The sequence below is a fragment of the Pagrus major genome, chromosome 20, assembly GCF_040436345.1.
Source record: "Pagrus major chromosome 20, Pma_NU_1.0".
Classification (NCBI taxonomy): domain Eukaryota; kingdom Metazoa; phylum Chordata; class Actinopteri; order Spariformes; family Sparidae; genus Pagrus; species Pagrus major.
In genome coordinates this window covers 10,388,680-10,496,407 of record NC_133234.1, presented here as the reverse complement: position 1 = coordinate 10,496,407, position 107,728 = coordinate 10,388,680, and the positions used below count along the sequence as shown (strand labels likewise).

Below are 107,728 nucleotides of genomic sequence, written 5' to 3'. Positions count from 1 at the left end.
TCAACTTGAGTTGGAAAATTGTTATTTAAACCCTTTTTTAAAGATGAAATCTTGACTGTAGCTGCAAAGCTAAAAGCCTCAGCACACACCCTGTCTGAATACCGACTGCACATCAAGGGTGTAAATGATGTCTTGTCAAATAAATTTTGGCATCTCAGGGCTTCTGAAGACTTGGTTTGCACTGGACAGCATGTATGGAGCCATAATATCTTTCTGTTGTTGTTGTTGTTGTTTTTAAGATTTTAAAACAAGTCCCCATCTACTTCATTTGTTTAAGGGGAATTCTGCAACGCCATTTTGCTGTAAAGCTCCAGAAATGTTTTGTGGACTACAAAATTTCACACAACTTTCCAACGGCATGAGGCTGTGTAGATAATGACTGAATTTTCATTTTGGTTGAACTCGTGCTCCAGATTGGTTCTGTAAGTAGCATACTTTTTTTCAGTGTCTTTGCATGAGAAGGCAATATAGGTTGCTATTTTCTAATAATGATAACATTATGTTATGCAACATTATGTAGAAATTGGCATTTTGTGTGATTTGGCGCCCCCCACAGTTTCTGAGTGCAACACTACTGTGGTAAATACAAATCCCATGCAGAGTGGCTGTGACAGAGACACCATTCACTCTATTACAAGACACTGTAGCATCAAAATGATTTAGAAGCTGTTATTTTATAATGTTGTAATGTGTATTGCATTAGGCAGCAGTTGCTACAAGTATGGCAATAAGTGCCTGCACACTCTGGAATCAACTCATGACTGTGCAGTATTATGAGTCCTAAGTGTGTATCACCATCATAATATCCTCTTTTTCTTTTTCTTTAAATCTGACAATTAACATCAGTTTTGATTGAACTCCCTGTTAGATTTCTACACACATTTTTAATGATTGATGCAGTCTGACAGTCAGCATATTACAGAAAAACTTTAAAAGATCCACCTGTAAAAAAATAAAAAAGAAAGAAAAATTCAATGGAAAATGAGGTCATATTATCTCCAGTCCACTTGGCATCCTTGTCCTCCATCACTTTGGACACTATCTGAGACCAACAACCTAGATTTCCATCATTTTGGTTTCTCCCCTTTGTGGCTTTTCAAATGGATTTTTAATAAAGCTGCTGAAGTTTCTTCAACAAATAGGACAAGTCTTTCATGTGACTTTCTACGTGCTGCATCAGGCTCCCTGACACACTCCTCAGATGCCACAAATGAATTCTTAATTGTCTGAGAAGCATCACCACACAATTTTTTAAGAAAGGTGTCAGCAGGGCTTCAGATCCCAGATTTCACATAGGGCTTGATGTTCTGTCACTGTTCTGCACCTGTTTGATGTTTCCCCTAAGTGTGACACCAACCCACTCTCTTATATCATCCTTGTTGCCTGTTTTCAGGTGTTTCTTTCAGTGGATTTGATTTCTGACTATTCTGTAGAATCACTTCACCTCCATTTACCAAAGTATGAATTTGGTGAAGATACCTACTATACTATTTTAAAAACTACAAGAAGAGTATGAATGGAAATGGGTCATATGGAAAACAAAGTGACATTAAGCAAGTTTCTGTAAGACACAACCATCTGTCTGTGCTTATGGTTAATATTATCAATTTCAGGTTAAACGTCAACCAGTGCAAGCCTGTTTCTGTCTATCAAAAGATGATGCTCAGTGTAAACACGGACACAGCTTAGACATTTAGACACACATTTTAACACATACAACACTGCTGAGACGGTGCAGCGCGTTGCATTTAGTTCTAGTTTTATTTTATTTGTGTGCCAAATGAGAGCTTTTTCTGTGATGCCTTTATTCTGAAAAATACCAACCGGAAGTGTCATCTGGTCGGAACTGTCCGTTCATTTCTGGCTCCGTGCAACTTGTTATTAGCCAGCAAAACATTACCCCCTCTTTAAATACTGCTCACTTTCATCCAACTCGCAGTTTTTCTACCACACACAGGTAGCTGAGTAACCCGATAATGCTCACGGTTTTATTCTTCTTCCTCCCCGTTTTGCTATAACAAGCCCACCTGTCAACTCGAGATAGCCAGTTAGCTAGCTTGTTGTAGCTAGCCAGTGTAACGTTAAAGCAGGTGGGCGAGGTTTTTTTTTCATGCTGGCCACATAACGTTGGGACAAGGATCATTAATGGCAGCTCGGCAACCTTTCACAGACACGGATACTTCAGATGAGGCAGTGAGGGCGACCTGCGACGATGCAACCACATGCAAAAGGTAACAGCAGGATGTGCAGTAGCTAAGTACATCATTTAATGTTACTGTTATATGGCTTTATGAGCATCATGTTAAGGTAACTTAAAGGTGCACTATGTAGTTTTGGGCAAGACATTTTAATCAGAAGAGAAAGATCTCTCTTTGGTTTCCCGACTGAATAAACTGATTAAACAAACTGACCTTAAAGGACAACACAATTTTCCCACTTTGTTTATATGTGGCGGACCCTGCCACCTTTCTAGCTTCAAACAGTATTTTTGGGACCTTATTGTCCTCCGAGAACAGCTTACTCAGTTATGGAAAAAATCAATATTTCTGAGTTTGTATTATTACCTCATAAATGTTGTAAATGTTCAAATTCTGAGTTTGAATTTCTTTTCCCAAACTACATAGTGCCCCTTTAAAGGTGCTCAGAAGGGCCCTGCAATATAAACAAAGTAAAACAGTATGAAATTGTGTTCAGTTTATTATTCAGTGATGAAAATCTGAAATTGTAAATTAAAATTTCTTCCTCAAAACTACATAGTGCACATTTTAAGTTGAAGAAGTGTAGACATTATGGTGATACTGCGCCTATTACTTTAACATCATAGCTACATATAAAAAAGTAACGTTAGCTAACATTAAAGGGGCAGCATGTCAGTTATGATCTAATTATTATGCCCAGGTACATCCTTAAATTCTCCAAGCTTATTGTTGATGTTTTGATACTCAGCTGTAAACTAATGTGAAGCCAGATTTTGGGACTGGGGAATGTCTACAAGGAACTTTAACGAATTACTGCCGGCATACACAGAGCAACAAGGGTATCCCATGGTGGGCAGGCTGTGTACACTCCGCTGTCCATGATTTATTAAGGAACAGTTTGTTTGATATGTATGGATCAGAACATATAGTATGGACCGGAAAGACCCAAAATGAAGCACAAAAACTGCACATTTCTAAAAACAGTTCTGCTTGGTCTTGATTCTTTGTGCAGTTATCCCTACTAGCATCCTTTTTTTAAATTTCAAGGAGTCATTTGATTAGGAGATAATACCAAAAATATTGTTTTCCTCAGAGCTTGAATCATGCATGTCACCTCCTCATCAAATGTATAATTGGCATTCTAGGTTTGCTACCAGTAAAAGCTACTGGAAGGACCCTTATATCCAGTATTTTGCAAGATCTGTAGGGGAGCGGAAGGCACCTGAAATCAACAGAGGTAAGTGATACAGTCTCTTCTTTTTACACACAGTTTTACTTTATTCAAATGTAACTCATGTTGTACAACTCATAATGTTAATATTTGGTACTACAAGTCACAGCATCAGCACCTCACTTTACAATGTGCTTACTAAGGAGTTATCAGCAGTAAATCCTCCCACCCAGTTCATCATAATGTTTCAAAAGTCCTCCATATTTGTGTTTTTGGATATTTCAATGCCCCCGTGTCTCGTTTGGCAGGTTACTATGCCCGTGTGAAAGGAGTTAACCATCTCCTCGACGCGTTTATTAGGAAAGCAGAGTGCGACTGTCAAGTAATCAACGTGGGTGCTGGACTGGACACAACATTTTGGAGACTAAAGGTTTGCAGCACTCTGGTCTAAATAGGATTTATCAAGTGACTCCTGTCAGATTTGACTTGGCTGCGTCAAATACACTGTATTGTCTTCAAAGTGTGTGTATGCATGTGTGTGTGTGTGTGTGTGTGTTTCAGGATGAAAACCTCCTGCCACGGAAGTTCTTTGAAGTTGACTTTCCAGCAGTTGTGGCCAGGAAAATACACAATATTAAGTAAGGCGAGCATGTTATTATTATAGTTATTATAGTTATTATTAGTAGTGTTTATTCTCATCCACTGTACCATTTGCAGTACATCACCAGAGCAGCTGCAAGCTTCCCTAACAGATTAGAAGAACTGGTTTTCGATGGTTTATGATTCTTCATTATGTTACTATGTAAACTTGCATAATAACAAGGAAAATCACATTTCTAATGTAGGCTTTAGTTTGTTAGAATAACTGTCATTGTAAAGAAGTACATTAAGCAGCACAAATGTATGATGTGTTTTTCCTATGTTTGTGGTATTGCAATGTGTGGTTGAGATCTGTAGAGGGAGACAGTGCTCCTTGGGAACAGAAGTGAAACGTCTCTACATTTACAGCTGGTGCTTAAAAGAATCCAAGGAACAGTTGCTGTGTGTTTATACTGTATGTTATCATGTCATGTATGTAAGGATGTCAATTAGATATAATATATGTCTATTATATGCAAATACTAACTACCAGTATTCAGATTAAGGTCTTTATAATTTTAATTAAGAGTAGTTCAGTCAAAAATAGCTGGAATGCAGCATTTTTGTGCTAGTGTTAGTTAGTATCAAATTTACTACCAGGAAAACTAAGCCAAAAAACACTACAGTCAAAAAATAAATAGTAAATAAATAAATAAATATATATATATATACATATGTATATATATGTATATTACGGAAGCCCTAAATGTCACATATCTTTTCAATCAAGGCCTGACACAGGCTGAAATAGCATTATGCCTTGCTATTACAGATAATATACACATTAGTGTGCGTAATCTAAAAAGGCTTCAGCTATATCGGTGGCGCAAGTGAGCCTGATGTCGTCATTAACTACATAGCTGACCAGTTACGATGTCCCGGGCATCTCCATAATCTCAGGCCTATCATATCACAGTCATTATCTCGAGATCTTGAATTAATTATATCGTTATCTCGGGAAAACAAAGCTTCGTTCTCTCGAGATCTCGAGAAAATATTCCCGTTATCTCGGGAAAACGGCAGGTGTTATTTCGAGATAATAACTTGAGATCTCGAGAAAACAAATTAAATTAACTTGTTATCATGGGAAAACGGCAGGTGTTATTTCGAGATAATAACTCGAGATCTCGAGAAAACAAATGAAATTATCCCGTTATCTCGGGAAAACAGCGGTTGTTATTTCGAGATAATAACTCGAGATCTCGAGAAAACAAATTAAATTAACTCGTTATCACGGGAAAACGGCAGTTGTTATTTCGAGATAATAACTCGAGATCTCGAGAAAACAAATTAAATTAACTCGTTATCACGGGAAAACGGCAGTTGTTATTTCGAGATAATAACTCGAGATCTCGAGAAAACAAATTAAATTAACTCGTTATCACGGGAAAACGGAGGAAATAAAATGTATGAATGTATGGTCCTTTAGGGCTTCCTTAGTATATATATGTATATATATGTGTGTGTGTGTGTGTGTGTGTGTCTGTGTATGTATATATATATATATATGTATGGGCATAAACCTGACTTTGTAGCGTCTTTACCGACCACTACCGACATGATATTATAATATGTTAATATAAGTTAAGTTTGATTAACACCTACAAAAATTTCAACAAAATCTAAACACTAAAACCTAGGATTTATTGTAGAACAGTTAGTATAACAACTGAGTATGTATATATAGAGTATATGTACAGATTAAATGTATTAGCAATAGAGTATATGTAATCTATAGGTGGTTCATAGACAGTTTTTGAAGCTTCTGTAGCAGAGTGCAGCATGTAAAGTGCCTTATTATTGTGTAGTTTTAGGTTAATTGTGGACGTGCAGTTGTGGTTATGAATTGTAATGATGTCTTTTTATATTTTCCAGGACAAAACCGCCACTCTCCAAACCCCTCATTGAAACCCACTCCACAGACTCCTTACTCTTAGGTAATGAACAAAAGTTGCAGCCATTAAATGACGTATCTGTGTGGTTTAGGTAATAATACTCTTCTTTGTTTAGTATCTTTTCTGACTTCTTTACAGCGTATGTTTGTTTTTGTTCACTCAGATGCCCACAGCCTCGACTCGGACCGTTTCTGTATCATTGGGGCCGACCTCAGAGACATCTCTAATTTGGATGAAAAACTGAAGAAGTTCCAGCTTAATCCAGAGTAAGTTAATATACATTTGCGCATCTTTGTTTCATGCTTTAGTTTTGGAAGAAAGAGTAAATTAATCTGAAGCTGGTGTTATTATATTTATAGTAATAAATAAATCCCTTGTACTTCTCTCTGCCAGTTGTCATTTGTTTTGCCAGCATGTCTTATTAAGTCCAAGAACTGAAGCTTATCTCTGTTTTTTCTATGTGAGCAACTCTAGATAACAGACACACTCTATAATGCGTCAGTATGACTGTAATCTAGATGTATGTCTTACGTCTATAGCTTGATTTGAAAAGAAACCCCACCTAAAATGTATGTTTTGAGTGTCAAACACTCAACACCCTGTGGGATGTAAATATGTCTCTATGCCCAGAATGTTTAGCTAAAATAATGCTAATACAATGAAGGCGGTAGCAAGTTTCTGTGGCTGTTTTATCATTTTTTCCACTGTGAAACTTGTCATCATTGGAATCTACTGTAACTGACATAAATATAGCTCTCCAGGGGCTGAGTGTTTGATGCTGAAAAGAGTTTGGGTGGAGTAATGTTTCATCAGAAGTAGTGGACCAAGACACATCAGTCTTTTATAGTAGGATGTTGGAAGGCACAGACATCCTTTTTTCTATGATAGGATGTTTTCTATGGCATGGAGAGCTCAGGCTGGCACACTGATTCACCTCAGCTCATAACTCACACATTATTACGTTTATTTATCCAGGGAAGTTTGACTAAGAGCGAGGCTCTCTTTAACAGGAAGCTGCCGGGTGTGAATGAGTAGGTTTTATTAGTCTTTATTGTTAAGGAGCGAGGAGTCATTACTTTTGTTTTCTGCCTACCGTCACTAAAGGTTAGAGTGAAAATGTTATATTCCTCTGTGCATATAAAATATTTTATTGTGTAAGTAGTTTTAAGATCTGAGAATACAAAGGATAAACACTCCAGAGTTTTTATTGGTTTTATTGTGCCCAACTGATTGAAGCAAATCCCGTGTAATGGTCGTTTATCTTTGTGCCTCAGCACAAAGATAAATGACCATTACACCACCATTACGACCATTACACGTTTCTCATTTTGTCAATTATAAAGATATTTCAAAAATGTCTTTAGGGAAATGGCTTTAGACTCTCTTCTGATCCACTTACGTGTCCAAGATTTTTGCAAAAGAAATGTAATACTTGATACTGAATGAAACAAATCTGGTTTACTTTGATGCATATTTGGCTCCAGATAAAGAAAAATTCTAACATTTCTCAAGATAAAAATAACAGATTTGAAGGATTGTTTGCCTTGACAGAGGAATAGTCTCTCTGATTGCTCTGTAAGTATTATGTTGTTGTTGTTAAGTGTCCTGTCCTCACTGCCAGATTACCCACATTGCTCCTGTCAGAGTGTGTGCTGGTCTACATGACGCCCTCCCAGTCCTCCAATCTAGTTCGCTGGGCAGCAGACACCTTCCACACTGCCATGTTCATCAATTATGAACAGGTAAACAAAGCAAATTATTTCATGTTGGGACAGAGGAAAACACTGTTGTTGGCTTCTGTTATCCATGTGACATCTTAAAGGAGACACATTATGTTCATTTTCAGGATCATAATCTTATTTCGGGCAACTACTAGAATAACTTAACATGCTGTAATGCTCAAGAAATGCTTCATCTCTTTTGTGCATCTGTGCTGTATTACTTGTATTTTCTCTGAGTAGTATTCAGTCACAATTTTTGTAATTATCACAAGTCTTTTTTTTAACTTAAATATTCCTCATCGTATATACAATTAGTGGATGACTATGGCTCCAGCTGAGATTTAATAATGTGGCCTAAGTAATGCTTCATCCACTCAATATGATCTGTGTATCCAGGTGAACATGAGTGATCGATTCGGCCAGGTGATGATTGAGAACCTGCAGCGTCGCCAGTGCACCCTGGCAGGAGTGGAGATCTGCCAGTCTCTGGATTCTCAGGTAAACCATCTGATGCTTCTTGTACCTTTTTAGTTTGTTGGGTTTTTTGTTTTGTTTTTTAGAATATCCAGACATGATGTATTTCAATGTGTGTTGTTTGCAGAAAGAGCGGTTTCTGAAAACAGGCTGGGAACATGCCGATGCTCTGGACATGATGACTGTCTACAGTATGCTGCCCCAGGATGATGTGGGGCGGTAAGTATCTTTTTTGTCATATGATTCAGAGAGATACTTTTTTACAATCTGTTGATAACAGGGTGAGCTTTTAAAGGGGCACTCAATTTTTACACATGAAAATCAATTTGCTCGTCAAAAGGGGAACAACTGGGAATCAGCATCACAAAGAACCTGTCATGGTCATCACACATCTCAACCTTGGTAAATAAAGCTCAGAAACAGCTGTATTTTCTTAAGGGAACTTAAGAAGGCAAAATTCCTGTGTTAAGTTCTTGTTAACTTTCAGAGAGGTGGGATAGAAAGCATCCTGACTGAAGACACGATGTAATTAGCATGGTTTGTAAATAGCCCAGGCCAGGAAGGCTCTGTAGCGAGTGATTAAAATTGCCCAGAACATCATTATTACCCATCGACCGAGCATCAGTGAGTGAGATGTACAGAGCCCAAAGGATACTAAAAGACAACACCCATGGCAGCCACAGTCTGTTCACCCTGCTGCCGTCTGGCAAGTGATACAGGAGTATACACTGCCGTACCACCAGACTACAGAGCAGCTTCTTTCCTAAGTCTGTGAGACTCCACAATTCATCTTCCACACTCCGCCATATAAAGTTGTTTTTTTTGTTTTTAGCTCTCTGGCAAGTGATGCAGAAGTATCCTTCACCATTCCACATTACCAGGCAGAGGGTCCATCATAAGGTGTTACCAAGTTTCATTTTGGAAAGTGTGGCATCCAGATTTTTGGAGCTTGAACCATGTGAACTAAAATCTCAGCTGAATGAATTTTCCCTATTTTTTAAAAAATCTGTCTACTTGGTAGTACCCCAAATTTGAAGTCAAATCAAATAAATTTCAATCAATTTTATTTGTATAGCCCAAAATCACCATCACATTGCCTCAGTGGGCTTTACAAACTGTACAGTGAACACCATCCTCTGTCCTTAGACCTTCGATTCAAGTGAGGAAAAACTTGCCATATTGAGAGAAAAAAAACCTTTTAACAGGTGGAGAAAAAAAAGATGGAAGAAACCTCAGGAGGAGCCACAGAGGAGGGATCCCTCTCCCAGGACGGACAGACATGCAATAGATGTCGCATGTACAGAACAGAACAACACAATCACAGTTTGCAAATTGCACTGACAGAATATCTGACACAAATTATAATATATGTCAAGTGTGTGGATCCAGGAGACGACTGAGCAGGCCGAGGCATTGACAAGTGGTGCCCGAGCCACACGACCTCCTCTCCACCGTGGTGACTTGGAAGAGGGCAGGCCACGCAAGATAATTAGCAGTAGAACAGAAAAGATCAGAGTGAAGAGGCATCTAATTTTACAGAAATACAGATGTTAGGAGGAGATGGTAAAACAGAGCAAAAAACAAAAACAAAAGTTAGAGAAATGCAATGTTAATCAGAATAAACAGATTGTTTATAAAGAAGTAAGTTTTGTCTAGCTAACGTCATGCCGTTAGCTAATGGGGATCCTAATAAACTAAAAAAATGTCAAATTAAATACTTAATATATTTTATTTCTTGTAGAATTGAGCGTCTGGAGTTCCTGGATGAGCGGGAGCTGTTGCAACAACTTCTTCAACACTACAGCATCTGCTGGGCCACAAAGGATAAACTCAACCTGGGTAATTCACAATTACGTTACATTTGAATGAATGGGTAGCTGTAGTAGGAAAAATGAAACAATGATTGCTCAGTTCAAGGATCATCTGTGACCACTATGGCGCCATGCTGTCCTTTTAGTTTGTTTACTTAGCTTTACTCATATGTTAGTTTTTCACATATCCACCCATCCGTCCAGCTTGAACCTGTCCTGCGGTCATTTACAAGAACAGGTCGTGTTCTGTTTCCTCAGGTCTGTCTCAGTTGGCATTTTGATTGTGAGCCCGCGCCACTGTTGGACCCGCTTTACATGTGTGTTGGCCAAAATCAACAACAGGAGAAGATGTATAAAGGGAGACATCGGGAAAAGAGGAAGCACTTATTCTCCATCAAGCCCTCATCCGGGAGCTGTTCCGGTGTCAAAACTCGGGGCATCAGCAGAATGTGATTTCATGAGCATCCTTTGTGAGCTAGTGTCACTGAGATAAGAGGTGAAGAGGTTTGTCACTACACTGGCACTGAATTACCAACTGTAAAACAAGTTTGTTTTATTAATTTGCCTTCAGACATATTTTGTAATTCTTTGACGACGCAATCACTGAAAAATGATTTAAAGAATGTGCGAAGTTTGAAGAATTTCAGATGTCATATATTTGTCCTTGTCTGGTTTTTATGTGCTATTTTGATTTTATTTATTAATCAGTTGTACCTCCCAGATTCATTTTCTTACAAAACCTGTATGCATGCCATAGAAGTAGTGTCGAACTAGAGTGCGTTACATGCAACTACTAGGTAATTTACAGGTGCCCTTAAAGGGTAACTCCGGTAATTTTACACATTAAAGTGTTAACAGGCTTTGGGGAGTACTACTGCATATGTGGGAAAAAAGTAGTATAAAGTCTTTTGTGTCACCAGAGAAAGCTGCATGTAATCTCATAAGTTGCCTCCAGTGATGTCACCCTGTGGCAAGGTTGCATTGTGGGTAATGTAGGCACCAGGTCCTGAGAAGGAAGAGGAATGTGTGGAATTAAAAAGATGGTATCTCTGTTTTTAAACTGTCCGTAATGAGTCCAACAGTGTTACAGAAGTGCAATTCTAAACCAGCAGACTGCTTTTCAAAACTTGCTGCCTACATTACCCACAATGCAACATATCCACTGAATGACATCATTGGAAGAAATGTATCAGATAACATGCAGCTTCTTCTGGAGCTACAAAAGGCTTTATACTGCTTTTTTTCCACAGACACAGTAGCACTCCCCCAGACCTGTAAACACACTTTAATGTGTAAAAGTGGTGGAGTTACCCTTTAAAATAGTTTATATTCTTGAGCTTAGCTTTAAAACAGCAAAGAGGACATGACTGACTAGTTTGTGATAGATTATATTTGAATAATGCTGATCAAGTGCAGTTGAATAAAAATTTCCTTTTGCGTACGACTGTGTCTTTGTTCATTTATGTACTTTGTTATTGACCCTGATATGTAATTATCAGATGTCTTATCTGCAGTGGGAGGGAAAGATATCAGTATAGTGAGCTGATTGTGTGGACACGTCTCACAGTATTTGATTCACCTGAGGCAATCAGGCAGCCCTCCCTCTCCACTGTCTCTCTTTTGGACTGATGAGAAACTTGTTGATATATTTTGTTGTATATCACAATACATCATACGCATACTATATTATATTAGTCTATTCTATTCTGTTATAACATGCTACTATACTTAATGTTTTATTTCTTATATACTGTGTTACACCGTGTGTCATATTGTTGTATTATTCTGTTATGTTATACTATATCACTACACTGTACCTTAAACTATATCACATATTCCATAATTATGTACCATATTATAATATCAGTCTTGGTAAATGTACCTGAAAGTCATACTTCAACATATTGTGGTAAAAGTTTACATTGGTCAAATGTGTGAAAGTATGTGCTATTTAACATACTTAAGTATCAAAACTAATTTTCCTAATAGAAAAGTACTTAATTATCAAAAGTACAAGTAAAAGTAAATCATACATATATTTACTGTACATGTACGTAGTGTATATACTGTATACCCGGCTGATTATCAGGTCAGATATTTAGCATTCCTCAGATTATTTGAATCTGTGCTTTTTAAATCCAGTTGCTGATAAAATAAGTTAATTTAAAAATGCATTACTTTGCCTCTGATGCAGTGGTTTGCTAAATTACTAGTAATTAAAGCTAATAAATGAATGTGGTGGAGTAAAAAGTACAATATTTGCCTCCAGAATGTCATGGAGTGGAAGTATAAATAAGCACAAGATGGAAGATTCAAGTAAAGCACAAGTACTTTAAAAGTGTACTTACTCTTGAGTAAATGTACATAGTTACATTAGTTATATTGACTTTTTTTTGTATCTTATGTTATACTTCTATTAGGTAGTTTTATTAGGTGTTAAAGGTGCCCTGTGTAGTTTTGTGGAAGACATTTTAATTTAAAAGAAAAAGAAGATTTGAACGATTTTTTTAATGCTTAAACAAACTAAAATAAACGCTTGTCATTTTCATGACTAAATATACAAACTGACCTTAAAGGAGAGCACAATTCTATACTGTTTTACTTTGTTTATATGTGGCGGACCCTGCCACCTTTCTAGCTTCAAACAGTGATCTGGGGACCTTATTTTCCTCCGAGAACAGCTTGTTTATTCAGTTTTGGAAAAGATAAATATTTTCTGAGTTTGTATTATTACCTCATTCATATTGTAAATGTTATGATAACTCCTTGAGCAAACCCTAGCCAGTCAGCTCTAGGTTCACATGTCACACAGTAACATCTTCATCATGTATACATTACTGTTCTCCCTCTTGGGCATTAAATGCGTCAGCTCGGCCTCAGTCTTCAGTGCAATTCTGATGAATAACAACTTTACATACACACCAAGCCCTCGGGCAAACTCCCATGATATTAGTGCTCTGTTGACCTGCAATTATCTTAAACGTAATCAGGATACATCTGTGTTGTCCTCATCGCCTCCCCGGCCACACTTTCGTAAAGTCCCCTGTACAAATATTTTCCACACCTGATTTTATTACTTCCTCTGTTTCTGAGGTCAAAAATCTTGGTGTAACTTTGGAATCCACCCTCTGACCCTCCGCCCTCTGACGTGCATCAAACACATCACCAAATCGTCTTCATACCTGTCATGCCCTCCTCCTTGGTGTATGTGGAGGTTGAAAAGACTACAGTGCTGCACTGGCTCCAAAATCTGGTTATAGTTCTCGCCATAGCTCGGTGCATCCAACCTTCTCCACCCCTACACACCTGCTTTAAGTCGTACCTGAAATCTCACCTGCCTCAGACAAGCCTGCTGCTTTATAATGTGTAGGCTGTATTATGAATGTGTTATTCGGGCTGTTGATGTTGTTCTTTGTTGTGAACATTACTGTTATCATCTTTCTTCTCACTGTTATCTCTCATTAGGTGCTGATTTTCTTATCTGGATTTGTAAAATGTCCTTGGTTGACTCAAAAGGCGCTTACAATATAGTTACAATGTGTTATTGTGACATTTCTGAGGGAAATATTGCACTTTTCACTTCATATGCTACATTTATTTGACAGCCACGGTTATTATTTATATTGCAGATTTACAAGCTAATTAAAAATCGGAGGGTTATCTCAAAACTCTTTCTAGACAGACATTAAACATTAAACTGACCTATGAGGTGATAACCATAACCCTTTGTTATCTATCTGATAATAAACACGTGTGGAAGACGGTTGTGGTCAGGGTTGTAGTTGACATTGTCATGTCTTCTGTATATCTGTATATATATTTAATGGCATTCTATGGAGGGGGGTTATATTGTATATTTCAAAACCTACATTTTGGGAGGAATTATAGTACTTTTAACTTCACTAAATGTATTTAATAGTTTGATTTAGTACTGAGTTTGGAGATTATTAATACAAAATCTAAATTAACTAATCCATTATTATGTGTTATCCTAGGCTAAGCTTAGTAATTAAAATTAGGTTTACCTTTACTCACACAGTTGTACACATAGTTATGCATTTAGCATAACTAATTAAAGTCCAGTTATATAACATACATAATTCTGAAACATACCACATAATGAGTTATTTTACTTTTGGTAGTAAGTATATTTTGATCTGAATACTTTTGTGCTTTCTACCCAAGTAAGGTTTTTGTTACACTCTAGTATTGCAACTTTTACTGAAGTTAAAGATCTGACTACTTCTTCCACCACCTCATCAACCTAAAAGTGACATTACATAATGAGTGTCGAGTTCATAGCTCCACTTTCCTGAAAGAATCAGTTATTACGGGTAATAAAAACAAAGTTTTCGCACTCCAGCTGGAAGAAAACTAGAGGAAGTGGTTGCTGTTGTGCTGTTGACTGATATGACACCCTCGTCCTTATCTGCATGTATCTCTGACACTAACAGTGCTAGTATTTTTATGAGCTCCACATGATTGAGTGAGAGGAGTCTTGGGAATATAAACAATTGCAGGAAGGTGGGGCATCAGAGGAAAAAAAAATGGGGATGTGCGTATGTCCTATCACCCTAAGAATGTCTTATATACATAACTGTGACCACATCAGAGCACCTAGTCGTAGGCTGTGGTCCATCAGTGGAACATCTCAGTCAAGGTAGAAAGGGGTTTTATTGCAATTCAGTATGTCAGGGGCAGAAACCAAGTCAGAGGTCTTCACAGTGACAGACATGGGAGAGCCGGCGGCAGAGAGAGACACTAAGACGAACAAGAAGAGAAGCATCTTTGAGCAGTATGTGCAGCCCTGCCTGGCCGAGCTGTTCGGGACAGCCATGTTCGTGTTTGTGGGCTGTGCTTCTGTCGTTGGGAACACGGGAACAGCTGGTATCATCCAGCCTGCTGTGGCACATGGACTGGCACTGGGAGTGATGATCCAGATTTTTGGGCAAATCAGGTAACGACTGATGATGACATTCAGTGTTGTTGTGTGTTTTAAATGTTTGATATTGTATGTCTTTGGGCTGAATGATTTTATTGTTTTTACAATATATTTAAGGTCACGTCAATAATTTAAAGTGGAATTGGCTAGCTTTATTAAAGGGGCACTATGTAGTTTTGGAGACAAAATTCAAAGTCAGAATTTTAATATTTATAATATTAATGAGCTAATAATAAAAAAATTGTTTTTCCATAACTGAGTAAACAAGCTGTTATCAGAGGAAAATAAGGTCCCCAGAACACTGTTTGAAGCTGGAAAGGTGGCAGGGTCCGCCACATATAAACAAGTATGAAATTGTGTTGTCCTTTAAGGTCAGGTTGTTTATTCAGTTTATTCAGTCATGAAAACAAAGAGTTTGTTTATTTAGTTTGTTTAGGCATAAAAGGCTTAAAATTTCTTCCCCAAAACAACTTTTAAGAAAGTTTTGATTAGGTTTTTATGATTTTCTGCCTGACTTACTCCATTTGATACAACAAAGTTTGTACAAATACAAATAATTGTTCAGAAAATATGTTTATCCCATGCAGGATAGATAGGTGCTGTCATTATCAGTTTATAACCTCATTTCAAAGATGTTCAGAGACTAAAGTTCAATATGTTTACTGCAGCGGGGGCCACTTCAACCCTGCGGTGTCTCTGAGTGCCTACATGTGCGGAGGGATGGAGCTTCTTCTGCTTGGGCCCTATGTCGTGGCTCAGATGTTGGGAGGGATGGCCGGAGCTGGTCTGAGCATGGTGAGCAAAACTGTGGAAGCCCAAATATGCCAAGAGAAGAAAAGAAAAATTACAAAAGTTAGCCATAATAAAAATACTTTAATGTACTATAATATAATGTAACTGTGTAATGTCTAACTACATCGAAATTATGAGGTAATAAGTTAAAATGTTTGATAATAAATTCATTTTAGCGTGTTAATGTTGACCTAGTGATATTAAATTTGACTTACGTCTTATTTTAAATTCAATCCAAATGTTAACTTATTATTTCATAAGTTTGACTCACTTAACCAAAATTATAAGGTTATTTTATTTATTATTCAACAACACAGAGTTATACATGAAAACTATACAAACTTATTAAATAGATAAATTATTATTATGTTGGAGTGTGGAGGATCAGTTCAGGAGTCTCACAGCCTGACAAAAGACGCTACTCTGTTGTCTGGTGGAAGCGGATACTTCTGTATCGTTTGCCAGACGGCAGCTGAGCGAACAGACCTTGGCTTAGTATCTCAAAATCTTAATTTAGCAATTGAAAATGTTGACGTATTGTCCTGTAATTCTGACTCAAAATGTTTAACATATCTCATAACTTTGACACAGTAAGGTCAAATATTGGATGATAAATCAATATTTTCACATACTGTCTCATAATGTTGACTTAGTGACTTAAAATTTTGATGTATCTCTTAATTATGCCTCAATCCAAATGTTGACTTATCTCATTTTGACTTAGTAAGTAAAAGTTGTGGTACAACGTTCTTTTATTCATCATTCTACATCACAGGACTGGACTAGGACATGTAAGTTGTATTCCCTTTATGATACTCACAAAAGAAAAACCATAGAAATGAATAAATAAATAAATAAGTCTAAGAAAAATGATTTTTATGGTGGAGTGTGGAGGACATATTGAGGAGTCTCAGGAAAGAAGCTGCTCTGTAATCTGTTGGCACGGCAGTTGATACTTCTGTATCGCTTGCCAGGTGTTAGCAGGGTCAACAGACTTTGGCTTAATATTTCAAAATCTTGACTTGGGAATTCAAAATGTTGATGTATTATCCAGTAATACTGACTAAAAATGTTCCTTATCTCATAACTTTGACACAGTAAATTCAAATTTGGACTCATTTTCTCATTATCCTGAAAGTTTTGACCCAACAAAACAATAAACAACTAGTATCTTTAGTGGCCTTTAATCCTGATAAAAACTTGCTTTGTTGAGTAGAAAAACAGTGAAGACTGAAAATAAATGATAACTTTTCACTCCAGTCAGGTTCATCATGCGCTGGATGATATATGTTCAATTTGCTGTGAATTCAGGGAGTGTTCCCCCTTAACGCGTCCAATGCTGCCCTTGGAGGCGCCTTTGACGTAACCAACAAAGACCTGGCAGCGACCACCCTGGCAGAGGTGATAATGACCGCCTTCCTCACCATGGTGGTGTGCATGGGGGCCATCAACGGCCAGACTCGCTCTCCATTGGCTCCTCTCTGCATCGGCCTCACTGTGACAGCCAACATATTTGCTGGGTAAGACCTCAGTAAGGAAGAAGATTATGGACCCATAAGAGCGATGGTGTTTTATTTTCCAACATGAATGTGTAAAGCAACAGTAGAGCAGCGTTGAAATACTAATTCCTTTACTTCTCGGCCTAAAAAAGTTGTCAAATTAAAGGTGAAATATGTAAGAATTGGCCACATGTTGAATTCATACTCAAAACAAATAGGGATCAGCATATCAGTAGAGTAACCGCTAACTGCTGCTAACTGTAGCTGTCGTTAGCTAGTTAGCTCAGTTAGCTGCACAGCTAGTGGTCCAGACTGTGAGCTTGGAGCACCGGGAAGGTGTTTATACCACTAGCACAGGAGCTTTGGGCCAGGCTAGCTGGTTAGCATGCTAACTCTCAGCAACACAACACATTGATGTCATAATGTCAAAACTGTTATTTCTTCACACTGTGTTGCTAATTTGTGTTAATTTTCGAATGTTTTCAACAAGAATCTTACATTTTGCACCTTTAAATATGATAAGCCCAAATTACTGGAATCAACATTAAGAAATTCTGTAGAACTTCCCCCCAGACCACGTTGTCAACCACAGCCCTGACAACAACCATCCTCCATACATTTATTATCAGTCATGAAATAGATAACATAGTTCAGTATTAGTACAGTATTATTACCTTAAAGGTCAGTTTAATGTTTAATAGCTATCTTGGAAGATTTTTTATATGACCTTGCTATGTCAAAGTAGCATTTTAATCTTCTTGTTTCACTTAAAGGTGCACTACGTAATTTGGGGAAGAAATTTGAATCAGAAGAGGAAGCTCTTCACTGACTGATTTTATTTTATTTTTTTAATGCCTAAACAAACTGTTTGTAGCTTCAAACAGTGTTCTGGGGACCTTATTTTCCTCTGAGAAATGTTTCTCAGTTTGTATTATTAACTCATTAATATTATAAATATTAAAATTCTGAGTTTGAATTTCTCCTCCAAACCTACATAGTGCCCCTTTAATTTCATCCATGTTACACCCATTTAATGCTAAGGCCTGCGGCCCACTATCACATCTCTTACTTTTCTATTTTGGGTGTGTTTGTTGTTAAAAAGGTTGCTGCTACTTTGAAAATGAGAAGCAGGCTGTCGAGCTGTGTCACTCTGGTCAACCGCTGTGTTACAGTTTTGTTTGTACCGGCTGTTGTTTCAGAGGCCCGGTGTCTGGAGCCTGCATGAACCCTGCCCGAGCCTTTGGTCCTGCAGTGGTCAACAACCACTGGGACCATCACTGGATATACTGGGTTGGACCTATTTGCGGTGCACTGTGCACCGTCTCCCTCATCAGGTATGTATAGTTAAGAACAAAGTGGCGATTCGGCATTTTCTTCCATAACTTTTTACAGACTTTTTAACATTTTTTTGTATGATAAATTCTTGAGTTGGCTAGTTATGTAACACCCAATGTGTAAATGTTAAATGTGGCTTTTGTTTGTTTATGAGAATGAATAATTTAAGTAAATTGCTGTTTAGGTTATAATATATTCTGCAGGGGCAGGATTGCTGTGGAAGCAGAAGTAACCTGACTGGTTGAGTTAAATAAAAATGGGTGGAGCAAGACAAGCAGCTTTTCTTTTTTTCTCTTTAGCAGAACAGTGGTCATAATGTAAATAATTCATAATGCGAATCAGGTTGGTTTGGGATGAGCAAACGTTTACAGTGTTAAGTGTTAAGATTAGAGAGAATGAACTTCTCAGTTCACTGAAAGGTCAGCTATCTGCTGTAGATATACAGGTGTAAAGATAAGGGGCTGGTTTAAAGCCGAAAGGTGCATTGCCAAATAGATTATTCCTCGAAAGTTATTCAGTAGTAACAGCAGCAACCTCCCTCCTCCCTTTTCACTGGACTTCAGTCTAACCTTACACGTAGCCAAATAGCTGTGATCCTGTGGCTCCACCCAATGAGCTTTAGCGTTACTACAATCTGACCTCTGCATGACCTCTTTGAGTTAAGACAATGGGGCCATGGCCACAAAAGCCCCCAACGCCTCCTATGTGGCATCAAAACAACCTGACTTGTCAGAGACACTAACAATTGCAGTCATTATAAGTGATTTTAAGGTTTCTTTGTAGTTGTTTAACAACTCCCTGTGGTATTTATTTGTCTCTTGGTGGTTGTTTTGCAACTTTTCTGGTAATTGTAGTTGTTTTGAGTCTCTTTATAGTCATTTTGAGTTTCTTTGTAGTTGTTTTATGTCCCTTTGATTTCATTTCTTGTGTCTTTGTGTTTTTTTTTTTGAGTCTATTATGATTGTTCTGTTTCTCTTTGTAGCCATTTTAAGTCTCTTTGTAGTCATTTTGAGTTTCTTTGTAGTTGTTTTATGTCCCTTTGATGGATTTTTTTGTCTCTTTTTCGTTGTTTTGCATCCTTGTTTGACTGCTTTGTATCCGGTTGTGGTCACTGTTTGTCTCATAGTAGTTGTTTTGTTTCTCTTCTGTGTTTTTTAAAAAAATATTTGTTTTGCATCTCTTTGTACCCAATTTACACATCTTTGTGTTTGTTTCATGTCTTTCATGTCATGTTGAACACTTGACTAATTCAGCATCACTCTTTTGCAGGCTTGTGTTTGGTGACCATAAAACCCGGGTCGTGTTTAAGTGAACATCTAATTTATTAAAGAGGAAGAAAGAGAGAAGACATCCCGACTGACTTGACAACGGCTTTTGTATTTAAATGTTCATACAGTACAATTAAACATGTAAAATTTAAATTTGTCGGAAAAATGTGTGCAAATATATCTGTCCTTGAACCAGCTGTAATCACTGGTTAAATGACATGTTTGTATTTTAAGATTCAATAAAGTGTGTGATGATATGATACGGATTTGATTGCTACGCCTTACTCAGACTTTACTTGTTGGATGATGATGCTGAAAGTGGTCCAGAGACATTTGATAATAAATTCCATACATACCATTTCATACGAACGATCACACTTTCCGTTATCTATTCAACTGTCAGCTAGAACACCTTGTTGTGGTCAAAGTCCCAAATGGAAAACTACGCTTTTATAGCTTTATTACTTAAAAGATGGTGCAAGGATACGGCAGCACACTATACCATAAATCTAGATTTGAATCATAAACTGGTGGCCTTCGAGGTCTCAAAAGTGCACAAATGCATCCTAACAGATGGACGATGATGGTTGTGATAATGATGAATGTGGATCATCAGCACTGTGCACCCACGCCAACCTATCCACCCACTCTGGGCTGGTAAAAGACAGGTGCAATCATGCAGAAAGTGAATATAACAGTATTTGTTTCGTTATAGGTGTATGATAAAATGCATAACGTACTATTTGAACATGTTTGAATATAAATAAAAGGTACACATTTTAATAAAGAGGGGACGAAACACCAAGTGTGAGGCCACTAGAAGCCTCCAGAGGGACGAGGACAGTTCCTACAAAAGATACTCCTTTATTTGGTGCCTGTTGGATGAAATATTCAGAACATCATACCACAATATAAAAATATTCCGTTGTAAGTAAAAGATGTGCTTTCAAAGGCTTAGTTAAGTCAAAGCACAAAGGTATTATCAGAAAAAAATTATCAAAAGTAAAAGTAATAAATACTTTTATCAAATTAAATCGTGTTTTATGACACGTGTATTTTATTATTGGGTCATTACCGTATCAATGATTCAATAATGTGTGACTGGCCTTTTACTGTCAGAGTTGGTTGAGGTGGAGCTAGTTTGGGCAGTATGTCATCTGCAAAACTCACCAATTATTGAACCCAACTGTCTACAATGAAAAGTTTTTCATTTAAACAAATGAAAAAATAAGTGCAATAAAATAATTGAAAGTTTGTTTTTCATTGTTTCATTGTTCATTCATTTTTTTTTTCAGCTTGGAAGAGGAGTGAATGAGCCATGTTGCTGCACTACAATTATGAAAACGGAAACTTCATTTTAAACTGTTACAAATAATATTTAACTTGAGGCCATAGACTCAATTATAGCCTAAAATAGCTTGATAAGAATGAATAAAGTTGCATGAACAACAAATAGTTGTTCTAACAAAAAGTATAGTACAAGTACCTCAAAACTATACCTTTTCTTTGCCTGTAAAGTGAAAATCAACAATGTAAAATACGACGTTACAAGATAAAGTCCTGCACTTAAGTAAAAGTACTCAAGTATTATCATCATTAAAATGTACTTAGATTATCAAAAGTAAAAAATACTCATTCTGTGGAACATATGACATCATCAGATTGTAGATAACACTGATGCAGCAATGTAAGAGTAGCATTGTAATGTGGTCAGTGGTTGAGCCACACCTAACAACTTAGTGCGCCCTTATGTTGTGTAATGCAGTGATAACTATGGGTCAGCCTGTCCAAAAGGTGAAGAGATAAACCTGTGGGGTCATGAGATGATTAATGGTAAAGGTACCAAGGTTCAACTTGGATTCACAAGGTTTTTATTATAAAGTATTTATCAGCTAAGTAAAATTTAACCACAGCTGTCAATTACATAAATGTAATGGAGTAAAAAGTACATGTCCCACATATAGTAGTACAATAGAAGGATGAAGAAGCGTGAAAATGTAAACATGCAGTTAAAATCATACTTAAAGCAGCTACAAAGAACTTTTATTATTTGTTGATTCTGGCGCCCCCTGTGGACAAAAGTGGTATGAGAACTACCGCCTTGGTAAATGTCTTAATCTGAGCAGCACATACATTTGTTTCATAAGCAAGTGAAAGCAAGACGCAGCGTCTTTTTAAAACTATTTTTCTTTTTCAAACACAACTGTTTGTTGGGTGCATTGCTTTCAATTGAAAGATTGAACTGTAATATGACGACGGTGAAACAAAGTAAACTTTGTTTTAGTGCTGTACCCCCAGACTACAGAGTAACTTCTTTCCCTTAGGCTGTGGCACCCCTTGATTTATCTTCAGCATACAATTTTTTAAATAATTTTATAAAGAATAACTATAGTAAACTATAATAATAGCCAATATTCTTGCTGATGGTCTTGTTTGCTTGTGTGGGTCAAATAGAGGTGTCAGTATTAAATTGAGAGTGTTTTTTTTATCAAATTAAAACATCATTACATTAAAGTACAGTACGGCAAAATGTACTTGATAAATATACTTATATGTACGTACATATAAAATGTAAAAGTACTCAATGTAAAGATAATCTCATAATAATTTGTATAACTTGATTGAAACACACTTAGGTGCCTTGAATGTAGAGTGCGCAAAGACAATAGCACATATTGAGTAGTAGTAGTAGTAGTAGTAGGTCCAGGTCTGTCTTATCTACATAGGCTACTGTGCATCCAAGCAACGAAACAATGATGTTAAAGTGCACTTCTTGATCCTTCCAACCCTCATGACTGAGGTCTACCGTGATCAGCTCGTGTTTTGTTTTGAACTTGATTAACCTTTTACAAAAGGTCCCTTTGAGGACTCCTTTGAGGCTTGGATTGACCTGGCCTGCCTCCATCTGAGGACGATGCTGGGAAGGTGTCAAAGGACCTGTTTAGGGCAAGGACTGTATTGATATATGCTTCACCTTTGATGTTTTATAACCTGTGGAGCAATTCAGGTTCAGTGCCCCAGCTGCTGGTGATGATTATAAATAACCGCAACACCTCGCAGCACACTTGACTTTGTCCACACACTGAGTCCAGTGCAGGTGCAGGTGGAGCTGCAGAGCCAACAGAAGTCTCATCCAGGCAGAAATCAAAGGAGCATCAATGGGAGTCGAGAAAATGGAAATGGAAGACACAGACTGTGCTCTGTTGGAGAAGGGCAAGAAGCCCCCTGTGTCCAAACCTCCCAACAAGTACGAGATGCTGATCCAGCCCTGCATGGCCGAGATAGTGGGGACCATGTTCTTCGTTTTCATCGGCTGTGTGTCCGTGATCGAGAATGTGCCGGCGGCTGGACGGCTGCAGCCAGCCCTGGTGCACGGACTGGCTGTGGCAGTGATGGTGGCGGTCATGGATAACATCAGGTAACCAGTTTGTGTATCACGTATTTGCTGTATAATAATCTGAATCATATCGTTTGAGTACGATTCGAAATCTCAACTTTCCCCCTTCCTCTAGCGGCTCCCATTTTAACCCTCCCTTCACCATTGCCATCTACCTGTGTGGAGGCATCAAGCTGACGACGATGGCACTCTACCTGATCAGCCAGCTGATTGGAGGAGTGCTGGGAGCCGGGATGGCCAAGGTCGGGTGAACATTAACTGCACAATATTCTGAAAGTGTTTTTGACTCTATTACACACGTACAACACAACACACAAACAACAAATAAAACCTGAAAGAAAGTCCTTATTGATACGTTTCCATAGATGATGACCCCTGCAGATCGTTACCTGAACGCCACAGGAGCAGCGTTCGACATCCTCAAGTCGGACAGCCAGCTGTACGGAGCCATCTTTGGGGAGGTTGCAATGACTTGCTTGGTCACCATGGTGGTGCTGCTGGTGGCGGTCAACGGCAAGACGAAGACTCCGCTGGCCCCTTTCCTCGTGGGCTGCACCGTCATCATTAACATCCTGGCAGGGTGAGCTGAAAGGCTGATTATTGTGCTTACACCGTGTTAAACATTTACACAGAACTGGATTTCAAAGCAGCCAGCTGACACATTCACTGCCATGTGCACATGGATTCTCTGATCCAGCATAACGCTCCTTTCAAAGTAAAAGAACGTTTCAAAATAAAGTTTCTCAACATGAAAAAGTTGTTTATCACGGCGAGCTTTTGAAGTTTCTTTAACGCCAAAACATGAAAGACATTAAACGTGAAGTGACGCATGTTTACTTTTTATCTATATTTTTATTGCGGTTGTATTGATGTTGTAACTTCCTAAAAAAAATAGTTCATTGTTGAGTCTCATCCAAAGATCGTAAAATACTGACCTGAATTTGACCTGATCAAACTGATCTTTCTCCAGGAAGTTACCTTTCCTTGTTTTATTTTTATCAGGAATATATTTGCTATTTGATAATTGTATTAATTTAATGTAGTTTTTCGCAAATTTAGTGCACTTTTCATTTATTTCAGAATATAATTATTTCCAAATTACTTGATATTTAATATTTCTTGATTTAATTATTTCCAAAACTTATTTTGATTCTGCTCCACCACGGTTTCGTTCAAATGGTAAAAAAAAACACTTTGACTGGACTTACTGCTATGAAAAGATATATTTTTTTAAAATCACTACATTATTATTTTTTTGACAAGTTTTTTTTAAGTTTTATTGCGCTTTACTGTGTCATTTATTCTACCAAATGCCCTGTGTTTCATCTCGACCCTGAGTTTGTGATAAAGTTAGAACTGAATTGAATATCACCTGAGACATAGATTAAAAAATAAAAATAAAAATAAAAATAAAATAATAATAATAATTTTATTTCTATTTTTTCTTGCAGGGGTGATATATCAGGAACGTGTCTGAACCCTGCCAGGGCTTTCGGTCCGGCTTTGATGACCAACTACTGGACCTACCACTGGGTCTACTGGGTGGGACCCATAGGAGGAGGTCTGGTGGCCGCCGCTCTGCTCAGGTAAGCCTCGACAGGATGTTGGGATGTCGCAACTGAATTAATAAATAAATAAAATGAGCGATAACGGTCATAATGTCTCTCTTTTATTGCAGGCTCATTCTCGGCGATGATAAGTTACGAGTCATTATGAAATAATAACAGCCCCCGTTGCGTGTTTATTGTCCTGCAGACGACACTAAACCTGTGAACACTATTTGTCTTTGATGATGTACTGCACTTTTCTTTTCTTCCATGTCAAACTGTGACAATTATGTGAATTTTTCATATGAAATAAAGACGAAAACACTTTAATACTCTCTTCATTTATTCCTCTGCCCATAAAGCAGTACAAAATAAAAGCATGTAGACATGATACTGTTACTTGCGCATGTGTGAAGTGATGTCAGGAGAAGTAAAAGACACAACTGAGTCAGGCTTTGGACTGCATGCAGTTTATTCTTTCATTTGTCACCATGGGTTACACCGTGGTGACAGACCTCATGCCACACTGCGGGCAGCCTAGCGGTATTTCTCAGAGAGAGCCAGGGCCAAGGCGACCAGGAATTTATCCAAGGCGACGTGGGCCTCTGGGGTGAAGTCTTGGGGGAACTTGACGGAGATGACCACGAGGATGCAGTGGGACAGGAGCTGCGGATGACGGGAAATAATTGGATCAAAAAATATATATGGTTTAGTTTATATAACTTGAATTGGAAAAAGTTCGGTTATTTCCGCTGTCCTCCCATTAAAATCTAAAATGCAAATGTAGTGCAGAACATGCTCCAAGGCCAGCATCACAAAACTGGTTAATCAGTTTTGGAAAACAAAGAAATTAAGATCTTAAAGCTGCAATTTCTGCGGCGTGAGTGCGTCATTTGTGCGTAAACCAGTCATATCGGTGAGATCCAGATCCACGGCACATATCCTACACTGTACGACCATATCATAATGTAGGTCTACGTGATGTCAGACGACCCCCGTCTCACCTTGAAGTTGGCGGGGTCCACCCTCAGCTGGAAGGCGTGCTGCTCGCTGAGATCCAGCAGGCCTTGGGTCAGGTTGTCGATCTTGGACACAGCCAGGGCGACTCCACCCATCACCCTCTTTCCGTGCGCCTTGACGCTGGCAGAGCCGGGATTCAGGTCCGGCCAGTGGGAGAAGTAAGTCTTGGTTTGCGGATAGACGCTGAGCATCCTGTGGAGGAGGAGACCAATGACACATGGTTTACTGCTGTCTCGCTAATGTTACGACGTTTAATGGTTGATCTGCATTGATATTGACACAGACGGCGCTCCAGTGGCGCAATCGGTCAGCGCGCGGTACTTATAAGACAGTAACCTGCAGAGTGATGCCGAGGTTGTGAGTTCGAGCCTCACCTGGAGCACGAGCTGTTCTTTGGTCGTTGACGTGAATGAATGACGACGCTCCATTAAAAAATCAATTGTATACATTTGTGCTTTCATTAAAGATTCACATGAGCTACTTTGCATTAAAATGAGTAGATGCAACGACTAACTGTTTATTTGTCACCTATTAAATTAATCCACAGCTATTTTCATAATCAATTAATCGTTTTGAGTAATTTTTTAAAGGAAAAACAATATTCAAAATTCTCTGATTCCAGCTTGTTAAATGTGAATCTTTTCTGGTTTCTTGAAGACGTCATCTTGGACTTTGGGAAACAGTGATCGAGATTTTCCACCATTTTATAGACAAAAAACAAATCGATTAATCGAGAAAGTAATCAACAGATTAAGTGATAATTAAACATAATTTTTAATGTAGATTAAGAGCAGATTAGTTTTCAATCTTGAACTTTTAGACAGGTTTATCTCTCGTGTTTGTTTGTTTTTTATTTAAGGGGCACTACGTAGGTTTAGGGAAGAAATTCAAACTCAGAGTTTTACAATATTAATGAGGTAATAATACAAACTCAGAAATATCTATTTTTTCCATAAGTGAGTAAACAAGCTGTTCTCAAAAGGAAAATTAGGTCCCCAGAACACTGTTTGAGGCTAGAAAGGTGGCAGGGTCCGCCACATATAAACAAAGTAAAACAGTATGAAATTGAGTTGTCCTTTAAGGTCAGTTTGTTTATTCAGTTTATTCAGTCATCAAAACGAATTTCGTCCCCAAAACTACATAGTGCTCCTTTAGATTGGTTGCATTCAATTTGTTGCACCAGAAACTAAACATTTAAATAAAATTGATGCAAGAATATCACGTTAATATCAGTGATAGGCGTTATATTTCCTCAATTAAACAAACAGCTAAACGGCTGTAAAATAAGTGAATAGCTACATTAAGTAAAAGCGCGCCATAAACTACTCACCTGCTAAGAGCGTCAGCCCCAATAGCATCAGCCGACTTGGAGATTTTGGCCCACAGGGCCTTGACGGTAGCCTTGTCTTTCTCAGTCAAACTCATCTTGGTTCTTTCTTTGCACCTGGATCGGATGGTCATCTCAGGGTCGGGCCTCTGCTTAAATTCAGTTGGCTGGAGAGTCACACCCACGGCCAGGGAGGCCAAGCCAACTCGGCTGACGCAGGTCAGGTGGCCTGATGCCAGCCTGGGGGGCGCTATCAGCTGCTCCCATCGGGGGCTTTAGTTGGCATGAATCAGCTCGAGTAATGTGTAAGAGTCCTCACCCCTGGTCTGTTAGTAGAAGTTTGGGGAGGTGACGGAGGGCATCTCAGGTCACAGGCTGGAGGGTTAATATCACCAAACCTGACCTGAGAAACAGATCGTAATAATTGTCGACAAAGACATATGCAAGACTTTATTTCAAGAAATGACGATCTTGGCTCGGAGCAGTCACTTTCATGAACTTACTTCTAATATTTTAGTTTAGTTTTTTTTATTTGATTTACACAATTTTCGCAAAACGTTTAAAGCAATAAGTCGGAAAAAAACGAGGGGTCATCTAAGGATACAACAAATCAGTCGAAAGCACATTCTGCTTCATCATCAAACAGACGAAAACATTTATTTATTTCGACATTTTTGTTCCACAAACAAACGGCCTTCGCTCGATGAAAATGTCCTACAAAATAAAAGCCTAATTAAGTCTATAAATCTGCAGCTGTGAAAGCCCTCCAGGATTTATCAGTGATTTATTTTTTAATTCGGCATTTCTTGGCTCCGGCCATTAATTTTTTTTTTCCTATCAAGGGGGCGAAATAGCGGTCAGCAGCTTTATCACCAGCCTCAAGTATTTTCTTAATCAAAACATATGTGAGTTTTGGCAGTGGGTGTCTGGGCGGGGAGGGGGCGCTGCTGCAGATAACACCGGTGTGGTTCCACAGATAACGCACACACTGGCACCAAACACTGTCACAGCGCCTGGCAGTGACATCTGACATCTGGTCTCATAGCACACACACTTATTATAATTTATTGGAAACTAGGATTGTTGTAACTGTTGTTACTCAAGCATAGTGCTGATAAAAGCTGTTTATTTATTTATTTAGGGTGGTGGTGGGTGTTTATTAAAATATGTTTGCATATTGTCCAATGACAGGTTTTCTGTTGCTTTCAATAAAATAACACATGTGCTAATTTAACCAATAATGACTGATGGATATCAATACGGTCCCTTAAAGGTGCGCTATGTAGTTTTGGGGAAGAAGAAAAATATCTTATTGTATGCCTAAACATACTAAATAAACAACCCCTCTTTGTTTTCATGACTGAATGAACTGAATAAACAAACTGACCTTAAAGGACAACACAATACTGTTTTGCTTTGTTTATATGTGGCGGACCCTGCCACCTTTCTAGCTTCAAATAGTGTTCTGGGGACCTTATTTTCCTCTGAGAACAGTTTGTTTACTCAGTTACAGAAAAAATAAATATTTCTGAGTTTGTATTATTACCTCATTAATATTGTAAATATTAAAATGAGTTTGAATTTCTTCTCTAAAACTACATAGTGCCCCTTTAAGTAGTGCTTGAGCTAAACATGGCTCATGCTGATTAAATACATGTAATAATGCAGAATATATCATGAATTCCTTTTGCTCACCATAAACAAAATGGTCGTGCATAGTTCACACTCAGACACACTCAATCAACAGTTAATTAATGTCTAAACAAACTAAATAAATAATTTTTATTCATTTTCATGACTGAATAAATAAACTGACCTTAAAGGACAGCACAAATTCATACTTTAAAAAAGAAATTTGGCGGACCCCGCCACTCTTCGCTTCTGGGGACCTTATTTTCCTCTGAGAACAGCTTGTTCACTCAGTTCCGGAAACAATAAATATTTCTGCGTCTGTATTATGGCCTCATTAATATAAAACCTCAAAACACTGAAATTCTGAGTTTGAATTTCTTGTCCAAAAACTACATAGTGCCCCTTTAATGACTGAAAAGCTGCTGCTTTAAATGCAATAACTGATTAAATAAAATAAGAGAGCCAAAAGACCCTCAGTTACAGTAGGGAGAGAGTTCAGGGCACAGTTACTGTCCTGATTGCTGAAATCAAGCCCAATCCTGCAGCTTAACAGGAGCCGGACGAACTCTGGAGAGATTTTCACAAGGATAACGTCTTAAAAACTGGAAAACTACAATTTAGAAAAGAGTCCTCGTGTGAAGTTGTACCTATGTAGATGATTCATTTGATTTAATAATACAAAGAAAATGACTTAAAGAAAGAGTTCAAACTTGCAGCTGCACAAGAACCTGTGACAGTAAATTAAATGTATCCCAATTAACGTGCAGATCGCCTAATTAACTGCTTTCTGTTCAAGTTAAATCTGAAATATTACTGAAACAATATCAAAAATATTCCAGATACTTCTGACGGAGGTGTGACGTTATCTCACACCCTTTATCTCCAGCCTATCACAGCTGACCTCTCCTTCAGGGCGGGAGCAGCTGTGGCGCGGTTAAATAGACCCCTGGGGTTCGAGTTGACTCACTATTCAGCTTATTTTCTTTTTTTCCTCTAAGCGAAAAACAAATCAAACAACATCCACCATGGTCGTGTGGTCCGAGCAGGAGCTCAGCACCATCAACAGCATCTTCTCCAACCTGGACTATGAGGACATCGGTCCCAAGGCTCTGTGCAGGTACACACCTCCTGACATACAGCAGATATGAGTTGCAGAAGTTGAGATTCAGCTTCTGCAGCATCCATCAGAATCCATCAGAATCCATCCCCCGTCTCCTCTCCTCTTCCAGGTGTCTGATCGTCTACCCCTGGACCCTGAGGTATTTCGGCGCCTTCGGTAACCTCTACAACGCCGAGGCCATCAAGAGCAACCCGAACATCGCAGCCCACGGCATCACGGTGCTGCACGGCCTGGACCGGGCTGTGAAGAACATGGACAAGATCAAGGCCACCTACGCCGAGCTGAGCGTGCTGCACTCCGAGAAGCTGCACGTCGACCCCGACAACTTCAAAGTAAAATAAACCCGCCAGATTTCATACTGCAGTTGTTCCATATCCATGTAAATATGACACAGAATACATATATGCAAGACATCTAATGTTTGTTTTTTTCCCTTAGCTGCTATCTGACTGCCTGACCATCGTCATCGCCGCCAAGATGGGCAAGGACTTCACCGCCGACACCCAGGCCACCTTCCAGAAGTTCCTGGCCGTGGTGGTGTCTGCTCTGGGAAGGCAGTACCACTAAAGCCAGCAGCCTCCTCACCTGGACACATGGAGGAGCTCTCACCTCTGTTTTCCATGTGTTATGTGTCTCCTCCATAAAAAAATAAATAAAGGCCCACTGAAGTAAAGCTCATTTGTCGTCCACGTTTTCTTTCTTTTACGCGTGCGTAATTACGCACAGCCATCTGGTACTGATTGAAAATGACAGACCCGTATAAGAAATTGCCATTATAGATATTCGACGTTATTCAAATGATGACATGAATTGAGTGAATGATGAAGTGATGGTGACCTACAACTAACATGAGTCTGTAGCGCTTTTGATTTCCTGAGTTACTCTCGGTGTTAGGGTGGTGTTAGATCATCAGGGCTGACATAAGAGTTCAGATGAAGAGACATTTTTTAAATGATATTTAACCAGTGGCGGATTCAGGATGTTTGTGGGGTAGGGGCAAAACATTATTTGGGCACCAGCTGTGGCTTTGGGGTGGGGCGCCCTAGAGGGCACTTTATTATGTGTTTATCTACCATTCTCACATCCAAGAGGGCACTTGCGCAGTGGTAATGTTTTTGAACATGGGGGCACCAGTGTCTTTAATATGATTTGCGCAATGAAATGTGGAGATCAGTATGGTCAGGGTAGATAATAAGGCGGGAGAAGAATTGCACCACAGAGTCGGCAGTACAAAAATATAACAATAATGTTGACCGACCAAGTAACAGTCATCCTTTACATCTACAACAGCATGTTAATCAAACAATGCCAATATTACTATACATCCCCGGTTCAGTTCAGAGTCAGCTGTTCTCATTTTATCAACATTTCTTGGTGCAAGTCATTTTTCAGAATATTTTTTAACAATGTATGCTTAAAAAGAAAAGAAAAAGTTATGGGGGCAAAATTGGCCATTTCAAAAAGTGGTGGGAACGCAGCGTCCCCAAAATGTAAAAGACACCTGGATTCATTAATACATGACTGGGGATGACTTCGTGCAGGGTGTTATCATGAATTCCTTCTCTTGAAGTTACTATGACTTTATGTGATCAGTTCACACTTATCTATCTGCGCAGGCGCCAACGCAAGTAGCTGCCTTTTCGGTAGCTCGTCTGTTACGTGTCTGTTTTAGTCTTTTCTTGAATTTCCCTCGGGATCAATAAAGTATCTATCTATCTGTCTGTCTGTCTGTCTGTCTATCTATCTATCTATCTATCTATCTATCTATCTATCTATCTATCTATCTACCTATCTATCTATCTATCTATCTATCTATCGATATGCAAACTAAAATAGCTGGATTTTAGTTAAAGTCTATTTTTATTATACTTAACTGTATTTAAATGTTGTATGTAAATGTTTGCACCTGACGACTAGTTTGATTTAAAAAAATGAAAAGCTGGTAATTTCTTTGAGAATGGTTCTACTTTCAGAGAGGCTGAGCAAATATATATATATATATATATATATATATATATATATATATATATATATATATATATATATATATATATATATATATATATATATATATATATATGGGTCTGAAATAAAGTTCCATCTAAGTAGAATCCAATTAATTTGGTCGTGTACCATTTAATATGTGAAGTATCATTTTCAACAAGAATTAATGACATTAATATACGCATTGAATCACTAAGACCCCTGTTTTAATCAAGCACTACTTAAAGGGGCACTATGTAGTTTTGGAGAAGAAATTCAAACTCAGTATTGTAATATTTACAATATTAATGAGGTAATAATACAAACTTTTTTCCATAACTGAGCAAACAAGCTGTTCTCAGAGGAAAATAAGGTCCCCAGAACACTGAAGCTAGAAAGGTGGCAGGGTCTGCCACATATAAACAAAGTGAAACAGTACGAAATTGTGTTGTCCTTTATAGAGAGTTTGTTTATTAAGTTTGTTTAAAATCAGTCAATAAAGATCTTTCTCTTCTGATAAAATGTCTTCCCCAAACTACATAGTGCTCCTTTAATTATATGATTTGTACACTCATATTTACTGACAATAAAGTATTACTGTAAAAACAAATAAAAAGGCAGCAGCATGCAGACAGTGGTGATGCATTTATGGTCAAACAGCTCCAAACCCTGGTTAATATTAAAATTGTTTCATTATGTGACCAGAATTCAATTATAACTTCTACACCCCTGTAATAAAACTACACAATGAGCTAGCATGTAGTTTCGAGCATTTAGCCTACACGAGGGGCACCTATCGTGTTTTATCTCCCCCGAGTCCATCAGTGGACATAATAAATTCAGACTTTGCTATCTCGAGCTGAGTTGACTGAGTCCTGAGGTCTTCTTTTTCCATGTGACGCTTGAACTCATCATGCACTTGTATTATCTCAGGCTGCAGCTCAAACCAGATAAGAGCTCAGACACCCAACCATGCCTCAGTTTGAAGAGTGACGGTCAGAGTGACATGAGGACACCTGACAGGATGACATGACCTAATTTACACCCAAACGAGTGTGATAAGCTCCAAACAGACGCAGAAACCAGGACGTATGAGAGTATTGTTTGCCATGTCACGTGTTTGTAGTTATGATTTTATATAAATGACTTATTTGAAAAACATAGATTGACCGTCACAGTTGTTACTGGTGTCCACGTATGATATCAAATATAGAAGATAAAACAACTTCAACACAAGCCAAGTACATTTCTAATCATTTTATTGTAACAATTTGTCTCTGAAACTGTCAGAAATAGTAAAAATAATAATAGAAACAGGAATTAAAAAAAAGAGCTCAAAGACAGAAATACTGGCAGGCTTAGTATCTACAGCTGATTGGATGAACGATCTCAGATGTGACCTCTTGGCCCCGCCCACTCAGACTGGCCTGAGGTCTTTTTTCCAGCAAGCAGGCTGTGAGGCAGTGCTCCAGAAACACTGTGCAGCTGCTTATTGAAACCAGCAGGGGGAGTCATATGACAGAGGAAGAGGCATCAGCAAACAGTGTGTGACTATTACCTCTGTCTATGGATTCATTCCTATAGTACCTTGAGAAACATCAGCTGTCTGTTGCATTTCATCACCACACACAGCTCCACATTAAATTTGACCTCTTTCAGCACCTGTAACAGCTCTGTATTTCATTTTATCTCATTTCAGAACCACAGACAGCTCCACATTAAATTTCCATTTTATTTTAGCACCACAGACAGCTCCACATTTGATGTCGCTTGAGTTCAGCGTCACAGAAAGCTCTGTTAGTTACACTACTCAAAGTGAGTCAGGTATTGGTGTTGATATGGGTGCATCCATGCAGGTGCACGTATTTAGGCATCAGGAACAGCTCTGATCTCACTCACGCCGGCGTCTTTCAGCACCAGAGCTGGATCACTTTTTGTCACAATTTTATTTCAGCACCAGAGAAACACTTCGACTGTATTTGTTTGATTGTGTTTATAAATGCTGCAACAGCGCCACCGCTTGGTAAAATGTTGTAACATTAAATAATACAATCTTTCATCAGCAAAGTGAATTCTTACCCACCCCTTAATACAAACCCTCCATCCCCCACCCATCTTATCCAATCCCATCCCATCTAATGGATGTTCATGAAGTATATGGTATGGTAAAATGGAGAACTCCAGCAATAACTGAAGATTAACAGCATTAACTTTGGACATCAGCCCGTGGTGACAGCCTGGCTCTAAACATGGTAATGCTGGTCCGTCAGTCGGTCCAACAATTTTCTGAAATATCTCAACAACTATTGGATGGAAAGGAATTTGGTGCAGACACTCATATTCCTCTGAGGATTATATGTGTTATATTTGGTGACGCCCAAAATGTCAACTAGTATTAGTTTTATGACTAAATACCTGCTTAACTAAGGACAATCACAATGATCTGAGCTTCTGGTTTATGCGTACTAGCGTAAATTTAACATGCTAACAGGCTAAACTGAGATGGTAAACATGGTCAACATTACATCCAGGGTTCAAGGTATAATCTGAGCTTTGCGGGCGTCTCTAAATAAACTAACCCTGAACCTAACAAACGTTTAGGGGGGACATATACAGCGGCTGATCAGGCCTTTTAGAGACACAGGGTGATGTAGTACATGTCAGTAGTGCTATCTAACATTTAGTAGGGGAACATAATGAAAGAACAAGCCCTTCATATGTCTGTGTAACAATTGTAATTTTTAAAGTGGAAACTAAAGCTGTAAGCTGATTATATTGGAGCAAAAAAAAAAAAAAAATTACAACATATATCTCAGAAATGTTGACTACAATCAACCTGATGACTCATGGTGTGATGTCAGAATGGTCAGCAGGACGTCATTTTGTCAATTAATGCAATAAAAACATATGTAAGACACATAAAACACAACAACAGGAGAGGTGTTTATTGCACATTTTTATTATTACAAAACATTGCATTGTAACATTCACACATATATAAATACTTAATATCATACTGCATTATAAATAGTTCATATACTCCCTAAAAAAAACGACGTGGCTGGGTCTCATCTGTATTTCTCGGCGAGCACGGCTGCGAAGGCTGACAGGTACTTGTCGATCGCTGCGTGAGCAACCGGCGTGAAGTCGTCGCCCATGTGAGCGGCCAGAGCGACGAGCATACAGTGGGAGAAAAGCTGCGGAGAGGGAGCAGGGTGGTTACTCATGAAGGACTATTCTCATCAAGTACACAGTTCAAGGGTTAACAAGCATATTCAGATGTCAGTAAAAAGTTTTAAAAAGTTTTTTATGTGCACATACTGTTCTTGTGACTGATACGAGCCTCACTGTGTTGGGATCTGCACCCCTGGGAGACGCTCTGTCAGTGCTGTATTTACACCTTTAGATATCAGAGACTGGCCTACTATCAAAACAGCACCACTGACTTATTTTCAATTGATGAGCAGGTCCTCTGTTTACAGGAACACTGAACACACCCTGGTACCTTCAAGTGGCATGTCCATGCTTCAACAGTGACCCCGTCACTTTTCTGGATTTTTCATTTTATCACTCATTTTGCTGATGAAGTCTGTCATTTAGGATTGTTTGCACTCTTTAGAACTGTGCGTCTTGTGCATAATCTCACCAGATGGTGGTGCTATTGCAGTATTTATAACAAAGTCAGTCTGCCATCCAGTAGGCTTTTTGTATATGATGCCTTAAATACATTGATATGTCTCAGGCTGCTCTTGGTCACCATTAATGTCAGGATGGTAGGATCAAGGTATGAAAACACTTGTAGAGATGACAAATGAGTGCCAGTATTTATCTGCTAAGTGTTTGCGTTGTGTTTCCAATGGACGGTGATAGAATGTAACGGTATATTTGCTCAAACATTGTACTTAAGGTATTTGTACTTGAGTATTTCCACTTTCTGTTACTCTATACCTCCTCTAAGTATTGACAAAACCTCCAGGACATTCTGGCAGTGATTAATTGAGCCTCATTATGAGTGTGGATAATCAGCAGGGTCAATGCTGGATGGAGTTAAAGGCACCTTGAAGTTGGTGGGGTCTATCCGGAGCTGGTAGGCGTGCAAGGTCTGCAGGGGAGCCAGGCTGACGGCCAGCTGGTCGATGTCCTGGGCTCCCTCTGCTATGGCCAGAACGATCTTCTTCCCGTGAAAGAGCAGGTGAGCGGAGCGAGGGCTGATGTCCAGGTGGGAGAAGTACGTCTTGGTGCCTGGGAAGGTGGCAAACATCCTGTGGAAGAGATGACGGGAAAAGTGACATTGAGATGAATGAATCAGGATTTCAACTGCAATTAACACTGGTGGAATGTAACTAAATACATTTACTAAAGTACTTAAGTACAAATTTGAGGTACTTGTACTTTTAGATATTGTGCTTTGTACTCCAAAACATTGGTCCGACAGCTTTTGAGTTCAAGTTTCAGATTACATTTATTCATAACCTTCCTGTCCAGTGGAAACCATGTCTCCCCAAACATTTGATTGTTTGTGATAAACTGAAGAGTTAAGTGTTCCTGGATAAACACAGTTTTTCTGAGCTCATGAATAGTTCACTTGTTAAGAGATATGTGGTTCTCATTGGACAACAACACAACAAACACATGATGATCTGATAGATTATTATAGATGTATTGCTGTAGATTTAACTAAGTATAAATATAAGTATATAAAGTAATTAAAGGGGCTCTGGGAAACTTCTTTGTTTGTACTGGAAGCTTGTTGTTAGTTGCTGTTTCTACCTCTAAGCTACTTCAGCTACTGCCGCTCTCTGTTAGCATCTACAGGCTTGTATAGGCAACTGAGAGAGACATCACGCTACGATCTGCTCATATATGGAAATTAAAAAAAGTGATTAATACTGCTAAATCACTACAAATTTATACATAAAGCTCCTTTAAAATATGCTCAACCTTGAACATCAACAAAGGTAAAATGAAAAATACACAGTTATATTAATCCAAAAATATCAGATATAACAGTAAAACACTGACAGGGAATATTTTACTGCACAATGACTACTTTTACGTTGGATACTTCAAATTTTGCTGATAATACTTCATAGTGTGGTACTTTTACTTAAAGGGGCATTATGACGTTTTGGAGAAGAAATTCAAACTCAGAATTTCAATTATACAATATTAATGAGGTAATAATACAAACTAAGAAATATTTATTTTTTCCATAACTGAACCAAAGGTGGCAGGGTCCGCCACATATAAACAAAGTAAAACAGTATAAACTGTGTTGTCCTTTAAGGTCAGTTTGTTTATTCAGACATGAAAACAAAGAGAGTTTGTTTATTTAGTTTGTTTAGACATAAACAATCAGTCAATGAAGATCTTTCTCTTCTGATTAAAATGACTTCCCTAAAGCTACGTAGTGCACCTTTAAGTTAAGGATCTAAATACTTCTTCCATCACTGACATTAAGGCACTTTTCTGTTTGAAATACAAAAACTTTATTAATGATCAGAGAAGGTGAGACATGGAGATTGATTTTGACCACTCCTTCTGCTGCCATCATCATCATCGTCATCATCAGTGTGAACTCATTTGAACATGTCACTGATCTTGGATCGCTGCCAGCATCTAAAACACTATCTCAAGTTCAGAGTCACGCACCAGCATTACACTCATTTAAACATCGGTAGTTTGTTTACTTTTTAATTCAAGTCCCCATCTACCTCAGTTGTTTAGGAGCACGCTGCAAAGCTGTTTTGCTGTGAAGCTCCAGAAATGATTTGTGGACTACGAAACTTCACCTGACTTTCCATTGGCATGAGTGGAGTTGATAATGACTGATTTTTTTCATTTTTGGGTGAACTCATCCTTTAATAAAGTGTTTATTTCTTGTGTTTTAGTTGTAATTTGTTGCAGTGTGGACATCAAGTCTCAGGTTATAAGTGCCAATAACATATTGATAAAGGTAAAAAAGCATCAGTCTTTTAGTCACACATTTTGATTAAGTCATTAATAAAGGGTCACTGGGGCCTATCTTCATAGGCACGTTTATTTGCTTGGGTTTTGTAACTGGAGAGCTGAGATTAAGATCTCGTTGGAGGCCCTAAAGGTGCACTACGTAGTTTTGGGGAAGACATTTTAAGATCTTCATTGACTGATTTTTTTTTATGCCTAAACAAACTAAATAAACAAACTCTCTTTGTTTTCATGACTGAGTAAACTGAATAAACAAACTGACCTTAAAGGACAACACAGTTTCATACTGTTTTACTTTGTTTATATGTGGCAGACCCTGCCACCTTTCTAGCTTCAAACAGTGTTCTGTGGACCTTATTTTCCTCTGAGAACAGCTTGTTTATTCAGTTATGGAAAAAATAAATATGTATGAGTTTGTATTATTGTCTCATTAATATTGTAAATATTAAAATTCTGAGTTTGAATTTCTTCTACAAAACTACACAGTGCCCCTTGAACATGTATAAACACACACCAGACTTGCTGCTGAACAGTCTGTAAAGTTTTTATTTTGGAAACATCTTGTGGACCTACCTAGTAAGCGCATCAGACCCGATATCTTCTGCCACAGGAATCAGTTTCGTCCATATTTCTCTAATAAGATCTTTCTCCCTCTTTGAGAGCATTGCAGCCGGAGATGTGAAACGACTTCACAGCCGAGGTCTAAGTCAGATTCACAGCAGGCGCCGTCAATATGTGCGTAAGAGGTGTCAATCAACCATTTTGAATGAACACATTAACGCAGAGACGGATGGAGAGTGAATGAGATGAAGTAATAATTCTGTCCCTGTCTGGAGAAAACGTGGTGAAATGGTGGTGTTGTTTCCCTCCTCTGTTATCGGTCTACAGCCAGGACAGGGTGGGGGCTCCACTCCACTGCGCTATCTGCTGCTGAACGTGCGTCACGCTGGTATTTCTACATCATTCATGAGGCTGCTGACCTCAAAGTGCTGCTGGACCTTTAGGTGCCACTTCTTGTTGTTTATGTGGATTTTTCTTCAGCAGGTTGAAGTGCTATATCTGCTGGATGATTGCTAAAATGACATACAAATATTCATGTTTAAATAAGGACAATTCATTATTTCCTTGAGCTATGATTGCCTACAGCTGCAGCCCTTAAAACTGTCTTTGCATTTTTTTTTTTAAAGGAACACTTCACCCAAAAGTGAAAATTCAGTCATTATCCACCTTCATGCTGATGGAAACCTGGATGAAGTCTCGAGTCCACCAAGCATTTCTGAAGCTTCACAGCAAAACAGTGTTGCAGCATTTTCCTAAACAACTGAAGTAGATGGGGACTTGTTTTAAAACGTAAAAAAACAAGTGAAACAAAACCATAAAATGACTCTTTACAGCTTGTCTCGTGTAATCCAAGTCTTGGGAAGCCCTGAGATACCAAACTGATTTGAAAAGATGCTATTTACACCCTTTTTTCTTCACTGTAGCTGCTTAGCTAATAGCATTAGCACACACCCAGTCTGAAGTGGGTGCAAGACCATGCTCTTTTGAAATTAATTTGGGATCTCAGGGCTTCCAGAGATTTGAATTACCCAGACGAGCTGTATGGATCCATTTTATGTTTTGTTTTGGTTGTTTTTTTATGTCTTAAAACAAGTCCCCATCTACTTGAGTTGTTCAGGAACATGCTGCAATGCTGTTTTGCAGCGAAGCTCCAGAAATGTTTTGAGGACTTTGAAACTTTCCACGACTTTCCAGTCGGCACGGGGGTCAGTCAATAATGACTGAATTTTCACTTTTAAGTGAAATGTTCCTTTAAAAATGTCTTTTTCTCCACCATGACAAGGAGGAAAAATGATTAAATATGAGTCAGAGGCTTCATGACTACACTATATGTGTGTTTGAGGCCTTCTTCAGATAAACTCTATCTGCAGCTCCATAAGCTGTTGGTCAGGGGACAGCGGGCGTGAAGCCAGCCTGCATCAGATAGACTACTGCTAGGGCCGTCGAGCTGCGACACAGAGGACTTTACACAGCGTGGGTCATTTCTTCATGCACTTGTACTGACAGCATTATGCAGAGGAGCTCCTGTGACACCACTCAGTTGAGACTATAGTAGAGTAGATGACTATAAATTAGATTATGTCAGATTAAATAGAAGAATTTCATGAGTAGGTTGTCTCTGCAGTAAGAGAGAGTCAAAGCTCCAGGTGGCAGAGAGTTGGAAGTCTGTGCCAGTTTAGGTTATCACATCTCCTCCAGAAGGCTTTACAGTCATTAGAGTGACCTTGCACAACCTCCCTCCACCCTTATATGCCATAATGTTTACATCCGTCACAGGGATACACAGGTTGATCTCTTGAACGCATCACCAGAGCTTTCAGCTGATACCCAGTGGAGATGAAGGTTGACTCAGCATAAAGAGGCTATATCATGTCCTCAAAAAATGCAGTCATGCCTTTTGTCCCATGTGGTCGCCTGGTTTCACAGCTGAAATGAAGTTTTTTAAGTAGACCCCCCCCCCCCCAAAAAAGCTAGAATCAGTTTTCTGTTCTATTTTTACTCTGTTATTGTATCTACAGTAATCAAACTGTTTAACTAATTATAGTATTTTGAAGGTAATGTACATATGAAACACATTTTCACAGTTGTCATTTTCACAAAAGAAAAACAAATTACAATTTATTTGACTGAAATGGACTTTTAATGTTGAATATTTGCTAAAAATGACACCTTCACGTTCACACTGAAGATGCTCACCGGCCTAACTCAGTTTTTTAACATGTTGGTAAATGATCTCACCTGCTGGATGTAAAAGTCTGCTGCTCCAGGTGAGGCTCCAACTCACAACCTCAGCATCACCCCGCAGGTTAGCGCAGCGGCACAGACTCACCATCTCTAATCCCACAGTTTCTATTTCAGGGTAAATTCATATGGGTTTTGATAGCAGTTTCTCTTTTCTTCTTGCGCTTTACTTGACTGTTCCTGTTTTATGCTACTCTCTACTACTACTGAAGTAAATTATGATGCTGGACTTCAACATGGTAAAACTTGCCTGCTCCAGGTGAGGCTCGAACTCACAACCTCGGCATCACTCTGCAGGTTACTGTCTTATAAGTACCGCGCGCTGACCGATTGCGCCACTGGAGCTCTGTAAGACCAGTTCACTACCTTGATAACCTCACACTGTTGACAGTCTGTTGAAAGGAAACAATGCTTCAGTCAGTCGGTCTCAGTGACTCTCACCATTGATTAACATGACAAGAGCAGTACGCATTAGAGCTGCTGTAATGTGTTGAGCAGGTTTGCACTCAAAACTTAAAACTTGTTAGTTCAGCAGTTGCAGAGATTTACTTTTGAGACTTCCAAGTGACAATCTAAACATACAGGTAGGTGGTACATAATGCCTTTTTAGTGGTCAAAGTAGTACAATCATCAAACTGTGTGATGATCAAGATTTACCATTTTATTTCTTGACCACTGGGGATTTGATTGACTGTTGGTTGAGTCATGGGATCCATTATTTACAGATTTTTTTCAATCTCACACACACAAGGTAATAATACAAACTCAAAAATATTAATTTTTTCCATAACTGTATAAACAAGCTGTTCTCAGAGGAAAATAAGGTCCCCAGATGACTGTTTAAAGTTAGAAAGGTGGCAGTGTCCGCCACATATAAACAAAGTAAAGCAGTATTAAACTGTGTTGTCCTTTAAGATCAGTTTGTTTATTCAGTTTATTCAGTTATGAAAACAAAGAAAGTTTGTTTATTTAGATTGTTTAGACATTAAAATTTCTTCCCCAATACTACATAATGCACCTTTAATCAGAGGAGTTTTTGCCTATTGTCTTTGTTTGAGTAATTTAGTCACTCTAGTTAGTGAGTGGTGTGATTATTGGGTTTATCTCAACATATCGGACTCTTGGGATCATTCAGAGCTGCCAGTTACAGAATTGTTTTTACCCACCATGGTAAAACTCCTGTGCTCCAGGTGAGGCTCGAACTCACAACCTCGGCATCACTCTGCAGGTTACTGTCTTATAAGTACCGCGCGCTGACCGATTGCGCCACTGGAGCCTGTTGTTTGTGAAGTTCCTCATTTAAACTGGCTGTGAGATTTGACATTTAATTAAACGAGTTAAGTATAACTGTTTAACTGTAGTGTAGTCTACAGTTACAGTGTGTTTTAGGGTATATTAGTTATGTTTTAAAGTAGAGCTGGGTTTTAATGACTTGAATTCTTGTACTGTGGTTGGTGGGTGATAGTATCATTGGCATATTAAAGGTGCGCTATGTAGTTTTAGGGAAAGACATTTTAATCAGAAGAGAAAGATCTTCATTGACTGATTTTTTAAATGCCTCAACAAACTGAATAAACAAATTGACCTTAAAGGACAACACAATTTCATACTGTTTTACTTTGTTTATATGTGGCGGACCCTGCCACCTTTCTAGCTTCAAACAGTGTTCTGGGGACCTTATATTCTTCTGAGAACAGCTTGTTTATTCAGTTATGGAGAAAATAAATATCTCTGAGTCTGTATTATTACCTCATTAATATTGTAAATATTAAAATGCATATTATATATTCATTCATATAACTGTGGAAGAGTAAATCTGAAGTTCATTTTTTTGTGATTGTGTGATAAGTGACAACTGAGTGAAAGAAGCTCCAGTGGCGCAATCGGTCAGCGCGCGGTACTTATAAGACAGTAACCTGCAGAGTGATGCCGAGGTTGTGAGTTCAAGCCTCACCTGGAGCAGAGATCTTTAACTTCTTCCTCATAACTACAAAGTGACGACTGCAGAAGAGTTTAAACTGACTTTGTATGCATATTTGTCTTCTTATATTAACTGCTGTCCTAATAATAAAAAATATCATTAAAAAACTACATAGTGCTCCTTTAAGGTTATTGGTATTACCCATTTCTTTGCTGTACATACTGTACATATATATCCTGATGTGCAGCAGGTGGTGTAGTCGTACGTAAATCTCATAAATCCACACACCAGATGTCGTTGTGTGTACTTCATTTTATTTATTACAAACAGCTCCACATCATTTATCTGCTCCAACCAGGGCCGGATTAACCGACTTTAGCGATTTACACTGAGCCAAAATGAAAAATACGGAATATGTTTTAATTGAAAAACACATTTAGACCTGAAAGCTAACCAGCCTCTGTGACCCCTGTGTGTATTAATGAAATGCAGGATCGTCATACAGTATAATACATCACAGTCCTTGATAACCATCCAGCACAGTGCATTATTCTGCTGTTGAGGATATGTTTCATCAAGAGACCATGAATATTTATTCTCTTAATCACAAGAAAAAGAAGAATTAAGAAGAAGAGTCTCTAGCTGTTTGAAATAATTTACTGTTTTCAATTAAGAATTAAAGAAACACAGAAGTGAGAAAGACAATCAGCAGGAAAACAACAAACTGAAAAAGCGGTCTGGTTATCAGATCACACCTAAAGAAACCTCACATCACAAACATAGTTCCTTTATTACTCCACAAGATGGAGCTATAAGGTAAAGGATGATGGTTAAACACTGTTCATTTTAACACCACAGGACTTTTGTCATGATATTCTGATGCTGGAATAGATATTGTATATATTTTTTCATTGCTAAAAGCAAAGCTCAACTGAAACTGCAGCCCTCCAACTCTTTTACACTGACACACAGGGATACAGACTTTAGGATAAAGTCAGTTATATGTTTGTGTGTTATATCACCTGAAGAAGCTTTAGATACAAAGGTCCATGCGGTCCTCATGGGCCTTTTTAATGTAACCAACCAGAGTGGTTAGTTATTTTAATTAGTTCCTGAGTTTTATTGTGCTAAACCCTCTGCACTTTTTAAAAAACTGTTTCCATACGATAACAGTGAGGATCAGAGACGGCAGTTTGAAACGGATAATCATATCCTTAATTAGGTGTATAAAAGCATCCTAAGGCATGAAACCCACCTTTTGCAACTCTCGCCTGTTTCCTGCCCTGGCTGATTATCCTTAAAGCTCGTTTCCTGCAGCTACGCATTGTAATCAGTTTTTACAAAAGGGAAGCAGTTCTCTGTATGTCCTGCACGTAATGTCACTCCCACTCAGCGTGCAACACAACAAAGAGCAAAGCAAATAGTGTTTAGAAACTGCATGTGGGCAGACGCTGGTGTGCATGTGTAAGCATGAGGGAATCAGCTTAAACTCCTGCCAGACATGAAGTACGACTGCAGCAGAATAATCTAAAACTGGAACAAAAATGCACCAAACCACCAGAGAAACTCGACCTGAGCACAGGCGGTTTCCTCCTGTCTTTACTGGTGACTCACCAGTATAGAAGCCGAGGCCCAGTCCCTCCCATGTATGGGCCCATTTCTTTTGCCAGTACAGCATCCTGTCCTGGCCTCCAGCAAGAGATTTTAAAGCGGCACGGCGGTGCTGCATGTAACCGAGCAACTTGCAACCGAACAGGCAGCGGGAGGAAACGCGGTCGCTCTGCTCAGCTCAGGAAACACAACACACACCCATGCACTCAACTCTTCTACACACCAGCACACGCACACAGCGTACACACTCAAACATTGCTTTTTGGCAGGAAGACTTTCAAAACACACCCGCCCTTTGAAACATTCCACATGGAAAATGTCATTTTTAAATGAAGCAATAATTAAAAGGTGTTATTGATAATATTCAGCCTCTAAATGAGGTGCCCCGTCTCGCACCTTCACTGGATTCACGTCAAAACACCAAAAAAAATGTGCAAACTGTAGAAACTGTTGATCGCAGATGCCACGTGATACCAACGGTGTTATACTTTGGGCTGAAAAACCTTGTTAGAAGCCGCTCCCTCAAAAAATTTAGACCAACCGTCAGTGAGCAGAAAACAAACAAACAAACAAACGCACAAAAATCCCCACAACCTCCCCCATAATGTTCATACAGTCCCTAATAATTCCTTTACTTCTTCTTATCAGAAGAGTAACCGCCAACTGCTGCTAACTGAGGCTGCCGTTGGCTAGTTAGCATAGTTAGCCGTGCATCTAGCGGTCCAGACTGGGAGCTTGTAGCACTGGGGAAGGTGTTTATACTGCTAGCATGGGAGCTTTGGGCCAGGTTGGCTGGTTAGCATGCTAACTTCAGTAGGTCATAATGTCAAAACTGTTATTTCTTCACATTGTGTTTCAACAACAATCTTACATATTGCACCTTTAAGATTCTGAGCACCAAACACAAATTAAAACCAGGAGATTAAATGAAAGTTTGATACCACGCTAATGCTACCGCTCCATCCAGCTACCCCGCTCCTTGTGTACTTCAGTCAGACATTATGGGGTCAAAGCTCCTCAGTGCCTGCAGAGAACAGAGGCAGAATCAAAGCAGCGAAGACGTTTACTGTATCTCTTTTGCATATGTGCACACACACATCTGTTTGACTGTTGGTGGTAAAGCTTGTGCACAAAACCAGATGCTTTTTTCCAAACAAGAGTTTCTTTAAGACATTTCTTTAACAGATAAACAGAAGACGTCACGTGACCGAACCTCGGCGTCTTCCTTTGTTGCCTTGGAGTGGAAGTCAAGTACGTGACGACACACTCAACATTCTTACTGTCCGCAGCATATCTGTGTTCAGCACTCAGAGCTATTGTGAGATAAAGCAACTGCCACGACATATTCTGCTGTAAAACCATAGGGGGGATGAACGTGAACTCCTTAAAGAGCAAAATGTGTGTTGCGAGAGGCGAACAGAAGATGTGCACACTTAACATGAAGATCCTTGTAAACAAATACATGCACTGAGAGTGTTTTTATGATTTCCTCAAGTGAAATCATGTGCAGGCTTTTTGGCACAACCAGAAACAACACGCTGCTGCTTAAAATGGTTGGACTTGTTATTGAGGTTCAGGACAGTGCAGCCACTAACCTGTGTTTCTTTATTTTCTCTATTGCCATAAGGCATAAATTACATAATTTATTTTTTCAGCTATTAATCACCACACCAAAAGTGAGAATCCATCTCTACCACACCCAGACACACCTGGCCAGGCTTGTACAGAGAACCACAGAAATGATCCTCCGTACTGAGCTGTACCCCGTGTGCTGTTTCTTTTCAAATGTGACGACCGCACTGTGGCAGTGACTGAACGTTGTGGTGAACGGTGGTGATAAGAGATGGTGGTCAGATGAACCCATCAGAGGTTGCTATTGGCTGTGAGGCGCTGAAGGAACAGGACACCGACCCCGCAGGGGAAACAGAGGGGCATGTGTCTGTATTTCTAAAGTATCAATGCACAATGTTTTCTACATAGCGAGCACATCAGACATTTGAAGCGTATATTTGGGGCCCCGGGCTGCAGGTTTTATGAAGAGCTATTCGTCAATCAGACCAAAACACTGAGATACAGAGAAGAAGAAGGGTGGGTGCTCTTGAGGAAGACAGAAATTACAGTTAATGTGTGTGTGCAGCATTTTAGTTCCTTAGGCATCTGACTGGAAAGTACCAGACTTTTACCTGTGTTACTCACTGAGCAAAACAAATGCATACTTCTAATTTAATTTAAAGGGGTACTACGTAGTTTTGGAGAATAAATTCAAACTCAGAATTTTAATATTTACAATATAGATGAGGTAATAATACAAACTCAGTAAATATTTATCTTTTCCATGACTGAATAAACAAGCTGTCTTCAGAGGTAAATAAGGTCCCAGAACACTGTTTGAAGCTAGAAAGGTGGCAGGGTCTGCCACATATAAACAAAGTAAGCATAAGCATAAACATTTTAGCATTATTAAGCAAATTTAAAGATAAAAAAAAAATCAGTGAATGAAGATTTTTCTCTTCTGATTAAAATGACTTCCCCAAAACTACATACTGCACCTTTAATGAGTGTGTTCAGCAGTGCAGTTCCTCAGGCATCTGACTGGAAAGTACCTAACTTTCACCTGCCCATGCTCATTGTCATCTGACAAACAATGGCACTTAGACCAAGTAATTCAGAGCAAACATTGAGCAAAACATGTGCATATTTCTAATCCAATTTAACTTGTTAAAGTAAACATGGCTGTCTGCGTGGGAACAATGGGACGTGGGGACTAAATGAACACCAGGTGACCAGCGAGGACTCAGACATCTGTGTCTGTCTGGCCCCTCCTGAGCACAAAGTTGGGCCAGTTTAAGATTAAATTATCATTCTTGATTTTTTTGACATCTTTCAAGATGTGTAATGTATAAAGCATGTTGAGCAGAGGATTCAGATTTAACTTGCAGCGATGAAGGCAGTTCTTCAATTTGCTGTCAAGAGTAAAAAGTGATTAATGTTTAACAGTTTAAATTAAAACTCACCCAGACACAGCGACAGGAGAAGGCTGGCAAAACCAGTGGTTAAAGAAAAAATACACATAATATTCATATTTTTATGTTTCAGTTACTTGAGCTGGTATTCTAAAATACTTAAACATTAATAAGTGAATGACAAAGTAAAGAAAACAAAAAGACAACAAATAGATAAAAACAACATTTTACAGCATAATCTGGATAATAGGCCATATTTGCACGCCGGCCATTTTCCTCAGACGTCACAGCGTGGGTGGGAAGCTCGAATCCTCAGATAATGTTACGCTGCTGTGTTCCAGGTTGCGAGTTGTACATATAAACATGGGGAATATGACAACTCGTCATTATTTCAACACTTCTTAATTGATTAGCAACAGAAAAAAAATGACAGAAATCTGGAGAAAATGTCATAATAAAACATATTTGACAACCCATTAGCTAACATTAGCATTCACCTACTTCCGAGTTAATATCACCGTTTGATGACATTCAGTACATTTCACTTTCAGACACCTGCGTGTCATGTCAGGGGAAAATGGCTGCCGTGTGAATATGTATTGGCATATTTAAAGGTGCAATATGTAAGAATTTTAGTCGACAACATTCAAAAATTACTTAAATCAATATAATGTAAATAACAGCTTTGATGTTATGACGTCTATTAGATATACTGAAGTTAGCATGCTAACAAGCTAGCCCCGGGGTGTTACGGTCCAAAGCTCTTGTGCCGGCAGCGTAAACACCAACACTCCTCCACTGCTCCAGAGTCCCGGTCCTGTCCGCTAGCTGCACGGCTAACTGAGCTAGCAGCAGTTAGATTACTTTGGCGATACGCTGCCCCCTATTGGGCGCCAATGTCAGTGTAGGCTACCTGCATCATCTGCCACTGCCGAGGGCTAAAGGGGCACAAGTGCTTTTTTTGTGTGTTATTAATATAGTTATATTACATGTAATATAACTATATTAGGGGACAAATAATATTTTTTATATTTAAAAAAAAAAGTTTTTTTTTTGGGGGGGGGGGGGGGATTTACACCCCTGTGACATTAGCTTGTATTCATTTTCTTCAGCAGCTGTTTGTGTATTTAATAACGAAAACACAGTGAACAGATGACACAACATTCAGACCAGATGGGACGTCTAGTCTTTGTCACTACTCAATTATGTAAAAGCTCATAATTACAACGAGCCCTCAGATTTTAACAGGATGCTCTCTGTTACCTGCAGGTGCTCGGTGTCACCGCTAGGCGGGGCTGTGAGGCCCAGTCAGTCGGTCCTCCTCGGTCTGTGTCCTGTCACCCAGCGGCGGCAGCAGCAGCAGCAGCAGCAGCAGCGGGGACAGACCGGGAGACGCTCCGCAGTCACACCGAAACTCTGAGCCGGTGCGGCGGGCGGACAGCCGCAGACGAGCCGGTGTTCTTCGGAGGCTTCACTCGGCTGCTTTCTGACATCTGTATGGGAACACCGCCCTCGCCAACATCTGGAGCTCGAGCCTGATAGTGACACTACTCTTCCTCGTGATGTGTGGCAGGGATAACTTATGAAGTGACCGGCGTGTGAGCATCTCACCGGGGGGGAGCCTTCGGGGCCGTGCCGTGCCGTGCCGTGCCGGGCTGCGGGAGCCGGACTCAGTTTGAAGGTGAGCGGGGGGAACGGTGCGAGTGAGACCGAGCCCGGTGCCTCACACACCGGCCGTCAGCGTGTGCGCACCTCGCTGGAGCGCCTCGCTGCCTGCACGGCGCTCTCAGTGCAGGTTTGCAGGGTTTCACCGGCGCTGCAGCACACGGGGGTCTCTGGGTGGGGTCTCACAGGGGGAGAGGGGGGGACCCATGGGTGACAGGTTATGCATGATGAGACTTTTGCACATGTGGACTGGCTTCAAGCCTTTCAAATTAAAATGTCATAATCTTGTGAAGCTTCTGGTCAGGTTCATGTCAGGCTGAAAGTGAGAGGAACAGGTGTGTGTGTGTGTGTGTGTGTGTGTGTGTGTCTGTCTGTCTGTCTGTCTGTCACACACACACACACACACACACACACATACACACCAACGGATTTTCTCCCTCTCATGGTTCATCCTGTTTCATTGATGCTTACCTCTTCTATGGAAGTCACCAGGGCTTTATCAGTATAGATCCAGTGAGGTGTGTGTGTGTGTGTGTGTGTGTGTGTGTGCGTGAGACTGAGAGAAAAGGAGGGAGAACATTCAGTACCTTGAATCCCCTCTATACTCTACGCTCTACAATGCTGTAGTAAATCAAGTCAAAAGTGCATGCACATACGTTACATGATGCACACACTCCCACACACACTCGTCCAGGTTCTAAGAGAGATGAATGGGTTCTGGATGCTCCAGGCTCCGGTGCTGCTTAGATGGACGAGGGCGCTTCGGGTTGCTGGCTGGGCAGAAATCCCACAGAGACAATTAAAGCAGTGACCCGTGTCATCAAGGATTTGCTTTGGCTTCCTGTTAGGAAAGATGGTAGGAAGCAGACTTTTGGGCCAGATGGCAGGAGCACACACACACGCACGCACGCACACACACACACACACACACACACACACACACACACACACACACACACACACTCATGCAGCACACACACCTGGAACTGTAGAGTTACTGAGGGAGACCGGATTAGTGGCCAGTGTTTGACCTGCAGTGCTCAGCTGTACATGGAGGCTCAGTGTTGAGTTAATGAGGAGTTAATTGTCACACACACACACACACACACACACACACACACACACACGTTTTTTTTTCTCTGTAAGGACCTCTCAGACTCTAATCTTCTACCCATGTCTCACTCTTTTATGTCATTATGAGACATTTGTTCCACCAAAATGAATAAAAGTTACTTCCGGCGAAGCAGCGATCATTTTATAATCCGTTTTTGTTTCATTAAACACTGTCCTGTGTCGGAGCGCCTTGTTGCTGACATCAAGAAATGTAAAGGACGATGTAGCCACAGAGAATGGCAGCTGTTGATTTGGTGTTTTACTTTGAAAGGAAAAGTCTTTCAGTAACCGTGAATTTGCATTGTGGGAAAGTATGTTGAACGTTGAAAACTGAAATATCGTCTGCAAAACAGACTTTTCTGTAGCATTCTGAATGATACAGGCTGCACTTCTTGCTGTATATTCACAGTGATGAATTGTTTTTCACTAACTAAATCTCCAGTTGTTTTCTGTTAGGAACCAAATGGAGGTAAATGAGTTAGCAAAATGTTAAAACATCTCATTTTGGCAACAATTTTAGCTGCAACTGATGATTTTCATTACCGATTCATCTGCTACTGTTTTTCTCGGTTAATGTGTTGTGAAGCAGAAGACGACAGTTACATCTTTTTTTGTCTGACCTACGAACAGAAGATCTTTGGGTCTAGGCCTGCAACTAGTTATGTTCTATTATGTTATATATTTTCATCATCGGTTCATTATTTTCACGATCAATCAATTCTTTATTTAGTCTGTAAAATGTCAAAAAATTGGGGAAAATGCTCATCACGATTCCCCAGAGCCCAAAGCGACGTCTTCACATGCTTCTTTTGTCCAATCAAGAGTCCAAAACCTAAAGACTCTTCATTTACTGTCATAAATGACAAAGTAAAAGGAGCAAATCATCACATTTAAGAAGCTGGAACCAGGAAATGTTTGACATTGTTGCCTGAAAAATGACTGAAAGATCAATTGATTGTGAAAATTAGAGCCAGATTGATGCATGATGATATTGGCCTATCACAGATATACTGTATCAGTATCGATGATGCAGAAAAAAGTTCTTAGCATAATTTTTTAATTCCCAGTAAGTTTACTGTTTCAGTGCACTGGTGTAACATCCTGCCTCTGTTACGTATCTTTGTGTTTGATAACTAAATTTGAGGTACCATTGCAAAAAATGTTCACTGACCAATATCAGAATCTTTTACTTCCTACTATCGGCCCTAAAACTCAATCTAATCAACATAGTTGGAAAATAATTGTCTTTCTATCAACTAATCAATTGATCAACTAATCGTTGCAGCTATTTTCAGGTCTAAAACCCAAAGATATCCAGTTCACTACAAACATTACATGAGAAAATCCTCTTATTTGAGAACTGCCACTAGGTCATATTTAGTCTTGCATAGCCACACTTTGTCTGTGTGCTTGAGAAAGGGCTGGCTGAACCCCATATCTTTCTGGGATAGGGGAAAAAATCCACAATTGTTTCAATCACACTTCCTGTGAGTTGGAAAAGGTCTTATTTGGTATTTCTGGCACGAGAAATCACACTTAAAGTCCAAATTATCCTTTAAGCTGAGCCCAAATTAGGTCTTAATGATTTTCAGTGTTATCTGTGAACTTACAAGCATCGTCACATGTGAAAATTAGCTCTGCTTTACAATATTAAAACATGTCCTGACTGTGACGGAATTGAAATCACAACTGACACATTCACAGCCTCACACAGTCTGAAGACAAAAGTAGAACACACACACACACACAGCTCTAAGCAGGAAGCTGTCAGCAGCCTTGGTAGATGTTTCATCTGGTGTGAACTGTCACTCTGTCTGTGAGTAAGTGTAAATACGGTAGGTGTGTGTGTGCACGGTGGCTTTTTGCAGGTGTGTTTTTATCTATTTGTGTCTTCTGTGTTCAGCGTGTTTGAACAGGTTTGATAGAAAAGAAGCGGCAGCGACAACAGCAGCTTTAATTCTCTGTGAAGTGAAATGCATCTTCCTGTTTGTACGGGTGGATCAGGGTAAAAAAACTGGTTTGGTTTTTTACAGGAGCCCTCCAGCATTCTCACAATGCATATTTCATGGCAGTTTGCCCATGAGTGGTTCTTCTCCAGTACCCACAAGCTGCACTGTTTATCTTTCTTGTGTTTTCTGCTGCTGCTTGTCACTGCACAAGAAGCTCTTTCATCTAAAACACGCCTGTCAAGATATTTAAATAGAATTTTTGCCTAAGTTACTTTAACAAAAGCAGGAAACAGCAGCATGTAGAGCTAAAGGAGACGTTCTCGATATCTTACTCGACTTTTAAATAGCTGCCGTATTCAGATTTTTTTTTAACTCCTTCGGAACATAGTCCGTATCCAAAGCAGTGGTACCATTTTGGTCGTGTTGCGTTCATGTTATAAATAAAACATGTTATAAATTATAAATAAAACACTATGACTAGTGTTTTTCACAGTTTTGTTGATATTTTATAGATTAAACAATTAATCGATTCATTGTGAAAACAATCAGCAGACTAAAGGTGCAATATGTAAGAACTGGCCACCTCTCGAACTCCAAAGAAAAAAAGCGGAGCATATCACGAGAAGTGCTAACTGCTGCTCCCTGTGGCTGCCATTAGCTAGTTAGCTCAGTTAGCCATGCAGTGAGCAGTCCGGACTCATGGGCTAGCTGGTTAGCGTGCAACAATGCTAGCATGCTAATGTGCTAACCTAAGCTTGGCAACAGTAACCATTGTTCCTGCTGAACTTCAGCACATTGGCATCGTCGCTGAAAGTGTGTTAGCATGCCGACATTAGCTCAAAGCACCGCTCTGCCTAAGTATAGCCCCACACAGTGGCTAGCATGGCTGAAGGCTCTATTTCTGTGAATCTAGCAGTGCAACGCAGGTTGCAGCCGTGCAGAGCTCGAGGAACACTCTCTGACTAGGCTTGTTAAAAAGAAGATGGCGCCCCAGACATTTCACCTGGTTGCCTGATGATCTTTGGATGAAGATACCAGGAGAGGATGGACGGTCCTGAGGGCATTATTAGGCAGAGAGAGAAGTGTTGTGATGATATTTATTTGACTGTGACCTTTTCCAAAGTCTCACACATTGGTTGACACATGTTCAGCAGAAACTGATCAGAGTAATTCATCAGAACTGAAAGTTTGCAGAGGTGTCTGTGGTTGTTCTGCGACTATCTGTTGTGCGTAATTGTGGTTTGATAGTGACGTCATCACTGCAGTTGAAGAACATAGGCGCTACCTTCAGATGGTGTCTATTGACAGAGATATCAAACCGTTGCAGGTGAGGAAGTCTCCTCAGTGCACCCTAGGAAAGGTTCAATCTATTTTCGCAGTGCAGTGTGTGTCAGGACTGCTGTGTCCACCGGAGTCCAATGTCTTTGCGTCCCCTGAAAGACCAAATGATCAAGATATGAGCTGATCCCTAACAGTCTGGACAGAGTTTCTTTAATTCTCTCTTCTCTCTCTTTCTTCCTTTTCCCCACATATCATCATCACACTGTATCAAAGCCAGAGTGGCCCTATCAGCATGGCAGATACAGTACATCTGTAGTGAGGACATACACTCATGCTATTCTTACTATACAGATCACAATAAATGAAAAACCAAACATCAGATCATGATAGTTAAGGGATATTTTTAGTAATCTGTACTCAGTACTATCTGAGATAGAAACATACATTTGCAGATACTAATCTTTGCATCCCGCAGTATTATTTTAATCTGACGTCTGCTCCCCACTGTGTCGCGGCTGGTTTAATTTTCCTCCTCCATCCTAGAGATGGAGACAGAAATAGAAAGGCTATAGAGTCGATGAGTGAAAACAGCACTGTACATCAAATAGATTGTGGAAAGTTAAAGTGAAGGATCAGTGTTTGGACAGATGGGTCACTGAGAGGTCAGGGGTGGATCACCGAATTAAGGGTTGATGGGATAAGGCTGATGAAAAATGTCCAGATGTACCGTCGTGCACTTACTTTTAAATGTCCATCTTTTCAATCTTTTCCATATGCTTGGTTGAAGCTGCATAAACAGGTTCACTGAGGAACACGTGAGAATAGATGAAGACCTGACTTGACCTCGGTGGGAAAGAAGCTTCTGAATGTGTCAACTGAAACTGGTGGCATTTAAGAAAACTATTTAATATGTATTTGTAACCACTAATGGTTGTACAGTATAACCACCATGGACCACTTATTTATACATTTATATATATATATATATATTTATGGGTCATTTATTCCGGTCACGGTCGATAGATGCGCCTGTACAATAATATTGAACCACTTCAGGGTTTCCTGAGGAAATCGGTGAGCAGAGTTGGTCTGCACACTGTGGGCTCATGTTTGTGTCTACCTTTTAGCTGCTTGAAAAAACTCATTAAGTTTTATTTTCTCCTGAAATGGCCACACGCTGCTCTGATAAATTACTGCAAAGTGAACCTGGATGTTGTCTAACACTTTTGATTTGATTGATTGTAAAGATAATTCTTTTCGTGCGACTGATGAGTCAGTGTGAACCATAACCTCTGATCTAGCTATCTTCATTAGCCATTTATGCATCGCTTTTAGCTAAATACTTACATTTCATTCAATCATATCAACCCTTTTCTGTTAGCCTACTTTTATCTAACCGTTTCAGCTCAAAAGTTTTGAGTTGATAAATTAACAAACTGTTTGTTGTTTTCATTATTCATTACGGGAAAATATGGAATAATGCCCGTCTTATCCATCGCTGAGATTTTGTCCGTTAAGCTTTTCCGAGGAACCCGTCGTCTTTTTGGTGAACTTGTAACAAAAAGCCTGGATGAATAGCAAACTGCCTGCCAAAAAGGAATTTTAATCTGCCCATTATGTGGCATATATTATACTCTCCGAACTCTCCTTCAATGTCCATCTGATGACAATCCTGTCCCCGGGCCAGTGTTCTCCTGAGAGACTCCAGACTTCTCCATGAAGATCCTCTCTGTTTCTTTCAAACCACAATTATGACCTCCATTTTCCCTCAAAATATTCTTTTCAAAGCCAATCCTCTCTCTCCCCACTATCGTCCCCTATGTGGCATCTGTGGGCAATTACCATTAAGTTTTTCATACAAGGCCAGCCAACAGAGGAAGCTGTTGTATTGGAGCGCGCAGCACGAGTCTGCTGGCTGCGTAGACGGGCGGCAGGAAGGAGGGATGGCGGGAGGGATGGATGGCTGCTGAGGAGGTCTATTCATGTCTCCAGGCGAGGCCATACTTGAGTAGACACTTATTGTGACGATGACCTTCCTGTCACCATGCAGCCGACACAAAGCGGCTTCGTACGAGGGTCAGCTGAGCGGCTCCCTTTGTCTCTCGTCCTGCCTGTCAACTCCTCACTCAGTCTCTCTTTCCACGTCTGTTTCTGTTTTACTACGGGATTTAATGTATACTTGAATTTTCTGTATATCACACACCAGCCATCCATTCTAGAGCGACAGATTTAAGCAGTTTAACAAGAGGGCAGAGCTGCAACGATCTGTCAATTAATAATAATAATAATTAATTAATAAGCAACGTTCAGCAACGTTTGCTGGTTCCAACTTGTCAAATGTAGGATCTGCTGCTGTTCCCTGTCGTTTATGATAGTAAATAAAGAGTCTTCTGGTTTTTGTTGGATGAACAAAAGAAGCAATTTGAAGTTGGCCTGGAAATGACTCTTTACTTGACGTTCCCTTGTGCTTTCTATCACAGATTTGGCAGCTCACTTGTGGAAAATTGTTTGTAGGCATGGCTCATCTTATACCTTTCTCCCCCAGAGTGGATGTACTGAATTTTGGAAAAGTGTCATCACAGGAGCAAAAGAAATGTCTCCATGCGTCGGCAGGTCTGTTGCAGTCTGATCGACGAGGCTCAGATTCGCCATCAAAGGCACATTTAGAGAAAACACTGGATTCGTTCACAGCTGTGGGAGCCCGTGAGAGCAGGACAATGCCGGTTTAAATCCGTGGCTAGAGATGACTATAGTGGGAAAGTCAGTAAACGGTGTTTTCCACTCTTTCATCAATACTGTGCCCTTGAGAAACTTCCAGTGGATCTGTTCAGAAATCAGTGTAAGACTGTGTGAATTTGAGGGCAAACCTGTCTCATAGAAATGAATTTTTTTGAGCTACTGCACGAGGTAACACAAGCAAAAACCTTCCTTCCTACTTATTTCGATACCACACATGTAAAATGACACAATATCTTCATTCCACAGCATCAGACGTACCAAAGCAATAAAAAACTGATCTACAATCAGATTCACAAAGGTGTTGATGGGTGGTCAGTTTTTTGACTGTCCAGCCAAATGCGTTAAAGGTAGAACAATACGTACTGTTCAAGTCATTTTTATGTCTTAAAAATCATGACCAATAATTTGACCTGTGACCCTAAAAATGCAGATTTTCTGGCTTCCTGTTCCTGAAAAACATACATAATTTGTTGGTTTTTGGCGGGATTTTAAAGCTACAGCAATTTTTTCATCACTTTTTCTCTGAGGAAGAACAAGAATGAACTAAACTACTGGTTTATGCCTTTGTAGGGCACTGCGCCTCTGACTTTTTACATTTTTCTTTTATACTAGTATTGTATCAATGTTTAAAATTCTGATATCGGCTGGTTTCGTTCCACCTGATCAATATAAATCTGTTCACTCTTCTTTTAGCTCTTTTTTGGTCTCCACCAACTCCTAATACAATAAAATATCTTGCTCTTTAGCTGCTAAATGCTCCACTTTGTTCACCAGCTGCTAACTTCTTTTTGTTTGTCAGCTGCTTGGTGTTGATCACGTAGCTTAGCTGTAGTTACAGGAAAGGAACGCCTATGAGAGCAGTGAACCAGAGCAGTGAAGCTGACGCTGTGTAATCCATTGTTAACATGAAAATATGGGTTATTGCTGTTTTATCATTAGATAAAGATTGTGGTTTGGAGTGTCAGTAAAATAAACACATGCTGTCTTGGGCTTCAAATAATAAGACTTTTTCTTTTTTTTAACCAAAACCACAGAAACCATAACCATGCTCTTGTTGCCTCCAGCAGACTTTCCATCACAGTAACAGATATCGAAGGGGAATTAGAACATTTGGCATTATGTGGATAAAAAAATGTAACGTGGGTGGCACAACATTTCTCGTGTGATTTCCAGAAGACAGGGCTGACGAGGGAGATTTTGCTTTGGCATCTTTCCTTGGATAGATGTATTAATGAGGATTGCGTAATTCTGAGTGGTTTCTGAAAGAAGGGTGTTCAGAAAATTGTTTCCCAGTGACTCACAGGGCTACAGCGTTCCTTATTCTACAGATGCAGGTCGATGGAGTCCTCCACTGTTATCCTTTTGGCTGATAATTGATTTTACGGGCATAAGCACGAGGGTGATAATGCCTGTAAGTCCGTAAACAGGACACTGTGGCTATACTGATCACTTTTGATCCGATGGTCATGCTAGACTTAAAAACATGGTAGTGCTTATATAGACTTTAAAAAGACTTGACCTCTATTATGAAAACCTCATAATTATAAGTTTAGTTTGCCCTGTTGTGTAACAAAAGTGTTGGAGTTCTGCCTTTTCTGTGTTCTTCATTGAAGCTCTTGTAGTTCTTGGCAGAGCGGCCAGCAGCCCGAAGGTCGTACATGGACTCTGACAAGGATGCACTCTCTCTTGCAGAGCAGTGGTGTAGAAGTTTACCTCACACATTCTCTGTGAGGTCCGTTAAACATGCCGTATTGTACAGACGTAACTCTGGTGTCGTTCTGTTTGCACCTCTAATATAATCTGTAATCCCTGGTAAATCTCCTCAGGACATTGGGAACTTGAGGGCACTCTGGCCTCAACTGCTCTTCAGCACAGGAGGGTAGTTAATGCTGAGAGGAAAAGAACGAATCGCCAAGTAAAATTGTGGCATCAGAAAGGAAATGTTTTAAAAGACTGTCATCCCAGTTACAGTGCATTCATTTATATGCAGGGCAACACCCAGTTTTAAAAAAGGAACAGGGAAAAGGAGCGAGTTTAATACAAAAGACTCAGCTGCGAAGTAAAAATAGCATGTGTGAACCTGCTTTTACTCTTTTATGTCACTGTCACTGATTTGCACGAACGCTGTGTCAGCACAGGTGTAGCTGTCATAGGAAGGAAGGGTAGGAAAATAGAAAACAAAAATGCAAACAGTACGCAGAAACAAAAAAAGAGTGAGAGCGACAAAGATTATGAAGCATATAAAAGAGCACCAGAAAAGACAGAAAGAAAGTTCACATTTCTGTTAACTTGTGGTGAGAAAATGGAACTAGCACACCTTCAGGCAGCCATGTTGGAGATGCTAAATGTTAGCAACGTTGAATGACCATGGTTGCTCCGAGAGTTTTGTCAGAAAAGAATAAATTTGCTGCTTACAATCATTTTGCGCTAATTTAGAGTGTGTTTCCTAGCAGCCTCTTGGCTAATTAGCGAGCTATGAAAGCTTTTTTTAGGCTAAGCTAACTGTTCTCACACTGAAGCTCTTTTTGGACTACAACTGTTGAAATACAGAAGGAATTGTGGGACTAAAAGAAACAAAAAAATCAACAGCAAAGTTCACATTTCTGTTAACTTCTGGTGAGAAATTGGAACTAGCACACCCTCAGGCAGCCATGTTGGAGATGCTAAATGTTAGCAACGTTGAGTGACCATGGTTGGTCCGAGAGTTTTGGCTATTTTTTGGCTGAAAAGACTTTGTGAGTGTGTTTGCTAGCAGCCTCTTGGCTAATTAGGAAGCTAAGAAAGCTTTTTTTAGGCTAAGCTAACTGTTCTTACACTTCTTTTGGACTACAAATGCTAAAAGATGGAAGGGATTGTGGGACGACTGTTAACTGTGTAGCTGCAATAAAACAAATCTTTCAGTGCCTTAACCACCATCACACAAATGTTTTATTTTGACGTACCTCATTAGCATTTCATCATCATTTAGAAAAAATAATTAGCATACAAATCGTGCAGCATTAACGTCAGATATATTTCTCATCTTTCACTCTCCGTGCCTCTTACGTTTTAATCCCTGTTACTCTTCCCCTCCCTCTTTCATCTGCTCGTCTTCCCTCACATCATCCTGCCGTCTCTCCTGTCACCAGCTTCTGCTTTATAAAAGACTAGACTGTCAGGCAGCAGCCAGACGTCCTCTCTGCTGAGAAAACTCAGCTCTATCCTCTTAAGTCTTATACTAGCGGAGGAGCTGAGAAACCATTATACTCTCTCCAGTGGCATTGTTGGCAGCTGAATGAGCCATGAGGTGTTGGAGCATTCGGAGTGATGAATGGCAGTTGCTTGCTTTTCTGTTCGGGAATATTTTTTTCCTATTAAATCATTTCTGCTGCACTGCTGTGCAGCTGCCAGTTATTTCTTACTGTTTAACCTGACAGTGAATTAATCAGAACGTGAAACGATTTCACCCACAGACATGTTTTTCTTGCTTTGACAATTTGATCCAGCTATTGAAAAATACTGTAGAATACGGATGTTTTCTGAGGCGGACCAGAAAACCTAAAGCCGCTATAATCAATACTCGCGATTATCATATTAACAATGGATCAAATGACTCAGTGTAATGTGAAAGTGGTCGTCTGTAGTGACAAACCTGCAGGTAATTATTACCCAACTCTACGATTCTCTTCAGTTCTACGGGCCATTATAGCGTCTTTCAGCTCATTGTTTTGGTTGTATGGCTCATTACTTTCCTGTGTTCAACAAAAGGAAATGCATTTCTTAAGAAACACCACCGCTAGCATGGGAGGGAAGCTCACTTTCTGAAGCACTATCAAAACAAAATCAGGACCAATAGTGAGGACGTTGGCCTACCAGGCGTTGGGCCAGCTCTGTGAAATATTTTGTTAAATGCCGTATGACCCACTAACGTTATCCACTCTATAGGCTAAACAGCTTGCATGCTACAAACGTTAGCTAAATACGCTCTGAAACTTTCCACCTAGAACAATAGCATAAATAGAGCTGTATGACATTCATTAATCAGTTGGCTAATTTGTTTATGCTAACTTCCCGTGTCCAACGTATATTCCAGACCGAACAAAAAAACAAACGAAAAAAATGAATGAGATCAGGGAGGTTCCCACAGGAAGCAGTGGACTTCCAGCTGACTCATTCATACAGAAATCTATGTGTAAATGAAGCATTAAACCCACTGTGTGCTACCTGCCCAGCCGTAAGTAACTAGCTGGTGAACGTAGCAGAGCAATTAGCAGCTAAAGAGACTTTTCACTCAGAAGCTGGAGGAGACCAAAACAGAGCTAGAAGTTGCTGGAGAAACTCTTTTTTCTAACAAGTTTACAGCAGCATAGTTAAGAACAGACGCAGAAAAGTGTCTGAAGTATCTAAAAATCTGTTCAGGCCACTGTCACCTCACAGTACAGTAATGTTACACAGACTGGTGGAGGGCTACAATCACTGTTGTCTCTACAGCTTCACCAGAGCTCAGCTTACCCTCATGGCTCGGAGACATACAGGTAAACTAATGCAGATGTTTGGCACAGCAGACAGGCGGACCTGCCTACTCACCCCATGCATAGAGGTATGAATTAACAAGCGCAAACATGCATGCGTATACACACTTATGCACACATCGTCCTGCAAGCCCACACAGTGAAACTATGCAAAATGGGTGTCACATGTTGTTTAGACATGCATGTGCGCCGTAAACCGTTTTTGATCGAGACAGAAAACGCGTCTCTTCCACGTCCATTTCCCTCCACACAGTGTGGTGTTGTTTATTTTCTCTGCAGCAGTGGACTTCCTGTTGTTTCTTCTCTCCTCGACTCGGTGCAGCTTTTTTTTTTTTTTTTGCTGCTCACTTTCTACCTTACATCCCCTACCAACGTGACATTCAGTCCTTTCTCTGATTTTTTCATCTCTCTCCATCTGTTGTTGTATTTTTCTCCTCTCTCTGCCTTGGTGCAGACAGTTTGAGGCTGGAGGCCTGAGTTTTATTGTCATTATTATCATGTTAACACTGTGGTGGAACATTTCCAGCCATAATGAAAGCATACAGGACTTTTGAATGCATATATAATTTTTTTAAGATCGTGACAGGTGCCAGCAACGGTTGCCTTGAGGTTTAATTTGATAGCACTTTTTTTTTCTTGACTCGTCTTCCTGTGCAGACTGCTTCCACAGAAAGGTGTGGGTGTGGAGTGAAGTGCAGTCGGTCGGTCGGGGGCTTTGAATATTCTGTGATTTCAAAAGCTGCTTTTCCCCGAGGCCACGTGTCAATCTACAGTAGGAAACACTTGATAGCCTCAGCCAATCCTTTCATCATCTTTTAATTGATTCACCAGGAGACATTTGTCACTGTTAGAAAGATCGGAGACTTTTTGACTAAGCAAAACCAGGAGTGGAGGAACGTGAGCCTTGGTTTCAAGGTGCCAATTAAATCTCCCCTGCTTACACAGCTGAGTAGAGACATGATCGCCCTCAGAGGAAGACAAAGCATGTAGGCCTGACCTCTGATCCGTCCTGATTGTCTGCGCTGCTGTTTATCTCTGTGTAGTTAAGCAGCTTTTTTTGTGCTGTTCCCTTTTGTATTAAGGCCAAAGGACATTCAACCAGAGGAGAAAAACATGTTTCTTAAGCGTATAGGCTTCGTGTTCAGTTCAGCCGTATCAGCTGCAACTGCAGATTATTTTCATTTACAGTTAATCTGGCAGTTAGTAAAAGGGGAGCGCAAGGGGGATGTCATCAGATGTCCTGGTTTGTCCTATCAAAAGTCCACAATCCAAGGATATTCAAGTTACTATAACATAAGACAAGCAGAAGCAGCATAATTTCACATTTGGGAAGCTGGAACCATTAAATGTTTGCTGGCAGCTTCACATGCTGGCAGCCATGTACATAAAATTAGTTTTATGTGTCTGGAGGCTTTGAGTGTCACTCAAATGGTTGGTTTTACCTCTGTTTCTATTCACTCTCTGAGTTTCCACGGTTATTCCAGTTGTTTCACTATTACCTGAGGATAGTGACCGGGGAAAACAATGCCTCTTCCTGTTTTGACTGTGTAATGGCAGACGCACTTCCGTTGTGCCTGAATAGGACCTTAATTTTGCGGACGGTGTCATTTCTCTACAGCTAATACACTGTGCAATCAGTATTTACTTCGGAATGACAAGCAAGCAAAAATGTTGTCTATTGCCATGCAGCATAGATAGCGCTGAAATGAATCTGAACATCCTTGTATTTATACAAATTCAGCCTGCCTTGCTAACATTTCACCGCTGCCTGCGTTCATGTGTTTAATCTGCCGTGTTTGGGACCAGATGAGCTAACTGAATTGTGCATGAGTTTGTCTCGGGCAGCCTTTTGCAAATATTTATACATACACAGCACAGTTTACTTACATTTATGATGTAATCTGCTCCTTATGGTGTAAATATTTCATACGCCTCATCATTCATTATTCACCGGCACATCACCGGTCGCAGGGGAACCCCATATGTTACACCGCTGTATGACTTCATAAACAACCTCAACAACGCACTTTTGGTCACGTAAGATCCAAAGACACTGGGACAGGTGTACGGACTGGGTTGTGGATGATGACATACTGTATTACAACCAGCCCGATCAACCACGATCGCAGCTCTCGTGTCTGTCGTGCTGCAGCAGGCAGGAGTGAGTGGGATGAAAAGGTTGCAGGTTGCGGCACACAAAGAATTAGTGATCTACCTCAGAGCTAATCTTTGTTCAGTTAATGCGAGCGCCTTGGAGGGAAAACCAAGAAGATGACAGCTACAACTTGCACAATTACTGATCATTGCATAACAAGTTCCACACACTGACCGATATTACATAGCAGCACTTCATAACAGACCACAATTTAATCTCGCTAGCTCGCAATCAAACATTAATAGAACAATAAATTCATATTGACTGTAAACAAATGAAACCACCGATGGAAAGACCAGATTGTATTTGAGTGTGGACTGTTGCTGATGCTTTACAGGAGAGGGTACAGGGCACTGTTTTTACTAGTAAAATGGATTCAAAGCCTTTGAGAATTTCTCACAAAGGCAGATGGTGTAAGGATTGAAAAGCAGATGGAAAAAATGCTCATCCTCTACAGTGAAGTGAATGAGAAAACCGAGCGTCACCAGGGAGCGGGTAAAGGGATACAAGGCTTTCAAAGGCCTTTGTGTGACAGGAGGTAAGAGGGGTCTCGGAAAATATGGTTTTAATTTTGAGAAGCGATGACAAAGATAGTGACAGCTGTAATTTTAATGTATTATACTGATGTGTCACATTTGACGGTGTTGTTTTGTAAGTGTACTATACAATACCACATATACAGTAGATTTACATAGCAGCTTCCTGTGTGTTGTTTTGTGTGGCTGTAATCTGGCAGAACTTGTGTCGGCACCTCCGATTGACTAATGAACCGCTCGCTCTTGCGTCATCTGCGGCAAGAAGATGAAAGACGGACGCCGCAAGACAATCAAAGACGCGTTTAGACAGACGGACAGGTTTCAACTCATTATGACCCCGGGTGTCTGCGGATTTCGGAGAATTATCGAACCCTTTAAACTTCCCAAATCCCGTCCTCGCTTCTCCCGGGATGGGTGCAGGTAAATATCAGATGTCTCGTTGAATTCGTCTGCATAATGCCTGCAGATATGAGACGATTAGCAGGTTGTACTTTACTCCGTAGAGGATGTTGGCATGATTACAGGAAACCATTGATGACAATATAAAAGGGATGATAATGTGGAGTCACGAAGGTTTCAGGAAGTGAATAAGTCAAGTAGAATTTAAATGAAATATTGGCCGTAAAAGATCTCCTCTGTTCTCTCTCTTGATGCCATTTGTGATGTACAGTATTGCTCTCTGAAATAACAAACGTTCTGCTCCAGTTGTGGCAGATGTTTAATCATTTATTTGTGTTTGTTTGAGTAGGTAGCAGCAGATGACACACACATACACACACACACACACACACACACACACACACACACACACACACTCGCACTCACACACACTCATAACTACAGCAGGAGTATGCAAACAGAAAGGAAATGACCTGCTGTGTTATGACTGTAACATCTGGCCCAGGTCCTACGGTGGGGGTGGAGTGTAAAAGCACACACAGCATAACTCACAGTTAATCTATGTGACCCACTCATGCTTTGTTACATCAGAGCAAACAGGATGATGGATTTGCCCGTGAAGAAGGATCTGTAGATCGTTCTGTAGGGCACATGAACGCTCCCGATGTGTTTCTTTATGTCCAAACGGGTTTTGATGTAAGGTACGGTCACAAACAGGAAGTAACACATTCTGATTTAAGAGGAAAATACAAACAAAGACATATTAGTGGAGAACGTGAGTCTGTTATGTGCAATTTAACAAGCTAACAGTAGCTATGCTGGCCTTTTGAATTGATGGCAGTATAATTTCAACAGGTGGCCAATTCTTACATATGGCACCTTTAAAAGTACAGATTTGACATTCGGAAAAATACACTCACGCTTGTTGAGACTTAGATAACAAGATCATTACCACTCTGACATTTGTACAACTTATATAAAGCAGCAAAGTAGCATAGCTTAGCATAAAGACTGTAAGTAGGGGGAAACAGCTAGCCTGGTTCAAACTACTGTACAACTTCACAACAACAGATGAAATACTGTCCTGAATGTATTATCTACACGTGTTTCAATTGTTTATTGGATTGTTGGTCAGATAAAATCTATTTGAAGGCATCACCTTGAGTCATTGAGGAAACATGCTTTAAAGGAATCAATCAGTGCAGTGTGCTTACCCATGTTACGTTCAAGACCTCAGCTTCACCTGAAGCAGGCAACTTTCTGTAAAACTGCAGTCGGTCAGTTCCCATGACCACGACTTCTGCAAGTTGCAAGCACCATCCTGGAGAAACAGCATTAACCTGAAAGTTAAAATTGACCCACGGGTGCTGTTGAGCAGGTCGTAGTGCCTATTAGAGCAGAACAATGTCTGTAATGATGTTCGAACCTACCTGGACTGTCTGAGAATTAATCCGCTGTGGAGTCCCCGACCAATTAACTTGGACGTGCTCTGGTAATTGTCAGTTTTACAGCACCTTCCTCTCGGAGAGAAGGGAAAAGAGGTTGACTCTTGACTCCCAATGTAACATTTACCTGTCCAATAAAAAGAAATATCTGGTTGGGCCTGAAATTTAGCAGGTATCTGGCTTGCACAGAGCCTGCACAAATGCAGCCAAAGTAGCCAAAGTTATAGGTCTTACAATAAGGAACAGATTTTGGTTGGCAGCTATTGTTGCTCGATCGCAATATCATACAGATTTGAGTAAATGGCTTTGGACAGAGTAATCTGTAAAAGATTCAAGGAAGCCAGACTCAGCCAAGCCTAAGAATTCTTTTAATCAGAATGTCAGGCTCTACAAAGCGTGTAATTATAGTGTTTAAGCCTGGTCACACCTGCATTTGAAATGCAATTTCAATGTTAATTCAGTTAATTCCAATAGAATGGCAGCGATTAGTGGATTAGCTCGCGGAGACCAAGTAAATGCACGCAACTTATTTGTGTCAAGTTGAACTGTGATGAACCTGATGGCGAGCCACCTCGACAGCGCTTTAGTCTGAGCCAGTGAAGAACCTGAGAGTTCAAAATGGAGGAAGCTATTGTAGATTTGTATCTGTGTTGCACAAGTTGCTTGTATTTCACCTCACCGTGTATAAATGGTGTATACCCAGCCCGACAAAAGAGCAGTGGGTTGCATGTAGTTGTAAGACAGGAGTGCATGGTACGAATGCATCTTTTGAATAACCTGTGTGAACTTATCATCCGATTAGCGACCGAGCTAAGCTAACAAGCTTTCTAACTGACCGTGAACAAGCGTGATAGCTCGCTCAGTTTTAGTTTTCTCTCAAATAACTCTTTATTGAATGAAATAGTGCAGAATGAACAAAAATGCTATTTCTATTGTGACTGACTGGCACTAACCTGGCTAGCAGGTGTGTTAGCAGTTAGCTGGCTACAGTCAATCATAGGCTAATTCAATTCAACAATAGGCTAATGAAGAATTTAAGTTTAAAACATTAAAATCTTGGCTAAAATTACCAACAGAATGTGAAGAAGTAACAGTTTTGATGTCATGTGCTGCAGAGATAGCTACTGAAGTTAGCATGCTAACCACAGCTAGTCCCTTTCCAAAGCTCCCTTGCTAGCAGCATAAACACCAACACTCCCGCAGTTCTCCGAGCTCACAGTCCGGACTGCTAAGTGAGCTCAATAGCTAACGAAAGCTACAGTTAGCAGCAGTTAGCGGTTACGCTGGTGATAGGCTGCCCCCCCCCCCCCCCTTGTTGTGATGATGAATTCGAGGTGGCTCGTTCTTTATTGCACCTTTAAGCAGCAGAGTAAATGAAAAAACAGAGAGAGAGAATAGAAGACAGAAAGAAAGAGAGGGGGAGGGGGAGAGGTCTGCTAGACATAAAGATGTAGTGAATATTAAAGCTTATCGACATGCAGCCGCAGTGACTCGGTGCCTCACAGACCAGAATTAGGGAGCAGTGTCAGGACAAGTCTTGCTCGGGTGCCTTTGTTTGATTCTGTCCCGGCATGTCAGGAACTGTCACCCTATGTGAAGAGGATCCAATTACGGCGCTGCGCTGTCGCAGTGGCCTATAGGCACATCAGGCTGCAGCGCTGCAGTTTCCTGTGATACTTCTTAGAAGGAAGCAGCTATCACCTGACACTACTGATGGTGTGAACCACAGCAGTTATCTCAGAATGCTTTCTTGTCAGCTCGGATTTTGATTTGATAAAACGGCAATTTTCTAATCTCAGTCCAAGTAGAATCAAAATAACATCATTGAAATCTTACAGGGGCGATATGTAGTTTTGGAGAAGAAATTCAAACTCATAATTTTAATATTTACAACATTAATGAGGTAACAAACAAACAAACTCAGAAATATTTATCTTTTCCATAACTGGATAAACAAGCTGTTCTCACAGGAAAATAAGGTCCCAGAACACTGTTTGAAGGTGGCAGGGTCCGCCACATATAAACAAAGTAAAACAGCTCCTTTAAAGCCCAGCAGCTGGCCCCGAAAGAACATTTTGGTGATCACAGTAACTTTCACTTCTTCCTCTTTGACAGTGAGTATCTCGGTGTCTGAGACTTCCTGCTGGGTTGCTGATGATCACAGTTACATCCCCGTCCAATCAGGACGTCTGTGGGCTGACAGCAGGGTACTGCCATGTGGTGTGCAGCACAGGGATTACATCCCCTAATCTGCCTGTCATGAAAACCCAACTAGAGAAAAAAAAAAGATAGAGATCCTGGTTCACGGAGTATCAAATGGCGGACGCTGGAAACAAGATGAAAAAGCGGCACAAAGCTGCTCTTCTTTAGCCGCATGGAGAACCGCAAGAGAACCTGATGCCTGCCACTGAAGCCGAGGCTGTCAAGTGAGTGTTCATGTACCGTTTGCGTTTGTGTGCACCGTGCAGGATGCTCGACTGCAGAAGTTACATCTGAGTGCCTCCTTGCTCCTGTCAGCGTGCACACAAACACCATCACCACCGCAGAATAAGCAAAGGATGTGGTTATGGATTGTTCTGGTGGAGGTTTCTATTTGCAGGGCTGTGTTTATCCTCTGTGACCGTAACAGAACGCGCTGGCTTCCACATGTGACCACAGGGAGACCAAAACACCGACACGGGCAGCTGAGAGGAGAAAGGAATTAAAGTCAAGTTGGTGTAACGTGGCTTTAGAGCTACATGGGTGTATATTTAAACGACAAACAGTGTGTCAACATATCCTAAAAATGAGAAATGAGGAGGATAATTCAACTTTACGTCCTGTCACAAGGTATTTGTTTAGTCGAGGTGCAGAGTTAAAGACACCGCGTGTATGTTTTCTGTCATTATCACGTCCTTCAAACCCTTCTGAGGGCATGTTAGCGGCTCTCTGAGGCTAACGTTTGATATTTAGCACTAACAACATAATCTGAGGCTGATGGGAATGTGACCTGATGATGACAGTAGCGGAAAAGTTAAAGGTTCACCAGAGTCATTAGGATTCATCCTCTGGGCACTACGAATGTATTTCCTAGCAGAACAATCATTGTCGAGACATTTCAGGAGAATAAGTGTGAATCTAAAAGTGGCACAAGAGGAAAAGTGATCCCCCAAAGAAGATCCATCCAATAGTTGTGGAGACATTTTAATCAAAACCTCTCGTGGGCGCTAGAATTTTAAAGGGGTTCACAAAAGTCATTAGGATTCATCCTCCAGGCACCGTGAAGATTCGTCCCGAATTTCATGTAAATCCATCCAGACAAAAAATGTCACCTACAGAATGGGGCTACAGTAAAATCTCAGGATCACCAAAGACAATAAGTTTCCATCCATCAATAATCAAACAACGCTCAGACGTCATTCATGCCACCGTAACATTGTCAGTGGCTTTCTTGTCGGTGCCCGATCCTCGCCTGCTGCACATGTGCAATTCTTAACAGAGATGAGAAAGAAGTGACACGTCTCACTCCTGTGTGTAAAAAACCCGTGTGTACACGCTTATTTTGCTGTAAAAGTGGTGTAAGCGCTGCAGATATCTCTATATCGACTTAAGCTTTTGGTTTGACTTGAAATGGAAAATGTTCAAATGCTGCGCAGCTTTAACCTTTCATGTTAAAATAAGAATTAACACCTGTAATTTCACCTTGTATATCTAATTCTTTAACTCCCCCTGAATTGTGGGATTCCACAAGTTATATATAGAAGCTGATAAACGGCACGAAGCTCAAAAGATTTGGAGAATAAAGTGATCCAGTGTGAAACTCTGAATCTAAATCAAAGACTGAAACAGGGTCAGATCCACTGCAAAAGACAGAAATACAAACATCCACACCTCTAGTAACCTCAGTAGATCAGTATGTGACGAACAAGCCGCGATGTGTTTGACAGTAGTTTAACTGCGTGGGAACACGTGCTCGGCTCATGCTCTTGTTGCACTGTAACTCCCATCTGATAGCTGAGTAATCACGCTTTTTATTTGTCCCACACCCACCTTCTACCAGGAGCCACAGGTTCACACATGCTCTGCAGGCATTGCTGCAGAGCTTCCTGGGAAATGTAGGAGATCCTTATCTTAATAGAAATCCAGTCTGCGTGAGAGCTGATACACCAGAGAAGAGATTAATACCATTTAGTGTAAACAGGCGCATAAACTGATTTGTTGATGTAACGCGAGCGTGCCGGCGTTTGAAATCAAGAAGTCGTCCAGCTGCCCATGTTCGACGTCTTTCGGCTCGTTTGACTCGGCTTTGGCCAGAAGTTTTAATATCGGCTCCACGTATGACGGAGGAGATTATTGTTCGGCTGATTGCTTCGTGGCGAGAGAGGGGAGACTATATAATTTCACTCACGGCGGTGAATCACAGAATGATTCCCAGCTGAGATCCACAGGAGCTCCTCATTGGTGGTCGCTCGTTAGAGCTCACCCGAGCCCCCACGCAGATGTCCCATTATTTGGTAATAGTCCTTCCACTTCTGCTCAACGACTTCCCCTTGGCCCGAGAGACATTACTTCACATTAAATGTCGTTTTAGTAAAGTGGACGGGGGGAAATAAATTTGGAAAAGACCAAGTGTGCAGACAGACGATACAGACAAGCAGACATGCTATAAAACTACCAATAAAGGTCTTTTTTCACCTATACTACAGGCTTTTATTAGAGGTAGACCATTATTACTTTCGCCTCCTTCATGATTCCTTCAACAGACAGAATCTCTATTATTTGTCTTGTAGCCTAAATCATCCGAGCTAATATATCAACTGACGTGAGCGTATTAGTATCAGTAATACATCCCACCCACAGAGTTAAAAAGTCATCTCTGAGCTCTTGTTTTGTTGCTAAACAGCGACAAATCAGAGCAGAATCCGATGTGATTCTGGGTGTTTATTCCTCCAAAAGATTTGGCTCTGCAACCCGACTCCCTCCTCTTATTCGCGTCGTTTAATAGATTTAATAGACACAAATATTCGGCTATTCACATCTTTGCGTTGGCCTCTGCACCACAGTAAATACAGTGCACAGCAAAAAGCACTGCAGGTCTATTAAGCTTTCGACTTTTCTACTTGTTAAAGGAGCAACTTGTAAGATATGGCGAGAATTTTTGTTTAAAACATCCGAATCCTGGTCGCATTCTACAAATCACACCTTTAAGCAGCGTTCTTGGGCGATGTGCGACCTTTGAAGAGCGGTGTCCCTTTAGCCTTTTTAAGGACGTGAAACACAAGAACTCAACCATAAATGTGTTTGCCTCGATGTAAGCCGCAAATGTTAGCATGCCTGGCTAACTAGCCAACTTCCTACAGTGGTAATCGAGCGCTCCTACGTTCAGGGCATACTTTTACAATAAAATTAGATATCGAACCACACGTTGGTTGCAATACAAGAACAATGCTGTTTCTTTATTTAAAAGAGTCAGCTTGAGGCAGCGTTTCCAACCAAATCACGAACCTACCGTTAACTCAATAAGCCAGCTAGCCGCAGCTGATACAATCTGCCAGCTACAGCTACATTTTCATGTCATCGGCTAGAAATGTGCCTGCTTCTACGTCAAGAATCTGTCTACAATCAATGACAGCATTGTTTAAAAAATGAATTTAAAGTGGTAAATGTGGTATCATTATCACTGTGAGCTGCATTATGTGCTGCATGAGAACAGACAGTCAGATTGTGTATTGGTCGTCCACAAGGCTTTATATAGGCGTAGCTATTCTTTTCTGACGGGGTTGAATATGTGGTGGTGAATTGGAGCCTCAGCACTTTATACAATGAAGCGAGGAGCCATCCAGTCTTGATAAAGGTACTGTGCGGTACCGATGACACAGTAAGCAGCAGAAAAGGTGCTGAGTGTGTGCTCAGCAGCTTTCAAAAAATGCACAAGTCAACATGGAAAGAAATGATGTTTGTGTTGGCTCTTCACATTTAAAGGTACCACTATAAATGCTGCCTCGTTGGCTCGCTGGCTTGAAACTTGATTATTCCCATAAACCTCCCACTGAACAGTTAAAGCAGGAAAACCCCGTTCTCTCTCCAAATGTCTTCCTTTACCCGTAAACCCATTAACAACAGGATAAGTCGAGGCTTTGGCTCACTATTCTGCGGCTCTCCCTCTGTTTGTGCAGCTCCGTTGTTCGATCTACGAGGCTTTCTCTGTTTGACACGCTGTCTGTTAGTAGGTGGCCTCCTACACTCTGACCGCCAATCCTTCAGCCTGTCTTTATGCTGGAGGCCATGCCGTGTGTTCTTATTAGAAGCCTAGCACCATCTAGTGGTGCTGGAGCACAGCTGCACTGCTGCCCTTCCAAAACACTGCTGATCTGTCTGCATTGTACAGAGCTCCAGTGGCGCAATCGGTCAGCGCGCGGTACTTATAAGACAGTAGCCAGCAGAGCGATGCCGAGGTTGTGAGTTCGAGCCTCACCTGGAGCACTGGAGTTTTAATCTGGGCCGTCACAGGACAAAACTCTGACGTGTTTACAGAAAGTGGATATGAGATTATTCTGCAGGGATCAGAGTAGAGAGGACTGCAGTGCACTTCTGTTGTTTGTTGCATTGATTCATCCGGTTTGATGTGAACCCTCTACACCCCATTTTGATAAATTCACATGATATTATTCAGCGCATTGGGCTACGTATAAGGCCGCCCTCTTGTCAGTTTAACAATGCAGGAACCCAAAATGACACAGGTACCTACAGAAATGTGCAAAGCTTTAGTGACAATCGCTCGAGATGTTATGAAAATATTGTTCCAGTATTAATATACAAATACAGCAGAAAAAAGCAAGCAATAAAACTATAATGCAGTCTATTTAAAGGTAAAGTGCTTTCATGCTTTCATCCCAACTCATCTTTGGGCCTTCCTTCATTGTAAGTCTATGTATGCCTATAAATCACTGAAAATAAAATGAATCACAGTTTTAAAGATTTATTTCAATTGTCACTGCATGAGATATAAATAAACCCTCCAGAGGGTTAAATACAGGCAAAAATGTATATTTGGCTAAATGTTCACGGTGTGAAGTTATTTACTTTTTCAAAATAAAGGCATTTTTTGAGGACACAGCAGCTGGCTTTGTTTACTGACCAAAAAAAAGTTGTTGTTCTTTCTGTTTAGTCACAGCCCATTTGGCTCCATCCACGTTTCATTTCGCCATCGGCTCATGCAGTGAACTTAGAGGAAACACTCAAAGGTTCTGTTTGTCAGATGGTTGATTTGAGTCCCATTACAAACTCATAAAATACTGACGCTTTCGGGTAGGCTGCTATCTGAAAGGGTTGGGAATGAGACTCAAAAATCAACCGTCATTGACATTAGAGCTGCAACGATTAACCGACTACTAAATAACTACTAAATAAATCCCCAACTATTCTGACTATCAATGAATCAGTTTCAGTTTGAGTGTTTCCAGCTTCTTAAATGTCATTTTTTTCTAGTTTCTCTTCTCCTCTGTGACTAAACTGAATATCTTCGATCTAAGACTTGTACATGACAAGACTTTTGAGGAGGTCATCTTGGGCTTCAGGCACACTGATCAACATTTTCTACCATTTTTCTGATATTATCTATATAGACTGACTAGATTTAGACTAAACAACTACCAGACATCTGAATGATTTCTTTTCTCTTGTCTTTATTTGCATGTTTGGTATTGAGGTGATCCAAAAGTAGCGGAAAGTAATCAAGTTACATTACTTTGATACTTGATACTTGGATTACGTGACTTTAACAGGTAATTAGTGTCGCCCCCGAGTGCATGGTGCCCTGACTGAAAGGACTGGACTGGGTCCATCGAGTTAATTAGAGAAGTCCAGTGTAGATGGTGTCACTCTGCCTTATGTGGCAGATTATCTGGAGAAGATGCTGACGGCGGCTGGCAGACTGGTAGTTTTAAACATTTGGATTAAGCTGTTCCCGACGGTCCCGAGACGTGGATTACTGTTGATTCTGTTCACATTCTGTCCACTGTCCGTAATTACTCAACAGACAGACGGACCTTTTATTTTGTATTTTTTGCCGTTATGTGTCTGTGATGATATTTTGACTGAGTGTTGTCCCACAAACCCATTTCCATCTGTGTCGTGCAGCTGGCAGGCGTAGGGGGAGCTAGCGAGCATGGATGAGCCGGGCAGCAGGAACAGCAGCCTGCAGAGGAAAAAGCCGCCATGGCTCAAACTGGACATCCCGACCATCCAGCTGACGCCGGACGACACGCCCGCACACACCCAGGTAAAAACACAAGAGTCAAATACAAGTCAGAATACTATAACTGTAGACTATGACGTTTTTCACATTAACATACTAATACAACATGTGTTTGTGTGTTTTCGTGTGTGTTACAGCCGGTAAAGCGCCTGCGCAGTGTCAGCATGCCGGGGGAAAACCCTCAGACCTGCATGGCTGCCTTGGAAACTTCCAACAACTACCTCAGACCTCCTCTAGAGAGACTGCCCTCCTTCACACAGTCTGTCAGGAGGTAAGAGACAGGTTCTTCTTTCCTCTCTGCTGATGTTCTCCAGCTGCTAATTTCCCTCAGCATGTCACCTACTTTCTAATTCTAATAATTTTTCCCCGCTAATAAATCTTTAACAAAACTAATTTAAGCTGCTGCCTCCTTTCTGATTCGCACTAATTAATCTTCCTCCCTTTTCTTCTCTCTTCTCCTCCCTTTTCTTTGATTCCCCCCTCTGCCTCCCTGTCTTCTTCTCTGCATGCGTCAATGTATGTTAAGTGAGAAAAGGGTGCGTTTTGAGCGGGTCAACACGGTTCCCCCGAAGGGCCAGAGGGGCCCCAGGAGGGTGTCGACCGTCCGGAGGCGGTCCTGCATCCCCAAAATACTGACCCGACGGCGCTCATCTATACCCAAACAGATCATCAGGTACAGGCGAGGTGGAGGAGGGAGGGAGGGAGGTGAAGAAAAAGAGACGGGCCTGTCATTTTACTGCAATTATGGTCCAACTTACACCTGTTATTAGCGAAATTCTAATAAAAACAAACGATCAAATGTGTAGTGTAATGTACAGGTAGGACAGGTCTCTCCTTGTGACTAACCCACAGAAAATTAAAACCAACACTCTGCTGTTTTAGTGTTGTTCAGCTCACTGTTTTGGTTTCACTGCTCTGCAGTTTTACTGTTTTGATTCACTCATAGTGTGGTTTTAGGTTTCCAGCAACAGTCAAACCTATAAGTTACCTGTTCAACACCAAACAACAGACAAAGCTAGCATGAGCTGGTGAATATAGAAAAAAAAACCTGGAACTGTCCCTTTATCCGGATCTGCACCAAAAGTTTATGGGGTCTATTCTGTGCCGAGACTCATCCTCCATCCAAGTTTGGTGGAAATCCGTTCTTTAGTTTTTGTGTAATCCTGCTGACAAACCAACAAACGGACATGGGTTAAAATATTATCTACCTGGCAAAGGTAATAAGGGCTGTCACAAATACAATTTTGGGGCCTTGGACGCTTCAAGAGTCTTGAACTATTGAGTGTGTATGGAGGAAGGTGGCAGCCCCGTGTTCCCGAGACTGCATCTGCCCACACGGAGCAGAAATGTTCCCACGCAACGATGTTTTACGCATCACCTGCAGAGGCCTGGTTTCATCTGTGCGGCTTTTGAGACGAATTGAACACAACAGTGTTCGGTGCGTCTTCCTTTTCAGAAAACCCTCAGAGCATTCAAATACTAATACGGACAATGATTACCATGGCAACGATCCAAGGTTCAAAGCATTCAGGCCAGCCCGACTGGAAATGTACTGTTGTTTCTTTAACAAAACCTTCTTTTCCCCCTCTTGATGTCTGTATCCGTCCTCTTTGTGTCACAGATGTGACGCTGTGAACAACGTGTGTGACACATGAAAGCTGCTCATAAGCTCTCACACACACACACGCTGCATTAGCATCAGTCCAGGTGGCACGCAGGACCGCATGGTTGGAGGCAGACGAAATAATACAATTACTCACAGAGGCTATCTGTGTTCCTCACACGGCGTGCGAGCCACATCAAAGCGGCCCGTCCCAGCTGAACGTAAACGTTTGAACGCCGAGCCAAAACTAAAACCTTGAGACGCTGCCTTCAAAGGAGCGTCTTAACTTTATCATGCAGAGGTTTACTAGCCTCGTACGTATGTGTGTGTGTGTGTGTGTGTGTGAGGGAGAATTAATGCGCTTGATGTTTATGAGAAGATGTTTTATGTGTGTGTGTGTGTGTGTGTGCACATGACTTGTTGGGGGTTAGCTGAGGTGCCTCCTCCTCCTCAGACGAGAGCGTAAATACAGGATAAATCTTCGCTCTTCAAACAAAGTGTGTGTGTCAGTGTGTGATTCGCTGCAGACTCGCGGCTCGGAGGGGAACGGAGGGAGGGCACGCTGGTGTTTGTTGAGCTGCGGGACAACAACAAAAAAAAGCCGGTCATGAGTCATTTTTCATGAAAAGGAACCATTAAACAAACTGACCTTAAAGGACGACACAACTTCATACTGTTTTACTTTGTTTATATTTGGCAGACCCCGCCACCTTTCTCCAAAACTACATAGTGCCCCTTTACTTCTGAGAGGTTGGACAATAAGTTACCTCAGCTGCACCGGTGGCTCGTGATCATAGGTTGTTTGCACTGAGCTTCACACGCCCAGTTAGACTTCTTTTGACTGCTGACATGAAGGTGGGGTTCAGGCTAAACCATCAAGTGTGTGAGTGTGTGTGTCGTGTCCAGGCATGTCTCAGCGCCCTCCCTCCCTCTCTCCTCCTCCCCTCCTAATATGTATGATGTCCCGTCTCCCCTCCTTCTAATCTCCCGTTTCCTGTGGAGCACTGGTGTGTCAGAGGGAGAACTGGTGTTTACACACACTCAACACACAACACACACACAGAGCGAGGAGGGGACCTCATTGACAGAGACCGTCGGGGCTCCTCATGGGGGGAGTATTGAGTTTGACAAGGACCAGAGCTGCTGTCCTCTCTGCCCAGTAGGTCACATCCTTTTACGCGAACTCCAGAGGAGGGATACTTGGAGGCCTGCCAGCTCCAGACGCATTCGCACACTCTCTCACACAGTCATCTGGAAACTCGTTGTTGTGCGCTGGGGATGCAAGGTCAGGAAATTTAAGAGCCAGACTGACCAGGTCCAGCTGGTGGAGGACTGGAAGCCCTCAGCGAGGGAGCTCATTGCAGAGATGGGATTCCTGGCAGACAGAGGAGATCACAGCCGGCTTTTCCTCTAGCCTTTGATTATGCCGGTGCAGGACGCCACACAGGGTCTGGACATGTGGTGATCATCCTCTCTTTGCGTAACAGTGTGCGTTACAAGGTACTGCTGCCCTGGATATCAGGAAATCCCCTCATGGAACACTGTATGTGTGAGCCGCGGGGGATCAGTTTGCGCTCGGCGGATCAGGGTTTAGTTCTGGTCAGGGGGTAAGCGGGGACAGTGTGTTAGTGATGCTGGTGATGGAGGATATACAGCTCCACAGTCCCTGCCCCCCTCAGGTATGACCCAGACCCTGAACCCCTCCTGGAGCTCTCTAGACAGGTGAGTATGCTGCGGTGGAAGATACTGAACAAGTATGCTGGTCTGAGTCAGCTTCAGGCAGTCAGGCCAGAGGACGGAAATGTTGAATAAAGCTGCTGTTTTTCATTTATTGTGGAGTTTTGTTAGAATAAAGTACAAAATGTAGCTGAGACTGATGAAATACTGCTGGCACTTTCTTTTCACAGTAGGCAAAGTAGTAAAGAAACTTTAAGGAGCTTTATAACATTTTGGGAAAACAGTTTTTTTCAGACTTTGATGAGAAGACTGATACCACTCTCTGCTCAGGACAATAAAATTACACCAACAAGAGCGAGCAGTTACTCAGCTTAGCTTATTTTCAAGATAAAAACAGAAAAAGAGCCGAAACAGTTTGCCTGAAAAACATGTGACGACTAATTTGTTTTATCTGTACAGAAACCAGCATTCTTGCATTTAAAATGATCAAGTAAAGGCATATTATAGTATTAGTAGTATTAACAGAGCAGCAAAATGTACTTAAAGGATAAGTTCACCCAAAATTGAAAATCCAGTCATTATCTCCTCACCCTCGTGCCGGGGGAAAGTTGGGGGAAGTTCTGGAGCTTCACAGGAAACCAATGTTGAAGCATTCTCCTAAACAACTGCAGTAGATGGGGACTTGTTTTAAAATGTAAAGAAAAACCTAAAATACAGCTCCAAGTCTCCGGAAAACCCCACATTGATTTGAAAAGTTGTTTCCACCCTTAGCTTAGCTGCTAACCTACAAGCGTTAGCATGCACCCCGTCTGAATCTTTTTGCTGTCGTTGTTGTTGTTGTTGTTGTTGTTGTTTGCTGTGACGCTCCAGAAAAGCTTTGTGGACGACGCAACATCACCCGACTTTTCCATCTACATGTCTTAAAGTACGCTGCTGATCACCACTGTCTTCACTTGTTGCATGTGCTGTGATTTAATTGCAGAAAAACATTTATGTGCATGTTATTCCTCTTTACAATCATTTACATGATTTGTTAAGAAATTAAAATAAAGTGTACTCTTTGGCGCACCTTTAAATTAAAAACATACATTAAAACCCTCTTGTTGGCATATGTATCCAATCAGAAACCTAATACCTATTACCATTCTCTGTTTGTTCAGTCGCCGCGTTTGTTCGGATTGTATATCTGCCCTTTGGCCTCTCCTCCCTGATGAAATGCACGCTGTCTGAGCCTGTAATTATGCTACAGTGGACTAATGCTATGTATGTACCAGCCTTACCTTGAGGATATGAAAGCTAATGTGGCTTAACTCTCGCTTTAATCTTTCATGGCTGATGGATTTGTGTTGTCGTCAACCGGTCATGAAATATTTTATTTATGGTTTTTGCGTGGGCCGGTTTGACCCGCGTTGCCCGGCGGTGCATGTGTGCACACAAACAAAAACCCGCTTATCTAAACAAACACACACAAACAAATGTCATCTATCTTGAAAGACGAATTGAATCACCGTGTGGGCGAGTGTTTGCGTCGGTTTTACCGTCAGCGGATGTTATTTCAATCTCAATTGTTATCTAACCAAGATGTTTTGAAGAGTTATCATTCAATTATATTCATATTCCGAACTCTGTTTACACCTTCCTGCTGCGAGAGGCCCAGCCTGAAACCAAACCTGTCTTCTTTCTGAGACATTCCTCTCTGGAGGGACAACAATCAGCGTTACGCCACCCCCGCTCTGCCCCTGTGCAGCCTTAAAAGGCTTCCCCAGCTGGCGTCTTTCTTGGCGATGAGGCCTGAGTGTTTATTACTGAGTGTTCTGCTTTCCAAACAGTCTCCCCAAAGTGGCCTCCCCCCTTTGAGCACGCAGCCTGGCACGCAGGCTCTGTTTCCTGGGAAAAAAAAGGGACCTGGATGCACACAGCGAATGCACATTTATTTTTTTAAATCAGGGATGCGCACAAACACACACAGCCAGGTCAGGTCATCAGCTGCAGGACTGTCGTGCAACATCTGCTTCTTTACTGCTGAAAGGACAGAGGGCAGTGGGTCATACGAGGATCAAGACGTATTTTTTTCCTTCAGCCTCTCTAAGCTGCACAGATACAGATAAAGATGGAGGAAAGAGAAAAGTACTAGAAGGGAGCTGAATCTGTGAGGATTTCTTCATCTGATATGTCGACATGCTGTATCAAAGTACTGCAAAACCAGGTGCTGTGTGTCTTTTTCATCGGTAAACGAGAACGCAATCGACAAGCGAAACCAATTAAACGTTACGTCCAACAACCAGCTGCAATCAATCAACTGATCAGCACATTGTTCTGCTAATCAGGAGGGATGTATGACTCAGTCTGTCAGAGAAATACTCAGCGGGGCCCAGATTTTCTAAAGGCTAAAGCAGATTATGGAAAAAAATCAGAAACAGAATAAAGACAATGAAGACAACAGCGTTTGTATTGTTTCATTCTCTTTGATAGTTGACATGAAGGTGTGGTTGAGCCCATTGTCATGTAGAAAGTAGATTTTTTTTTTTTTTTAGATGAGGCAGTGTTGTTGCCCTGGAGCAATAAAATGCTACGAAAGACTACTTAAACTTTTAGTCTGTAATTGTACAAAAGAGCCCCTGGCAGAGTCAAAGGTAGCTGGAAAACTGGTGACATTTGCATCACCCTCATTTGTACTTTGTATTTAGTGCTAATTAGCAACGGCTATCATGCTAATACGCTAAGCCAGGATGGAGAACATGGTAAACATTATAGCAGCTCAGCATTAGTATGTTAGCATGGTCACATTTGATGGAAACAGCGAAATATGAAAAAAAAATCCTGTCCAAAAATACCAGCCAACACTTTTCAGTCGAGTTTATTGAAAGCACCAATGAACTGTTGATTGCTCTCTGCCGTGAACTTCTCTCTTCTCATGATCAAACAAAAACTGTGCTCGTGTACTAACCGGAGTCCTCTCTTTAGGGGTACGGCTGACTGGTTCGGGGTGAGCAAAGACAGCGACAGCACCCAGCGATGGAGGAGGAAGAGCCTGCAGCACTGCAGCCATCTGTACGGGGGTCTAAAGACGCAGGTGATGCGGGAGATGGAGCTACACAGCCAGGACAACCTCTCCCTGGCCAGCACTGAGACCCCCCCTCCCCTCTACCTCCCACCCCACCACCCCAGTCACCACCACTATGGCATGCAGAGGGTAGGCCAGCGCCCGGGGGCCGTCCGAGGGATGGAGGAAGAGATGACACAGTTCACTCTCTGCCTTTACTTCACATTAGCTTTCCGGCGCTCGCTTTCGCTCTTTGCTTTGTCATCTTGTCTAGGGTTCAACTGACGACTTTTTTGAAGACTCACACATGACGCAAAAACATGAACTTTTTTGGCAAGTTAGCCAGTAAGCTAGCTTGCTCTGTTAGCTTAGCAGTGTTTTGTGTTTGGATTCTGGCACATTGGTTTACTCTGTGAAGCGTTGAAATGCTTACGCGAGCCTCTAACAGCCCATTTTTTTCTATAAATTCTGTTTTAGCACATAGCATGCTAGCATAGCGCCCTAAGGGCTAGTAGCCCAAAAAAAAACACTTGTTTTAACTTGTAAATTCAACTCTTGGGCTTGCTATCCCAAACATTTGATCATAAATGTGAAAAAAAAGAGTTTCGGATACGTTATAATAAGTAGTTCAAAGGAACTGTAGTCCTCGTCTATGTCTTACTGATAATTCAGTTAATGCGAGGGACTTTTTGGTAAATGCTCCAGTAGACTTATCAAAAAACTGTTAACTCCCTCCAGTGACGTCTTATCAACATTGTTATGTTGGAATAAAATAGGAATACACAATTTTTTTAGAAGCTACACACCTTCAAACATACCATAGACCATGTTCAGTCTTGGTTACCCATAGCAGCACTGGGTGGTAGTGTACATTTGTAGTAGGTAAATCTCTGCTGACATTGTGAAGCATTTGTCAACCAATTAAAATAATGTTTATAACGAGATATATCTTAAAAATTAGCTCATAACATTTGTCACTAAAATCTTTAATTGCAATTAAGCCTCTTTCTTCCTGGTACATCAGTCGAACCCTAGTTTAGATGTGCGCTCTGTGCATCCCTGCTTGTCCCTGTTCTGTCACTGTGTGTTTACTGTTGTTTGTGGCTTAACAATTCATTATGAAAACAGAGCTGTGAACCAACACATGCGTGCTGTGTGTGTGCAGATCGTAGACCCCCTGGCCCGGGGTCGTGCCTTCCGCATGGTGGAAGAGGTAGACGGCTTCAGTGTTCCGCAAACGCCCATCACGCCCGGCACCGCCTCCCTCTGCTCCTTTTCCAGCTCCCGCTCCGCCCTCAACCGGCTGCCACGACGACGCAAACGGGAGTCTGTCGCAGTCATGAGCCTCAAAGCTGCAGCAGCGCTAATGAAGGTGTTTATTTTACTGTATATACAGTAGACTTCAGTTTGAATTTTCCCCCCGAAATTCTGTGCTTTGCAAAATATGTGCTTGAAATGACTTGCCTTTTCTGCACAATATGAATATGGGACAATCACCCCCCCTGCTGCCCCCATGTTCACAAAAAGGCTGCAAAAGTGCCCTCTTGGATGCCCCCGTGGTAGATAAAACATGATGAAGTGTCAACATGATAAAGTGCCATGTGGGCTGCCCTTCCTGTGGAGAAAACATGATAAAGTATCCTCTAGGTTGCCCTTCTAGTGGAGAAAAAATAATAAAATGTCCTCTATGGTGCCCTTCCTGTGGAGAAAACATGATAAAGTGCCCTCTAAGGTGCCCCCTTTAGTGGAGAAAACACAATAAAGTGCCCTTTAGAGTGCCCTTCCAGTAGGGAAAACGTGATATAGTGACCTCTACGGTGCGCTTCAAGTGGAGAAAACATGACAAACTACCCACTAGGGTGCCCTTCCAGTGGACAAAATGTGGTGAAGTGCCCTCTCTTTACTATAAATATGTATCCACATACAGCTGGTGCCCTTTTTTTTTTTTTTTCAAACATCCTGAGTCCGCCACTGGCACTATTGTATGTCACACTGATACTATTGAAATGTTACAGTACAGACAAACAACAATCAGCAGCAGCTCACTCTGTTCAGTCTGAAAAAGACTGCAGCGTTTTTCTGTGAAAAAGAGATTGAGCTCAGGATATACAGTATGAACGCACTGAGTTCTCACGCTCATGCACACACTTTAATCTCCATTATGTTTTTGTGAGGAGATTCCTAGAAAAAGTACATCTGTTATATTCTGATGTCAGGACACATGAATGGATTTTTTTTATTTCTCCTGTGTGTGTGGGCATGTTATATAAAATATGAGATCAGCTTGTCTTATTGCGGATTAAAGTCGGGCGAACTATCTTACAGTAGAGCACAGATGAGTCTCACACACACATAAAGAGATGAATGGATGTTCAGTGATAGTATCTGCGAGTGTGTGTTGGGCGGGGAAATACTGGGGGAGTTTCACCAGCAGATGGTCCGTGATAATACACAGCGAATGCTCAGCTTTCTGCTGGATTGCAGAATATTGCAGAAGCTAATCCACAGATAGAGGTCAACGCTGCTACGTAACCATCAGACACAATCATTAAGGACGTGCACTAGGGGATTCCTCCTGATAAACTGTCAGGCCCAGGATGTGTGTTGCAGCGTCTGATCACTTCTACAGTACCATTATTGTGTAATAACAGTGATGACAGTTGTGTGTGATTGCTTGTCAGGGCCGGACGTTAGGCGACAGCACCGCCGGGCGATGTCGCAGACGGAGTTTCATGCCTCCTAGTTTCTTTGAAGACGACACTGTGGACTTCCCAGATGATCTGGACACTTCCTTCTTCACCAGAGTGAGCAGTGGACACACTTCCACACACTGCCAGGACAACCTTTTTTTTTTATTGTCACTTAAAGGTGCAATATGTAAGCTTTCAGTTGAAAAGTTTTTTTTTTTAAGAAAATAACTGAAAACTATCAACAAAATGTGAAGAAATAATAGTTTTGACGTTGTGACAAATAAATATATACTATACATATATGTATCGTGTAAGTTAGCATGCTAACCAGCTAGCCCTGGCCTGTCCTGGTCCAAAGCTCATGTGTTAGCATTATAAACATGAAACACTTCCCCAGTGCTTACAGCTACAGTTAACTGCAGCTAATGGTTATGCCTGTGAAATGCTGCCCTGCATTTGTTTCGTGTATGAATTTGAACGGTGGCCAATTCTTACATATTGCACCTTTAAGCCATTCTTCGTCTATGTGCTTGTTGCTGTCAGAAAAGCTTGTTAAACTGCTGCTTTTACTAGTTAGCTCAACGTAAGTATCGTCTTTGGGCAAAGCTGAGGACAGAAATAGATCCAATCAGCTGATTCAAATCACAGAATATATTAGGAGTCAGTCAGATTTGAAATCCTACTAACTTAGTTTCCCTCTCTGCAGGACGGCCTGCAGGATGAGTTGTCCAGCTATGCCGATGAGGTTTTTGAGACTCCATCGGAGGCAGCCCTCCAACAGCTGGACGAGAGCGAGCTCACAGGAAGTGCGCTGGATAAGAACGAACTGGAGAGGAGTCACCTCATGCTGTGGGTTGACAGCATTATTTATATGCGCATGTGTTTTATACTGTCATGCTCTGACTGAAACATTCTCCATTTGACACATTCATTTACAATGCCTGATTCCTCCTCCTGAATCCAGGCCCTTAGAGCGAGGATGGCGGAAGGCAAAAGATGGCTCCCTGGTCCAACCTAAGGTGCGTCTGAAACAGGAAGTCGTGAGTGTCAATCAGCAGCGGGGGCAGAGGATCGTGGTTCCCGTTAAGAAACTGTTTGCCAAAGAGAAGAGGCCCTACGGGCTCGGCATGGTCGGTCGTCTCACAAACCGGACGTACCGCAAGCGCATCGACAGCTTCGTCAAAAGGCAGATAGAGGACATGGATGATCACAGGTATGACAGCTGATTCTGTTTTCTTCTTAAGATGACAGCCTGGTGATGTGATTTTAAATGGTTTCGCCAGCAAATGGAGCCTGAAGTTGTCCTTCTGTCCTCCCCAGGCCTTTCTTTACCTACTGGATCACATTTGTCCACTTGGTCATCACCATTCTGGCCGTCACTATCTACGGCATCGCTCCTGTGGGCTTCTCACAACATGAAACTGTCGACTCTGTGAGTATATTTTATAGCATTCAGGATGATAAGATCAGTACATTTGTGTTGAATTCCTTTGGAGAATGTATGACAATAATCAGAAATACTCATTTAAAACCTTTTTTTTAGGTGTTAAGGAACAAGGGAGTTTATGAAAACGTTAAGTTCGTGCAGCAACAAAACTTCTGGGTTGGTCCGAGCTCAGTAAGTATTTTCTATCCTCCATCTATTATAAAGCTCGAGTTGTCTAGATCTGTGATTCCCAATCAAGGGGTGCTTCTCACCAAGCTGTGATGTCGTCCTGCAGGAGGCGCTGATCCACCTGGGAGCCAAGTTTTCCCCCTGCATGCGTCAAGACCAAGAGATCCACAAACTGATCCAGGAGAAGAGAGCGAGGGAGAGGGAGTCCGGCTGCTGCGTGAGGAACGATCGCTCCGGCTGCCTGCAGACTTTACAGGAGGAGTGTTCGGTCAGTGGGACCGACTGACGACCTTATACACTCACAGAAGGGTCATTATATTGTTCTGACCCAAAACATGTAGCTGTAAATGCTCTTACCTCTTTCCATTTATGTGCCTGTCTTCTTGCAGAGTACCCTGGCAGTGTGGGTGAAGTGGCCTCAGCATCACAGTGCTCCCCATCTGAATGGTACGCTCCGCCAATATGGTTCAGTCTGCCATCAGGACCCCAGGTAACATAAAAATACTGTCACCTAAAACTAGTAGTACCCTTGTCGATACTGTTGTAGGGATCATAATGCAGGCAAGAGACACAGTATGTCAAGTCGTCTAAATGCAAAACAGACATAATTTAAGTCCACGTGACGAGATTGTCTCTGTTTTTTTACTTTTGCTCTTGAATTTGTAGGATTTGTCTGGAGCCAGCCTCAGTTTCACCTCATGAGTGGCCTGATGACATCACCAAGTGGCCGGTAAGTACAGTGCATTCACATGTAAACAGTTGGAGCATTCAGCTGATACTTTAATATTGTATGTTACCTGTTTCTTACTCAGATAATCTGAGGTGCCTTTCAGTCACACAATCATCTCATTAGCCATCAGAAATGTGAGTCAAGTCTCGAGTACGTGCGTCATCATGACATTATAAGCCAATTTATCCAACTCGTTCAAAAGGTAGTGAATTGAATTTGTACTGCGATTATTGAAATTCAGTCAAATAAATGTAATCAAACAATTAACTTTATAAAAACATTACATGTACTGACAGCCCGACAAAAAAATACTCACAACAAAAACCTAAACTTAGTCATTCGAGTCGTCTTGTCTCGAATCATTTCCAGTCACAAGTCTCTAAGTTTAACTTTAAATCAGGTCTCAAATCATGAATTTCTCCGTCAAGCCATCAAAACAGTGACTCGAGTCCCTCAGTTTAACAGATTGATGTCTGATTGCAGATTTCTTCTACACACTGGCCAGATGTTTGGACTTAATGTTTTAAAAAATCAACACTTTCCTGGTTATAATCTGCAGGTTTGTACGAGGTACAACTCTGGGAATCACACCAACCTCCCCCACATAGACTGCACCATCACAGGCCGGCCCTGCTGCATCGGAACCAAAGGACGGTAAGGATCCATGTGACTCATGCTTAGATGTTAAATATACTACAGTGAACCTCTAACTGGTTACCAAACAATCACATTTTAATAGTGATGCCTCTGTATGACCTACATAAGAAAACGTGACTGGCTTTATATTTATCGTTAATGGTCAATCCTGAAACATTGGTAATGTTTCCTGTGAGCTGTTGCTGTTGAAGCTAATGATGTGTTTCGTGCTGCAGATGTGAAATCACCTCTAGAGAGTACTGCGACTTCATGCACGGCTACTTCCACGAGGAGGCTACTCTCTGCTCTCAGGTGGGACGAACACTCACTTCTATTTTCACATCCTTTTTCTCTCATCAATGCGACCGCTGCTTTTTATTCGCCGTTCATACGTCAGTGGCTGTTTCTATGAGTTTAAAACATCACTGCTCCAGGTGAGGCTCGAACTCACAACCTCGGCATCGCCCTGCAGGTTACTGTCTTATAAGTACCGCGCGCTGACCGATTGCGCCACTGGAGCTCTGCAGAGAGCTGTGGACTGAAAGCACTTTGGGCTGAATTCAGCAGTCTGGTTTTCCTCCACAGGGTGGCAGTGGATCTGAAGCTGCCTCTGTCACTCCTGACTTTATCTTCCTGACTGTGACTCTCTCTTCCAGGTGGCCTGCATGGACGACGTGTGCGGTTTGCTGCCTTTCCTCAACCCGGAGATCCCAGACCAGTTCTCCAGACTCTGGCTGTCTCTCTTTCTTCATGCTGGGTGACTGAACCTCGCTTCATCTCACAATACTTAAAGCAGCATCTGTTTTATCTGCTTAAATCACAGTTACGACTGTAAATTATGTGGATTTGATCCAGAGATTAAAAATAACAGTTCCGTCTGGTTCTGCAGGATCCTTCACTGCCTGGTGTCAGTGTTTTTCCAGATGACGGTGCTGAGGGACATAGAGAAGCTGGCTGGCTGGCTGAGAGTCTCCATCATCTACATGCTCAGCGGCGTCACAGGCAATTTGGCCTCATCCATCTTCCTGCCCTACAGAGCCGAGGTATGACGTATCTAAAAACCCCAGAAGCTTTACCGGCTGTTACTATGAATACTCTTTGTCAACGACCTGTTTCCTCGGCTTCGTCTCAGGTGGGTCCTGCAGGCAGCCAGTTTGGCATCCTTGCCTGTCTGTTCGTGGAGCTGTTTCAGAGCTGGCAGATCCTCGAGCGACCGTGGCGAGCCTTCGCCAAGCTGCTGGCCATCTCCGTCTTCTTCTTCTCCTTCGGTTTGCTCCCTTGGATCGACAACTTCGCCCACATCTGCGGCTTCGTGTCGGGGTTCTTCCTGTCCTTCGCCTTCCTGCCGTACATCAGGTAGGTGACGACTGGGTTGTGTGTCGGGTTTGCTCGCAGAGAGAATGCATCTGTGCCCTCTCTGTTGTTAGATAGTTAGGAAAAGGAGCCAGATGATTATTTATGAAGCGACAGCCAGCAGGTGATTAGCTTAGCTTAGCATTTAGCCTGGAAACAGTGGAAAACACCTAGCCTGTCTCCGCCCAAAGGAAAGAAACCTACCAGCACTTCTAAAGCTCCAAATGTTTTTTGGCTAGCCGTTTCCTGCTGCCTCCAGTCTTTATGCTAAGCTACGCTAACTGTCTCCTGGCTGTAGCTTCATAATTTATGAACATATAGGAGAATGGTAGTGATGTTCTCATCCAACTCTCAGCAAGTACATGAATAAAACACTCTGGGATGAACAGCTTGCACCTCCTAAATGTCTATTTGGGTGTTCTGTATGACAGGATCTAGCATAACGCAGGTTTTTTCCTCCTCAGCTTCGGGCAGTCCGACATGTACCGGAAGCGTGTCCAGATCTGCATCTTCCTGCTGGTCTTCCTGGGTCTGCTCTCCGCCCTGGCCGTCCTCTTCTACGTCTACCCCGTGAAGTGCGACTGGTGCGAGTACCTCACCTGCATCCCCATCACGGACAAGTTCTGCGAGAAGTACGACCTGAACGCTCACCTCCTTTGATGGTCAGCCAATGAAACGTCAGCTGGACGTGCGCTGACTCCGGACTGGTCACGACATTTCTGGTCACGCCGCGTGTCGATGAAGTTGGATACGGTGCAGCAGCTTTTCTCTTGGAAATAATGAGCAGTATTTCATGTGGACCTGTTTGTTTTTAAAGGTACAACGGAGCCACTCTGAATAAAGGCTATGCATGAAAGCCAAACTAACAATGTAAAGTTGACTGAAAAGAACTGACGGTCGATTTATGTGTGACTGATCTCTAGCTGGGCTAATCAACGAGCAGTCACACCGCAGGAGAGTTACAGACAGTTGTTTTATTTACCTCTTCTGTGGTGAAACGGGCTGAACAGCGCCCCTCAGTGGCCAAAAGGAACACACACCCTGAGACAGCTCCAGCGAGTTCTGTTTTCTACTTTTTTTACTGATGTCTCGACGGTTTTGTCCATTTACTGGATGTCTTCAGAGTTAAAACTCGCCAAGAAATGAGACTCTAAAATGCGTAAATGTGCCTTATTGACACACGACCACACACGATGTATGTTTGTGCCATGAACCAGACTGTATTCTGACGTTTGAATCATGTAAAATGTGTTTTTACTTCAGTATTTGATGGCTGAACTGCCTTTTCCCCCTCACCTCACTGGAGACATAGTTCCCACCACAGCCTTTAAGCACTTCAATCACAAATGAACTGTTTTTTTATATTCACCCTGTGTTACATCATTTCAGAACACACTTGTATGTTAATCAGCTCCGTTGTGAATAGCTTTTATTGAGGTGAGTTTGTGTTTTTTATATTCAATGTGGTGGCGTTTTAGCTACCTGACAATAAAAAAAGAAGAGACAGAGTCAGTTTTTTTGTCTGATCACAGAGGAGAAAAGCTAAGTTCTGCAGCTGCAGATGAGGCTCGAACTCACAACCTCGGCATCACTCTGCAGGGTACTGTCTTAAAAGTAACATGTGCTGATTTATTGTGCTACTGGAGCCTGTGTTTAAGGGTTGGTTGACACCATCACATAACAAGGTAATAGAATCTCCTATGGTCCCAGCTTTATGCTGTGTAAATAATCTGTATGAAATGAACCTGGAGCATTGGGAGAAGCTGTGTTCACCCATCATTTTATACCTCATAGCTCCCTCTTGTGGACTAGCAAAGGAACTTCTTAGCAATACCCTAAAGGTAAAAATACTTAATTGTAAATCCATTATGCTTACTTCAGTAGAAATAGCCAATCACCAGTCAATTATGCCAATATTAGGCAGGTTAAGTCAGCTGTCTTTTTCAGGAACACTTAACTCAACAGGCTCCAGTGGTGCAATCAGTCAGCGCGCAGTACTTATAAGACAGTAACCTGCAGAGTGATGCCGAGCTTGTGAGTTCGAGCCTCACCTGGAGCAGCTGAATTTTACTGTGGTGGCTGAGTACAAATAGTCCACCACTCATTTCAGCGATCATCACATCTCTTTGAATAATTGTACTTTAACAACAAAAGAGGCAACATATACCTGCTATATGAATGCTGACCTCTGTTTGACGGTGAACTAACAAGATGCAACCAGCTTTAGGTTTTGAGCGCAAACCTGCTCGACTCGTCACAGCAGCTCTAAGGCATCATGCTCTTGTCATGTTAATCAAACAGGCTTCCTTTCAACAGTCAACAGTGGGAGGTCGGTCAAGACAGTGACACTGTGCTGCAGAGCTCCAGTGGCGCAATCGGTCAGCGCGCGGTACTTATAAGACAGTAACCTGCAGAGTGATGCCGAGGTTGTGAGTTCGAGCCTCACCTGGAGCACAGGAGTTTTACCGCGATAGTTCTGCTAAAATAAATCCCAGAAGTATAAGCCTCCGTACAACTGATGACTAACAGGGAAGATTGCACTGCCTGCTCAAATGGCTAAAGCCTCTATGATGATGGTCCTCGGCCTTCATGCAGCAGCTGCCTTGAATTGATACTAGAATCAACTTGAAAAGCAGCAACAGCAAGAAGGCTGTGATTGTGAGTACAAACAGTACATCACAGTAAGCTGTGACTGTTATCAACAGCTCGTTAGTGAGGCATTGTTTTCCTTCATTAGATGGGCTCTGGTGCTTATATGATCTGTTATGAGAAATATGTGGACGTGAAACCACAATTTATTGGGAAAACATTGTTTTTAAAACATTTTTAGACTGACAGGAATTTCATAACTTAATAAACCAGTGGGACGTGGCTCATATGCACCGGTCTTCACTTTTTTGTGTCTTTGTGGAGGTGTACAGTCTTAATAATGAATTTTAAATGATTTAAAAAGACTCTTCCTAATATGGTCTAAACAAAACAAAAGAAACTAAACTTTACCCACAGGTTCCTTTACAATTGTACCTAACTGAGGAGTCGATCCTCTCCCTTAAATTACCTGAGGACTTGGTACAAACAAGGAAATGAGAAAAGACCGGAGGTGTGTTGTGCTCTGTGAACCCCCACTAGATGGCAACCCAAGCCCAATAACTTCCAGGTTGATCCTGGCAGCAAGGGTACAACGTCAACGCTGCTGAGAGGGTATAAAGCCTGAATTACTGCGACATTGCCGTGTTGTTCTTTGGGATTTCAATGTCATTAATTTGAGCGGAAGGTTTATTAGCGTGCAGAACTCTCATTGGTGCTCCCCGATGCTCCCTGTGTGTTATACCACTGGGTTTATTCATCCTGTCCCTTCCTTTGCTTTCTCTTTGAGTGCACACACACACACACACACACACGATTGCTATGGCATTCATTAAGTCTTGTCTGTAATTGAGTCTAAATAAGAGTGTGCTCATGTTAGAGAGGAGCCCTGAGAGCACAAACACAGACGACGCCAGTCTGCATACAAAGTACAACAGCCGAACTTGTATATTTCGGGCACGAAACGCTGCATTGATTCTAATTTTGCAACGATCTCTCCTACACAGTGAGGTCAGAGGTCACACGGTCAAAATGTTTTAATAAAAATGCAGGAAGTTAAAATTCTGGGTGATGCTTTACTTCTCAGAAAACTCACTTTTCTGAGACTGCAACAGAAATACAGAGAGAAAGAGAGAGAGCGGTGAGACCTTTGCCATGGCTATCCAGTGTTATTGATCGTCAAACCGTTTGACATTTTGGTCATCAGGTTATTTGAGGGAAGATGGAGGACTTTCTGTCCGGCTTTTGGAGTGACCTTCTTTATGAAGTCTTGACATTCGTGTGTGCTGAAGGGGGAAGAGCCTGTTACTGCTGACATTTTATTGACCGAGGTGACGAATCAAAAAGAGAAATGATTGAAGAGTTCGATGTGAGGTGGTCTGACGACGATTTAGCCTCCAGTATTAACAGCCAACATTTCTGGGCCTCTGATGCAGCCAGCGGATGTCCAGTTAATATATATCTGGGCAAAAACTTCCTCTTGCCGTCCTTCCGTTGTATTTTTACAGCCCAATTAGTTACTAGTCTGCTTAAATGTGAAAGGTACCACATGGCAAACTGGTCTGACCTTGTGATTGGCCTCACAGCCCACTTACACTTGACCCAAATACAGCAATGAATCACTGTCCAGAGGTGATCCAGATCTTATAGCCAGAACACAGGTGGCCATGACATAGGCCTGGATTCTGGCCCAGATATTATCATACATTTGGCTGACATATTTCTCTGTCATGGCCGGCCATGTTCTGGCTACCAGATCTGAACCACCTGTGAACCAAAACTCTGGTCACTGGGCCAGACAAATTTTTCTATAGAGGAGAGCGTGCATACTCCACGTTCCTGTTGCCAGAACAATCGAAAGCCATTTGGATTATTTAGGCCCGCCTCTTTTTGGGTCCCAAAAAGGGGCGGGGCTATATGCTCAATCATGTTCTCCAGCTAGTTGATAACTGTGTTGTTCAGCTGTTTAGTGCTTTGAGAGCATAAGAGCGAACAAAAACAGTAAAGTCGTGGGCAAGAAACCCAAAACAATGACGTGAAAGAAAGCTGTGCAGTGTCATTTGAATTTAATTTGATTGTTATTATAAAATACCACTCACAGCAGCTTTAAGCGTGATCTAAATATCAAATTACACATACAACATTATGCGATCTGACACTCTGTGTCCGCCTCCTCTTCTTTAAAATCTTGTGTGGCGGAGCAGCTAATAGCGACAAATTAATGACCCCGCCAACATACAGATCCTGCAAAATTATCTCAGGACTTGTCTTATTCTTTCATCCAGTGGGTGCTCGGCCTAATCGAGGCAGCACCCGAAGCCATTAGACCCCCTCCCCCCACTCACAGCCGCCCCTCATCCCCCGCAGACTCCTCAGAGGAAATTATCTCTCCCCTCTCCTCCAGCCTTCCACCCACCTCCCCCCCTTCCTCCCACACACAAGCACTTCTCCCTTCTCCAGTCCAACTCCATCCCGTCACGTCCTCCTCCTCCTCCTCCTGTCCATTTCATGCCTCCCAATTTCCATCACTCATTCATTACTTGGTTTTTCCAATTCCCCCCTCCACACCTCCGACCCTCCATCACGGCTCCTATAGAGATGGAAATGTGACATGAAGAGGATGGTATCTACGAGCCATTGATCAGCATCAAACGAGACACACTTTAGATGCCTCGTAGATACTCCTCAGTCCTCCCCCTCTTCCTTCTCATCCTCCTCGCCTCATGTCAGCTTTTAATAAGTAGTTGTCACAAATTAAAAATCAGGTCTCCCACATCAATGCCCATACATACATACAGACAGACAGACAGACAGACAGACAGATAGATAGATAGATAGATAGATAGATAGATAGATAGATAGATAGATAGATAGATAGATAGACAGACAGACATAGTTGCTGTTGCGTCTTCATGGAAAGGCGACCCTGAAATGGGACCCTGACAGCTGGCCAACAGGTGGCCACTGACAGACCCTCTCTCTTCATTGTGCCTGGAACAACCCACACACACACACACACACACTGATAAATACACACTCAATCTCCTCAGACTCAGCACCCTGGCCATCAGGTGAAGGGGGCCAACCAAAGGAGGGGGGGAAGGGTGTTTGTATTTGTGTGTGTGAGAGTGGGGAGGAGGTGGGGCAGGCCTAGCACGCACCTGTCTGATGATCCCACCTATGGCAGGGTTGATGGAGAGTAATGTTATAGGCCCCCCCCCCCTGAAACCACATGGTCCTATACACCACCTGGACTGACAGTGACAAACGTCGTCTACATGTGTGTGTGTGTGTGTTTTCATCCGTGTTTAAGACCAATGACCTCATTGTTATAATTTCAGGTATTTAGTTCACTCTGCGGCAAATTAATACATTTCAATTTCAGCCTGTCCAGCTGCTATAACAGAATTAACTTAGATCTAGTTGATTTAATAATTACTCCGATTTACACTCCTGTTTTTAAAGCCAACCTAAAAATCAGACCTCAAAATACTTTAGGACTCACTTTGCCACTTCTGTACGAGCAACTTGATCTGTACTGCCTTCAGGAAGTAGCCATACCCGGCTGCCTCATCCACTGCAAGGGAGCTAGTCCTTGATGGTTCCTATAGAAAATCACAGGGAAGTGGCTGTGACCTGAGCAACCAGTTAGTCCTCGTCCTTTTCATCCGCCCGTTCTCTTGTAGACGCAAAGGTAAGTCTATATATACCGCCAATGTGCATGTTAATTAAGAAGATCATCCTTCATTTTCTGAATAGGTTCAGTTTCCTTACTTTCCAGCGGCCTCCCCAAGGAGCTCTTTTTAATCGCAGTACTTGCACATGTCTTCCATCTATCCATGTAATTACAAGTCATAATTCATTTTTAAGAATCCACTAATCATCTAAACTAATATCTGGTGGCGGAAGAGGACTGGGGATAAACAAACCATTATTGTATCATGCCACCCGTCGGCCCGGTGTGTCGGCCCGGTGTGTCAGGACCCTTCAGTCCATACGTGACCAAGACAATGGCTTTGTTTTGCATTAAGCAGCTATTATAGAGTTTGTATCAAGCAACAGCAACATCAGGTTGCGTTGAATTCTTTGGAGATGCATCAACAGGGGAGACAGCCTGATCCTATATAGCGCTGTAGCATGACTTGCTTCCTGAGTGACCCGCTGCCTCCACACACACATTTCCCTGTCATCTCCAGAGGACAATCCTCCTATTCCTTGCCATGTGTCCTCCAGCCGCACTGAAGGCCTGCTCTTATCCTCCACTCATTGGCTCCCAGTCGCTAATTACACACACACACACATGCACGCGCGCACACACAGGTGCACCTACACGCACACATCTCATTAGTGATCACTCTAACAATACTCTTTCCTTGAATGCCCTTTGAGAATCTCTCTGATGGTTGGTAATCCTCTCGTACTCGCTCTTATTCTGTCTATGTAAGTGCACGCGACCTCCCCCCCCCCTCCTCCTCCTCCTCCCCCCTCCTCCCCCTCTGTGTGGGTTACGTCTCACCGGATTAATTTTCATGGAATTGTTATCCGATCTTCACGCAGCACACATGGGAGCCACAAAGGAAACAGAGGAAGAGAGGAGCATGTCAAGAAATAAAAAAAGAACACGAAGAAGAAACGAGGTGAGAGAAAATGTGAGGATCACACTGTCTCCATCCAGAGACAACCTGCCTCCCAGCAGGTGCCCAAGTGTGTTAATGTTAATGATGCACTGTCCAGTAGCATTAGGGGTACAATAGGTGTACTGTAGGATACTAGAGGAACATGAGCTTTTTTATCTTTGGATATTTATGTCTTGTGTCAAAAATTTTACATGACTTGGCCTCCATTATGTGACTTTGTTTAATTTCATTTGCAGAGTACGGTGGCCCTGAGGGTCAAAATGCAACATATATATAAAATATATATGGAAATATAACAATATTTTGCAAAACACGACATATTTATAAAAACATGACAACATTTCCACATCCAGTGGCATTCTCTGGAACAGTGTCGGGGATGTGATCCCTCACTGGCTTCCCACCGCATGAACATTGCCAAGCTACGACAGTCAGGCACTGAGCCCTGTGTTTCTGAGCTGACCCGCTTCTGCCCAGTCTATGAGTCCAGGAGACCGTCTGTGTTTGAATCATTTCTACAATCAAGCGTAATATTAAAGGTGCAATATGTAAAAAATTGTCTGTCAAATTCATAGGCCACTCGAAACAAATTGGAGGCACTATATCACTGAGGTAACTGCTAACTGTAGCTGCTCTTAGCTAGCTAGCTTTGATAGCCGTGCAGCTAGCGTTTGGGCCATCATTGTGTCAAAACTGCTATTTGTTTACATTCTGTTGAAAACTTCAGTTAATTTTCAATTAATTTTAGTTAAATTTTAAACTACAATTCTTCCATATCGCCCCTTTAATAGAGCGACCTGCCTTATTCTGGTAATTAATTGGAAATTCTTTTAAAAAGTCAAATGTATAGGTACAGGTACAAATCATTTTACTGCACTGTTTTTTTTTTCACTGACAAACATACAGTTTTCACATGGTGAAGTGAAAGTGAGCGAGTCACATGTCCAGCATGGCCCACAGTCATTACAGTCATCAGTGGAATGTGGCTCTCCCACACTGTGCTTGTCTTATTGTTCTTAAAGAAACGGTCCGGTTCGCCGTGTTCGTTTCATTCTGTTCCAATTAGTTAGCGATGGGTCAATAGCGATGCATAGCTGCGCGGAGGGGACCATTGTGTCCGGTGTAAGACAAGCAGGACTAATCATTGTACGAGGCAAGTCCAGGCCTGCCTGGACAGAGGAGCGGCTGCTGGCTGTTACCAATCAGTCGAGATGGTGTGATGGGCCGTCATGACTCAGCACAGGTGGAGGAGAAGGACATGCACACACAGCAAAGGTGAAATCACAACTACTGTGCACTTAGACTTGAGCATTTGACTTTGCTGCTGCATTTTTAGTTTGCTTAGGTTAAATCTGCCCAAAATGCAAGTGCCAAAAGCTCAAATCTGGATAATTTACAGTTGTGTTCACCTGTTATCTCGTGTCAAACCCCACCTTGACGTTCAACAACAGTAAAATGCTACTTACAAATTAACCACAAGGTCTACACACCTTCACGTCTCAGAGCAGGACACGGCGTTCCACTTCCCCGAGCATGACCGAGGGACATTTTTGCTGGTCAATCATCAGCGTTTTTTCGTAACAAGACAACCGTGAAATAGGACCAGATTCTGAAAGCTCCCAAAAATCAGGCGCTGTATGTTTGCTTCCATTAATATATAACAAATTTATGCAAAGAGTAAGCGTTCATCCCTCACTGTCGTGCTCATCACAATGTAAATCAACCTCAATGGCAATTTCACTTCTCCAAATGTCTTAACATCTCATCTGCCTCCTCCAGAGCAGCGAATCAGAGCCCCGCCCGTCCGAGACACAATTTGACAGCCAAATCAATGTCTCATGAATATTTTTGGAAGGCGCCGTGCACCATAAGATGAGTCCACGCTAAACACTATCATCAGAGTCCTCGCTATAATCTTCAGAACTCCATATAAAGTGCAATTTCCCCCGCCTCACTTTCCATTTCAGAAACTTGCTTGAAAGTTCTGATGTTGGTGTGCGACAGTATTGATTGGTCCTCTTCCTTTGGGGAGAAAAAAACATTTCGAGGGGAGTTTCAAATTGATCATGAACTTGGTCAATCAGCTAAAAATCTCCCGACTGAAGTGTTTTGGACTTGGTTTGAGAGGAAGAGTCTTGCGCTGGCAGGGTTAAAGGGGCATTATGTAGTTTTGGAGAAGAAATTCAAACTCAGAATTTTAATATTTACAACATTAATGAGGTAATAATACAAACTCATGAATATTTATTTTTTCAAAACTGAATAAACAAGCTGTTCTCAGAGGAAAATAAGGTCCCCAGAACACTGTTTAGAGCTAGAAAGGTGGCAGGGTCCGCCACATATAAACAAAATAAAACAGTATGAAATTGTCCTTTAAGGTCAGTTTGTTTAGACGTAAAAAATCAGTCAATGAAGATCTTTCTCTTCTGATTAAAATGTCTTCCCAAAAACTACATACTGCTCCTTTAAACCAGCGGAAAACTCCACACAAGCGACCCCCTCACCTCCAACAGATCCCTACATTTGCAATGTTTAAAAGGACTGTGGTTAAATCAACCTCTTTCCTCTCATGGCTTATCTGTAAACCCCACTTTAGTTTGTTGCTTAATCACTTTTCGTGCTGCTTGTGTGAGGTAGAGAGAACACACACACTCTGCACACACAACCTGTACTAGTTTTATCTCAAACACTCCAAACAATCTGTTTACTGCGGGTCACCTGCGTCAATAACAGTTGGATGAAGCTCTTCCTCCAGATAAGCACCTCGCTCTTTGTTTCCTCTCTCTCTGTTCAACGGAGCGATTACAGCTCAGATTTTGTAACAGAAAAATGCCGATGAGCGCGGCCGTATTGTATATCACAGCCTTTGTTTCCACAGTCGGGTGTGTATTTGTTCTCATAAAAATAACTGGTGAATATCCTCCTCTGCTTTCTCGGCTCTCGCGCTGCCATCATCGTTCATTTCTGACAGGCTTTGTGGCATCGGCCCGGGCAAGCTCGGGCTTGCACAGTCAGCCCTCCCAAGGTCTGAGGCATGCACATGCACACGCACATTCGTACACACAAACACGACCTCTCCTCCAATCAAATCGAGACCTCGTGAATGCCCCGCGACTAAATTGCTGATTTTGGCGAGAGCGCCGCTCTTCAGACGAGGCCAATCATGTGTGGCTTCTGCTAAAGAGGCTACAGTCGCCTGCTAACCCGCCTGACCTCCAGCCATCGTCAAGGAGAGGGGGGCAACGTTTTGTGGAAGAGGTTTTTTTCTCCTAATTTGGCAATCATGGGCACAAGACAGAATAATCTCCAGAATCCGTGGGGACGGCTGGTTGTGGGGTCGTCATTACAGTTATAGTTCAGTTGAATTCTCCTCAGTTTGTGTGTGAGGAAAAGTGAGCTATAATGCAGTTATTGTGCAAATTTTCATTTTGAAAAATAGATTTTTTATTTTTTTTCAAATAGCGGAAGCCATTTAGAAGCAAAGTTTCAGGCTGTCCAAAGTGTTTCAGCAGCAGCTGAATGTCACCTGAGAGCTACTGTGCCGGCGTGATGTTAATTTCAGCCCTTGTTCTGTCTGTTGTTATGTTACAATTAAAGCCGCTTCCCAGATAGCACACACACGTCCTGCAGACATTGCCCCAATGAACAGAAGTTACGTTGGAAGGACGTAGTATGGGGAGTGTTTGCTAATTAGCGAACAATCCCCATACTACGTCTTTCCAACGTAACTTTTGCCGAAGCTTGCAAGACGCAAGACACAATAACATTTGTTCTGTTAATTTTCTATTCCACTTGGAAAGTGGAAGCTAGCAAGCTAGGCTAACTAGCTTTCACATGTAGAGCAGAAGCTAGTTAGCCTAGCTCGTTGACTCACCTGTGGGCCGTGCACACTCCGCGTTGTGTTCGTCCCACATTATGCAGAACGTGGTCTAGCTAGCGTTAGCGGTTTCTCCTTGTTGGGTTAACTAGTGAGGGCAAATGACCAGACCGTCAAAACTCACAGGAACGAGCGGGCTAATCCTGTAACATTCTGTACGTTACCCCATAATACAGAGCATGACAGGAAGTAACTAAAGTGCAGAGTCGTGGTGCTAAATCAAAGCAAAGCTAGCGTGTTGGGGCCCAGCTGGTTGACGCTGTGAGTGGCTGTTAAAGCGATTTAGCTAATTATTTCTATCAATGTCAAAAAAACAAAGAAAACCTACTTTCCCTCTTTTTGATAACTTTAATGCAGAAAGCACAATGTGAACCTTTCACACGTGGAATAGTTCCTACGTTGGATGAAAAACCAACAGTGACATGCTGCTGTGGAGCACTCAGCCTGCTATTACCATGTCTAGTCTTGAAACAATCTGGTCATCCACCATTTCCTTTATTCTTCCTTTCAAGTTAAACGCCGAACAATTTGTCCTTAACAGTTTTCCTGTCCATTCAACCTGCAGGTCTGTGCTATTAGGTACATAAAACCAAACCCCTCCTCTTTAACCCCTGACAAAACCAAGTACATAAACCCAACAGCTCCACCATCCTGCCTCCGTCCCTCATAGTATAACAAGCAGACACAACAAGTGTGGTGCTGGGCTGTTTACAGGGGGGCCTTAGCCGGTCCTGCCGGGCTCTTTATGGTCCGGGGTGGGTTGCAGCAGTGAATGGGCCCCTGCCAGCAGCCAGCGGTGGTCAGAGAAGAAGGGAGAAGGTCTCGGCAGGCAGCTATTGTCATGGTAAACAGGGGGTTGAATGGAAGAGGACGGGCAGGACACACATAAAACAGAGGAAAACATGGGAAGGGGAGGGAGGGAGAAGAGACACCCGACCACCTCAGAGATGGCACACACGGAAGCTAACAGAGGCCTTGAGCGTCTACCTTTATGAGGGTCTTCAGTTTGAGCATATATCACAGCGTATATTCACTAAAACCTAGCTCCATAAAGACAAAGTACAACCGTTAGCTGTTCGTCAGAGGAGGGAGGATCAGCAAAAAATGGGAAATAGAAAATAGGTCTCTGAACACATTTACCAATTACATACTAATTGGTTGGCACGAATATTTCAGTTTCATCACAGAACGCAACATATTTGACCTCCATAGCATCAAACATCATCCCAGATATAATTATATACAGTACAGCTCCAATTGCAAGGCCATTAATTGGTGCATTATAATATCAAGTGCTTTATTGTGTTGTTGTAACAGGAAGCTTTGAAGCACTGATATTCAGGATTCACCTCTGCTAATGGAAATGCAGTTAGGTTTTTTTTTGTTTTTTTTACATTATGCTATATTTAGAAGGGTTGTTCACGGATTGTGCTTTTGTTATCTATAAGAGAAATGGCTCATAATTATAGCTACTATGAAAAAATACTAGCTTAGTGCCTAATAGCAACTAAGGCCAGCTTCAATACTCATTGATCAGCAGCTGAAAAGAAGATGATAGTGAAACTCTGGAGGGACATTGTGCCATAAATCAGGGTAGAACGACATATTTGATAGCCCATCTGCTAACCTTAGCATTCAACCACTTCCAAGCTAATGCTAGCGTTGGATTTCATCCACTGTGTTTCACTTCCAGGCTTAAATAAATGTCTCCAAGATGTGCGATGATATTTCAGAAGGAATTCCTGTCATATAAAGAAACTCTATCAAACAGTAATGCTAACTAGGAATCTGCTGAATGCTAATGCTAGCTGAATCCCTACATTAATAGGACTTTTGCTTCCCACCTTGAGCGTGATGCCAGAATACGGTCTCTTGAGCATTATATATACACAAAAACAGGACCAATAATTCATGGCAACAAATAAGTGAGTACGTTAGCCTGCCATATTTTTGAAATATGCTACCAGCGTTAGCTAAATATGCCGTTGAACTTCCATGACATGTGGGGTTATCGGCTACTATACATTCAGAAGCTCTTCATAGCGACTGAAGCTGCAGAGCGTTAGTCCTTTGGCTGCCAGTGGGTGCATTATGCCACGATAGCTTTGTATTTTTTGTTACAAAGGTGGAGGGAAAAAATTGCACATTGCACCTTTTTTGGAGGGAGACATAATGGGAGCATTTATGAGCTGCCTGGTCGGAGCAGGGAGGGCAGAGAAAGGGTTAAAAGGCTCCGGCTGCCTGATAATCCTCCACCGTTAAAAGCCCTTCAGAAAGACGTGACGTGTGTGAGGTAATCAGTAAAAGATTCAAGTGTGCCACAGAGTGTGCGTACACACACACACACACACACACAAACACACACAGACGGACGCACAAGCACATACACCGCTGAAAAGGACAAAAAGGGAGGGAAAAGAGCGAGTAGAGGAGGGAAGAAAAAGAGAATAAACACTCCTCCTCTCACTCTTTTTCTTTGCTCCTCTCCCGTCCCTCGCTCCCCGCTGTGTCAACACAATGTGGCAGAGATTTTCACTAGTTCCCTCTCAATAAAGCACACGGCCGATACGACCTTTTTCCTTTCTTCCCAGTCTTGTATTCCTCTCGTCCCCTTCTTCTCCCACTTGCGTTGTTTGCTGTAGTCTTTGCAGGCACTAGGACCACCTCGTGAGACGCAGCCCTCTCTGTGTCTCTCCGAGGCTACGACTGTACTGACAACCGACCTTTACTATCCGGCATTTTCCTTCGGAGATGGCAGGTGTACTTTTGGAAAGAAAGTTGATCTCGAGTTGTCGTGTGGACGAGGAGAACTGATCTGAAATGCCAGCTTTCTGTCACCTCCAGCCCTCTCTTCGCTCGCTCGTGCCAGTAAAGCAGATTATGAGGCGGAAATTTGGAGGTTTATACTGGTGAATTGTCATACCTTTGTTTGTTTTTTTAAAAAAGATATCTAAGGACTTTGATATTCCACGCTGAACATACTCATTCAGAAATCGTCTTCGCCATAACTCTCCCCTCCCTGGCTTGGAAGGGCCAATCAGTCCTTGGCCAGCGATCTTCAATTGCCCTCTGTGTCGCAGCATCAAGCATTCAGAATTTGGCATTTAGATGTTTAATTGACTGTCACTGATAATGGGATTGTGTTCATTCAACCAGGGTGCTACGAGGAGAGGCAAGAAGCCTATGAAACTGTCAGAGGGAGGGAGGGAGGGAGGGAGTGGGGGGCGGAAAGAGACACTTACCCTCCTTCTTAATATAGGATATATACTCCTCCTGACGTTGGAAATGTTTAGGTGACACTTTCGTGCAATAAAAAGTCCATCTTCCTCATTCCTCCTGTCAATAGTAGCTAGATTGTGTAGCGATACCTTCCTGACGCAATGACACACCAGGCCGACCAACGTCAGGGCCGTCTGTGAGCGTCCCAAATGTGAGGCGACGCAACAGTTGGCCTTCGTCGCCGTACGTTTGGTTTGGTGAGCCTGGGCCCTAAGAGATGGAGTTCAACCGAAGCTAATGGCTGCACCCAAATGTCCAGACTTCACCGCTCTCGAAGACTCGCAGACGTATCGGCACGATCAAGGGAAGTCCATGAATCCGTAAGTGGCCTCAAGCAGACTTTATTGCAGACTTCTAGAAATTTTTCATAGGGGTGGCCAGAAGGGATCACTGAAAATCTTGGGGTAGGCCACCAGAGTTTGGGGCTTAGGGGTGGTGGTGGTAGACGCAAAGGCCGTTCCATGCTGCAGAAACTGCACGAGTTGAAAATGTGCACGTGGAAAAAAGTTACAGGTGAGTTCTGACATGTCTGAGGATCAACTGCTGCACAAACAAGCACACAGACTCCTGGTTGGCGTGGAGGTCGCTAGCTAGCTACAGCTAACGTCTCCACAGTCATTGGCTGCTTGAGGTAAAACACTGCAGAAGTCCAACTTGAACAGACTTTAACTTATACTACCTGTTGCAACTCATTATAATATGCCAGTTTATACTTGATGTCTCTCCGTGCACACAAAAGTCAAAAGCATGTGCTTGCCACACACACACACACACACACACACACACACACACACACACACAAAGCCGCCGTGCCCACTGCAGTTTGCGGGTCGTTGGCCTCTTCCCCGCCGCCTCCCAGAGGAACATGGATGTTAACCGGCATTGTTGGGGTGCTGAGCTGAGGGTGGTTTTTAATAGCTCATGATTACTCTGGAGAGGGGAGCCCATAATTACAACCACAAATGATTTCACGCCCCTCACCCCCATGATGTGCTTTGAACCTAATCACAGGGAAGCACAGAAGGGGCGTAGCGGAGGAATTGGAGCCTCGACAAAAGAGGTCTCCCCTTTGTTTGCTGACAGGACATCGAGAAAATGAAATTTGCCGCGGTGAACGCACTGTACTGTAGAGTTTCCTCCGTGTCTGCTGCAACTTTAACAGGCTGCTCGTAGGTTCAAAGATGCTTACATTTAATTTGCCAGACAAATCAATGTGTAATTACTGTTGCTTGTGATTGTCTCGCTCCCTTTTTACCGCCCCGTCACATGTGTTTGCCTGCTTTTTTCTCTCGTATAGCCTCCTGACATCATCTATTCATCTCTTCCCGAAAACCTTGAGAAGCTTTTATTTGCAATCGCCTCATTTGTGTTCGCTCCTTTTATCCATTTAACATACACCGGGGGCGTCCAAACAGACCACAGTCGGACACACTGGGACGACATGGGCACTCGCTGCAGTGCAGAAAGATTTAGAGTCATTTAAAAAGAAAAAAAAAAAAGTTATGATCTTGACCTCGCTGTCCTCCTTCATGGCTACAGTCTACCACAAAACTACACCTTCACACTCTTTGATACGACCTAACAATCAAGCTCGAGTTAGCATTCTGCCCACACGTCTCTTTTGCCCAGCTCATGCCAGCCAGCCACACAAACACATAATAGCCAGACTACATGTCCTTAATGGAGGCGCAGACAAACAGAGGAATGCTGGGCAGAGGATGGTGCAAACCGTACGTCTGCCCACATCAGCCTGCCCTGAATAGAGATTGGCCAGGAACGCGTAAACTGGCCCTGCAGGAGTAAAACAGTTAAATGGGGGCTTCTCTTCTTCTTCTCTTTCATTGTCTGACTCTTAAGTCTGAAAGAGAAAATGCTGGAACATGAACAAATGTCTGACGCCCAGCCAAAGCTTTAACATTCACTTACATTACATTTACAGTTTACAGGTATTTAGCTTGCAACGGCGAAATAGGGTTGAGTTTCTTGATCGCTGGGAGAAAGCAGGCAACAGTACGAGCTACAGCATGTCTTTTGTTTTTACCACAGCAGCATTAAAGCTGCAGAAAGTGATATATTTTTATTGAAATAAGTGTTAAAGTGTGAGTAACCCAAGAGAAAGTACATTTTCTGGTATCCCTGCCCACCGGATCTGGACTGAACACAGCCTCCAAGAACGACGGATGCCAGTTTAACGATAAGGAATTCAATACAGAGGCGATTTACATTTTTAATCTGTTGTTAATGTACCTTAAAGGGATATTTTTGTTGAGGTTTGTCTCTGCTTGCCATCCACAACGTTACTGCTGCATCGCATCCTGATTTCCCAGACTACGCAGCAGGCCAAGGGTCATAATGTGCCTGCGTAAATTGTGCGTCAAAAACAATGAACGGCGTTGGGAGGAATTTGTGTTAACGGGTTGTTATCGCATTAACTTCGACAGCCCTAATTTCAACCAAACCAGAGATGGCTTTATGCAATGAGGTAATTTAGTGCATCTTGGCTCCTTAAAAGAGACAAACTTGAATTCACAATGTTGCGGATGTAATTTTTGTTTAAGAAAAAAAGGTGTAAGAATATTTAATTTCTTGACAGTTTTTTGTTATTTATTAGAATAAAAAAGACAAAAGAAATGAAGGAACACCTTTATTATTACGAAACAGGACGTGCCAGGGCTAGCTGGTTAGCATGCTAACTTTAGTAAGCATCTCTGCCGTCTTGATAATGTTAATGTCAAGAACGATTGAAACAAAAATTCCGGCCATTTCTTACTTATGCTTAGCCTGTTTAGCTAGCGAGCTAACTACTTACTCACTGAAAACTCAACTTACATACTCTCAGTTGCATCATGTAGTGTTTAGGTGTTACAGCTGACTCAACATGCGGCTTTTTATAATCATGATTATTATTTCTTCAAGCTATTTGAGCTTATCCGCAATCTTTCCTCGTACCCCTGGAAACTGAGATGGGGAACAGGTAGCTGTAGTGAAGAATCACTGACGGCCCTGAGCCACACAGCACAGTGCCTTTGTGATGTTCCTGATTCTGAAATACTCAAACCAAATGTTTCTCACATTTACCTCATTATTATTTCCTCTAATGATGCTGTGCAGCCTCAGTGTTGGAGGTGCCCCAGCTGTCTCCTTCAGTCGAAGAGTAAACAAGCTGAGAGCTCTCTGCAGCCACAGATCGCCGCGGCCTGTTACTCTCCCCGCCACTAATTGACCACCGGCCAAAGGACAAACCTCGTCCCTCCTGCCTCCCCCGCTGCCTCTCATCCTCTCTTTGTGCACATCTCTCCTCGCCGCCACCTTCCTCATCTCTCACCCATCCATCTTTCATCCGCTGTCACTCACTCTTTCTGTATTTTTCCCTCCCTTCATTTCTCTCGCTTTCTCCTCTCTCTGTTTGCTGTCCCCCCCTCTGTCTGCCAGTGCTGTCTGCAGCCTTGCATAATTAGCTGGACCGAGCTGCTGTAGGTCTGGTCCAGGTCTGGCCCGGGCTCAAGCCGGCTCATTACGGAAGAATACGCCTGCCTCCTCCTCTGCCTCTCTTTACTCTCTGGGTATCTACGGGGTGTATGTGTGGATTCAAATGGTGAAAAGACACAACTAAATGTCTCAGGAATCAAAGACAGAGAGAGAAATTGGCATGCCAACGGCAAAACTGAGACTGTCCCTTTTTACATTTTTGTATGTATGACGCAGATGTTGGGTCTTTTGAAGAAAAGCCTGTATTTTGGAGCAACAGTGACAAAACATGAACCTTAACTCAGACAGTAAGACCATAAAATGTTCATAGCTGCCATGCTCGGCTAAGCTAACTAGCATGAGTCACAATAGAGCAGATTCACACGGTGGCCATTTTCTTCCGACCACACGCTCAGGGGTGGGAAATGTTGTGCAGGTGTTTTCCAGGATGTATTAACAATAAATGATAAATATACAAAATCTGACAAATAACAGCTAATGTTAGCATTCAACTACCTCCTAGCTAACATTACCATTCGTAAGTGTTACAAGTGTGACAGGAAAGGCGTAAATAATCTTAAAATATCAGCGCACATCTCGGACACATTATTTAAACCTGGAATTGAAACGCACTGGATGTAATCTAATGTTAGCTAGGAAGTGGTTGAATGCTAATGTTAGCTTACGGGTAAACAAACCTTGTTTTACCGTGAAATATGTCACAGCTCAAACGAACACATGATCCAAATGGAAACAGATGCAAAAGCTAGCAAAAAAAATGCAACCACATGCTTTTAGTCTCATTAAAACCAGAAATACAAGCGCAAAAGTGAAAGGAATGGATTAGTTTGTAAGAACGTTAGCATGTCGAGCTAACAAGCTTATTACCTTTAGTAGAAGTAGTAGCGTGACGTTATTGCAGCGTTATGCTGCTTTGAAAGCCACGCAGCATAAACTGAATTAATAATTTTGTGGGAGTTACAGGTCGTCTTAGACAGACACTAGTATTTAGATTATTAATATTTTGAACTCTTTCATTATTAGGGTTCAGTCAGTGTAACGTGTCCAGATTTGGGGGAATTTTGGTCACATCTTCAAATAAGAAATCTAATTTGTTCTCACTGCAGTGTCATTTTTTCATTTTTTAAAGCAGATTGTCGTCTACTGAATGTTCTGCCAATTTTATAATTCCTTGATACCTTTGCTGAACAGACCTCTTTTCTGTCACTTTCATCAAAAGCCTATAAATAAGCAAAGACTTCAGCATTGAGCATGAAGGCCAACAGACAAAAGATCAGAAACATTTTTTTTTTCTCCGTTATTTCTACTCTTGGACTTTTTTCTACAAAGTGTCTACCCATGCATCGCAGGCTGCTTTGATACAGACCGACAAACAACAACTGTGTCTTTCTCATGCCGCCAGCGTGGACTTTGTATGACTCCTGTGTCATGTTAAGGAGGCCGGTCCGGCACAATTAGAACTCGTCTCTCTCGTCATTCACAACTGCTCACCCCTGACTGTCGGCCCGTCGCTTTCAAATCTGCTTTACTGGCGAGACCACAGCCGAGAGACAGAAACCATACGCTTGGCTTTCTGTTCAGAAGGGCCTGGGTGTGCATGCGGTTCACACATATCTTTAAAATGAATTGAAGTGTGTTCAAAAGGAAAAAGACTGGCGATGCTGTATCGCTTTTTTAAATGAGACTCAACAAAATTGTAGTTAATTATATCAACATCACAGGTAGGTAAATAAAATAAAAGTTAACTTTACGGACAGACCAAACAAGATGTACAACGCAGTCTTAACATGTAAATAAATTACAAGAAATACTCCGGTGTGGTTTCACCCGTGTCCACTGGTTGGTTGGTTGGTTTGTGAGCAGGATTACGCAAAAATGACTGAACAGATTTCCACGTAACTTGGATGGAGGATGGATCTCAGCCCAGAAAAGACCCCATTAACTTTTGCTTTAGATCCAGGTAGAAGGATCTAGGATTTTTTTTTCTCTCTTCATTTTTATGGGTGTTTTTTCTACAAACTGGCAACCACCAAGACTCCACATGGTACCAACGGCAGTATAATATTGTCAGATGAACCTTGTTAGCTGGAACCAACTGTCAGAATTCCTACACAGACATAAACAAAACAACCATTTTGGACCCGACAGACATTTTTGAATTATTAATTCACAATCATGATAATGTTTTTCAGTTCCGACTTCTTCTATTCTGCTGCTTTCTACAAGCTCTGTAGATGTGTTATTTTTAAAAATGCTTTGTTTCCATTAAGATGTTATCAATATGACCTAAATATTAGAGTAATACAGAGCCATAGAGTGTTATCATGCAGTTAGGCCTGTCTGAATCAAAGGGGTCCGGTGGGCCTTGACAGACGTATGCGCTCTACTGAGACCTTGGATGCATTTGTCCGTGCAAACTCATTTTGAATTTGGATTAAAATCATGCAGAGTAATGCAATTCACTGCTGCATGTGCAGAGGAACAACGACTGACCCATGGGTGCGCCGCAATTTAAGGCCACACCAAGGTTAGATTTTGTTTGGCTACTAATTGGCCATGAAGGACGTAACGCACCATTAGGGACTAACATGTTTACTGTCTCCTTGTTCTTTGTGTCAAGTTATTCAGACGTTGTCCCAAACCTGTAATATACACAATTAATCCAATACATGTGGGATTATGAAGCATATCTGCATGATTTGAGTTGTCTCCATAATCAAAGTGGTCCCCTCTTCTTTGCCGTGTCTCTGTCCAGTGTCATACTGTGTTACACCACCTCTACTCCTATTTCCTCGCTCACACTAGCTCGTTTGCATCCAGCACTGCCGGTCCAATTCCCTCAATTACCTCTTTCACCTTTCTTGTTTCTCCCGCTCTTATTCTCTCTTATACTCATTTACAACTCTCGGCTGTGTCGTCGCCCCGCCGTGCCACCTCTCATCTTCCTCTGCTCTTGTCATGACCGCTGCTCTTCCTTCACCTCTCCATCACCCATCTCTCTATCTCTTTATCTCCCCGTTCTGTCGCTTCTTTCCCCTTCACCTTTTCCCAGCAGAGCTCCCGGATCGGTTTGTTCTCCAGTGGCTAATTTGACTGTTCTACTTGCCAACCTAGCAGTGGGAGCTCTGTGTGTGTGTGTGTGTGTGTGCGTGTGTGTGTGCATATTTGCTGGCAAATGGGGTGTTTGTGTGGAGAGGCAAGAACTAGTGTTGTATAACAGCAGCTGGCAGGGGAGAAGTACAGCACACATACACACACACACCTAAAATCACAGGTTTAAAGGAGCATTATGTAGTTTTGGAGGAGAAATTCAAACTCATTTTTAATATTTACAATATTAATGAGTTAATAATAGAAATATTTATCGTTTCCATAACTGAATAAACAAGCTGTTCTCAGAGGAAAGTAAGGTCCCAGAACACTGTTTGAAGCTACAATGGTGGCAGGGT

General features: G+C 41.6%; 7 protein-coding genes and 7 non-coding genes across 14 annotated transcripts; 9 read left to right on the top strand and 5 right to left on the bottom strand.

The window, feature by feature from the left end:
• The first annotated feature begins 1,848 nt into the window (after nucleotides 1–1,848).
• lcmt1 (leucine carboxyl methyltransferase 1) lies at nucleotides 1,849–11,350 on the top strand. Its single transcript, XM_073489556.1, has 11 exons — nucleotides 1,849–2,231; nucleotides 3,344–3,435; nucleotides 3,678–3,799; nucleotides 3,931–4,007; nucleotides 5,884–5,945; nucleotides 6,067–6,169; nucleotides 7,525–7,645; nucleotides 8,021–8,122; nucleotides 8,226–8,317; nucleotides 9,840–9,937; nucleotides 10,168–11,350. Exons 1-11 carry the CDS (start codon nucleotides 2,146–2,148, stop codon nucleotides 10,188–10,190), a joined length of 978 nt encoding a protein of 325 aa, XP_073345657.1. The 5' UTR covers nucleotides 1,849–2,145; the 3' UTR covers nucleotides 10,191–11,350.
• Nucleotides 11,351–14,597: 3,247 nt separating this feature from the next.
• aqp8a.1 (aquaporin 8a, tandem duplicate 1) lies at nucleotides 14,598–19,789 on the top strand. The gene is made up of 5 exons (XM_073489905.1): nucleotides 14,598–14,866; nucleotides 15,520–15,646; nucleotides 16,955–17,163; nucleotides 18,342–18,476; nucleotides 19,747–19,789. The coding sequence occupies exons 1-5, from the start codon at nucleotides 14,598–14,600 to the stop codon at nucleotides 19,787–19,789; spliced, it is 783 nt and encodes a 260-aa protein (XP_073346006.1).
• A 3,114-nt stretch (nucleotides 19,790–22,903) lies between these two features.
• On the top strand, nucleotides 22,904–24,863 carry aqp8a.2 (aquaporin 8a, tandem duplicate 2). Its single transcript, XM_073489884.1, has 5 exons — nucleotides 22,904–23,163; nucleotides 23,258–23,384; nucleotides 23,508–23,722; nucleotides 24,594–24,728; nucleotides 24,821–24,863. Exons 1-5 carry the CDS (start codon nucleotides 22,904–22,906, stop codon nucleotides 24,861–24,863), a joined length of 780 nt encoding a protein of 259 aa, XP_073345985.1.
• Nucleotides 24,864–25,143: 280 nt separating this feature from the next.
• hbae5 (hemoglobin, alpha embryonic 5) lies at nucleotides 25,144–27,134 on the bottom strand. The gene is made up of 3 exons (XM_073489529.1): nucleotides 27,040–27,134; nucleotides 25,694–25,901; nucleotides 25,144–25,355 (listed from the first exon to the last, which is right to left on the bottom strand). The coding sequence occupies exons 1-3, from the start codon at nucleotides 27,132–27,134 to the stop codon at nucleotides 25,227–25,229; spliced, it is 432 nt and encodes a 143-aa protein (XP_073345630.1). The 3' UTR covers nucleotides 25,144–25,226.
• On the top strand, nucleotides 25,998–26,091 carry trnai-uau (transfer RNA isoleucine (anticodon UAU)). The gene is made up of 2 exons: nucleotides 25,998–26,035; nucleotides 26,056–26,091. It is a non-coding gene; the product is annotated as a tRNA-Ile (tRNA).
• A 2,538-nt stretch (nucleotides 27,135–29,672) lies between the features above and the next one.
• Nucleotides 29,673–30,466, top strand: LOC141015425 (hemoglobin subunit beta-1-like). The gene is made up of 3 exons (XM_073489500.1): nucleotides 29,673–29,785; nucleotides 29,898–30,120; nucleotides 30,227–30,466. The coding sequence occupies exons 1-3, from the start codon at nucleotides 29,694–29,696 to the stop codon at nucleotides 30,353–30,355; spliced, it is 444 nt and encodes a 147-aa protein (XP_073345601.1). The 5' UTR covers nucleotides 29,673–29,693; the 3' UTR covers nucleotides 30,356–30,466.
• Nucleotides 30,467–34,708: 4,242 nt separating this feature from the next.
• Nucleotides 34,709–38,617, bottom strand: hbae4 (hemoglobin alpha embryonic-4). The gene is made up of 3 exons (XM_073489634.1): nucleotides 38,312–38,617; nucleotides 35,829–36,033; nucleotides 34,709–34,968 (listed from the first exon to the last, which is right to left on the bottom strand). Exons 1-3 carry the CDS (start codon nucleotides 38,401–38,403, stop codon nucleotides 34,840–34,842), a joined length of 426 nt encoding a protein of 141 aa, XP_073345735.1. The 5' UTR covers nucleotides 38,404–38,617; the 3' UTR covers nucleotides 34,709–34,839.
• A 2,174-nt stretch (nucleotides 38,618–40,791) lies between these two features.
• Nucleotides 40,792–40,885, bottom strand: trnai-uau (transfer RNA isoleucine (anticodon UAU)). The gene is made up of 2 exons: nucleotides 40,848–40,885; nucleotides 40,792–40,827 (listed from the first exon to the last, which is right to left on the bottom strand). It is a non-coding gene; the product is annotated as a tRNA-Ile (tRNA).
• An 837-nt stretch (nucleotides 40,886–41,722) lies between these two features.
• On the bottom strand, nucleotides 41,723–41,816 carry trnai-uau (transfer RNA isoleucine (anticodon UAU)). Its single transcript has 2 exons — nucleotides 41,779–41,816; nucleotides 41,723–41,758 (listed from the first exon to the last, which is right to left on the bottom strand). It is a non-coding gene; the product is annotated as a tRNA-Ile (tRNA).
• A 592-nt stretch (nucleotides 41,817–42,408) lies between these two features.
• Nucleotides 42,409–42,502, top strand: trnai-uau (transfer RNA isoleucine (anticodon UAU)). The gene is made up of 2 exons: nucleotides 42,409–42,446; nucleotides 42,467–42,502. It is a non-coding gene; the product is annotated as a tRNA-Ile (tRNA).
• Nucleotides 42,503–48,386: 5,884 nt separating this feature from the next.
• Nucleotides 48,387–87,913, top strand: rhbdf1b (rhomboid 5 homolog 1b (Drosophila)). The gene is made up of 19 exons (XM_073490404.1): nucleotides 48,387–48,716; nucleotides 72,947–73,088; nucleotides 73,202–73,335; nucleotides 79,309–79,537; nucleotides 80,553–80,759; nucleotides 82,069–82,191; nucleotides 82,784–82,926; nucleotides 83,042–83,290; nucleotides 83,398–83,509; nucleotides 83,621–83,695; nucleotides 83,799–83,960; nucleotides 84,082–84,182; nucleotides 84,359–84,422; nucleotides 84,982–85,076; nucleotides 85,295–85,370; nucleotides 85,715–85,815; nucleotides 85,948–86,101; nucleotides 86,191–86,414; nucleotides 86,876–87,913. Exons 2-19 carry the CDS (start codon nucleotides 72,975–72,977, stop codon nucleotides 87,069–87,071), a joined length of 2,559 nt encoding a protein of 852 aa, XP_073346505.1. The 5' UTR covers nucleotides 48,387–48,716; nucleotides 72,947–72,974; the 3' UTR covers nucleotides 87,072–87,913.
• On the top strand, nucleotides 71,197–71,290 carry trnai-uau (transfer RNA isoleucine (anticodon UAU)). Its single transcript has 2 exons — nucleotides 71,197–71,234; nucleotides 71,255–71,290. It is a non-coding gene; the product is annotated as a tRNA-Ile (tRNA).
• Nucleotides 85,485–85,578, bottom strand: trnai-uau (transfer RNA isoleucine (anticodon UAU)). The gene is made up of 2 exons: nucleotides 85,541–85,578; nucleotides 85,485–85,520 (listed from the first exon to the last, which is right to left on the bottom strand). It is a non-coding gene; the product is annotated as a tRNA-Ile (tRNA).
• An 858-nt stretch (nucleotides 87,914–88,771) lies between the features above and the next one.
• On the top strand, nucleotides 88,772–88,865 carry trnai-uau (transfer RNA isoleucine (anticodon UAU)). The gene is made up of 2 exons: nucleotides 88,772–88,809; nucleotides 88,830–88,865. It is a non-coding gene; the product is annotated as a tRNA-Ile (tRNA).
• The last annotated feature ends 18,863 nt before the right edge of the window (nucleotides 88,866–107,728 follow it).

Bases quoted from the DNA above. Each gene is read 5' to 3' on its own strand.
- hbae5 (XM_073489529.1), bottom strand. From the start codon at position 27,134: ATGAGTTTGACTGAGAAAGACAAGGCTACCGTCAAGGCCCTGTGGGCC. The intron at 25,902-27,039 runs GTGAGTAGTTTA...CCTCCTCCACAG, and splicing joins GGGGCTGACGCTCTTAGCAG to GATGCTCAGCGTCTATCCGC. The intron at 25,356-25,693 runs GTGAGACGGGGG...CGTCATCCGCAG, and splicing joins TGGACCCCGCCAACTTCAAG to CTCCTGTCCCACTGCATCCT.
- LOC141015425 (XM_073489500.1), top strand. From the start codon at position 29,694: ATGGTCGTGTGGTCCGAGCAGGAGCTCAGCACCATCAACAGCATCTTC. The intron at 29,786-29,897 runs GTACACACCTCC...CTCCTCTTCCAG, and splicing joins GGTCCCAAGGCTCTGTGCAG to GTGTCTGATCGTCTACCCCT. The intron at 30,121-30,226 runs GTAAAATAAACC...TTTTTCCCTTAG, and splicing joins TCGACCCCGACAACTTCAAA to CTGCTATCTGACTGCCTGAC.
- aqp8a.2 (XM_073489884.1), top strand. From the start codon at position 22,904: ATGGGAGTCGAGAAAATGGAAATGGAAGACACAGACTGTGCTCTGTTG. The intron at 23,164-23,257 runs GTAACCAGTTTG...CCCTTCCTCTAG, and splicing joins GCGGTCATGGATAACATCAG to CGGCTCCCATTTTAACCCTC. The intron at 24,729-24,820 runs GTAAGCCTCGAC...CTTTTATTGCAG, and splicing joins GTGGCCGCCGCTCTGCTCAG to GCTCATTCTCGGCGATGATA.
- hbae4 (XM_073489634.1), bottom strand. From the start codon at position 38,403: ATGCTCTCAAAGAGGGAGAAAGATCTTATTAGAGAAATATGGACGAAA. The intron at 36,034-38,311 runs GTAGGTCCACAA...TCTCTTCCACAG, and splicing joins GGGTCTGATGCGCTTACTAG to GATGTTTGCCACCTTCCCAG. The intron at 34,969-35,828 runs GTGCCTTTAACT...CCCTCTCCGCAG, and splicing joins TAGACCCCACCAACTTCAAG to CTTTTCTCCCACTGTATGCT.
- lcmt1 (XM_073489556.1), top strand. From the start codon at position 2,146: ATGGCAGCTCGGCAACCTTTCACAGACACGGATACTTCAGATGAGGCA. The intron at 4,008-5,883 runs GTAAGGCGAGCA...TATATTTTCCAG, and splicing joins AGGAAAATACACAATATTAA to GACAAAACCGCCACTCTCCA. The intron at 9,938-10,167 runs GTAATTCACAAT...CTGTTTCCTCAG, and splicing joins AAAGGATAAACTCAACCTGG to GTCTGTCTCAGTTGGCATTT.
- aqp8a.1 (XM_073489905.1), top strand. From the start codon at position 14,598: ATGTCAGGGGCAGAAACCAAGTCAGAGGTCTTCACAGTGACAGACATG. The intron at 14,867-15,519 runs GTAACGACTGAT...TGTTTACTGCAG, and splicing joins CAGATTTTTGGGCAAATCAG to CGGGGGCCACTTCAACCCTG. The intron at 18,477-19,746 runs GTATGTATAGTT...ACTCTTTTGCAG, and splicing joins TGCACCGTCTCCCTCATCAG to GCTTGTGTTTGGTGACCATA.
- rhbdf1b (XM_073490404.1), top strand. From the start codon at position 72,975: ATGGATGAGCCGGGCAGCAGGAACAGCAGCCTGCAGAGGAAAAAGCCG. The intron at 80,760-82,068 runs GTGTTTATTTTA...ATTGCTTGTCAG, and splicing joins CTGCAGCAGCGCTAATGAAG to GGCCGGACGTTAGGCGACAG. The intron at 86,102-86,190 runs GTATGACGTATC...GCTTCGTCTCAG, and splicing joins TCCTGCCCTACAGAGCCGAG to GTGGGTCCTGCAGGCAGCCA.